The 131,559-nt window shown below is 37.6% G+C and overlaps 1 protein-coding gene across 2 annotated transcripts; it reads right to left on the bottom strand.

Annotated features, from left to right (window-relative positions):
- Positions 1–10,773: 10,773 nt before the first annotated feature.
- On the bottom strand, positions 10,774–70,027 carry LOC134797109 (G-protein coupled receptor moody-like). Of its 2 annotated transcripts, none has more exons than XM_063769341.1 (9): positions 69,712–70,027; positions 21,372–21,435; positions 18,096–18,236; positions 16,956–17,126; positions 15,541–15,668; positions 14,767–14,920; positions 14,222–14,442; positions 13,491–13,634; positions 10,774–11,686 (listed from the first exon to the last, which is right to left on the bottom strand). In XM_063769341.1, the coding sequence occupies exons 2-9, from the start codon at positions 21,425–21,427 to the stop codon at positions 11,325–11,327; spliced, it is 1,377 nt and encodes a 458-aa protein (XP_063625411.1). In that variant the 5' UTR covers positions 21,428–21,435; positions 69,712–70,027; the 3' UTR covers positions 10,774–11,324. The 2 variants fall into 2 exon arrangements, with proteins under 2 accessions (XP_063625411.1, XP_063625413.1); XM_063769343.1 differs by having other exon boundaries at positions 11,551–11,688; positions 13,406–13,634.
- Between the last annotated feature and the right edge of the window lie 61,532 nt (positions 70,028–131,559).

Below are 131,559 nucleotides of genomic sequence, written 5' to 3'. Positions count from 1 at the left end.
CCATAGCTCACAATTTACTCCATCGCTTTCATTTTAGATTCCATGAACTCTCAATAGTCCACACCCTGGCGGGTGTTGCCTCTGCGCGCCTTCTATGACACGGGCAAGGACAGCATCCGCTCGGTGTAACCCACATTTCATAAGTGTCATAAGGGCATCTACATGTTGGCTTGGGCTCCGCGCATGCCTCCCAAAGGTCCGAGTCATCATTGTCCCGTGAAAGATATACAAATAATTTACGTTAAAAAAAAAAACTTTTTTTGCCAAGTGCGCAATTTGAAAGAGATTCTGTAAAATCCCATTTCACTATGAATTTCAAATAGTCCAGAGTCACCCAATTAGAAACAGTGACATAGCTGCTCAATTACAGAAATAATCACATAATAAAAAAAAACCTTTCTGAATAAAAAAACCTACGAGGCGCCAACATATTATTGTTACATACCAGGAACCCCGAGAGATTTTAACCATGCATTTCTGAGGCCAAAATAAGGAAAATATACTAAAAGAATTTACGTCAATTTCGCCAAAATAAAATTGTTTTTCGATTTTTTGTACATAAAATGTAAATGTATGTAAATTTGTAAAACTGTCACCCAAAAATAATTTTAACTTTTTTTTGTCAATTACAGAAATAATCACATAATTTAAAAAAAAACTTTCCAAAGTTGCGAAACTTTCCACATGATATATTCTCGTTTTTCGATTTTTTTGTACATAAAATGTAAATGCTATAATTTGTAAAACTGTCACCCAAAAATAATTTTAACTTTTTTTTGTCAATTACAGAAATAATCACATATGTAATTAAAAAAAAAACTTTCCAAAGTTGCGAAACTTGCCACATGAGAATTTTTTGGTAACTTTTGAGAATGTTCTCGAGAACGAGAATTTATTTATTTATCGTAGTTTATACCATGAATATTCACAATAGTTTAGGTGTAGTATCCTTACCCCCAGAAAATTCCGACTTTTGGTCTACCGCTTCCGGTCAGAAAAATGTATGACGGCCCGGCCAAACGGTCAGACCTAGGTGGGGGGTGCTCGACCAAATGTCATAGAGGGACCCTGGCAGTTTTTGACGCCGCCATGGTTTTTTCAATATGGCCGACTTTTTTTTTAATTTTTTCAAGTTTGTCCTAGCGCGCTGAAATTTTGGTCACGGAATCTCGGAGTCCTCTAAATACCCATGAAAAATTTTTTTTTGGAAAAATGCTACAATTGCGGGAAAACTGGCCACTTTTATTTTGTATGGCAACTTTTAATCGGTGCGTGATAGGTGGGGGGTGCTCGACCAAATGTCATAGAGGGCCCCGAGACAAAACAACCTGCATTAAAAAATGGCCGACTTTTTTTTATTTTTTCAAGTTGGTCCGAGCGCGCTGAGGTTTGGCATGGCGGGAGATAGAGGCCTCTAGATTCCTATGACAAAAATTTTTTTTTGAAAAAATCCAAGATGGCGGAACAATAATTTCCATGTTGCAGGAATGTTCTGAGAACAATCTCGAGAACGTTTCCGCTTTTTGGGAATGTTCTGCAATTTGTACATTGCTATGCTGGTGGTACTGGACTATGAAGCTAGGCGAATTCCAAAACAGTTTATAGGACATTTTAGTCTTTAAATATGATCAGGAATATTCTGTTAAAATCTCTCGGGTTCCTCATGCGGGCATGTTGTATATTATTTCCTTAATGGCGGTTGTGCAATCTGCCACAGTTTTACGATTTTTTATAGATGGCACTACTGATGTTCACGGTCGGGTGTCACCCCCCAAATGGGCGACACCCGGGGCGGGCCGCCCCCGCCGCCCCCCCCTAGCTACGCCACTGTACATACATTGATATGGCAAATGGTTACAAGTTGTTATTACATCTATCCGGTTATCGGACATTTTCTGCTTCACAGCTCCGCGCGGCGTTCTTGATCACCGGGAAACTAGTCTGGATATGCGGCAGATACGTGCCCTTTGAGCTTTTTCCAAGAAATCATATGACGGCCCAGGATTATAATATATTATTATCTCACGCTCAAGCCATCAATTTGATTGATTCAATTTCTAAAACAAAATAGTCACAAATTAAACAATATAATCTAACTTCCTAATTACTAACGTCGCTAATTCCTAGGGTCTAAATTTACCAGCTCAAACAATGTGAAGTTTTACATCTATGATGAATTTTGATTATAATTTCGGACGCGATATAACGTCCGCGGGTTTACGGGGATAGTAAGATTAAATTATTATATTTGAATTTGGTAATTTAGTACGCTCATTTTTATTTAAATATTAATATATTTCTTACCTTGAAATTATCGCTGTTTCTGGTTTACTACAACGGTTTCCACACACACATTAGGGCTTTTCATAATCCGGATAAGAATTGTTGATAAAGTCGCCATTGCCGGATACAGCAAGGAAGGAAGAGAGACAACGGTTTAATTTTAACTAAGCCTGTCTGTGCGAAGACGCATTTAGATATGTTGCTCGTACATATGAATAGTTTTTATTTTAAAATTAATAGGAACCTAAATAAATATATTTCAAGTGAATAAATCGTTTTATATGAAAACTGATATGATATTTTTGCGTTAAATTACTTTACTGATAGCATTGACATTACAGACTTTTGTAATGACCTATGTTCTTACCGGCCAGACCCAAATCAAGGCCTATCCATGGTATAATAATATACTCCGCCTGGTACTCCATTCCCGTCTTTTCTAGGTCACCTAACTGACACGGGCCTACGTCATCATGCGACAGCGCTATATGATAATATGCGATAGCGCTATATATAGCGGCCATGTTGTTGTGACGTAGGCCCGTGTCACTCTGGGAATGGAAGACCATGTTTTATTAGACTATGGGCCTATCAAAGAGGCCTATTGACAAAGTTTTTTTTTTAATTTTATTAAGGAGGGTAGAGGCACGTCTACCCTTCGTAGATTTTATGAACATAGACAAAGACAAACTGAAATATAATAGATAACAATTTACATATATCAAAATATAAATAATAATTTACATATGACTACTTCATAAAATACAAATCAAAATATATTTGATAAAATAATTTCATTTGTTCCTAGAAATCGTATAGACAAAGCCAGTTCTAGCAATGTTGCTGTAGTAAAATATTTTTATGTTAATTACTGGCAATCTCGTCTGGGAACGGACAACACATATATAATTTTGAAGGGTCACATCGTTTCAAGGAAGTCAATAGGCCTTGATATTATCTTTATGTTTTAAAAATTTATACTCTGTCATGCCAGAGAAAATTTGAATTTCGCGCCCTTTTCTACTGCCAAACTTTTTTGACCGTCTATAGGTAGGGTAGTTTCAAGCGCTGCCGCTGTACTTACTCAGTGGGGAAGCCCGGCCCGAAAAACGAATTGTAGATGGCGCTCTTCCAAATCCCATACGATTTGCAAAGACCTACTACTTACCTACTATTTTTGTGTAAGTATGTTAAGTACATATCATAATTATGTAATAACCCAAACGATAATTGTAGGTAGCTCTAAACTTATTCCTAGGATTGATTTTTCTGTGCTACCTTCCATTGCATTTGATGGTGTCCACATTCCATTCGCTAAACAGGTAAAAAATCTCGGGATCATAATAGACTGCACTTTATCTTGGATCCCTCAGATTAGCGAGGTAAGCAGGAGGATGTTTGCATCAATGGGTGCACTTCGCCGACTACGTAACTTTTTGCCTTTCGCCACCAAAATTGCGCTATCACAATCGCTTCTTATGCCTATATTAGATTATGCCGACGCCTGTTATCTGGATCTTACTGAAGACCAGCTTAGTAAACTTGAACGCCTTCAAAATCTTTGTATCAGATTTATATTTGGCCTGCGTAAATTTGACCATATTTCCAACTTTCGTGCCCAGCTCAAGTGGCTCCCTATACGTCTTCGACGTAATTCTCATATCTTAGCTCTTCTCTATAGCATTCTTTTCAACCCCGCTACTCCTTCATACCTTAAAGAACGTTTTAGTTATCTCTCCTCCGTCAGGCCTTCACGGAAATATCAACTTGTTCCCCCTCCTTCTTCTACGAAATTTTATAATGACTCCTTTACGTTTCGAGCTGTTCGTCTGTGGAACAGTCTGCCGTTAGACATTAGGTGTGCTAAAACTCTTCAAAGCTTTAAAAACCTTCTAAAGAATCATTACTTATCTCTTCCTTAATGTGCCGCTGTGTATATATTATGTATTTATATATATATATATATATATTGTTTGTATTTTTCTATATATTTATATATGTATGTGATATATATTAAACTATTTGGTTGTACCTATTGGTACATATTTATTTTTATAATTATAAAATTGTATATGATCGAATGTGTAATCTTCTTATTCCTGTAATTTATTTCGTGCACTACCTGTTTTAAAAGTTTTCTATTCTTTATATCCTGCTACCCCAAGGTTGTCTGGAAGAGATCGCTTACAGCGATAAGACCGCCTGTTGCTACCTTTATTTACACTGTAAATCTGTTTTTGTATTTTTTTCTTTGTGGTGCAATAAAGTGTATTTACTTACTTACTTACTTAATTATATACGATGAAAGAGACTGACAGAAGATAGAGGTCCTTAAGGGTGGTATTCTACTCGTACCTGTCCAATAAATAAAAATGTTTTCATTTCACCTCACAAAGGATAATTCAGGATGTCTTCATTAAGGATGTCAGTGCATCTCAACTCTCTCATTAAGCAAAATGTGAAACGCAACACAAATTGGACAAAGAAATTGGATAGTGGAATACCACCCTAAAATAGGGTACCTAATAATGGCGGATCGAGCTATTATATCATATATATTAGTCCGTCTTTTGTACTATAAGGTTTTTCTTTTGTGCAATAAAGATTAAATAAATAAATAAATAATAATTCTTACGAAATTTAGGTAGGTAAGTAAGTAAGTAACGTAATATTAGTGTAGAGATCGCATTAAGCGGTAAGACCGCCCATTGTATCTCTAGGTAGGTATTTTTAAAAATCATACATCGTAGTGTTTATTGTTTTTAAATTCCTACCACACCACGTCGGTGGCAAATTAATTTACAGCCTGATGGTAAGCGGTTTCCGTACCATATGGACGCATGCAACACCGGAGATACCTATTACATGCGTAATCCCGGTAGGTACCTAGTTTAAAAACATAAATATATATTTTCTTTATTTTCTGGACGTGCATTATAGACTACTTACCTACTTATTTACGTTTTGTTCTAGCATTTAGAGGAAAAGAAAAAGGTAAGGTGGAAGCGGATTTACAGCTTGGCAAAAAAGAGTAAGAAATTAAAAAGTGGCAACACTGTAGTGTCGTCCCGTTTTCTATAAAATCTTAGTATAAAATGGTTTGAAAGGGACGACACTACAGTGTTGCCACTTTTTAATTTCTACTCTTTTTTTGCCAAGCTGTATTTGCCAGTCAATAACCTTATTGCGAAGAAGAGTTGGTTTATGAAAGTAAAACTATACCAACTCATCGTTTCAAATTTCATTTATTTTATATCAAAATTTGTCCATGTTTGAAACTTAAGTAGTAACTAACTAATAAATATAACGTAATAAATAATGCAAATATTTGAGTATATCTACCTAACTTTTTATTATGATTGTCAATTTTATTAATACAATTTCATAATTGATCTGATCTTAAATACTAATATGGCATTTAGATTCTATAACTCGGTCAAGCCATTTCTGTCAGTAGAAAAGAGCGGAAAATTTAAAAAATGTAAGCGCGAAGAGTTCCCGTCCCATAACTAAATCATAAACTAAGAGTTATCGTTAAGCGTACCATAGAAAACTTGAATTTCGCGCCTTTTTCTATTGACAAACTTGTTTGACCGCCTATAATTTATTATTGTTTTTCACAAGTTTCAGTGAATATATATATTAGTTACACTTTTTAGTTTATACACACCCATACAACCATTTCCAGTCGCCGTTACGACGCGGTGTTGACACATCTTGTGTCGACACCGTCTGTTTCGGTCACAATTCCAGTCGCAGAGTCGTCGCCGTGTCGACACAGTTACCAGAAATGGGGAAGGGTCGACACATGACACAAAGTGACATAAAGTGTGGTCGCCGTGTGCACACATTGTTTCGGGTTTGCGACTACTTTATGCCAAAATCATTCGTTCATTCGTTCATTTTGTTCCTGTCAAATGGAAACTGTCAGATGGAAAAATACTTAAATAAAAATAAGTGACATTAATACGCCATCTCTAAAACGGATTACAAGACGTAATTATATATTGTTTGCATTTATATTACAATATGACTTAAATTATTATGGGGAATTAAACTGCTCGAGTGATTTGATAAACTAAGTGTAATATAATCAACGCGCCACCACATTGTTTTAGTTTAGCCGGAAATGAAATTGTTTACTTCTCAGTGCCTGTGTTCATAACTATATTATTTGAAGCATTTTTAGTACTTCGATGCGTATACTATACTTAAATAACAGAAATAACGCTTTACATACTACGAAACTTGTTAATTATGATGTGTAAATATGGTTTAAGGCTGAGAAATATTGCAGTCACAAAGTAGTTGCAATGTTTCGACTTTGTGTCGACTCTGTGTTGACACATGACACGCGCTGTCAAAAGTAATAACAAAGTTACTGGTATGTTACTGGATTTGCAAAATGGCTCCTTGTGTTGATTTGTTTTCAGATATTCTCAAAGTGTAAAAATGCCGTGGTCAGAGATGGGCATTAATCGATTAACTGTTTATTCGACTAATTAATGGAATAAAAAAAGTTAATTCTCAAATTTTAATCGCGATTAGTTTAGTCGACCTAACATAGATTGAAATTGAATTAATCTGAATATTAATCGAATAAATTATCGATTAAATCTCGATTGAAAGTTGACAGGGGGCCATTTTTGTACGTAAAAATAATAGAAATGTCTTGCATGCAGATGGTAGCAAAACACTTTGTCATAAAAGTCGAGATGGGTGTCGATATATAGGTTTTAGGGAGTGCCGATTTCGCAAAAAAATGACCATTTTGGAATCCGAAATGGCGGCCATGCACTGTGTCATAAAAGTCGTCATGGATGTCGTTTTATACGTTTTAGGGGGCCTCAATTTTGAAAATGATGACCATTTTGGAATCCAAAATGGCGGCCATGCACTATGCCATAAAAGTCGTCATGGGTGTCTTTTTATAGGTTTTAGGGGGCGCAGATTTCGAAAATGATAACCATTTTGGATTCCAAGATGGCGGCCATGCACTATGTCATAAAAGTCGTCATGGATGTCGTTTTATAGGTTTTAGGGGGCCCCGCTTTCGAAAATGATGACCATTTTGGAATCCAAAATGGCGGCCATGCACTATGTCATAAAAGTCGTCATGGGTGTCGTTTTATAGGTTTTGGGGGGCGCAGATTTCGAAAATGATAACATTTTCAATTTAAAAATGGCGGCAATGCACTATGTCATAAAAGTCGTCATGGATATCGTTTTATAGGTTTTAGGGGGCGCAGATTTCGAAAATTATGACTATTTTGGATTCCACTTTTATGACAAAATACGTAGCCGCCATCTTGGATTATAAAATGATCATCGTTTTCGAATTCTGCACTCCCTAAAACCTATAAATCGACATCCGTGACGACGCAAGTTATCTTTATTTTCAGATCTAACAAATTGCTACAGAATACAAAGGACAAAAAAGAAGCGAGGAGGTAATGAAACAAGCAAAAATACAGATGATTCCTTGACGCAATTGGGTGATTCTTAAATTGTGTCCAGATTTTTTTTGTCATAAAAGTTTATATTTTTCACATATTACTCTCACAAGTTCCGTGACATTTCGACCTTGTAATTTTTTAAGTAAATGTTTTTGTTTATCTATGAGGATCTCACTAGAATAGTATAATCAAGGTATGTTTATATTTGATGAATGAAATAGTAACGCAAAAAAAATATATATTTGTGTCTTATATTCCTGCCGAAGACTTTTATTTTACCTTTTCCTTCTACACAAGTTTGGCCAAGTAATAAGAATTTAGGGCTCTCAATTTTATTTTGACTTCTACAACAGTAAAGCTACGAGGCCATGTTTGGTATCGTTTTCGTATAAATTCGCAGTACCAAATTTAGTTAAGGTATCACATTGACACCATTCCGAAGTAAAAACATATAAACTTATTAAAATACTTTCTTTTAAACTCCTCTTCACGCTTAAACTGCTGAACAGTTTTAATTTAAATTTGGTACACATATATTTTGAGTCCCGAGACAGGATATAATAAGTTATCTCAAAAATTATCCTTTAAAGGTGTGAAATGAGGTGTAGGGGGGAATTCAGAATTGACTTCTTGAAGTTAATACTGTTTAAGTTTAGGTTTGAAGTCATGTTTTTTCATCATTTTTAACTAAATCAAAGATGTAGACCATCCCAAATTTCATATAAATCGGTTCAGCGGTTATTGATTTCCCGTACAAATTTCCACGCCACTTTTCACACCTTCAAAAGATGATTTTGGTTATAAGATCTATCCTATGTCCTGTTCCGGGACGCAAACTATTTCTATACCAAATTTCAACGAAATCGGTTCAGCGGTTAAGCGTCAAGAAGAGTTTCAAAAAAACCGGCCAAGTGCGAGTCGGACTCGCGTATTAAGGGTTCCGTACATTAAGTCCGACTCGCGCTTGACTGCACATTTCTAATAGGTTTTCCTGTCATCTATAGGTAAAGAACTATTTTGTGTATTCAGACGGACATACATACAGACGCACGAGTGATCCTATAAGGGTTCCGTTTTTTCCTTTTGAGGTACGGAACCCTAAAAAGATTTATTTTTATTTTGTGGAATGGTGTCAATGTGATATCTTAAATGGATTCAGCACCCCAGATTTATACGAAAACGATACCAAACACGGCCTAGCACCTTCACTGATATAGATATATCAAGATAAAATTGAGAGCCCTAAATAAACTTTCAAGAGCGGATATCTCAAAAACTATTCAACATATCGAAAAAATTGACTGAATAAACTTGTAACAAATTAAATTAACTTTCATTTTGTATAAGTGGCCATGTCGCTGAGATGCATAGTTTCCGAGATATAATTGAAAAACGGGAAAATGGGACCTTCAAAGCCCCCTCTCTCCCCCCCGCTCAAGGGCTACGGCCGGGGACTTTTGATATGTTCACCTCCTAACTTGTCAAACCGAGTTACGGAGTCAAAAATTGTGTTCCGAGCATTTCCCTCTACAACTTTTGGAGCATTCGTTGCCTGACCTAAGTAGCTTATTGAATTTCTTTAAAAACTTTTCTGTAAAAGGTTGACGGGTGTTGGGTGTTTATATGGTTTCGGTCGATTATTATCATTTGCATTGCCCATGATGACTTACTAGAATTACGAGCACACGAGACACTAATAGTAGTTTGACAAACCTTGGTTTTCAAGAGGTATTTTATATTGACATTTGCTGTCACAAATTTGCTGTCAGATTTAGTCGCAAACCGCACGCAAAGTGCACACAAATGTGTCGACACCTTGTTACGGAAAAGTGTAGACACGGCGACGACACTTTGTTTCGAAACAATTCTAGACACATTGTGTGGACTCTGTTACGACACATCTGACATTTAGTTACCACTTTGTGATTCTGCGACTGGAATGGTTATATGGGCAGTATAAAAAATCTTCTACCTTTGTTTACAATTATTATGATAGATACCTATAGATGGTCAAGCAAATCTTGTCAGTAGAAAAAGGCGCGAAATTCAAATTTTCTATGAGACGATATCCCTTCGCGCCTACATTTTTCAAATTTGCCGCCTTTTCCTACTGACAAGATCTGCTTGACCATCTATATTTCAATAATCAAGTACAATACTGACTATTTCCAATTTCATAAAAAAAATAAGGCGCGAAGGATTGTGATCTCCCATAGCAAACTTAAAATTCTCACCTTTTTCTACTGAAGAGTTGGGCGTGTTTCTATTTCAGTATTTATAACTCAATCAGCGTATTTTTTTTTAATTAAATAAAGATAATAAAATAAAGCTGGGTACACACAGTGGCACGTAATGGAGCGCGGTTTCCAGGAAATCCGTTGGAGGGTAGATAGAAAGGAAAACATTGGAAGTTGCAGGCAAACACAGAGTAGTGGTTTCCGACATAAATCCGTGTTCCTGTGGTGTTCCTGGTAGGTACAGTCAGCAAAACTATTAGCTTAGCGTGGCTTAGCATAGGTAGGTACGGTCAGCGTCAAATATATTGTAGCAGCCAAAGTGGCCAAATAGTTCGTCACACCGTACTAAATATATGGTGTAACGAACTATTTGACCACTTTTGCAGCTAATATAATATATATATTTGATGCTGACTGTACATGTTTATAACAGGTGTGTAAATCTCATACTTTTATGGTCTATTCTATGCTTTTATACAATTTAATTATAATGATAATTGTTGAAGCGTCATAAATGGAATATTTTGTAGAATAACATACTGATAGAGTGTTTACCGGGGCTAAATTAGTGCGGGGCTAGTTTGTAAATTATATACTCTAGCACAGCAACTTTGTCAGTAGAAAAACGCGGCAAATTTAAAAAATGTAAGCGCAAAGACTTTACGTCCCATAGAAAATTTGAGTTTCGCGCCTTTTTCTACTGACAAGTTACCCGGGTGTGTTTCAGTATATTTCAAATTGTGAAAAGTTTCTGAGTTCCCTGACACGACTGCTGGTGAAACTTTGAAGGATGCATAATTCATTTTTATTATGTAAAACATTCACCACTTCTATATTTAGTTTCGGCTATAAAAACATGTTTGGAATGTGTCTTCACTTAAAAATAAATAGAAAACAGATCTAAACTTCACATAAAAGGAATGTATAACAAAACATGATAACTGTTTTTTTAAAACAGTTGCAACATGTAAAATTCATCGGAGATACATTTGTATTTCATTTAAATATCACTTTACAAATGTAATATAAATATTTACAAATAATTAAAACTATATTACCATTATAATAACTCGTCGCTCGCTAGCAGGACGGACTTTGTTTAAAAATTATATACATAGCCATTTTAATAAAATTAATAAAAAATTGATACGTGAAAAAGGTTAAAACTATGAATACTTCATTCTGATGGAATCTCAGTGCGTCTTAGTCTAGTTACGTTTGTTATTATCGTCAAATCTTAAAATCAACATATTTTGGCAAAATATTTGGCGTAAAGCAGTGCTTTTATAAGTGCTTAAAATACTCTTTGGAATTATCTTTGGTCAGTTCTTTTAGCGAGCGACGAGCGCTATATATTGGTCGTCCTATCAGCACCCTGTCCATAGCTGCCAATCTGGAACCTGGTGATCTTTGGTCCTACAGGGCTCACACGCGCCGGCCCGACTTTTAGAGAGCTTGGTTTATTCATTATCGGAGTGTTCGAGCTTGGTGTGTTCGAGATTTTCAAGCTTGATTTCGGCGTGCTTGAGATTTTCGTGGTCGAGCCGGATAGCGGCGTGCTCGAGCCGGTTGGGGCCGGCCGGGGGTCTACCGGCGCGGGCCCGCGGGGATTGTGGAGGCCCTGGGGTCCGCTCTGGACTCCCCCAGTGACACTTGGCTGAGCGCCGTTCGTGTGTTGCTGTAGCTGTATCCGTGACGCTCGTTCCATTTCTCTAAAAAGAATGTGGGACTAATTACTTGTCTTAAAATTAAAGCTATATGCGTGTATGGAAAAAAATACGAAGGAGGCACTACAGTATATATTTTAAGAGGATAAGTGACTCCACTGTTACCTACTAAACGTTTTTTTGTGGAGCTACAGAAATATATCAACATTATTGTAGTTTTAAATTGTAATAGAATAAGATAATTATGTATTTCTGAACAAATATTTTTTATAAAGAAATAGATTAACCGATAAGGTAAGTTTGAAAGGCGTCAAGATGCAAATTCAATCAATAACAAGCAAATATTTTTTTACCACGAGGCGCCAAAGTTACTTTGCACCCCGTGTCTTTTGAACCTTACGGTCCGCTTAGGATTTTAAATAAAAACAATATTTTCTGAATATAACTAATATCAAACAAAAATTTTGCTCACTTGTTACACCTACCGAAGTAGATACTTATCACGCTAAGTGATTGAATACAGGTGGAAATGATGCTCAATAGTTGCATTGTTACGTGCTTTCACATCTGCCATGCCAGTGTTTATAAACTTAGTTTATCAAAACTGACAATTGAATGAACGATGAAAGTGCCATCTATGGAATCATTCGATGTAGTGTTTATTTGAATAATGCGTATGTGTATGCAGATGCATTCATGCTACGCGCTGTGAGAACATCGGTGCTTGGTCCGTCACTATCCCCAGCTATAAATACATTGCCACATGTTACTATTTCCTTTTCATTATAGGTAATGTTTCCTGTATAGGATTAGCATGTTTCGAGACAAAGAATTTGAAATCATATGAAACTGTTGAAAGTTTTGTGTTCGTTAAAGTCATTCTAGCGAACATGAAACAAAGAGGTATACATACGTGGATGGTAAAAACACTTTTAGAACTGGCATGACTTGAAATAAAAATTAGGAGAGAAAAATTGGATTTTTCTACTCTATTTCAACAAAGAGCCGACTAAGATAGAGTCGACCTATTGAATTTAATCGAAGATTGTAACGGAACATGCAACTATGTTCACAGCACATTGCAGAAGCAATCCTGAAACTATTGAGACGGTTCCATGTTTATTATGTTACGCTACTATTATTTAATAGATTGAGATGATTGTAAATCTAACTTATAATATACCTAATACAAATCCATAGGTACCAGGACTACCAGGTGAAAATAAAAAATAGTAAAATAAAAATCATGTTGCGTTGTCAAATTAAAATTGTTATAGTCTGTCAAGCCAAACAAAAAAGCGGCAGATTTAAAAAAAAATTGACGCGAAGGGTTATCGTCCCATAGAAAATTTGAATTTCTCGCCTTTTTCTACCGACAAAGTTGTTTGACGGACTATAACTCATGGATCCAGATTCAGAGTTTTTAGTAAACTGAAATACCATACGCTTAGTCCAATTTCTCCAAAAGCTTTCACCATAGGAAAAGGTTAAAAAGTTGATCACGACTTAACTAAGTAAATAGGTAGGTAGCTTGGCAAAAATCAGGTATATATTTGGATTAGAAACCCTAATGTTCTTCTTCTAACCTAGACTATAGCCACCCAAACGATAGAACTAGCCATGGAAATGCAATTTTAATTTGTCAATATAAAGATTCAAATATAATGGAAGGCAGACCTTTTAACAGGCCTCTGTGCGGCTAGTGGATAAAGCTATATCTGAACCGTTCAATAGTCTCCAGATCGGTAGTTTCATGTGATACCTTCAAGTTCTAATATACGAGGCGAATGCAGACGTGCGCTCCGTTTTCCTGGTGTTGGGGCATGCGGGCGACGAGGGATACGCACCGCTGGTGAGCCCCGACAACCTCGAGAGAGGGCAGCACAGCGCCGCTGCGTACGCGGCGCGGTATTGCGCGTTCATTATGACGTAGATAATCGGGTTCACGCAGGCGCTCGCGTACAGAAGGAGGTAGCCGGCGATGTGGAATACTGGAATGAAGGAAGTTTATTAATGAATTGGATAGGTAAATAACTATACGAAGTTACTATTTTTTACACTTCATGCGTGCCAGATCTGGGTGCATTTTTAAGTACCTAACAATCTCCCTGTCCTGTGGGACATTTTTTTGTAATAATTACAACATTAATTAAACATTATTTACACGTACGTACTACACCTTGTATACAGGGAATTTACTAAACTGATACACACTTATTCTTCTTTCCTTGAGCATTAAGGAAAATACCTATTTAAGTAAGACTACATACCTACGTCAAGGTATAGGTACAATACATGAAATAACATTATTTACGTGAAATAGGTAGGCAAGTTTTTAGTATTCCCAGTAAACTATTAGAGTCGGACCAAGCTTACTCTACATGGCAATAAATTTGCAATGACAAAGCGTGGATTTGTCATCATAAATGTCAAAATTCTAAAAAAAAAATTGATACCTAAATGTCTTTTCATATTGTCTTACCGAGATCAAAGAGTATAATAATATATGTATAGTAATATTGCAAATGGATGTCAACCGATCATTATAAATCAACGTGGACATTAAATGTCTTCTTACCGGGATATTGGACATGGTTGTCAGCGACCTTAGCGATGGTGATCGGCAGGTAACACACCAGAAACGATAGGAAGATAGCGAGCACCATCTTGGTGATGCGCCACTCGTTCCTACGCGCCTTGGTTTCCCTGTTGTCTTTAACGGTTGAACGCTTGTCTGTGTTAAGTGAGCCTGGGCTGGCGTGCTGCGAGCGTTGGTGTTCCCGCATGCGTTGTTCTGAGCTGAAATGATATAGTTGCTGTTAGTTCGTAAGTTTTACGAGGCACTGCAGAACGGGTATTAACAACTATTACGTATTTGAAGTAAAATTGCCGTTCGAATTCAGCATCATAGCCGAATGATGCTTTCGGCCACGGTAGGCCAGAAGTAGCCCCTATAGTAGAGGCCCTATCTACCTCGAAAAACGAAATTTGTTTGTTATTACCTATCGCTCGAATATTATGCAAGAGCGATAGAGAGTTTACTGTTAGTAGTACTATTTCTTCCCAGTTCCTAACTTCCTACGTTGTATGAGTCTATTGGAATTTATTTGAAATTATACATACCTATGTACGACCCAGAAGATTCTCGCATAGCACATCAAAATCAGCAGAGCCGGCACCAAGAAAGCGATGACGAAGAGAGCGGTCTTCGAGGAGCGGCCGTTATCATCAGGTACTATTGAACATGTTCCGAGTTCCTTATCGTAGTCGAATTTACCTGTAAAATTAGGTTTTTTTTAAAGAAAATGTAAATTCTACCTACTTCCGCGATGATTAGTTCCAATGTGAATGGTCTCTCTAGATACTGATTGGTTGACTAACTTAATACGAATACAACAAGCCTCGCTATTTAGAGGGAGGCGAGTGGAACGATTGATTACTAAATGACGTTAGACTAGTATTATATGATCTGTGACATTAGTTTGATTAGTTAGGTACCTACCTAGTAAAGAAAAAAATAGACTAAATGGCGCTTACAGTGTCATGTGAGGTCGACCGGGATAAATGCAAATGGGATTATTGCGTCTATTTGATTTATTTTTTTAAACATTCGTGAACAAAAGCTCCGGTCATCTAGTGATAAAAGCATGAGCTACTTGGAACTAAATAAATAAATATTGGGGACATCTTACACAGATCAACCTAGCCCCAAACTAAGCAAAGCTTGTACTATGGGTGCTACAACGTATCATAGAGAGCGTTCCGAAATCCAACCAATCGTAGATAATTGAAAAATAAATAATAGACACAATAAAGTTATCCCGGTTGACCTTTTTAATATGTATGCGTTGCCTTTTTCTAAAATGCCTATACACGAGCCACAATATTGCTCCTTACCCCATATCCCAATCAGCGTCGGTATCTGCATGCCGTACGCGAACATCCACGAGAAGACGATCATGAGCGCGATGTTGTACTTGCGATACACGCGCCCGTACCAGCTGTGGTGAGCGATCATTATGTATCTGAAAACAAAAAATACTGTGTAAAATCTTCCGAGGCTCATAGAGTCCGTCTGTAAGGGCCACTTACACCATTCACTAACCCGGGGTTAATCGGCTAAACCTGGAGTTACCATGGTTACCAGTAAAATTTTATACTGGGTTACAGGTTTAACCGCTTAACCTCGGGTTAGTGGGATGGTGCAATTTAAGTGGCCCTAAGTGTCATAGTTCAACAAAATAATAATCAAACATTATTAAGCAATATTTGTATGTTTTAATATTACCATTATTTTATTTGGACCAGTAGTTAGGCTTGTAGCCTAAAAGACTTGCTATATTTAAAAGTAGGTCAGTCTACTAGAATCGATCCCTACATTTCAAGGATGGCTCACGTTAGGCCGGCCCGGACGTGACCACGAACGTAACGTCACGTTCGAAACGTCAGGCCATAAATAAACGTAAGTTTTACGCGATTAAGTCCCGTGTTAGTTATAAAAGTATGAGTGAACATTAAATCAATATACTATTTTTCTATTCTAAACTATTATTATTATTAAAACTTTTATGAATACTTGTAGATATTATAATCAAAATGGAAATACGTAATTTGTTCCAGCAGCTGTGTTTGACGGAAAAATTGGTTCTATCGAAATTCTATTAGACGGAGTGTTGATTCGAGTTTGTTAGAAAATTACAATTAAACTCAAACAAAGAAATTGGAAATAGCTTTGACGGGGATATTGTTGGGCTTTCAATAACCAGGTTCAACGACTTTAGAGAACACGACTTGTCTTGTTGTGCTGTGTTGTGTATTGTTGCTGTCTTGACACACGCGACAATTTGTATTGAATTAGCAAATATTGGGGTATACTGGATAACATTATTTGTAACTGTAAAGTTATTGTAATTGTACCTTTGTCAGGCTGATTGATCAAAAATAACAATCGAATATCGGTCTTACTCATTGATAATAGAACACATGTTTGAAGTGCCATATATGGGGCCCGCCTAATACCTAATGGTATAAGGTGAATACGCTTGGAGTTAGGAGGTGTAGGCGTTTATAGCTTCAGAGGCGATATTAACAAAAAGAGAAGACACGTGGTAATTTTCATACATTATTACTATTTGATTAGTGTTAATAATTTACGATTGTCTTGTTGGCTACTCTACTCCTCTGGTTTTCATAAAATACCTATATAGTCAGCGACTAATGAACATAAAAAGGAAATGAGAAAATAGGAGGCTTTTAGCAAACTGTGTGTGACTGTGTGTCTCTCAATAAAGTCCCCAAAATTGTCTTCTTACCGGTTCAGCGTGATGAGAGCGATGCTCAGCAGCGAAACTCCGACGTTCCCGTACCTCAGGAACGGGACCAGCTTGCACAGCACGTCGCCGTGGGACCACTTCTGCTGCCAAAAGCCGGAGATTGCGAAGGGGAGCACCATGGCGCAGAATAGGAAGTCGGCGCAGCAGAGACTGAAAAAGTTTACAATTTAGTTTAAAGAGATCCTCATAATAACCATGTGGAAGATAACATAATCACATGTGGATTAATAACTTGAACAATTGCTAGATACATAGGTAGTTAAGACTTAGTTATCTAGGTAGGTACTTATACTACTTATAGCAACCTACTGCTATGGTGACCCAGGTTGGTAAAGGTAAGGTTGTGGTGTACTTGCGGAGGAGTTTAATGCATTGACGTTGACTGCATTACTTATAGGAAAAATGTACACAATGGAAACGCCCAAGCTATCATTACCGCAGAATATACGTGACTCTGACTATGACGTTACATACAATTTTATTACAAAATTACAGCTTTACGTGATTCCCGGGCGGGTATTAGGGAAATTTCGATAACTTACCAATTTTCGATATAAATATTTCAAGTCACTTATCAGTTTTTAGCATTGAACACTTTAATTTACCTACTTATTAGATGAAGTTTTCTCAAAGTTTTTACTGTGACAATGTTATTTGATATTTTGTCGCAACAATAATACTTGCAAACGTATTTTGTTTATATGTACCTACTTTTGATAAGCTTTAACATATATGTATGTTATTTCCAGTAACCACGGGGACTAAAAAAATCTAAGAATTAAAAACAACTTTAGCCTTATTTTAAAGCAGCAGCGGTGACTTTCCTACAATTCCTTTGCCGGCGGTATCCTCAGCCTTACTGACAAATAATTTCCAAGACTACTGACAATGTACGGTACGCTTTCGAACACGTACCTACTTCCGTGCTCGAAGATGGTACGGCGTACGGCTATGGCCGAACAGCCGGCGAACATGTTACAAAGGTTGGGTAGTTGTTATAGTTTCTTGATTACTAACAAACATACCATACCATACACCAAATTTTGATAGGTAAGTATTTTGTATTTTTAGTTTTAGTTATTTTAATTGTAGTTAGTTTTAGTTCACAAACAAACATACCTGATAATGAACGCTGCGGCCACGTTGCGCACTTTAGGGCACTTGAGCAGGGCCACCACGGTGAGTAGGTTCCCGAAGAGCCCCACTAGCATGATGAGTCCCGTCATTATTGCCGCAAACGTTAGCAGGCCCGGTGAGAATCTGGAAGATAAGGGAATATTTACGTTAACAGGAAAGGACGGCCGTTTCTCCATAAACTGTCATTCCATGGAACTTGCTAACTATGTAAACAAACCGCCATATTTAAATTGTCGCTGAATGATGATTTCAATATGGTGGTTTGTTTACATAGTTAGCAAGTTCCATAGAATGACACTTTACAAACATATTGACATTTTACATAATTTGATGTATATTAATATTAACCATAGCTATGTTCCTTCGTTTGACTTTTTTAATTTTTAATTATTATAAGAATTAGGAGCGAAAATCAAATTCCATGCAACATTTTAAATGCTTCTAACTCTTATAGGTAATAATTAAAAATTGGAAAACAAATCAAACGACACCGAGTGCAATGTCGTGCTCGAAACTTCAAAGCTTACCTATATTACGCTTTTTTCGGTACAAACTCCAAATAATTTCTTTCTCAAGTTGTTTGAAAACACTTTGTTTAAAATATTGTCGACAAATAATTCCAACTTGCGTCTTCCTAAGCCTCGTTAGGCTCTAAGAGAAATTGGAACTCGGAAGCCCTAATTTCAAACAATTCATGAAATATGCTAAGTTATTTACATTCCAATAAATAATAATAAATACATAGCTTTGATATTATATTCAAAACAAGAGTCCCGGTAGGGTAAGATGGCATGAAAGGAACAGGAAGTCTTTTGTGGATGAAGATGTGAAGTGAAGTAGATAGGTTTGCTCGAAGTTTTGGTGAAGTTATAGCGGCGTGTCCAAGAGACGCTATCTTAAAGCGGCATTCAGATTTTCAAAATCTGTTATTGATTTAAAACTGAAATAAATGTCATATACTAAGAAAAAGTGACCAAGGCCTCCTGTGGCCCAGGCTCGAACCAAAGTCCTCTGCTATCGCGGCAGGTGCCTGTGCCATTCGGCCACCGGCATAGGTCGAATTTTTCCAAGTATGTGCACTTCTTACTGAAGGCTTATGGCGCCCCCTGGCCATCTCTAAGGTAGAACTGTTTGGTTCGACCTTCTAACTGGATCATCTCATATCAATAGTACTGTTATTAATTTGATAATTTGATGATTACAAACAGCTGTTTAAAAATGTTTTGTAATTCTACAAATTTTTCATGATAAGATCAAGTAGAATCATGAAAATGCAAGTAATAAATTTTCACTGCTAAAAAGTATACCGTATAAAAATTTAAACTAAAATACGATAATTTTATTAAGTAAACACACGTCCACAAACCTCTCTCACATCTTTATTAATTGTGAATTAGTAAAATGAGGTTAACGTCTAATTTAGCTAGGTATTTCTGCGGATGATGGTCGCACTTTTATCATTTGGGGGCTTACCATAATGTCCTTATTGCGATTCTGTTTAGGACCTAAACTGAATCGCTAAGGGACGGAGCTATATAAGTTTTATATAGCTCCGTCCTCACACCATCACATCATGGTAAGGCCCCTGTTAATGTACTTAATCGTCACGTTGTCATATTATGTATGTAACTGCGAGAGCGACGCAATAGATACCTACTATAGAATCGATAGACAGTAAAAGCTCAACTAGGTATATTATGCATTCTCTCGCTATTTGTCGCGTGTTCATTTTCAAACTTCATTTAAAATGGTCTCTTAGGCCTAGGTACACCTTGCATCCTGTTTTTTATATGTATAAAATAAGTGAAACCTGACTCTCAACCAAAACAATTAACTCCAGCAAGTTAGCGTACAAAAGCGCGGATAAAACAATGGTAAACGGAAAGGCTTTGAGAAGTTTCCTGTTTCGTGGAACCCCATTCTCACCAGCTTTTATATGAAATCCATGTCTGGGCTGGACAAAACAGCGTGAACCTTTTGTAGGATTTTGAACATGATTGCGAATTTTTTATGTTTTAAAAACTATGCTGTTTTATAATTATAAGTAATGTTCCTTTCTGGAATTTCAGAGCATAAAGTGTAAAATTTCATTAATAATTCATAGTTATATTAGGTAATTTTAAGACTCGTTCATAATCATAAATCATAATATAAGCAATACGTAATTGTTTTTAAGACTGGTTCAAAATATCAGCAATGTTGATATTTATTAAACATTGATTAATGAATCTCCGTTGTTTGTTAACATTTATTACGTTGCAGTGGTTACATCTAAATGATCTAAATAGTAGTCTTAGCGTAGTGTAAATCTTCGAGCAAAACACCTAATATATCAAACTAGATATCTTGTTCTTTGAATACGAAAAAGAAAATTCACTTCCGAAAACATCACGTGACAGGAAATAAGAAATAAATTGTGAAAGATAAGGAAATAGTACATTGTGTATTAAGGGCGGGAAATAAGAAATTACGAACGAGTGTCAATTTTAAGCCCGACGCGAAGCGAGGGCTTAAAATGTTCACGAGTTCGGAATTTCTTTACCGCCCGTGGCACACACAATGTTTTTCATCACACTTGTAAGGAAAAAAAGGAGAATTAATAAAAACAAACTTCTGTATAAAACACTTTTCCGCCCTAGGGCGAAAATTTCAATTTCCCGCCCGCAAGCCCTACGTGTAAATAAGTGTTTTTCATCACACTTGCTCGGAAAAGATTTTTTCCGCCCTAGGGCGAAAAATTCAATTTCCCGCCCGCAAGCCCTACGTGTAAATACATCTTTTCCGAGCAAGTGTGATGAAAAATCAAATAAATCTGTGTATACATGCCTGCCAAGACATAATTTAGACGAATACAGCCATATTTCAATCCTTCAGTAGAAGCTTTCACGTTAGATTTATCGGACGGATTTGTCTAGATGACTCTATTTGTATTGGGTTCGTTACATTATTTACAAAGTTCGGTGCGGTTGATATGAAAATATGGGTGGGAATAGTAAGTAGCTATAGTAAATATCAATCTTGTATTAGAAAAAAACCATTTCTATTTCCTTTAGTATTTACAGGCAATATAATATTGACGTTTACAGTACTATTATCACGAAATCCTTTCATAACATAACATGCCTTTGAAGTCGACATGTATGTCGTAATAGTGTATCTACTTTTTGAATAGCCGAGTGTACCTACGAGTATGTGAAAGTATATGAGTTTTCTTACTTCAGAAAATAACAAAAAGAGGTATTAATAAAAATAACTCACTTTGAAAGTTCACTTTGGCTGCCGTATAAGGTCTCGTTTATTATATTCTCGTCCATTTTTGAATCTGAAACAAACGAAAATATTTTATTATTTACTGCAAAAAATATTTAAACACATGAAGCAAAAACCTGTTTAAAAAAACATGGTCGGTCAAGTCACACTAGAATGCACGGCACTAGTAAAAGTTTCTTAAACTTATTATAGTAGGTACTACTTACAAATAACTAGTGGGGGTGAAAGTCCCCAATGTTTTCTAAATTCACAATACTATACACACATCACTAATTACAACTTTCACGATTTTCACACATTATTATTTTCTTTAACTGGATTTAATCGCGTATTATACACATGTTCTAATAGATGTTGTTCGTACAGTTATTGACTTGACTGTGATATGATATGACGACAGAAGTACTAATTTATCGGAGAGCAGATAATTTATGCGTACTATACGTATTAGTGCTTGCTGTACATGATATGCGAAGTATAATGAATCCAGCAAAGGAGTGTAATTAATATAACAACCTACTCACACCCATTACTTCATTATAATAAAGGTAACGTCAATTGTTCATGCAATGGTTAAGGAAATTCCCGATCATGTGCCCATTATTAAATGAGGTGCTTAATGACGCAGGTAAGATAAGTAATAACATCATTACCGCAAACACGTTCAATTATTATTTTTTATTAGAGATTATTATTTGACAAAATAGTACACGTACCTACGAAATGCCTACGAATATACATTTTAGGTCACCTGGGGCCTTATTCGAGATCTACAACTGTGAGATTTCGTATCCACATCAAATCAACTCTTGATTTAATCGCATGTTGATTCTATCAAGTTTTGATTCGATCAACTGTGAATACTGATTTCAGCTAGACTGTTTAGAGACAAAGTTCTTAGCGACATTCGCTTTAGGTTAGGATCACCAAGTACGAAAAATTCAATGTGAACGTGGTTTGTTATTAAACCCTTATGAAAATATACCCTGTGGTGTATAAAAATACGAATAGGTACCATTTTAACATGCTTAATACTCGTAGAAATGCTGATATTCGGAGTATATTCGTGTTCTTTACATCACGAATGGCAATGAATATTTAGCATTTTAAAGCGTGTTTTGTTATGTGTTATGTCAACCAGATGCTACTATAAAGGCATTGCGTGCTTACAGTTAAGATATTTACGTAAACTAAAGATGGTCAATAGGATTCTATAATTGATCAAACTTGCACATTGTCCTACGCGCGCTTAAAATGCTCGAATATTCGCCCATTTGCTCAAATACGGCCATTTGTCGGAGTGACCAAACTACAGCCACCGTATTACTGTCACAGCTTTGAGCCACTGCACAAAAACCAGTACAAGCCTGATCCCTGATAGCACACAGTTATTAAAGATCTTGAGGTCACAGTTGAAATTGAGACAGCATTTTTTGTGAATTAGGACTATTAGGAGATGTAAGTACAAGATTGGGGGCAATTTATACCGACCTGACAATTAAGGCCCGTCAGTCACATCGCGTTACATTATCTTCGGTTACTTTAGCTTGTATGTGGACATTAGTAACTATGGAATTGCGTATGTAAAATTCATAAGTACTAGTCATGAATATTTTATCGGCTTGGCAAATTTGGTATTATAACCAAGCTGTAACCTTTGAAACTTAAGTTAAAAAAAACCCTGTATTTTTCCATGTACGGATAGGTTAGCCGGATAGGTTGAACGACCAGAGTAACATTCGCATTCATTTGACAAGGCACTGATTTCCATAAGCTTCGACGCTCTTAGGCGCAACATTGAAATCAATGAAGCTGAACCCAAATTTCGGTCGCCCTATTTATTGGATAGACGATCGAACCGTTTAATTGATGCTGCATAGTATGCATTGATCCAAATAACCGATCAAACGAGTGCATCGGGGTCAATTGCATTGTTAAGATCCGGAGCATTCAATGGCCGGCCAAACCTGACATGGGTTATTAGTGTTAGGGTGTCATATAACATGAGTGACAATGAAAACAGGATACTTTGTTTAGAACGTTTCATAGAAAGTTACCAGTCTTTATCACTCCTAATTGGTACGTGATTTTATTATTTTAAATGGTTATTAAATAATAGTAGTAGGTACCTCTTTCACATAATTTTTTTACAAACTAAATCGCTCTTAACCATAACTAACTAGTTATTTAGTTAGAATGTATACTGGATTATTAAAACAATTGAAGGTTCCCTCTTTATTAAACGGTCTGTAAGTTCAATGTCGTTTTGTCAAAACAAAACCATAGGAATAATGAAATTAAACAGAGTAACAGCTGTACTTGTAATGTGCGACTACATTTTACTATTTTTTGGGCAAAATGGTTGGGCCTACGAAAAGCCCATCATCATGGGCGGCGTCCGGTCAGAGTCGGTTAAAGGAACACAATATTGGATTGCCAGGTCGCGAGAGGAAACGCCGGTCGCCGTTCGCGGATAGTGGACGAAAACACCCCAGTCTTACTCTGTTACCTTACTTTACTCCTGTAATAAAATTCTTTGAAGCGTATGATTTCAAACAAATGAAGCCATTCAAGTGTAAAATAACAAAAACACATAAAGGTGTTGTCACGCCTCATTCAAACCAATCCGTTTCGATTTATGCTACATAGCGTAACATATTTATTTTTAGAAAATAGTGACGTTAATAGTTATTGTAAATGGTCATTCATTTTATCCATTTACCATGTGTGTACTAAGAATATTTAGAGGTATGAAGATAATGACCATGATATAGATAGGGTAGATTGAAGCAAATTGGATCCCCCTGATACTATCTCCACTACTAGGCATTTAAATTCTACTATTAAAATGGAAAACTAGTGGCCAATACCACTAGATTCCCAATTTCTATCACTCGTATTTCAAAAATAGCTTTCGCGATTACCCACAGATTTTAGAGTGACAAAATCGGGCGCTCAAAATTAAAAAATCTGCCCCCTGGACACAAAATATGAGCGCACTAAAAATTCACAGTACCGTAAAATGGGGTGAGTAGGATCAAAACTGAAATTCAAACCTCGATAACATTTTATTTTTACATATGAAAACTGAATGGTGTAGTATTAAGTGTTCCGGACGTTTGTATTTTAGTTTTTATTTTATTTTGGGTAGTTCCATTTCATAACTTTGACGATAAAGAGGAAAACCCACCGCACCCCGTAGTGCCTCGTATTTGGGGTGAGAGGGGTTTTCATACAAAGGTGATTTTGGAAAATTGTTGGATCGATTTTTTTTTATTATTCGTATTACTATAGCTCCATTTTAAATTGGCATACATTATTTTTGTAGCAGTAGCCTTAAAACCCCTTCTCACCCCCCTCTTAAACCTTCTCTCCCCATTCATAATCCAGCTCTCCCCGCGAAACCTACTCACCCCGTTTTACGGTACCTTCATCTCTCCTTTTATCCTGCAACGCCATAGGAAATATTTAAAAAACCTAATTCACCCTGTGACCCTATTCGCCTCAGCTTATCCTAATGATACTCATCTACACTTAAATGTAAAATATTTTAAAATATTACTAAAAATGCTAGGATAACGACGGCTAGCGCCTTTTAAGTCCCACAAATGAAATACCGAACCATGGAATATGATAAGAGCAAAAATTGCCTTTGTAGCAAAGTTAGAGGGTAACATTTATTTTTATAAACTGAAATTCCCTTGACTGTGTAGGAATATAGAGTCAGAAGCAATAGAAGCGAACGAAACATCGTCCCAAAAATATGTGACACCCTCTAATAGTTCTACAAATAGAAATATATATTTACAGTTCCCGTTCAAAAGTATGTTCGACACTCTGATTTAGGAATAGAGACCTTGGAGCATTTAATAACCGGAGTCGCCTTTATGAGCTTACCCCTCTGCCGAAAACCTTGCACAATTGCAAACTTTTGTATGGACTGACATGGCTATTTGTACGTTACGTACAAATCATGTAGAAATAGCAATACATTAGACGTCCCCTCCCCCGCAAAAATCGGCAGACTATTTTGTACAGAAAATGATAGCCAACGCGTCTCCAGTTACTAAATGCTGTAAGATAGAGACATTTCTCTTTTTAAAAAGCTATTAGATAATGTATTCTCATTCGCTACTATTAATGTTGACTGTACATGATGTCGTCCGTGTGTTAGCGATGGATTTAGAGTGTTAAGTCAGCCGGGTGCGCGGGCACACTAAGTGGACTAAATTGGAGTTTAAACAATTGCTCTGCAACTGCCCATCGCCGTTAATTAGCGGACTTTAGCTTCTTTGTCGCTGGGCATATACCTACACGATATATGTGACGTCCCACGGTCAAAGGTACCTTATGGCGGGTATGGAGTTATGCATACCCCAGTAATCTACAATAAATAAGCTATCGATAACACAAAAGATCAACCTTCTAGGTTGCGTAGTTACAGAGATATGATTTTTTGAAAATAATGTTGTGAAATGAGCAACTTTACGATAGAGAAGTTTTAAGTTTAGCCGCCTAAAAAACTATGTTCCTGAAGTAAGTTACATAGTTGACTACAAATAATAATACCTTATATATCTGAGATTAAAAAAATATTGCGACTTGTTCTGTAATGCAAATAGAAACTTTTGATATCGACTGATTTATGTGTATACTAACCAATCTCTTGAAAATAAAGTTTTATTTCATTTTCACGATTGATTGCAATGAGCTCTCAAGATTTAAATTTTATCTATTAGAAAACGACACTGACAGACAGTTTAAGCAATAAACAATACCGATTTAGAGGTGAAAATGTATTTTCTGACTTTTTCATATAAAATCACAAAATTGAATATTTTTACTTTTAATGTGACACACAATCAATTTTTCTGAGCACATATGAAAGAAATTCTGTCATTCAAATGAAATAAATCCTAAAACCCCAACTAAATACTATATTTAACCCCTTATGCCACTTTAAACTTACATAACAATAACAGTATTTGCTCCATACATTTACGAAAAGGTACCTTATGGAAATAAATCTAATAATACATCACTACAAAATATCAATCATATTACAGTTTATCTTTTATGAATAGAAAATATTAATTTACATTAAACTACCCCCAATTTAATTAGTTCTTCGTCATAATAATCTTAAAAAAGACCAATAATTTGTATGTAATGAAAAGGTACCTTGTGGTCAAGTTACATGATGAGGCATGATGATGATGGAACAGTTAGGATAAACTAATAATATTTTGAGGTTAAGATGGTATAAATCGTCTATTTCTTATCAATAATATATTTCGGTTGCTATTGAAGATAAGCGGCATTGAGGTTCAATGACCTCAGATATTCCATAAGGTACTGCGTCGGGTATTGGCATTTTTCAGCAAACCAATGGCTGATTTACTGCATGCGACCAAACCAAATGAAGATTATTCTAGTTAAGAAAGACTTGACGAGAGTAACTTTGGTATAATAGCAGTCTACTTGGATTTGTGATGTCGGTCTATGTACGGTTATAATATTTGCGAGGCGCCCCAACCAGAACTGAAATTATCAAATTAGTTTTGCAGAATGCTAATACAGTTCTCTACCAAACTTCTTTTCCCGTATTGGCTAGTTTTTTTGGGAATTTTCAATCTTTTTTCCATAAGGTACCTTTTCTACTAAACTCTGAGACGACATTACTAGGCTTATAACTAACTTATAACAAAAATAAAAACAGGTAAACAAACGTTACGCATTAAGGTTTCAGATCACACAATAAAAAAAAATTGAGCATTTTTTCACCTCTTTACAAAACATTTAATATCTCCGAAACTAGAAACCCTCATAAGGTACCTTTTCCCGTGGAACGTCACATATATGGGTGTAATACGATATTGAAGAAGAAAATAAGCACGTAAAACTTAATTTTAAACCATTTAAAGTAAATCAAGTCACTTGTGGCAGCGTTGCGGCCAAACAGGCGTTTTTCACTGAGTTATTAACTTATTACAGAAACAAATTTTCATTATCTCTAAAACAAGATTAATTTCAGAAAACTTTTTATTACATTTTAGTCTCTAAACGTGGTCAAGAATACACCTTTAACCTTTTCGACGCCGTGTCAAACACAAAAGCTGTCACTCAGACGCCACGTTACCGAAGTGTCCAAACCGAAATTGAACTTTATGCATGCACGTAGGTCTATGTTGATCTGTGGTCTGTGACCGATTAATCGGTCTTTGGCGTTGAACCTGCGGTGCGGATATATCGGTCATTGGCGTCCACAAGGTTAAAATCTGTCGGGTTATTCGAGCCCACGGTGTATAATTAAGATAGAAATTCCTATTTTCGGTAGATGCGGTGTAGACTTAAGGGACGCACGGAACGACTTGATTTATTTGATTGAATTTTGTCGAATGTCTTTTGTACTCGTTAGAATCCCCGTAATTGCAAAAGTCCAGTCTGCAATCAGCATTCGACGTGCTATTTCAACACAAGCAAAATAAAACTTAGTACTAATGAGATAAGGTTTAAAATTATATAATAAAACTTTAAAGACAACGAGCTTAATTTTGTACCTCAAGGTTCAAAAGAGAAAACAAACAGCTACCTAAACTGAATTTAGCAAGTAAAGAGCAATTTGGTACCTTCAACACCCTTGGGGGGTGAACAACATCAGGGGTCGAGACAAATTTGCCAAATGCGCCCCTAATGGTTTAGAATAAATTTTCAGTCTACAGATTTGTGACTCAAGATTTTTTATGCAAAACGACTTTCAGGTGCAGAATCTAAGGGTACGAGTAAGCTTTTTTTCTATATAGTTTCTCGGCTCCTAAAGTTTAAGTCGTTTAACAAAAATAATAGGCTTTTTGTGGGTTATCCTTTGCACCTGTCATTTACTTATTGTCTTATTATATAATATATTCTCAGCAAAATTGGCAACAGACCAAAAAGATTATAAAACCCAAGTGAATTCTTAATTTTATAAAAGAACAAATTCACGTTTATCATGAGTTCAGTACCTATTACCCGTACAGTCAGCAGCAGAAGTTGCTAAGCGGGGGAGGTGTTCAAAATGATCTTGACGCGACTTTTTGCTAAGAGAATAAGAGCGTGTCAAGATAATTTTGAACACCTCGCCCGCTTCTTCCGCAACTTCTGCTGCTGCTGACTGTACCATGACATATACACTGACTGTCACTGACTCGCACTAATTTGATGCGAGTACGAGCGAGATGCATAGAAAGTAAGTTATTTTCTCGACAGTGTTGTGTCAGTGCCAAACTGGTGGTAGCCACACTGGACATTGCTAAGTAAAAGTTATCACATATAGCATTTAAGAGAGAAAAGCTGGTTCGGTAGGAGGTACATATATACAGGGTGATTCAGGAGACGTGAGCAGGACTAACACTGCGCATTTCGTAAATTATAAGCAACTGTTTCGTATGAGTATTAGTGAGGTTAACGTTAATTTTCTAGTCGTGTTGAAAAAAAAAGTTATTAATTTATTTACGACATGCATGGTCACCCTAAAATTAGAATAATAAACTATCGATATTCTGTGTCAAATTGAATGCCACCACGGTCTGGTTACTTTTCAAAACTCGTATCTCACTCAAGTTTGACAGTTTATTTTCTTCGTAATCAAAATGCTGTCATTACGGTCAAGATTTTAAAGAGGTTTTATGTTTATTAATTAGGTCTTGTAGGGTGACCATGATTGCAGAGAATTAAATTTGTCCTCACTAAAAAGTTAAAAAATAGAAAAAAGTGTGGTTGTTTCACCTAAATACGACGGTGATCGATCAATTATCAGTTACTGAGTGTGCAGGATTAGTCCTGCTCACGTCTCATGAATCATCCTGTATATGTAGATATGTTAACTATCGCGAGATCATTGATATAATGATCTAGTTAGAGTCTGTGTGGAAAGAAGAGTCATGGAATGTAAGGCAACTTAGGCAACCCATACATTCTACAACTCTTCTGTTTCCGCACAGACTCTAATGACTTATTTTATTAATGGCATTTATGATACTCACCTCAAATGCCATTAACAAGTCATTCAATCCAGTTGACATTTCGGATTCTTAGAAAATAATGTGTCAATGCGACAATGAATGAATACGTCCGTTCGGACTTTGACTTCACCTTTACCCGATCAATGAACGGCGATTATGAAAAGAATAGTCTGTTATAAAGAACACCTTGAAATGTTGACGTCGACTCCTATGTACTTACGCTTAAACATTGATATGAGCTCTGTATCGCTTCTCTTTCCCTCTCCTTCATTTTAACGTCTTTCCCTACTGCATTAAGAATATCCTTATCGGTATTCTCTTTTTTTTGGAAGATCATTGTCACGCGTTATCATATCACCATAAAGGTGAAGTTCGGATGGCAACTGCAGCTTCATTACTGTTGCGGCATATTATTACCGCTACAGCCTTGACGCGGGCGCTGTCACTGACAATTATAACGTCAACGGAATATTGAATCAACTAACTCAAGTCTTAAAGACTACCTAATCACAGGTTGAGGACCCGTGATTAGGTAGTCAGACTAGCCAGGGGGGTGTCACTACGCAGTTTAGGTACATTTGGCCGGCGCGCCGCCCGGGCCGGCAGGTGTATGGCAGTGGGCTGCCGCTCGACCGCACGATAGTCGTGTCACGTGGCGCTCGCGCAAAGAACATTCACCGTTCGTTATAATTTTAAATTTTGTTGCAGGCGGCGAGTATAGGTATAATTTTATAAAGGAGTGAATTTTTTTGCACTGACTTGACTTTTGTGAATGAGTGAATTTTCTGTACGGTAGTACTATTAGTTATTCTGTGGACTAGCTTACGCTTGTCGCTTAATTATTAGATTTTCTTTGCAATTCACCCAGAACACTTCTTCTACTTGAGGCAGGCGAGGCAGCTACCAATTTTTTAGCATTTTAGTACACCCACCGTCACTCATTCACTCATTGGTCGGTCACTGACAAAAATACCTTTCATTCGACCTACGTGAATAGGAATGATGTTCAAATTCTAACCAGACGTTCTGGGTGACGCATGAGGTGAGAAGTTTATGAAGATAATGAGCGTAGGCGACGGCAATTGGCTGAATCAAAAGCGAGTAGTTTAATATCCTACGAGTTTAACTGGCCCATCCGTGATATTTGCTCGTTTTAAATAATGTAATGTAATAAGACACTGCACGTCAATAACATACAGGTTGGATAAAAAAAACTGCATTCCCATTGCCAGGGAGGTTTTGGGATTATACAGAGCAACTTTAACTATGGAACCAACCCTGAAATTGTGAAAAAAAATTTGACTGTTTCATGCATTTTGGCTGGTCCATGTTCTATGGGAGGGTTTTCCATTTTTTGCCACCGTGTTTACTTCTATATTCAATCTTTTCTATGCTCTCTATAGGTCTACAACTTATCTGTTGGTAAAGAAGTTGCGCGGTGATTTTTTAGTAGAATGTTACTCAGTTTTGGGACTAAAACTGGTGTATATGTTACATTATTACTTACTTAACATAATACAAATCAACTTCATGCATGCAAGGCAGTCCGTAGCTGACCATAACTTCATACCAACCGCCTTACTTAAAACTATAACCCTATAAGTGAATTCTTTGTAGACTGATATTCACAGACTCTGTATTAACATGTAGGTAGGTATGTATATTCTACATCGTTAAGTGTAACAAGTTAACTCAATGTCAACTGTCAACAACGGAAGTGTAAATAAAATTCCGGACACAAAATATATTTTAATTACTGTTTTACGTACTAAAATCGTACTCAAATCACTTAGCAGCATAATATATACATTCTCACTTCTGAAAATTTAATGTTTGAGTGGATATTTTCGCATTTTCACAAAATAGTTTACTCTGAAGTTTTCCATATGTCAAACCACTAACTTAAAGAAGAATATCTTATCGAAGCGTGCAAAGCTGTCTTTTTATCTGCGGCAGATTCCAAAGGCCGATAATAACCCAGCATCCTACAAAGAAAAAAGAAGTTCCGTTTGCGCCCGGGGACTGCGCCCTCGATGTGACAGTGCTGACATTTGTCATCTCAGTTTTTTATTATTTTTGTAAACATTGTATTATCTTATAGTTTTCGTATGGTTTATCTTATTTTAACGTAAGTTCTAGTTTTTACACATTCTTAGTTTTAAGCCTTGGTGGATGCAGACCTCTACGGCAGCCACTGGCAGCTCGTCTTCACAAGCATTTCCTTGCAATCAGTGCCACAAATCGTTCTCAACAACTCACGGCCTGAATATTCATATAGGAAAATGTCACAAAACTACAAATTCGCACATCATCGCTACATGCCCACCCGCCGTAGGGCCCCAACCCAGTCCGTCAACACCTCAGCAGAACGTAAACTTCTTCCATCTCCACCTCAGCCACCTTAAAAACAACATTCCTGTAATTAAAAGAATACCGCGTGGTGCAAGAATTGCCGTAGCAACCCGACTAACCGATGTCATCAATACATGCGTAGAAAGCAATAGCCTAGATTCCTGGGAAAACCTTCTTACATTCTCATTTTCCACTCTTCATGCTACTTTAGACAATAATCGACTATCACTTACTCAAAAAATAAAAAACAACTGTGCCCACCCCCTTAATCACCAGATTCCCATTTATCATCTAAACAACCATCTTTCTTATAGTTCATGCAACAACTTGAAAAAGACTGTAGAGGGAAAAGTGAGCGATGGTGACTTGAAAGGAGCTGCACGTTTGCTTTTTTCAACTGACGTACTGTCTGTGGACTCGACTGAAACACTTTCGGCTCTACGCGACAAACACCCGTCCGCCCCAGCAACTCCATACTTCCTAGATCCGCCTACAGAACCCAACGTGTGTCTTCAAGTTCAGGATAAGGACACATTAAATGCAATTCTTTCATTCAAAACGGGTTCTGCAGCGGGTCTAGACGGGTTTTCCCCACAACACCTTAAAGATTTAACCTCACACTGCGTCGGCGATACAGGCAAACGCCTCATTATCGCCCTCACCAAACTTGTCAACCTCATGCTTTCCGGAAAAGTCAACCCCCTCTTTGTACCCATTATTTACGGCGCAAATCTTATAGCCCTCACAAAAAAAGACGGGGGAATCAGGCCCATTGCTGTTGGTTCAACATTTCGACGTTTAACTTCTAAAATATCCGTGCGTCACGTACTCTCGAAATTGCAAAAACAATTTGAACCGGTACAACTTGGTTTTGGTACTAAAGGTGGGTGCGAAGCCGCCGTCCATGCCCTTCGCACCTGCCTGTTCAATGACCAGTGTGAGGTACTCCTAAAAATTGACGTCAAAAATGCCTTCAATTCGCTCAATAGGGACGCCCTGCTTGCTGAAGTCAACAACCACGCTCCGGAACTTTATAACTATTTATTAAATTGCTATGCATATCCGTCGAAATTACTTTACAAAAACCACGAACTTTCCTCCGAAGTTGGCTGCCAGCAGGGCGACCCTCTCGGACCAGCCATCTTCAGTTTAGCTATCAATCCAGTTATTCAAAACCTAAATTCAAAATTTAACGTTTGGTATCTAGATGATGGCACCCTAGGAGGAGATGTAAACACAGTACTAGCAGACCTTTCGGAAATAAAAAATAAATTTAAGCTTATAGGGCTGGAATTGAATTTCGCGAAGTGCGAATTATATTTAAACCTTTACAATCCCGACATCGTACAAAAATTTCAAGCCCTCACTCCCAATATAAAAGTAGTCAATAAGGACTCTCTAAACCTCCTAGGGTCACCAATTTTCGAAGAGGCCATCCCCAGCATTATCACAAACACGATTACTAAATTCAAAAACTGCGCCGATCGCCTGAACGACATCAATTCTCATTCCGCTCTGACTATTCTAAAATTCTGCCTTTTCGTACCAAAATTTACTTATTTGCTCCGCTGCTGTCCATTTTGGAAACACCAAAACTCCTTATTACCGATTGACAACCTTATTAGATCTTCCCTTGAAACCATTCTAAATATACAGCTTAGCGAGCATTCTTGGAACCAGGCGTGCCTGCCCATCAGATTCGGTGGGCTGGGTACGCGCAAAATTTCTAGCGTTGCTTTGCCGGCGTTTCTATCTTCCGTCCATGGCACTTCCTCCCTCGTAGGAAAAATATTAAGGGCCTGCCCTTTAAACTACGAGACGGCGTGCTTGGCGGAAGCTAGAGACGCCTGGCTGACGGCTTGTCCGGGTCAAGATTTACCTTCAAAATTACATATTCAACGTTGCTGGGACGACACTTTGTGCAAAATTAACTTTGAGGTACTACTTTCCAGCTCTGATGGTCCTAATACACGTGCGCGGCTGCTCGCTGCTGCAGAACGGGAATCCGGCCAGTGGCTGCATGCCTACCCCTCCCCCCCCTCTGGTACATATTTAGAACCGGATACCCTACGCCTAGCCGTAAGCCTTAGGCTAGGGGTCAAGGTCTGCGCCCCCCACGGATGCCCCTGCGGCGCTACCGTCGACGTGCTTGGACACCACGGCCTCTCTTGTCGGTTAAGTGCTGGCCGCCTCTCCAGGCACGCTGCCCTAAATGATATCATCCGCCGGTCTCTTGCCACCGTCAATGCGCCAGCTATCCTCGAACCTAACGGCGTTTTGAGGGACGACGGCAAGAGACCGGACGGTATGTCCCTGGTCCCGTGGAAGATGGGACGGGTGCTAGTCTGGGACGCCACATGCGTCGATACACTGGCACCGTCCCATCTACCAAGAACTTCGACCAGGGCTGGGGCGGCTGCCGAGGCGGCTGAAAACAAAAAGTTTTCAAAGTATCAAGGTCTCGGCCCCCAATACCATTTTGTGGCATTCGGTGTCGAGACACTGGGGCCGTGGGGTCCAAGCGCTCATGTTCTTTTTAAAGAACTGTCGAAAAAGCTGGCCGATACCACCGGTGACCAGAGAGCTGGCAGCTTTCTCTCGCAACGCATTAGTATTGCCATTCAGCGAGGGAATGCTGCCAGCATCTTTGGCACAATGCCGCGGGGGCCTTTTTTAGATTTACTTTAGTTTAGATTAGTTTAGTTTTTAATTTTAGGTAGTTTTTAATTTTAGTTAGTTTTTAATTTTAGGTCGTTTTTACTTGTCACTTATTATAAGTATTTTTTGTATTGCACCTGTTGGCGAACCTAAATAAACCTGTAAATGGAAAAAAAAAAAAACAAGTTTAAAACTTACATATTTCTTCATTTACTTATTCCGGTTTGGCCTTGTTGGTTACAATTCCGTTACGTTAAAAGTGACAAAACAGAATCTCGTAGAAAACTTATTTTTTCTCAAAACCCATAACTTCTTGGAAATGTACAATGATTTTGTAAAAAATATGATAAAAGAAATGTCTGTATTTGGAATAAATAATCTGCACAACAACAAAAAACTAATCGTCGTCCAGCGAACCTAAAATTAAAACTTGTACTAAACCGCTCCCACGGGACGCGGGGAGACAGTAACGTAGAGAGCGATGCACGGACAATTAACTAATTTAACAAGACAAAAGTTAAACAAAGCCCATCGTCTAATGGACGCCTACATGCTGATATACTTTATCCTGGGCATGTGTTCCGGTGGGTACGCGAGCAGGAGCCAGTGTACAGTGACCTTAAGTTGCGTACCAACTGTGCGTCCGATTTTATAAAGCTGGCCATACACACTAACCCATGTGCACAGCTACGCAGTTTTGCCAACTGCACAGGTAAAACGTAGCGTGGCTTTCGACTGTGCAGTTTTGTAACCAGCTCCGACTGTGCAGTTGAACTGTAACATGCAAAACTGCACAGGCGTAGGTACCCTAGTGTGTATGGATGGCCAGCTTAATATTAGTGTGTATGGCCGTCTTAACACGTTTGTAAAGTGCAAGTTGCGGAAAGTTTGCAGAAAGTTGGAAATGTTCTAGAGTCAGACCGAGAAAAGTCTGCAGCGATTTTGATAGCCCACGCAGTGTAAGTGTCCCGTCAAACTTCTATGAAATTATGACGTGTAAATAACACTTGCACTGCGTGGGCTATCAAAATCGCTGCAGACTTTTCTTGGTGTAACTCTAGTAAACTCCAGGTAAATTTAACAGGAAACAAGGGAACCTTATATTGGAGAGCCTGACTATGCGTTGGACTCGCCTGTGCCAGTATGCGTTTGGAATAATATTCGTGCAGCAGCTTCATTCGATTAAGCTTGCCCTAGAGTTACAATAATTGTGGTTTTTTATAGAAATTTATTAACCGACTGCTGGAGGTGGGGGTAATTTTTATGTATGTGACATGATGTTTTTAGAAGAATATAATAGTTATTTGTTTTACAAGGGGGCAAAGTTGTTGTTTAACCGCTCGTGCTAATATTGATAAGCGAAAGATTCCAAAATCCACGAACGTTAAAAAATGGAATCTTGAGCGTTGCGAGGGTTTCAAAGCACGAGGGTTAAACAAAATTTGCCCCCGAGTGAAACACAAAATTTTTCACCACACCAACCCGAAGCAAATATTACATGTAAAATATCAAACAAAATCAAACCAAATCAAATTCAAATGAATTTTAGTAAATATTTATCATCTAAAATCATCATTTAAAAGTCAATTCTACGAGCAAACATAAGAAAACAACTCAAAATTTGCATTTGTTTACTTTGCCTCACATGTGAATTACTGATAGCAAAGTGCAACTTTGCTATCCGTTTTTGAAGTGCAAAGTAAGCCTTTCCGAGATGGTATGGTGAAAATACCTATATTATACAATGGTGTAAATTGTTATGAGACAATTTTACAGAAAAAGTAAAATGTATGGTTTCATTAGAATTTCATTGTCATTTTTTTTTAAGTGCCAGTTACAAGAATAATACCTATTATAAATCCGTATATGTATACAAACTCGTATTGGTACTATATATTAGCATAATATAGTATAAATGAACTATATATATTATTAAAAGACATAAAATTCTCTACCTAACGCCGCAACAGGTGTCGCAAAGAGATAAGAAACATTAAACTTAAACTTCATTTAATCCGTTCCCATAAAATTTAAATCATTTTCCCTCAATTTGGACTTCATCAACCTATTTACATTATAATGGTGAATCTTACTTCGGAGTCCATTTAAAAGGCAGGTAATAAAATGATTCCAAGTTTGTTCAAAAAGCTGTTTGCATTATATCGTTGAGTTTGAGCCAATTGGCAGTTCGTTGCCCCGAGCAATCATTACTGCTCAATGATAATGGAAACAGTAGTTTTTCTTATCATATTGCCGTTAAAAATGATAATGTAGATTTTTGGCCTACATTCCCTGACTTTCTCTGATTTGGGTTAGGTACTAACTTGTTCGATTTTTATTTGAACACTCAAATTTTATGTAAAAGTATTCTCAAATGCCGTTACATGGCTTCAACTAATAGGAATGATCAAAAGATGAAAAGCGTAGTGGATTGACTTCATTACACAGAAGTAATAAACATAGAACCTAGTCACCAAGCTAAGGAAGCTGACTTTTTTATTAGTCTTTTCTTTTCCTCCTCCTCGCGTCGGTTTCCTCAATGCTGAGGGTCGTGACCATCTCGTCGAAATAGTTTTGTGTGGACCACTCGGCGCCACACACTTCTATCTGCTGCCTCGTGAAGAGCGTCGTGTACGGTTGTGTCGAGGGTGGTGCGAACCTGGTCAGTCCAACGTATCGGGCTTCTGCCCCTAGGTCTGTTTCCTTCCACTTTGCCAGTGACCACTAAGTCTTTTCTTTTATCCTTACCTTAATGTATATTTTTTTATATAAGTATTGACAATGAGGAACTTCAATCAATTAATTATAGAGCGTGAAATCATATCTCCGTGTAGTGAATAGACTCCATCTAATCTAACTTTGCACCACCTTGAATATAACAAAGTGAGGGAGTATCATTATAAACGTCGTACCTATTTTCATAGAAATTTGACGATGATGATGAATTTCACTTTGTCATTGAAAATATGGAGATTATTCACCTTGTTCAGACTCTAGTAGTAGTAAACGTCATATTTCGTAACCACAATACGATAATCCGATTCTAAGAAATTTGATGTTCATCACACTTAGGTAAGCTTGTGTAGGCAGATTTTCAATAAGATTTAATGATCATCGCCGTTATAAGGAATCCTCGGCTCTCAGTACAATATACTTCTAATGCTCAAGTATAATAACAGCGCGGTTGAACGACCTTTCAGCAATAAAATGAAACAGCTACAGGTGGAAATTGCCAGGGAGTTTTATTGCCATATCATGAGGGTATTTTGCTTTTCACTGGTGGGTTGTCTAAACAAGAGTAAATTATCTTTTCACCTTAAAATGTCAAATGTCGGTTAGCTTCTTTTATGAGGAAGTCATAAAACGTACGAGAATTTACAGCCCACAGGATTCAGAAAAAAGCGATTAAAACTCCTGACCTAACTCAGCATTTACGTTAAAGGTTTGCAGCGAGATTAGGACAGGGGTCAAAATTATTTACCTTGTCTTATTTTTGACCACTCTGTCACGCTTGTATTTGTGTACTCTATCAAATAAATAAAAAAAGTCGAGTGCTATTGCATGTCTCTCTAGCTGTGGAATTATATATACATGAGAAAAATTTAAAAATAATTTTCATCTCATACAAAAAGCTACACCGTCACATTTTTCGGGACAAAAACAAGACAACGAAAATAATTTTAACACGTTGTTTATGAAAGGCTTCCGCGTAGCTAATAACTTATACCAATGCGGTTAACTGGTCGATAATGAACACTTGTTTAGGAATGTCACACGTGTCATGCACTAATGCAAATTGTATGATGTTTCTCGTCATATTGAGCAACAACATTACATGCATTGACTCGGGTACCTATAGATTCCATTTATGTACATATTTCATAATTATGTGGGTGGTCTTATTTTTCTGTCAATTAAAAATGGCCTGACGTTTAGAGATAAGTTAATAAACTTAGAGAATATTAAAGGTACCTTTACTTTTACACGTTAACGGTTTTAATAAAAATCCCTATCTATAATACTTATAACATTTTAAACTCTCGTGTTTTGTACACATAATTAATATTATTAACGGTTCTAACGCGATTAAATTTCATTATTTACCTCTTTTCCGACGTTTCAGCAAGGTGCACTAAGTATAATATTTTTAAAAATGTTGGTTTTAAAATAAATCATCAAAAAACAAGTGCAAAAAAGTTTTCTTTTGTAGTTAATTGCAGTCACAAACTGCACTTGATACGCTTTTGTTTATTTAGTACTAACGAAGTCACCTGTCAGTATTTCTTTGTGGCATTTAACTTAATTTTAAAATAATGTTTTCTAACTAACCAATTAACATTTTAACTGTTTACTGGTACATACATTTCCAACAGATACATACTCAACTGTTTAGACGACAACGATTTCACTCACTTGAATTTTTAGTCGCTTTTGGTGACATGTTTCGGGCTCGTCGGGGGTCCTTTCTCAGGCTCGAGTGCTCGCGGCGGCTGCACTTCGTGAGTGTAATTCAAGTGAGTGAAACCGTTGTCGTCTAAACAGTTTAAAATATGTCTCACAAAAGTTTAATTTAGATACATTCTGTTAAAACCTTGATGAGTCATGGCAAAAATTTGAAAGGCAAATGTTTTTGTACGAAGAAAAAAACCGTACGTCTTAGTCACGATTTAGAAAATGACAGTGTCACCTCGTTTACTAACCACTAAGTATTGTGAACTACGGCCAGGCGAAATTATACCTTGTGTTAATGTTATTTAGGCTTGGATATGTGCGAGTTTTTCTCACTACTCGTACATTCTCGCCATTCTACCGGGAAAATCGATTAATCAACAAAGATGGACAAGTTAAACTGGAAGTTATGTAATTTCTAAGCTGAGTTGTTAATGTAGTAATTTATTTCCAGCGTAGGTAGTACATTAGTCACCGAACAGGAAAAGGTTAATGAAGAGTTTCTTAAAAATGATTCGGACATATAGTTTCGGGTATATGGGTATGTCAGGATCGTAGCGCGTGCAAATGCAAATGCGTGTTCTTTGCCTAGCCCTCCGGGAAATAGGCGTGATTATATGTATGTATGGATGATTCGGACAATTCTGTCTCGCACAGCTAAAATGTGGAATAAACTGTCGCTCGCTGCACTTCTGGGCCGATACGACCTTGAAATCTTCAAGAAAAGAATGTACCATCATCTTAAAAGCCGGCAATGCACTTGCACACCAGATGTCCACGGTGTATAGATAGAAAAACTTCCGCTCCATAACTACTACAATTTAACCTCGTGAGTCTAAATGTACAATAAAACGTACATATTCGTTGCAATCTAATTTGATCCTTTCATGAAACAAATAAAGTAGTATTTCTTTTGTTTCATTGCGTTTTAAAACAAACGAAATTCGTTCCGTTTTACTCATAGAACAAGGTTCACATTAATAATTGGAAAACTCTACGGTGGGTCTTACGAAGTAAAAACAAGTTTAGCTTAACATTCAAATTAAACATCATTAACAGTGACCACGAAGGTTTAAGATTCACTCTCACCAAAAGAAAGCAGGCCAGCATATTTCGAGAGTATGTTGCTCGTACAATTAGCATTGAATTGTATTGTACTGAATTGTATGGAGCTCCTACTTTGAATTTTTCACTTACGTAGGCGCAGGGTCTTACAAAGAGTAAATGAAATTGTTACCAAGACATGAGATGAATATTTGTGACGTCCCACGGTCAAAGGTACCTTATGGCGGGTATGGAGTTATGCATACCCCAGTAATCTACAATAAATAAGCTATCGATAACACAAAAGATCAACCTTCTAGGTTGCGTAGTTACAGAGATATGATTTTTTGAAAATAATGTTGTGAAATTAGCAACTTTACGATAGAGAAGTTTTAAGTTTAGCCGCCTAAAAAACTATGTTCCTGAAGTAAGTTACATAGTTGACTACAAATAATAATACCTTATATATGTGAGATTAAAAAAATATTGCGACTTGTTCTGTAATGCAAATAGAAACTTTTGATATCGACTGATTTATGTGTATACTAGCCAATCTCTTGAAAATAAAGTTTTATTTCATTTTCACGATTGATTGCAATGAGCTCTCAAGATTTAAATTCTATCTATTAGAAAACGACACTGACAGACAGTTTAAGCAAAAAACAATACCGATTTAGAGGTGAAAATGTATTTTCTGACTTTTTCATATAAAATCACAAAATTGAATATTTTTACTTTTAATGTGACACACAATCAATTTTTCTGAGCACATATGAAAGAAATTCTGTCATTCAAATGAAATAAATCCTAAAACCCCAACTAAATACTATATTTAACCCCTTATGCCACTTTAAACTTACATAACAATAACAGTATTTGCTCCATACATTTACGAAAAGGTACCTTATGGAAATAAATCTAATAATACATCACTACAAAATATCAATCATATTACAGTTTATCTTTTATGAATAGAAAATATTAATTTACATTAAACTGCCCCAAATTTAATTAGTTCTTCGTCATAATAATCTTAAAAAAGACCAATAATTTGTATGTAATGAAAAGGTACCTTGTGATTAAGTTACATGATGAGGCATGATGATGATGGAACAGTTAGGATAAACTAATAATATTTTGGGGTTAAGATGGTATAAATCGTCTATTTCTTATCAATAATATATTTCGGTTGCTATTGAAGATAAGCGGCATTGAGGTTCAATGACCTCAGATATTCCATAAGGTAATGCGTCGGGTATTGGCATTTTTCAGCAAACCAATGGCTGATTTACTGCATGCGACCAAACCAAATGAAGATTATTCTAGTTAAGAAAGACTTGACGAGAGTAACTTTGGTATAATAGCAGGCTACTTGGATTTGTGATGTCGGTCTATGTACGGTTATAATATTTGCGAGGCGCCCCAACCAGAACTGAAACTATCAAATTAGTTTTGCAGAATGCTAATACAGTTCTCTACCAAACTTCTTTTCCCGTATTGACTAGTTTTTTTGGGAATTTTCAATCTTTTTTCCATAAGGTACCTTTTCTACTAAACTCTGAGACGACATTACTAGGCTTATAACTAACTTATAACAAAAATAAAAACAGGTAAACAAACGTTACGCATTAAGGTTTCAGATCACACAATAAAAAAAAATTGAGCATTTTTTCACCTCTTTACAAAACATTTCATATCTCCGAAACTAGAAACCCTCATAAGGTACCTTTTCCCGTGGAACGTCACATTTAATTATACTTATTGATAAAATTACATATACCTAGCTATACTTACACAAATATACATTATTTTTTATGTGCCTAGTGTGAATACGAAACTGTGATTGTTAGCTAGGAAGCTAGAAGAACACTAGGGGTTAAATCCGAATTTAAAAAATATTAAATAATGTCAAAATAATGCTACTACATCTAGCCAACATAAGTTTACCAGCTTACGACATGTCTGACCGCACACATAATGTTTACTGAGTCAATAATGAATCAACACACACCTTAACCAACTTTGAAGTAATTGACATTTTATCATGCAAATTTGGATCTTCTTTCAACAGAAGAAGGTGCAATTTGCAGACGCCGAGAAACCTTTGTTTTGTGAATACCTACGAGAGTATTTACCAACGTAACTATGTGAGTCAGCGATGACCATTTACTGTGAGAGAATGTGACTGACTCAGCATCAAAGAATAGTTGAGATAATATGATTCGTTCCAACATATCCCTACTATTTAATATTGTAAATGTGATAGTACCTGCGAACCTCAGTGAAAGGAGCATCGAGTATCTGAAGTAGAGATGCAACGGATAGTTGTTTGGCCGGATACCAGATATTCGGCCTACCCATCGGCCGAATATCCGGTATCCGGCCGCCGAATATTCGGCCGGCGGAACTATACCTACATTTCGGTTTTACATTTCGGCCGGATATTATAATAATGGCCGGATAGGCCGGATACCGGATAGTAACCGAATATCCGGTGCATCTCTAATCTGAAGAGTGCAAACCTCAATTTCTAGATTAATAATTAGGTAAATCCAGTAACTGTAATGCCATACGATAAATAAAAATGTGATACTAAAGTATTTGAACAAATTAAATTATTTCAGAAAAATATTTTAATTTGTTTTTTTTTATCAAGTAGAAACACTACTATATAAATTATAAACTGAAATGAATGTCATATACTAAGAAAAAGTGACCAAGGCCTCCAGTGCCCCAGGCTGGAATCGAACCAGCGTCCTCTGCTAATCGCGGGCATCGCGGCAGATGCCTAAGCCACTCGGCCACCGGGTCACAGCGGCATCGGTCAAATTTTTCCAAGTATATGCACTTCTTACTGAAGGCTTATGGCGCCCCCTGGCCATCTCTAAAATAGAACAATATGGTTCGAACCTTCTAACTAGATCACTCATGTGAGATCACGTAACAAGTATACGTAAGTAAGTATAAGTAAGTAGGTAGTAGTAGTAGTTGCTTTAGTATTGTTGGCAGCGCCATCTCTCTCGCTAGCTCAGTATCACATGAGTGATCTAGTTAGAAGGTTCGAACCATATTGTTCTACCTTAGAGATGGCCAGGGGGCGCCATAAGCCTTCAGTAAGAAGTGCATATACTTGGAAAAATTTGACCGATGCCGCTGTGACCCGGTGGCCGAGTGGCTTAGGCATCTGCCGCGATAGCAGAGGACGCTGGTTCGATTCCAGCCTGGGGCACTGGAGGCCTTGGTCACTTTTTCTTAGTATATGACATTTATTTCAGTTTAAAAATGTGATAGTAAACTCTGTCTCGCTGTCTGTTACCTCCTCACGATAATACCTCTAAACCTATTTAGACGAAGGTATGGATATAGTCTGAGGCCTGAGGAAGGACATAGGATAGTTTTGGCTTTCATTAATCATCATTCTACGCAGACAAAGTCGCGGGTAGAAGCTAGTAAAGTCATGCATATACGTAGAATATTAATTGATAAAGGATGTTTACAGATACTTATATAATCAGACTAATCATGGTCGCGTTTGACATGATAGAACGTACGGTTCATTCTGACACCGAGTGCTTTAACATAACATGTCAATGAAGTAATAACCTGTTCTTCTTGTTCTTCTTGTTAGGGGCTATATAAGGCTCCAAAGCCTATGTATCACTGCGACCATCCCTGATCTATTGTGATCGCCATCTACTACAACCCTCGATACAAACCTGCAACTTCTAACAACTTTAGTCTATAAGGTATGTCTAATATGGGCCGTGTTGCCAGATTTAAATTTATATACATTATGTATCGAGTTTTTAAAGTTTGACTTCAGTTAATATAGGCCTATTTAATTTTTAACTGTATGAACATCGGCTATTTCTCGGCAACTCTCGGTTCGTTTCATTTCGGTGTAAAGTAATCTAAATTATGTTTGTCATTTTTAACTTATTTAAGCTCATTCCGCAGTAACTATTAACTCATTTCGATAAATCTATTGGTTTATAACCAATTCTGAGATAAGGACCTGCTTATGTAATGCCCGATAATTTACAGATAACTTATCTAATTCAAGTGGATACCTCAAAACGTACTTAACTGATGATAGCTCTTTAACGGGATCAATACTAATATCAAAGGTTCATTGATTAACAGCTAATGTAGATGGCGCTTTATGGCTCCGTACATCGAAGCGGCAATTCCTTTGACAAAAGTTGACATTTGATAATCCAGTATTTACAAAAAAATTACAAAAGTCTCGGTTTTTTTCTTAGACTTTATCATATCTTTTGTTTATACTATACTCTATACCTACTATATTTTATTAAGTGTACTATGAATTTATGCTAACAGTATAGAACATTGACGTAGTTATTTATGGTTCGATTTGTTAAACAAACACTGGATGATTAGTCAAAGACACACTTGTTCATATTTAAATCGTCCATATTACGAGTACCTACTCTTTTAATGTCCTCTTGAACTTTACATAAACCCTATTGATAGAATTGTAACGTTATCTGTGACAAAAAACTTGTTCTTTCTTAGGTCACTGACAGAGTAGAGCAGTAGACCTTTAAATAACCCTTAATGTTTTTTTTAGATTAAGATTAGCCTATAATGGTTATTTTTGAGTGTAAGATATCTTGCAATAACCATTAAGAGAGCCCGGCGACGGCAGAGACTTAAGATAAGTGTTAGAAGAGAAAGCGTTAAACTGTTTGACATTATATTTTACGTTTGTGACTGATACATCGTATATGCTTATTATTCTTCTCGGCATCAGTTCAAAGCTTTTAGTTCAATGTTTTTCAAACTTATAATTTGTAGCCCCTTATGCATGCACCTCTATAAAAATTCCCATATGACTGCGAAACTTCTTCAATAATATTTTTCGAAGTTTTTTTGTGTTCCTTCTAGCAAAACTTGGGATTAGGAACACCTCGGTTTCTATGTCGTAGTTGTTTTTAACGCAAAAGCAAGTTAGGCACCCACTATCTTACATGACTTGCGTTTTGTCGCGAAACCTATTACTTGTCTGCCGCCGAAACCCTGGGAGATCGCGTACGCCACTTTTGAAATCCAGTTTTAATTAATACATACATTTTATGGTACGTACCTAATGGCAAAAAGTTCTTAAAGAGTTAAGGTAGAATATTATGAAGTTGTCAACCCTTCGAATGCGCCTGTCAAAAAATTGCTACTGAATGAATAACTTTGAAATCATAAATTTCAATCCAAATTGTCTGGGACGGATACGGGACAAGGCATACGAAATGTTAACCTTCATTAATTATGCCTGCAGTTTGCTGTAAGATTATATCGAGTTATTTCAGATTTGAGATTTGGCCGAAATTACATTTAACTAAATCCTGCCTCTTTTTTAGGGTTCCGTACCCAAAGGGTAAAAACGGGACCCTATTACTAAGACTCCACTGTCCGTCCGTCCGTCCGTCTGTCACCAAGCTGTATCTCATGAACCGTGATAGCTAATAGGCAGTTGAAATTTTCACAGATGATGTATTTCTGTTGCCGCTATAACAACAAATACTAAAAAGTACGGAACCCTCGGTGGGCGAGTCCGACTCGCACTTGTCCTGTTTTTTTTAAATTTGGTTTAATTAAGGTAGTCGCACACAGAACAGCTCGACAATAGTAAATGTTGCTCAATATGTCGAGTCAAGTGTAAACATATGGGTGCCTTACTGAAAAATATGTCTCATAGTTTTTTATTCACCGACATAAGAGCAGTACGTCTACCATCAGTTTTAACATTGACATATACGCTCACGTTTACGTAACTTACTTTCTATGCATCTCGCTCGTACTCGCATATTAGTGCAAGCGAGATGTACAGAAAGTAAATTACGTAGACGTGAGCGTTATGTCAATGTCAAAACTGATGGTAGAGGCTCTGGACATATTTTTGAGTAAGTTTTACACTTGACTGTCTAACTATCATATTGACCTCGTAAAATACCTATAGGTAGGGGTCGATAAACATCCTGTGTATTAGTTTGATCAGCTTGCCAAATCTGTCCTGCTGCCAGCTTATTACCCTGTTTTATGGAGGTTAGTAAATTATATCTAGGGCAAGTGTTAGGTTGTTATTCACGTAAAGGTTTACTATGCCCCGGGGTTTGGTTATTCAGCGCCTTTCACAAGTATCAAGAAAGGGGTTTACGACCATCGTAATAAGGGTAAGTAACTTTCATACTTTTTTCTGACTTTTGAAAACCATCTCACGATCAGAACAATTGCCCCAAAACATAATTCCGTAACGTAATGTTGAGGTTACATAGGCATGATATATGATGTGAATTTAGGAGTGCTCTTTCCGATAAATTTTATACAAAATTAGAAATAAGAATGTAACTACTCGTATCCATATCCATGCGGAACATCAAGTTATTATGCAAATATCTAGCGTGCATTAATAACAAAATGTAATCGATATAGATAAACGCTGCATGGTTAATGCTTAATGTAATTATTCGTAATACTGGAAAATAACGTGGTTAAATAGTAAACAAAACATACTTCATCAATAATGCACAATTATACACTCACGATCTAAAAAAAAAGACTGGAATAAAGGCTATTATACCTAATAATGAGAAATAATGAGAACCGAACAAAAGATAACAAGTGGGTTCATAATCACCGTCAATTTCTTATAATAATATGTTACAAATCTTTAAATACATAAAACAGATATTTATTAATTTCCATCAATCCGTTTTAGATCACGGGAAACATTTTATGTACACAGTAAAGAATGAAATAGCTGTCACCCTCAACCAACCCTCAACGCATGTATCAAATATGTTCCGTCGTGTGTAAATTCTGACATTTGTTGTAACACGCAGATAAAAATCTGCAAAAATAAAATATTCCTCGAGTCAAAAGTTGCAGACTCAGGATACTGTGTGGTGATGTGACAGTGACAGGTTTCCCTTCTCCCACTTTACCCAAAGATTCTTACATGACATTTAGACGAGTAAAAATTAGATTGAAATCGCATTCCTTTATGCTTCCTCCGCTTTAGTCATTGCAAAACCGGAGATGATTTTTTTTTCTCCGCGAACCATGTTCGACGTGTTGCCTCCCTGTCACACGTACGAATATACAAGTGCGACAAAGAGGCGTCGAACGTGGTTCGCGGTAGGCCCTCAGATTCTGAGCTGGATACTCCGAGGCTGGATGTGTAGCCAACATCGTTAACGCTCCGTAGCGAACGAAACGCAACTGTTGGCCCGATTCGAACTTTAAGATACGTCAGTTAATAGATCTAGAAATGATATGGATTAGATATGTCAGTGTCAAATGTGACGTTTCTTCAAACAAAAACGTCACTTTTCACTGTCGCACTAATATGGAAGAGTGGTAGAGCGTCACAGAGCGTTTCGTTGTTGTAGCGCAAGCGATTGTTACCTATTGGCTAGGCACCCAGGAGTACGGGCAAGGGGGGCGTGTTGAAGCGTGATGCATTAATATTTGTATTGAATTGGAATGCCATTGGTATCAATTCTTGCGTCTGAATAAAGTATGGGCCCATGCCCTGTTAACAAAACGTGAACATTTCCACCCTATTAAAGATTATATCGAAAGGTAAAAGCTTTCCCTTTATCAGAATGACTTTCTTCGCAGTAAGCATAATATAAACTTTTCTTATTTTAGGAGTGAGATGCCTATTCGAACTAAATAAACATGTTCTTCTTCATCTGTTTCTTATATTCTATATGTATTTTGCATCAATTTAGCAATAGCATACCTACCTATACATACACCGTGTTTTTTTTGATTTCCGTTAATTTCAAGGGTGCATTCCTGAGCTTAAATCAAGTAACTTTCTCAAAGACACCGATGTTCTAATTAAGTCCATTTCGGAGATAATCCATAATTTATTTTTTTTCTATAAGGCCTCTACAAGCGTGTACACTTGCCTTAGGGCCGGCTTACATATTGATTAGTGATTAGAATGAGTTCATACATTTGCTACTAAACTTAAGTACAATCTCGGTCGATTGATGTACGAAATGACATTGATATGTCACAGATTTCAATTGTTTGGTTGAGTTAAATGTAATGCCCGTGTTACAACAACGCTATATGCTACATTTAATTACTTTTTAAACAAAAAAAAAAACAAAAAAGAAAACAAAAAAAATCTTTTTTTTTTTTAAATTAACTATGCCATTTAGTTCTTATAAACGTACTTAACTATACCCCGAAGTTAACGGAATTCAATAAAAACACGGTGTATATATCAAGTGAGGAATGAGAAATAATTTAGGTAAGCTCGAGCACGGAAGCCTACGTGGGCTATGAAAGAAAGAAAGAAAGAAAGAAAGAAAGAAAGAAAAGACATTTATTTATGACTATTTGAATTAGAATTATTATCGTTTATACACAATCGTCGTCAAAAAAAAATCCCACTGCACAATAAAATTACAATTGCTCGAACAAATGAAATTGTTATCATAGCCATTATAATTTATTAATTTGCATACCAATTATTGTTAGCCAAAATTTCAAAGTTAAATTCCTCTGTTTTTTTTGTACCTGGAAAAGAAAAAACCGGACAAGTGCGAGTGGGACTCTCCTACCGACGGTTCCGTACTTTTTAGTATTTGTTGTTATAGTCATCTGTGAATATTTTAACTGTCTAGCTATCACGGCTCATGAGATATAGCCTGGTGACAGACAGACGGACAGTGGTGTCTTAGTAATAGGGTCCTGTTTTTCCTTTGGGTACGGAACCCTAAAAATGGAAATACAGTTGAACTTTGACCTTAGAATAGGTCGTTAACGAGGAGCAGTCCAAATGTTCGCGACCTCTGACTTTCTACATTTACTCCTGGATACGGAGGTGGAGATGTATCTCACCGATTAGGGGAATGCCGGCTTGTAAACGATTTGTGATAATGCGAAGCGATTAACCCACATTCTTGTGTCGGCTACATCCTTAGATGGTAGTTATCAGTATTTAGCGGCGAAAGTAGGTGGTATATCTAAAATTAACTTAGTACGTATTTAGGTCGAGTGCCTAATGAAATTGCTAATTTAGCAATTTGAAATTTATTTCTTCTTTTCTATACCTAAGTACAATAAGATTTAGGTCGGTTGCAGCAATTGTTATTATTAAAATCCCTTGTTTCTTTCTATCCATACGAAGTTGTAAATAATAAAGCAAAGACACTTTGTTTTGGTTTTAGTATTTACTAGGTACAGTCAGCAGCAATAGTAACGGATGAAAGAACGTGCCAGAAGTATACACGTTCCACCCTGGAATATTTTTCTAAATACATACTGATATATCTCTACAGTTACCAGTGATGACTTACGGCTCCGAAACGTGGTCTTTCACTATCAGCCTCATCTCAAAACTCAAAGTCGCTCAACGAGCTATTGGAGAGGGCTATGCTCGGAGTTTCTCTACGTGATCGAATCAGAAATGAGGAGATCCGTAGACGAACTAAATTCACCGACATAGCCCACCGGATTAGCAAGCTGAATTGGCAATGGGCAGGCCACATTGCACGCAGAGAAGATGGCCGATGGGGTCGAAAAGTGCTCGAGTGGAGACCACGGACTAGCAAGCGCAGCGTAGGACGTCCACCCACAAGATGGACAGACGATCTTGTTAAGGTCGCCGGAAGACGCTGGATGCGGGTCGCTTCCAACCGGCACGTATGGAGGTCCAAGGGGGAGGCCTATGTTCAGCAGTGGACGTCTTATGGCTGAGATGATGATGATGATGATATCTCTACAGTTCGCGTTCGTATCTGTAATACCTACTAGATTACCTAGTCTAATTGTGCTAGCTGCTACATACGTAGACGCATCTCCTTTTGGTATACTTTCGACGCGTAATCTGATCCGCTCTTTTTGATGCTTACTGTACATGTAACACAAACGTCAAATGTTTTGATATTATAATTCCATACCGTGTTCTATACCTTAATGAATAGCTCAAGATGTACCTCAGTAATTCGACAATTTACCGCACATTTTCACTTTGCATTTTATATAACACATAACCGCCATTTGATAAGCGCTCTCAATGATCCCATTTCCTCAATGACCGGCCTTATTTGCTGCGTGTTTGCTGCCAACAACGCGCGCTTTTTAAGACTCCATCAATCTTCTGCCGAACCATTATCCTAACCTAACGTAACACCGGAACGAGGCATTACAAACAAACCACCCACGTAATCGATAAGACAATAGCCCTTAAGCTAACGAATTAAAGGTCTAAATCGCATGTTTACCTGAGGGCCTACCGACAACACCGAAGTTTGACAATTGCGGGCATCTTTCTCTGTCACTCTAATTACTCCTTAATTGGAGTAGAAGAGATATTTGCAAACTTTGGTGTTCGCGGTAGACCCCCTGGTTTACAAACTTAAATTTGCAGTCTTAAAACCCGCGCAGAAACGTTTAACTTCAGAAATATGAATGGGAATGCTGAGATAGTATGTCGGATAACGGTAAATGTAAGTTGGTTTGCGACAGCGAGAAATGCTGCATCTCAAGTCAGGGGATTAGCCATGTGGAAACAGATTAATAGAGCACTACCGGATCTGTGGAATTGATTAACATTGTAACATGAGTGACGTCGATGTGAAAAGTCGGTCATTGCTAAATGCTGGTTAAGTTGGTAGTGAACCAATTGTGAGCGCAAATCTATGCAAGGTCGCACATTGCGCTACTATGTAAAAAATAACAGTGAAGGAGAGTCCACAGGACAGAAAACTAGTGTGTTATCGCGAACAGCACATTTTTCTCTCCTGTGGGCAATAGTTAACAGCTTGTGGGCATGTAAGCAATGATTTTATCATAGTTCTCTAAATAAAAGGAGGACCTTTTCACGTGGATAAGGGTTAAAAAAGAAAATTAACCTTTACAGCCCTTAACTCTTGTGTATGTCTACAGGAAAGACATAACACAGTGATCTGTTTGACCCACGAATGAAGAAAATACTTAATTTGGACAAGGAAAGTGTGTCGACGGCCTTATACAAAATGGGATCTAAGTTCTCAATCTATCAATCACCAATAAGAATTTCAAAACAATAATGTTTAATGTTTATTTACTTTTAAAAATGCTAATGAGATGAGACATTGTATGTAAGTACAATCAGCAAAAATAATAAATAATTTTGCCAACATTGAATAATTTTACGGTTTAGACTCACTTGATTTTAGTCACTCGCGCGACATGTTTCGGACTTTTCGGAGAGCCTAGGTCTCCTTTCTCGAGCACTAACAGTGCGAGCAGCGTTCACGACGGCCGTTTATCGCGTACCGTAAAATTATTCAATATTAGTATGACTCACAACAGTTTAAATTCGAATTTTGCCTACGAAAGTTGCTCCTTTTAAAAAAAATACTGTTCCTGAATATTGGTAGTGAAAATTTCACACGCTAAATGCTGACAACATGGATAGCCGTCGCTGTGACGCTTAAAATGGAGTAACCGGCGTTTTTAAATCACCAAGATTTACTGTATAACGTGGGAGTCACAACTTTATAGGACTGACTCATAGCTGTTTACATAAACCGATGACACAAATCGTTTCGTCAGCGTCCAAACTTACAAGAAGTCCATTCGATACACGGAAAATCGATCGGTTCCGAACTATATACTTAATAGATTGTGTTACCATAAATCTTGGGCGATACGGGCGGAAAACTTCGCGCCTAAAAATACTTTCTGTAAGTATTTCTCTGTGATTAATTCCTGATTGAGCGTTAAGGAGCTTATTTAAGAATGACTCCTACATCACTTACGTAAACGATAATTTAATTTTGTAGCTATAAGTACTTATACATCCACGTTCCTATTATTATACTTGTGAAGGTCTCGAAAACCAATTTTCGATGAATGATTGGGTAATTTAACCTGGGCTTTGGGTGTGGGAAACGGTATTTTAATGAGAAATAGGTTTGATTTAAGGAAAAAATATTAGCACAGGTGTAGGAAAAGTGACAGTACCTACTTAATCCACTCCATGAGTTGACGTTCTACGTAGTACTATTAGTTATTCTGTGGATCTACGTTTAATTTGCGCGGTTTGCGTAGGGTGGTATTTCACCTATCCAATTTCTTTGTCCGATATCATTGCGTCTCACTCTCTCATTAAGCAAAATGTGAGACGCAATACACATTGGACAAAGGAATTGGATAGGTGGAATACCACCCGTAGGTATATACGTTTATATGCAGCCCCATCCATCAATACTGTCGTGGCTTCCAACCACCGTGGCGACCTGACGTAGACCGACTGACTGACTGGCTGGCTGACAGACATATTAGGAACGACCGAAATTTAAAATTCGACATCACAATCACAGGACAAAAACACACCAGTTCTTGACGGACAGCCATGACAGACAGACCGTTTAAATGCTCTTGTCGGTGGAATAATCGAAATTCTTCTTTACAGACTGCCAGTTTCTTGACTTCCACGTAAGTTTGCTAAGTCAGATTACTCTATTATATGTAAGGTACATTTAGGTAAGAGCAGTCTGAGACTTCTGAAGGGTATCATTACTGGTCATAACACCCTCAACAGACACCTTAAGATAATGGAAATTAGCAGAGATGCCTCCTGTCCACACTGTGGTAAGGAGGAGACTAGCTTACACCTACCAGCGGAATGTATTATGTATGCGGCACCGCGATATAATACATTCGGTAAAGACACACTAAAAGAGAACGAACTAAAGGACGTCGAACTTAAAGATGTCCTTCAGTTCTGCAGGAAAATAAGAAGATTTGAGGAGAATGGTGAGGGAATGCCGCCGGGACAGTAACCTGCAGCTCCGACTCCAGGGAACGGGGCTGAATGAACGCGACAAGCGATCGACAGCCCGCCTGCTTCCGGCCAGGCGTCCCTACACTACATCTACATCTACATCTACAAGGTACATCTACTATGATATTTATATACAAGAATGATATTTCGTGCTTGCCCTGCGCAACTTGCCATGTCACTACTGCGCGTCAATTGAAGACCCCTCGACCTTGCAGTTCCGCATTACAATGCAAGGTAATATGATACTATTTTTTATGACTTTCCAACGCAATTACGATAAGTATGGTTGTTATTTTATTAGTAAAATAATAATTACATATGTGATCACATTTTTCCTGTAAACACAATAAATGTAGGTTACAACAAAATCAACAAATAATAACCGATGGCACAGAATAAATAATAGTACTACCGTATAGAAAGGAAACTTCCTACAAAACCGAAGTTTGACAGCGGTTCAGGGTCGAATCATGCTATCCCTTTCTAATATATGGCACTATCCCTTTCGGCTATTTAGGGTTGTCAAAATTCAAGTGATTATCTTATCTGTGGTCGTGCACGCAAAAGGAAGTCAAGTGGTGCCAACCCTAATAATTGCTCGGAGCAATGCTGAGCCGAGCGGAGCCGAGTTTGGCCGATCTCAGGAGTTTCGCACCCCTGCCGACGGGTAGGTATGGTACTTGGTACTATCACCCACACTGTTAACTGTGCATTGGTAAACCTTATTACAAAATGCATAAGGTCCACCCTTGGACAGTAAGAGTGTTGCTGTTTGTAGGTAACAGATACTCTTATGTAAATTCATGGTTGTAAAAAGTTGCCACATCAAAACACATTTACTCACTTATACCATGTTTTGAAAGACGTTTTTCCTTTTTCAGATATATTAAGTTTACTTATAGTACAGTCAACTGTAAAAATATGGGTGTAGACAACTTACTCAAAAATATGTCCCATAGTTCTTAATTCACTGACATAAGAGTTATGGGACATATTTTTGAGATGATTTGTACACCCATATTTTTACAGTTGACCGTACTATTAATTTTACTTCAAATCGAAGAACATAGAAATTAATCATGCAAAGCCTAGGTATTAGGTGTAAATGAGGACTAAAACCTATTCATTTAACTTACATTCCTGCACACGCGAAGCTATTAAAATGCAACCAGCCTATTTAAAGCCTCAGTTCATTTGAATATCCGTTTAGCATTCCCGCTACTCAGCCACTAGGGAAAAAGCCTCAATTAATCTAAAGGTCAAATCATATACGAATGCCCTAAATAAGGTTGCTGTCTTGTAAGGAAAACGCACTGTAGCATTGCCGTCTTTTGTTTATATGTAAATGATCTGTAATTTATAAATGGAATGTGGTTTCTCTAGTGCGTTGAAATATCTATGCAGTTAAGTTAATTGATGTTGGTTTTCAATGTTCTAATAAAAAAAATACTTTCCTTATACTTTATGTGTTATATGTTATGAGTTTGAAGTTATTTAATAATAAAAATAGGTAATGTTGGCTGGGAAATATACCGCAATTAGGATGGTAAAGGATAAAATCACTTAGGTATCAAATAATAACATACATATGTCATAGTTGTGTATTATACTTACATATTATAATGTTTATCGTCCTATAAGTACCGAAACTCAGTAAAGCTATTATGCTTAGTAAACTAGGAATAAAATACTTGTAAAATGTCCAAACATTTTTTTTAACGTTTTAGACAAAAACCCGGCTGTGGATAATCTTTATGACGGTAGCCATATTTGCAACTTTAATACCGCGTTTATTTTATTTTACTTAAACGGCGCTCGGTCAAATCTCTAGGTGTATTTAAAGCTACGGGCTTAATCCGCACCCAAAGGGCAATAACGTGGTAATGACAATAAAACCTAATTGGGGTATTAACCGGGTATGACCGAGTATGCGGGTGGGCACTGGGCACTTGTGACCACTCGTTACCTTGCGCGGTGTCGAGGGACTAGGGGAGTTCATGTTGTTCATATCAATGCCCAGCGCTTAATAAAAACACTCAGAGGCAATGAAGACGGTGCACTTTTGTACATATTAAAATTATTTTAAACCACCATGAGTAACCCATGTAATTTGATCGAATACTCAAAACGGATCCGAATTACGTGAGTTTGAGCGAGTACTTACGTGAGAGATAAAGTTTATAAAATATTATATGTATGTTCGAATGGCCGGGGGCACATGTTTTTTTTTTCAAAATCATTTCACGATTACATTAACTTCGCTAGAGCGATATAAAATTGAATTTAAAGAGGGATAGAGAGGAGTGGATTCGATTCTAAGGAGCTAGGCTGCTTTGATTGATTTAATACCGCCCGCTCCAAAAGTAACATCGATTCCATTAATTTATTTACTTTTAAGAAACGTTCTCCTTAAATGAATACTTACCATTAAGCAGAACCTTTAGTGAAGTAATCATAGCAGTATGACTTTGAAAGTGTAATTCACAGAAATGTTACAATGAAGCTCATTTCATTCAACAAAGACTGCTGTAATAAAAAATAACTCACTTTGAATACTTAAGGCGTCATTAGATAATAACTCGAGACAGAGTACGCGATATGCTAATCGCATAAATGGGACGATGTTTATAAAAATATGGTCATAGAACTCAAAGATCAAGAACACAATATAATGTTATCGCTTCCGCTACATATAAAAAATAAATCAGGAAGATAATATATGTAAACAATATCGCAAAGTATAGAAAACTAGAATAACTTTACTTGGCTATGACAATTTTTGTGATAATGATAACGAATTGTCAACATTTTCAAGTCTACAGACAAAGCAAAATATGCAAAGTTGTACAACAAAAAATATACAAATTATGCAAAATTTGACAGTTCGGTCAAGACATCATTAAAGTCTTTTTATAAACTTGGACAATGAACACAAACATGACATGTAGACATGTCGTCGTGTGTCACTTTCTCGAATCAAATAGTATCTCTGAACAAAAGACCGGAAGAAATTGGTAAATGGTAACCATGTTTAGAAAGGCGGATGTCCAGCGCCAAATATTAGCAACACAACAATTTTCCTCGCAGTTCCTACAATTATTTTCAAACAACCTACTATTATTTTAAAACGCAACGAACTTGGACTAACGGAATACCTCCATGCGCTCTGCCTTACCGAGCCTAACAGACGTAAGTCATTGCAAAAATCATTCAATTATGGACCTTATTCTTGCGCAACTAAGTCCAAATTCAGGCTGGCTTTCCAAGGGCTGTTACGGCGGTCGTCAGTAGTGGGGTTGTGCTGGTACTAAGTCATGCGAAAAATTGCTCATTAATGTTACGAGCAATTAATTTACAAGTTGACCGTATGCTCTAGTTATGACGTAGCTGTTGACTCATTTAATGGGTGCTTACTTCAGATTAATTGTTGCTTAAAAACTAAATAATATAGCTAATGAAAATAAAAATACTAAATTTAGAATTTTATTCTTTTTCGTTAGCTTTGAATAAAATTAGGTATCGGGTCGTCTATAAATGTGAGTTAAAATTTGGTTGGTTTGAAGAGCTCCTCACTCTGGGTGGGATTAAAACGAAATCTTAAAAAAATGTTATGAGACTTTCGATTGAGCTATATCTATGTAGAGTGTCTTAGGATTTTACCGAAATTTGCGTCTATGAGTAAATCTTAATTAAGAGTGTTTCTAGTAAGTATTCTAGACAAAAGAAAAACATGACGAAAAAACAAAAAGCATCAACTCGTCAACACATGGACTGGAACAATTAACTGCATCGCTCAGCTAATTAATAATTGTAATAATTTCTATTTAAACATACTGAAGCAAGGAAGATGAGCGTCTATTAATCATGTTAAGACATTTTGATTACGAAGACGGAAGCTACTAAATTGTCTAAATTGTTCCAAATTACCTGCCTTAAAGGAACTTTGAAATGCTTAATTAAGGTAATTTGTGTTACGCACTGAAATGTTCCAACAACTTCACTCTCACGCTATAGGTAGGTATTTAAAGATTCAAAGGTGTATATAAATAAGAATACTTTAATACAAGCTTCCAAGCTATCCATAAGTACATTTTAATATTTTTAACTTCAACAAGAGTTTGAAACATAATAAGATTAAAAAGAAAAGTTAAACACCGATAGACGAAAATACAATTAGAAACTGTGGCTAAATAGGTATGATAAAATGTACGTGTAATCTCAATAACTCATTTTTAAAATTACCGCGAACGTAAAAATAATCAAAAATTCCTACTAATCTGCCTCTCTATCGCCCGAATATCCAAGAGAAATGTCGATGTTCGCGTAAGGTAAGGTGGGGTAAGAGTAACATAGTTTATTTTGTTCGGGGCAAGAAAAACAGTATGAGGATTCCATAGGGCGATTGTGCACTACAATGATTTTACTGTCCGGAAGTCTGAGTTTTCATGGTCCGATATGGCATGAAAAAAACGGATGATTGGCTTGTACACTTGTCCGTCTTTTTACTCGCAGGTGCGGCGCAGTGGCATGAAACACCAGCCCCCCGCCCCCCCTAGGCCGCCCCCGTCCGGCCAAGTCATGAATAATACTAATTCCAGACGCAGTGCACAAGCATAAACAGGTTTTTCATAGCTGTCATAGCGGACCGGAAAAAAACTGTCCGGAATGGGGAAAAGTAAAATGTCGGACGGTAAAATTACGTCTAGTGCACAAGCTACTACATATATACATTTAATGGCGTGCCATATCGGACCGTAAAAACTCGGACTGCCGGACAGTAAAATTCATTGTAGTGCACAATCGCCCATAGAAGTGATAGTCTTATCCCGGTTATCACCGTCTTAGCCCACCTTACCTTATAGCTCCCTATATTGAATACATACTAGATCCCGACGTTTCGAACCCTTTACAGCGTTCGTGGTCAACGGGTGACTGAGGAAAAACTGTACTGTGCAAAAACTACCCACTTACCCCAGCTAGTGATTGCAATCCGGATTATTCGAAGTTCAAAAATCCGGATTTCGGAGCGTTTAAAATCCGTTTTAAAATTCGGATTTTGAAAAGAAAAAACCGGTTTTTCGGATTTTTTCCCACCAGTACTAATTTGCTCAAAATTAATGCTAATGCGAAATAAAAAGCGGTGCACATGAAGCGGTAACGCGGGAGAGCTATTGCCAGCCGGGCATTGCGCGTCGCGCACTCGCTCGCACCTGTATGCTTGCCCCGCGTCCGCTTTTTTTATTGGCGTAGCAGCCCAAGTAACATAACAAAATTTGGTACTGAGAACGTTTTGGAGCGTGCTAATTAGTGTTCATGATTAGCACTATAATGGTGTTGTCTTCTTCTTTGTCATCACACTCTTGTCAAAGTGGTCGTGGTCGTCATGTCAGGGCCGGTGGCAAGCTTCACAATCCGTCGCCATTCCTCCCGTACTGTAGCCCTTCTTGTACATTCATGGCCTGGTTCATTGAAAATGGTGTTGTAAACGTTTACAAAACCCCAGATAGGCCCTAGTTTTATCACTGATTTATTCTATAAACATTACATAAAGGCTCTCACGGTGATAAATCAGCTCTATGGTTGAAATGTAAAAGTGACGAGAAACGCTCTTTAGTACTAAAATAGTGCTGTCTGCAACGTTTATGTCGCAATTTGGAATTATAAAAGTAACCAATGAAACATGTTTATAGTGCTATTTTGCACCGTAAACGATTCCAGTGATCTTTTTTATCATACTTGCGTCGTGGGTGCCTAAAAAATTATATAAGTTAATTCGCCATTGTTTCTTAAACTGACATTTGTATTTAGGTAATAAAAAGGATGTACTAAAAAGCATTTGTGGGCCGTTACTATGCCGGTACATTGTACATGCGAAAATAATTGTATCGATAGAATTATTATGCTGATTTCAAATTTGACAATAAGCTCTCATAATTTTCATGTTTTAATTAAATTAAAATTAATAAAATAAGGTCTTGTTCCAACTGTGGCTGCTATAGTACACATAGGCTCCAGCCGTGCCGCTAATGTGCTATTATGGCAGAAAACAGCAGCCATTTTTTAAGTTGCGATTTAAGTTATTTAGCAACGTACCAGGTAAATTTTATGGTACTATATAGCACTACATATAGAAAAACTTTCATGACTTTTAGAGAACTCTTCTAGCCTTATAGCGATGTTAAGAGAGCTTTTAAAAAGCTACAACGTTACGTAATGGTCGTGCAAAGTCATTTTATAGTGCAGATTAATCCTCTAATAGTGTTTACGATGCTGCTACAGTACTAGTACTATAAAAGTTACTTTGACGCATTATTAGTGCAAAATAGGTACACAAAAGCATCAGTAAAGTCGTCTATAGTATTAAATAGTACCATAATCGCTTTTCAAGAGGTCAACCGCCGAATCCAACTCGGTTGGGCAGCGTTCGGGAAACTACGTAATGTCTTTTCGTCCGACATACCTCAGTGCCTCAAGACGAAAGTCTTTAATCAATGTGTGTTACCAGTGATGACTTACGGCTCCGAAACGTGGTCTTTCACTATCGGCCTCATCTCAAAACTCAAAGTCGCTCAACGAGCTATGGAGAGGGCTATGCTCGGAGTTTCTCTACGTGATCGAATCAGAAATGAGGAGATCCGTAGACGAACTAAAGTCACCGACATAGCCCACCGGATTAGCAAGCTGAAGTGGCAATGGGCAGGCCACATTGCACGCAGAGAAGATGGCCGATGGGGCCGAAAAGTGCTCGAGTGGAGACCACGGACTAGCAAGCGCAGCGTAGGACGTACACCCACAAGATGGACAGACGATCTTGTTAAGGTCGCCGGAAGACGCTGGATGCGGGTCGCTTCCAACCGGCACGTATGGAGGTCCAAGGGGGAGGCCTATGTTCAGCAGTGGACGTCTTATGGCTGAGATGATGATGATGATGATGATGATGATGATAATCGCTTTTTGCATATCTATTACAGTGCAGCACTTCAAAGATTCTTTTGTATGATCCTATAAGCGTTCTAAGAGCTAAATTATAGTACTTAAAAGGTCTTTAATCTTATAGAAACAAAACGCTTTGTTAAAAACCTTTATAGTACAAGCAGTCACAATGGTTACCATTATAGGCCTACTATATCACTGTTTGGTGATAAAATGCCTTAGTTATAGAACCTTTTGTTACTTGGGAGTGTACGTATGTATTTTGTTTTTATTGTTTTTTAAAGATTTTGTTATTGGCGTAGCAGTGTACGCATTCTGTTTTTTTATTTTTAATAAAAACAACTTAATTTGATTGTTTGTTTCACTTTGCCTTTATGCCACATATTCCTTTCTTAAAATCCGGATTGAATCCGAACTTCGGATTTCGGTCAAACTAAAATCCGTAAATCCGGATTTGAAAAATGTTCACGGATTTGCAATCGCTAACCCCAGCTACACACGTTAACTATAAATCGTAGCGATTAATCTGTGCAGTCCGATTTGCGCAGTTTTATCTACCGTGTGTATGACATATCGTTACGATAATCGACAACGATTTATAGTTACGTGTGTAGCCGGCATTACAAAATAACGAAACCATCATAAACTACAAATTTTAAGGCCAGTTATACATGCAAAATTGGTTCATAAGGCGAGTTCTACATTACAACTATTTTCAAGTAAAGCTAAAAATACGCGATAAAACTGAATAATTATGTCAATAAAATATTATCCTTTTTGAAGTCTATGCGTTACCAACTGATATGTTTGAAGTCGGTGCCAAGCCAAATTTTGAAGCATACCATGATTTTGGTGCGATTCGATAAGGATGTACCTACGTTGGATTGCCTTACACGACACGACGACAATGAACGTTCTTTCTGTAGGTACAGTCGACGTTAAAAATATGTTTACACTTTTCGCCTTATTACAAAGGAGTAAGGTGCAAAAGTGTAAACATATCTTTGACGTCGATTGTATCTAAGAACACACCTCAGAACACACGATCAAACCTTCTTGGCGCAGTCTGTACCATGTTTGTCGGCACATTAGTGGAAATCCAATGCATTTTTTTCCGTCGTATTTTTTAAAGAGCATTTCTTACTAATGCTCGAACAGTCTATAGCACGCAAGTGTGAGATTGGGACTGAGTAATTTCCCGTCCCTTATCCAGAGGACTACATTTCAAAATATAAAACAATTCAAGAAATTTACCTTCTTGTCAAATTTCACCTAAAGCGGTTCAGTTGTTTAGCTATGAAAAGGCGACAAAGAGGCAGACAGAATTACTTACAAATTTGTAATAGTTATTAGTACAGTTCTAATGGGATTTATAGCAATAAAGCTGATTATTTTTGACTGGTATTGTTACTACTTGGCTTGGCACCGACTTCAAACATATCAGTTAGTAACGCATAGACTTCAAAAAGGATAATATTTTATTTCAGCCTTTTTGAAGTCGGTTTGCTTTTTTTTGTAAAAAGTTTTTATTTTTCCATTTTTAGTTTTAACGCATTGTTAAGAGCGCGACGCATGAATAAAAAACAAGATCATGCTTAACACTAAATTCGTGTACCTATTTCTTTAATAAATATGTAATCAGGAATTTTCTCGAGTCCGTCTGGGAAATTATAATTCCTGTCACTACTACACTAAATCCATCCTCCGCCCCGCCACTGACCCAATCCCTCAACGCCCCGATCACTCAACCTCACAGCGCATCAACCCCTGATCCAGGAACCCCTCGACCCTGAACCAGAAATTTTCTCGAGTCCGTGTAGGAAATTATAATTCCTGTCAACTAAATCCATCCGCCCGCCCCGCCACTGACCCAATCCCTCAGCCCCCGATCACTCAACCTCACAGCACATCAACCCCTGATCCAGGAACCCCTCGATCCTGAACCAGCAACCCTTCAACCGCCATTCCCCGACCCCTTAATCCCTGATCCCTTAACTCCTAACCCTAATCCCCGATAAGTAGCCTTACCAGCTTACCACGAGTTTGACATTGATATATTCGCTAGCATGTTTGTAACTTGCTTCCTATGTATCTCGCTCGTACTAACCTTAGTGTGAGCGAGATGCATAAAAAGTTACATTTAGATGCATAAGACGTTAGCGAATGTGTCAATGTCAAACTCGTGGTAAGGCTACAGTTGCAGTACATCAAATTGGTGGTTTTCGGAAGCAAATGCTCGAGTTACTTTAGAAAACCCCGAAATCACTTAACACGTGCCTTTAAAAATTGAGGAGTTCCCTCAATTCCTCATGGATTCCATCATCAGACCAGAACCAAAAGTAATACGGAAACACCTTGGAGGTAACTTCTTCCAAACAAAAAAAGAATTACTCAAATCGGATCACAGGTGCCGGAGTAATCGCTGAACATACTTACATTTAAAGAAATCATCATCATTATCATCAAAATAATCATCATCATCAGGTCTACTCCATCAAATTGGTGGTTTTCGGGAGAAAATGCTCGAGTTGCTTAAGAAAACGCCCAAAACACCATGCATGTGCCTTTAAAAATTGAGGAGTTCCCTCAATTCCTCATGGATCCCATCATCAGAACAGAACCAAATTAAAATGGGACCAACTCGGAGGTAGCTCCTTTCAAACATAAAAAGAATTACTCAAATCGGACTACGGATGTCGGAGTAATCGGTGAACGTACATAGAAAAAAAAAAACAAAAGAAAAAATAGCCACAACCGAATACAGAACCTCCTCCTTCTATGAAATTGAAGTCGGTTAAAAAAGGATTCACTCCCTCTGTTCGCTGTTTACTTAGTATGCAAATATTTTGAGTAATATACAAATTACGACAGTAGCAACGTGCCATTAGGTAATTAATAATACGAGATAAGGACTGTAAGTCAAGTTAGCACTCTATCTCGAAACATAAATAACGAGTTATTTGTCGTAATTAGTCATCGCGTATCTCCGTTCATGGCCTTTGGGACTTGTTCAATATTTCATATTTATAGCTTCTATAAAAAGAACTTAAATTCATTTATTATATATAATAAGTGTTATAACATGAATATAAAACTAAAACTAACTACAATTAAAATAAGTAAACTAAAAATTAAAAATACTTATGGCTTTGGTAGGGTTGCTATGGCCAATCTTTGCGCGAGAAAGCCGCCTGCGCGAGGGTCACCTGTGGCCTCCCTTAGGCGTTTGCCGAGCGCCTTGTGGAGCCCCCGTGCCCCCCTACCCCACAAGCCTAGTGTCTCTTTAAAAAGATATTTTAAGTGCATGTAGGCGGGAAGCCATTATTTTCTCTCTTACCGATATTCATATTTTGTCGGGACACATAATAAATGTGTCAACAAACGATATCTACAAAGCTGCTTGTTCTTTGATGGAAAACATAAACTGGAAAATATAACCATTATTTATTACATACGTGACTTGAAGTGATTTCAATATATGTATTATGTAAGTATCTATAAGTACTTATAGGTAGGTACAGTTTTTTACCATGGTAATATGTATCAGTAATGATAACAATAAGTAAGTTATTGAATACACTACTCTCTAAATTGCATAGGTAATTACAGTTTCCTTTTATTACTTACTTTAATTTAATTATATTAGGTAATTAGAAAACCCTATTGTATGAGCAGTTCAAGAGCTCATAACACAATTAAATATTACCTAATCTTATTATTACTTTCCAATTATAAATAACAAACTATATTTGAAGCGTGGATTATTGTTACTAAAACGTTACCAATATTTTAGTCGGTGCCCGCAAGAAATAGTCCCAATATTCCCAAGGCGACCTATTACTAGTATTCCCAAATTCGTTCAGAGGGCCTTCCGCTAACCACACTGAGAGAAAAATCATTAGTAAACTAAACCAGGAATTAAAAAACAGTTCTGTACTGGGGGAAAAAATGAAATTTAGTAATAATTATAGACGTTTCACTATTTCTGTAAAGTTTATGTATTTCTACAAACAGCTCAGTAATCCTAAATCTAATTTCAACAAACAGATAATAGAAATTGCAAGAACTAATAGAAATTGCAAAAGTCAATTTGTTCCTCTTAGTTGACTCTCCTTGTCCCCGGATTAAGTTTATTTTTGTAATTCTAAGTGTGTTTTTGTTATCCTTTTCTCTCAGTGCACGTTCGACGTGTTGCCTCCCTGTCACACTTACGTACGGATTTACAAGTGCGACAGAGGTAACACGTCGAACGTGGTTCGCGGTAGGCCCTTAGCTTCTGTTAGGAACACAGATCACTTGTTGCTGTCGAATTGTTGACGCGGGCGCTGTCACTTTCAATAGTTTCTCCTTATATGGATATGCAACTTAGCAGTTCGGCTCGCTCGGACTTGACAAGTGTGAGAGTTGGTTGACCGCGAGTTTGTGGATATAATAAGTATTTAAAGTAGTTATGGACTACCTACCTACCTACCTGCTTATGGTATGGTATACCTACCTACTTATTATGTCTAAACCTGAGAGTGAGAGCACAGCGCTGTGATCTCACCTGAACGACGGGCTCAAATAGGCGCATATTGGTGACACCGCTTCCAGTGTATCAAACATAAATCGTCCCCTGCCTGATATACGGCCACATCTCAATATTTATGATCATTGGAGATTCAATCTTAAATAACACTAATCAAGTAAACTTTCAAATACTTAATCATAAATTTTGAGACGTGGATGTGGCCGTATAGCAGGCAGGGGACGAAATGAGCCAGAAAGTAAGTTGTTACGTTCAACCTGCGTTACTTCTACGAGTATACATGGTCTCCCCAATGGACTTTATATTGCGGAGTCTATGTAACATAGCCAATAGGTGTAAAGGACCGATAAATGGCGCCTCGTGTATTCAGCGTGCAACACGTGGCTTTACTAAATTAAGGGATACCTACAGGGTATGTGATTGGCTGTAATTAAGACTACATTTGCTGCGAGTATCTTGGATACAACACCGTACAAACGTCTCCATACCCTCTTAAAAAACTACCCGCCCATAGAAAATGGACTAGCTAAATGTAAGAAACAGCCAAATTTTTTTTTGGCGGTTTCGCGGTTGGTCCCATAGTAAAAGTTGCTCCGTTTAATCTCAAAACCTCCCTGGCAACGGGAATGCACTTATTTTTTGGCCACCCTGTAAAGCCAGGTAGTCAGTCGAGTCAGGCAGATTAGTCAGATGTTGTAACAATAGGTAGGTACCGTCAATTATTTTAACGGAGTTTTATTACTAAACCCAAAGACGGAACGTTGTTGTTAAAGGATTCCGTTACTGCAAAAACAGTATCAATTACGTAAATAAAAACAAGAATATAAATAATCTGTCGTAACTTTCATACATAAAAAGATTTACGCTTAAACTCGTAAACAACATTGACAGTATTCGTTATAATTTGCATGAGTAATATGTTCTTACCTGTTTGCCCTCATTTCTAGACATTCCCATTTCATTGTGAACAATCTCGTTAGAGCTAGACTAATACAAGTCTGCAGCGATTTTGATAGCCCACGCAGTGTTATTTTAGACGTCATAATATCATAGAAGTTTGGCATTTCAAATAACACTTGCACTGCGTGGGCTATCAAAATCGCTGCAGACTTTTCTTGGTAGTAATTTGCTACTTGTGTAGTAATTTTATTTAATAGCATAGTCAAAGCAAGTCACAGTCACATGAGGAAGTGATCTGAATATGTAGGTAACCTATGTATATTACTTTGCACCTGTGCAAATAAATATACATAGGCCACTTGCTAGAAATCATATTTCTACTCGCGTCTGTAGGCACATTATATTAGATCGAGTGTATTCTGCCTATAACTTATATGTATAAATGTAGGACTTTATTTCTAATTTAACACCAAGAAATCATAAATTAATTTAAATACACTTCGTAGGTAATTTTATAGCAAAAAAAGGTTTTCAGCTTTTATAGGCAATAGTTTCAGTGAAAGTTTTATAGTTATAAAACTTATAAAGGTTAAAAAGTTTCAAAATAGGCAATAGTTTCAGTGAAAACAAAATGTAATCTGTCAATCAATATATAGAAAAAAAAAACAACAAAAAACATAGACAAAAAGTAAAGAAATGTAAAATTGTGTGCAGTCTTGTACACAGCGTTTGTTTCATTTTCTCGTTTCAGTATAAACGCTACATTTTAGGCAGAACCAAAGTCAACATATTTTTTCCATCATTCATCAATAAGGGGGATTACTCCTCTAAATAATACTTTAATACTAAGAAAAACTATAAACAGCGAAATCAACATCTATTTCCTTTTTTATGGCATCAGCTTTGATATCACGGCCGTGAGTTAAAAGTATCTGGTTTTAGTTGGAACATAACACGCGTATTTTTCACCAGGATGACATTTACGAGCTCAAAAGGGATATACTTTTATACACTACAGATTGATCCGGTGCTAAAAGTAGAACAGGCGGCGTCACTTCACTAGCCCTGTAGTAAAGTTATAGTATGTGTAGCAATATCATTCAAAATTAAAATTAAATCATTGAAAATTAAATTAAAGTTACCACCATAAGCAATAAGATGTACTTAAGTTAACAACTAATTAGGCAATTAGCTAAGTCTATCCATCTACGAGTATGTTTAAGGGAGTTCCCTCTGCCAACAAACTGTCCTGCAGTTTGGCAGAAGAAAAAAACCGTACAAGTAGGGTTTATTTCGCCTGAATAAATGATTTATTTTTATCAAAGGTGCGGTAGGTACAATAACTAGGTAATAAGTAGGTCTACTAGACTTTTTCATGGCGGTTAAATAAGTGCGTAGAAGAATTGTCTTGTTACCTAAACAATTCAGAAGAAAACAATTCTTTTTCATTACACCAGCTCGTAAAATCTCTCTTTATATTTCGAAAACTGACGAGAAAGTTGCATTTTATCCACAAAATTAGAGGAAAATTTGAGTTGTTTCCTCATGTTGGCTGAAAGAATTGACTTTTAAATGATAATTTGAATGAAAATACTTAATAACGTTCAGTTAATTATGATTGGTTATGTTTTAAAGTTAGTATTTTCCTCGCGTTGTTGTGATTATAACAATTTTGAGTTTCACTCGGGAGCAAAGTTTGTTTAAGAGCCCATCCAAAATTAATACGGCCGTTTTAGTTTTGAGTTCATAGATCGACGAATCCTGCAGCAACATAAAAACTAGTTTTATGTATTCAAAAGGTACTTAAATACAAAATACAATCCGTATTAGCGGCCCCCTTTTTTTAAATCATCATCATCATTCTAGCCTTCAGTCGCCCACTGCTGAGCATAGGCCTCTCTTCGTGTACGCGACTTATCCCGGTCCTGGGCTAGTCTCATCCAAAAGTGCCCCGCGATTTTCCGAATGTCATCCACCCAACGAGTTAACGGACGCCAGGCGCTTCTTTCATCCGAAAGCGGCCACCAATCCGTCAACATTTTGGTCCACCTGCCATCACTCTGCCTAGCAACATGTCCCGCCCAACTCCATTTAAGCTTGGAGATGACGTCACCCACGTCTCGCACCTTGGTGCGGCGTCGGATTTCGACATTCCTCACTTGGTCTTGCAGTTTAATGCCGAGCATGGTGCGCTCCATGGCTCTTTGTGCTACTCGTATTTTATGCACAGCCCCCTTAGTGAGCGTCCATGTCTCGGCACCGTATGTCATGGTGGGCAGGACACATTGATTAAAGAGGCGAGTTTTCAGGCATTGTGGAAAGTTATCAGATTTGAGGATGTCCGCAAGTTTGTTGAATTTGTTTTTTAAATACCTGTCGTTAATTTTAAATAATCACGATTATTTAGCAGTGGCGCTAGTGTGCACGTTGATTGGGCTCTTAACGTACGTTTAAATTGTTCCGCCCCTCGCCCCTGTCGTGCAGATTGGTTACCATGTTTTACAGTCTAGTTAGATTCGTTATGTTTATGAAAAATTCTTAGGAAAGTCAGCATACATTTTACTGATTTTGTTTGCGACTAGGATTTCTTATTTGTTTCCGTTTTAGGCGCTAATAGTGATTTCCTGTTTCTGAAAGTTACGGTTTGGGATAATAGAACGCCCACAACCTTGGTAATCTTGGTAAAATCTAAAACTAGGCCGAGAGTGCAAGCTAACTTAATTCCGAGAAGTTGGGGTACTTCGTTTAACCTTTGGAAACAAAGGAGACAACATTTATTTTGAATCCGATAAAGTTTGCTTTCCGAATTATTTATCGAATATATCCGAATAAATGATTATGATTATCCTTCTTTCTTATAATATAATAGAATAGGACTTAATCCCTACTTAATATTATAAATGAGATAAGTATATTTGTGCGTCTGTTCCCTTTAATTTCATGTTTAAACCGCTGAACCGATTTAGATGGTATGGAAATACATAGTTTGACGGGCCTCAAATTAAAGGACATAGGAGTTTTTATCAATCATCATCATCATAATAATCCCATGCAGATGATTTCGGATATTCGAGCGACAGAAAAACAGATCGCGATTTTCGATATTTCGATGTTGGTGGTAGGCCGGGTAGGCCCTCTGCTGTCGTTTTCGGGTTCCGCATATATCCATCTTTTGAACGGAAGTTCTGGTTCAAAATGACTCCATTTTGAACCTGTAGGGCTAATATGGTCGGCTCTTTATCATTTGTCGCCATGCATGTCACGTTCTAACAAATATGTAAGTGCAAAAGTGACGCATGGCATGACAGGTGATAAAAATGCGACCATGATACCGCTGCAGATCTTAGTCTCAGTTCCATACATGTCAAAAAAACTCAACATCCCATCCATTCAATAGTTGGCGCTGAATATTGAAGGAACGTGATTTGTAGGGTTCCGTACCCAAAGGGTAAAAACGGGACCCTATGACTAGGACTCCACTGTCTGTCTGTGTCTGTCACCAGGCTGTATCTCATGAACCGTGATAGCTAGACAGTTGAAATTTTCACAGGTATTTCTGTTGCTGCATGCTATAACAACAAATACTAAAAAGTATGGAACCCACGGTGGGCGAGTCCTACTCGAACTTGTCCGGTTTTTAAACACCTGTATATTGACAATCTTCTTGTTTTGTTTGCTATAGTAGGAAATGACGTGCGGCGTGCGGCTTCAAATAACAGCAACTACGGTGTCTAGGGTAATTTGTAATAAGTCACGGTAGGTGAGTAATAGTATTGTGAACATGGTTTTGCTAACGTAGTTTCCCTGTTTGGCTGTCAACACTGATATATAGGTAGGTACTAGGTGCTACCTTGAGTAGAGATGTAGGGATTGAAGTATTGAACTATTGTATCTGAAATTAGGTCAATGATTAACATATTAAAGGAACCGATCAGTGATGCAATTTGTAATATTTAGGTAAATATTTGCGTGGATACATGGGTACCTTCTTGAAATGTGCTTTTACATATAAAATATGCTTTTATTTCTCATAAATATTAGTCACGTATTATGTTTTAATATTTCAAATTAGGTAGCTACAAGTTTCTTTGTAACGAAATAATTCATACTAAGTAATAGCGTACTATACATTCTAAAGTAACTTTGTCTTTACCATTTGCCTCTTACGACTTAACTCATTTACTAAACCATTTTTGATAAAGTTTCCTAGGAATAGACATAGTAGCGTAACTTTATTTTTGAAATTAAATTCATAATTCCATAGGGAGTTTATGACACAGACTTAATTGCTACGGTGCTTTGGGGTAATTCCAAGCGACAAACACCCGAAATCTAGTAAATTCTAATAATTATACCTATATAATTCTTATTAAATACGAACGAAATGACATATTGTTTAAATCATCACCATATATCTACCTAAATAGCATTGAGTAAGAGCCGACTGTATGAATCTCACTTTTATTTTATTTATTTTTTACACACACACACACACACAACAGTTAACTCATCTATAATTTTTATTTCGAAGTATTAAAAACTGTATGTAGGTACTTGTTTTGAAGCATAGTACCTACTTGTTAAAAAAAAACACTTGAATCCCAAGTAAGGTAGTTGTAAAATCGTCAATAGTTTATTTGAATAACTTACCGTATTGTTTTCAAAACTGCAATCCGATCAGTGGGATTGTTCCAAGTATTCGAACACACTCAAATATCTTTTTATTTCTTTATATACACTTATCACTGCATAGTAAAGTATAGTTAGAAACACAATCCTTGTGATATACCGAATGGTCTCTGTCATCACAGAATTTGATTATTTTACATCGGACACTTTTTTACGATTTAATAATATTCGCGCCAAAGTGGTAGGTAGGCGCACATGCGTTCAGTCCAACGGCATGTGTCACACTGACATAACGAGAAACGATAGCGCACAATGCGTATGCGCAAGCAACAGAGTAAAGAGGTGCAGATAGTACACTTAATAGTAATACTCTATGTGAGTTAAATAGGAATCGCGCGTTTATTATTAGTTCTAGGCTACTTTGACGTCAATTATGACACCATCTTGCGTAATGTGACACATAAAATGTACTTATATTATATTTATTTTCGAAAATTAAAAGGGGCACCTACACAATGTGAATATACTTGGGTATCATTAATTCTTGATAATAAACATTTTTTTCAACGGGCGTCACAAGAATATACAGTTTGCCTAAACATTTTTTTTTTACTTACACTCTTTTATGATATATCTTTAAAAATTAAAATCAGCCACCCGTTGACGAGAAAATGTCAGAAGCCATTTGTTCGAAATCTCGAAGGGAGTGAAATTCATAAAAAATAAATAAACTAACCTAACCTAACTGTTACGGCTCGGCCACGACATTACGCGACTGGCGACGGCGGCAGCGACAATCATAGGTATGGTTATCGCTGCCGCCGTCGCAGTCGCAAGTCGCTCAATGTCGTGGCCAAGCCGTAAAGTGAACTTTCTATACTTTTTAATTTATGTCGCCATTGTCAATACAACGGAGGGACACCGGAGTGACTCACGCGCCGCTCCTGCCGGCTGCGTCATTCATAGCGTCCGCAAAACCTGATTTCGCCATTATGACGTCACATTAAAGGCTATAATTGAATGAACGGTTACCTTTTAATTATTATAGGTTGGTCTTTATGTTGTTTGGTATTAAGTTCAATATGGTCGCCAGTTTGTACCATTGATGATAAACTGGTATAAACATGTGACGTATCTATATGTAGGTAGCTACTTAACTTAATAGTTAAGATGATACATTACTTAGTGGTCATTTTTCCATACAAACATTCTCGACTATTTCCTCTCTGGATTTTGGCCCTAGATGAGTCAGTAGTGTCAGTAAGTACCTACATTAGCTGTCAAAGTCTTAGCACGAACTTGTCTTAAACTTTACTTTACACATCTTACACAATTAATCAATCTTAAAATGTGTGCATGTGCATAAACTTTTTGAGTATGCACAAGACATTTTGCAGATCATGTGGTTATTTTTTATGGATACATTGATGTCCCGGGTTCGAGCCCCTGCTACTACCTATGTTTATGACGAATATTCCTGAGTTATGGATGTTATATGTGTATCTAGTATGTATTAATTTATGTAAGTATGTAGGTATATCGTCGCCTAGTACCTATAGTATTTTTTTTTAAATATTTATTTTAAGTAGTATAATTATATAGTATCACGAAGTTTAAAAAACTGATTTGTACCTATTTATCTAATTACTACAATTAGTTTCTGATTTTTCCATAACCGTTCCATTAAGATATTGTATATTAATGTGATAGTTGTGTTACTATTATCACGTTGATGGATTAATCTAACCAAATGACGTCAAATTAGGATTATAGAGTCCGTCTAAGCTAACACTGCACCAACTTTGACAGAACAAAGTGTGGAAGTTTCAATACAAACGTGAATGGTCGCACAATCAGCACGCCGCTACGGTGTGCGAGCGAGACATCGTATGCGTGCATAGCTCTGTCTCGCTCAAACACCGGAGCGGCGCGGCGTATAGGAATAGGAATCCCTGTACGGTCGAAAGTATTAATTTTTGACCCATTTCGTACCTAGTCACAGTGACAATCAATATGAAAGTCGCTAGAGATCTCATACAATCGTCACTGTGAAAAGGTACAAAATGGGTCATAAATTAATTCTTTCGACTGTACAATAAAGACTGGCTAACAGATAGAGATAACCCAAAATTGCCCCGACAATGCGGTGACCCTTCCTTGACCTAATGCTGACCGACATCCGACATTCGTCACTGACGACTAGTCGCATAAATAAGGCCCCGTAGACAACATGCCAATTGCTAACGCTACGTAGCGAACGAAACGCAACTGTGACTGTCACACTAATATGGAAGAGTAATAGAGACACACAAAGCGATATGGCGAAGCGCAAGCGATTGTCACGTTGGTTAGGCCGTCGGGTCCGCTTAGAATAAGTAGCCTGAATAACAGATAAAGACAGGCGGCCTAGCCAAGGTGACAATCGCTTGCGCTTCGCCATCTAATCTTTTGTGTCTCTTTATCGAGTGATATGGCTCCTCTACACGATGGGCCAACGCCGGCCACTCCAAGGGACGCAGCCATGCGGTAGAATGAGATAGCAATATCACTTGCTCCCTCTAACGCATAAATGCGTCCCTTGGAGTGGCTGGCGTTGGCCCATCGTGTAGAGGAGCCAATAGAATGGAAGAGATTCCATTACAGTGACAGATGAGTTCGTTCGCTACAGAGCGTCAGCGACAGCACGTTGGCTACGCGCCTGCATCTGTCATAGAATAGACTACATGCAATATAAATAGATAGTATGATATATTATGAATTCTGATTCGTCAAGAATTCATTCATAGAATGGGCATTCACATTGATTTTTTTTATTAGGTTATTATTTTATTTCCAACAAGACAATAGTCTAACAAACAATAAAACTTTATATTAAACTTTATCATGACAGGTCTTCAAGTGTATGCCTATCGCATCAACAATAGTTATTTGTACAACAAGAGATCAAAGTTTGATATTTCTTCGAGTGCTTATTTTGAGTCCCGTGCAAGCGAAAGATTCTATAATAATCTAATTTAGAATCTTGAGCGTAGTAAGGGATTCAAAAGCGCACGAGATGTAAATAACTTTGATCTCGTGTAGTACACAAAATTTTTCACCCTAAGCGGTGAGAACATACCTAGAGGGACAGAGATAATAGAACCCAAGTATCGAACTTGTATTAGACCCCGCATGTTGAAATGACATTTGACTATAAAGGTCACTTGAATGTCATTTTGTCTCACTCAGTGAGCAAAATCGCATTTTGCTCACTGAATGAGTCAACTCAGTGAGCAAAATGCGATTTTGCTCACTGAGTGAGACAAAATGACTCAGTGAGCAAAATCGCATTTTGCTCACTGTTTTTAAGAAGCAAAGTACCCTTGTTCGAGCTGCTGAGGTGAAAATTATATATTAACGTTTAGGATTTTTAAGTATGTTTAGATGATTTCTGATAAGTTGTTATTCTTCTGGTGGTAGATTACATTAATAAATTACTTCTGGACGTGATATATATACAAATATAAATTAAATATATAAATAAAGATGTTGGGAAAACTTTCGCTAATAGAGTTAAGTATTATAAATGTGATAAAATTAACATACGAGATGTTTGACAAAAAATGCGGGTTAAAATAAGATATTATATTGTTCGTAATTGCCATTACATGCCCACGGGACTGTGCATTTTAGGTTTTTTTTAACGCAGTTGCACCTTCTGCGCATTTTGTTTTGCAGCGGCAACGAATAAGCTCTAAACAAGCAGCAGCCGCCGCAGGTAGGCTTGTCCATATGGGCTCCCAATAACCTTGTTGTTTGGACCAGCCCCAGTCAGCAGGGCATGGTGGCTGTTGCTGAGGGGCTATAATCTGTCCCCAAACATAGACCAAATCGCGCCGGGCGCCAAAAACCGCCGTGTCGCCGAAATAATTTTCAACCAGGTTGACAAGGTGCAGAAAACCCTAGAGGCAAAGCAAATCGCTCTATGTGCGTTCCTTGATGTTGAAGGTGCTTTCGACAATACGCCCACAGAGACCATACTCAATGGTATGAAATCAAAGGGAGTAGACGAAACCACCAGATGGGTACATAGCATGCTCTCAAACAGAGTAGCCACTCTGACCATCAATACTATATATAGAGCATGAATTTTATACCACTAATAGGTCAGGAAATGAATGCCCAAAAAAGGTTGTAGAGGGAAATGCTAGGAACACAATTTTTGACTCCGTAACTTTGTTTGGAGTAGTTAGGAGGTGAACATATCAAAAGTCCCCGCCCTTAGCCCTGGTGCTGGGGGGGAAAAAGGGGTTTGAAGGTCCCGTTTTTCGGTTTTTTACTTATATCTCGGAAACTATGCGTTCTAGCGACATGATATTTTCTACAAAATTAAAGCTTATTAAATTTGCTACAAGTTTTATTCATCAAGTTTCTCGATATCTTGTATAGTTTTCGAGATATCCGCTCTTGAATGTTTGTAATAGGCCGTGGCAGGAAGAGGGACCATCTTGTGGCTTAATAGCTTTTCAGCCTGATTTTTTTTGTGATGATGTGCTACATTATTAGTAAGGTCTATACTAAATTTCAGCTTTCACCTATTCTTATTTTTGAAGAAAAAATAAAATAAAATAAAAATTTATTCATGAATATTTTCGTTTCCATGGAACGAATTCTTTCGTGCTTTACAAGTATGGTACACTTAATCAAGACCTACAATATGTCTTTATAAACAAGTTAATACTTCATACAAAAAAAATACATGTGTCAATATTTTTAAATATTTTTTTATAACTTATTAAACAGACACACCTCCAATTTTATTACGAATAATAGCCCTTTTAATGAACTATAACATATATTGCATCTTGAGGTGGTATGGGGCTCCAGCGAAAGAAGTCTCTCTCAATGCGTACAGGTACAAGTCATTCTTCAATCATCATGAAGCCTGATATCTCTTGTCTTCCTGCCACCGAGGGAGCAGTAAAACAGCATTCCCTCCGAACATTCCACTAAGTTCAGCTGTGGTTAGGAAATGACCTGCCTCCTCAGATGTATGGGTGGAAAATTGAGAACAACTGCCTGGTTCCAATGCACAGTGAGTTAGTAGCTGCACTGGAGGACATTCTGAAAATGATTTTCTGCCGATGCAAGAAAGACTGTGCCATCGCGAAGTGTGGCTGCAAAAAAGCAAACCTTAAATGTTCCCCAGCATGCCAAAATTGCCAGGGAACTACTTGAATGGGTCCCTCAAGTTGACTACGAACATGAAGAAGTACAGGAGGATCCTCTGACCGTTTCGTTACAGGGGTTCGATGGAGAAGAGATAGAAAACGAGGACGATGATGAAGGTCATTCTCACCCCAAGAGAGCAATAACTTAACTCAATAGTGCATACCATACTTTTGTAATGATTAAATTTAAATTATATTGACATAGAAAAATTAAATTTTTCTATGCCAATATACTTTGTTTTCATTTCATGGTTGTGATTTATGAAACTATCCTAAAGCCTGCACGCCTGCCATGCATGTGTCAAAATGTGGCTTTCCATCGAGACGGGTCCTTATGCTTCATGTAGGTACTGGTACAGAAGAAACATTTCCATCAGAGAAGGGTAAATGCATGCTCTATTTGAATAAGGGACGGTTCCATCAGAGTAGGATCCTTATGTACATGGAGCATAAATACCCTTTTCTGATAAAAGCCACAAATTATGATTTCGAGAAACGATATTATGAACCCGTCCATTATTGATACACATATGCAAGAAGGTTAAATATGACGGATTTAATTACATCAAGGGGACTCACCAACTTTTTTTAAATATTTTCGTCATGATGCACCATTATTAAAAGCTTGAATTAAATATATGTTATAGTTTATTAAATGGGCTATTATTCGTAAAAAAAATTGGAGGTGTATCTGTTTAATAAGTTATAAAAAAAATATCTAAAAATATTGACACATGTATTTTTTTCTTTTTTTGTATGAAGTGTTAACTTGTTTATAATGACATATTGTAGGTCTTGATTAAGTGTACCATACGTGTAAAGCACGAAAGAATTCGTTCCATGGAAACGAAAATATTCATGAATATATTTTTATTTTATTTTATTTTTTTCTTCAAAAATAAGACTATTCTTATTTGTGAAAGCTGAAATTTAGTATAGACCTTACTAATGATGTGGCACATCATCACAAAAAAAATCAGGCCGAAAAGCTATTAAGTCACAAGATGGTCCCTCTTCCTGCCACGGCCTATTACAAACATTAAAGAGCGGATATCTCGAAAACTATACAAGATATCGAAAAACTTGTTGAGTAGAACTTGTAGCAATATTAATAAGCTTTAATTTTGTAGAAAACATCATGTCTCTAGGACGCATAGTTTCCGAGATATAAGTAAAAAACCGAAAAACGGGACCTTCAAACCCCTCCCTCCCCCCCAGCACCAGGGCTAAGGGCTTTTGATATGTTCACCTCCTAACTACTCTAAACAAAGTTACGGAGTCAAAAATTGTGTTCCTAGCATTTCCCTCTATAACTTCTTATTGCTTGGCCTATAAAGGGTGCCTACAAGGAGGCGTTTTATCCCCACTATTATGGACCCTAGCAGTGGACCAACTTCTTGCAATCATGTCAGGCCAAGACTTTGATACACAAGGATATGCCGACGACCTTGCAGTCATCGTCAAAGGCCCTTGCCTCAACACAATATCCAACCTAATGCAAGGAGCTCTAAACACAATATTCAAATGGTGTAGAGAAAATGACTTGTCCATTAATCCGAGCAAGACTGTAATAGCCATTTAACCATTCACAAGGAAACGGAAGCTCGATAAACTCACAAAACCAAGACTTAATGGACAAATAATACCGTTCTCGGCAGAGGTCAAGTATCTAGGGGTCTTTGACCAAAAGTTAACTTGGAACCCTCACCTGAGAAACATTATACAAAAAGTGAAAATGGCCATGTGGTCATGCTGTCGAATGGCAGGAGCAAGATGGGGCTTAAGATCCAAATTGCTATGTGGTTATACACAGCGGCCTCCGCAGTCTGGTGTAACAAAACCAGCCAAAAGACAGCAATAGACACTCTTAACAGCCTGCAACGCACGGCTTGTTTAACAGTAACAGGCGCCTACTCCTCGACACCGGGAGCGGCCCTAGATGCACTGCTGGACATCATACCACTCCACTTGCAGGTGCAAAAGGAGGCCAAGCAGCGCGTCTACAGAATATGCACGCTAAACAGGCCAAAATGGCGCTCTCAGGCATTAACCAATCTAAAGGCCTGGGTTTTTGCGAATAGAGCCCTTAGCATGCCCACTGATGACGCTCACACCGAATGTCATCTCACCAAACTGTACACAGTAGAAATACCTCCTAGAGACAAATGGATCAACAACCAAATGTACGTCGAAGAGGGAAGCCACATCTGGTATACAGATGCTTCCAAGAAAGGCAATGATGTAGGATGTGGGATCTATGGTGAGAGATCTAAGCTCAGAGCTAGCGTCAGCATGGGCACATTGGCCTCAATCTTCCAGGCAGAAGTCTTCGCCGTCAACAAATGTGCGGAGATCAACCTGGATAGAAACCTAAGACACCAGCTTATCTACATCAACTCAGACAGCCAGGCTGCTCCGCTGGCACTAGAATCCCTTGAGTCAAACTCAAAACTAGTCCAGAACTGTAAAACAAACCTAAATGCACTGGTTTACTCCAACAAAGTTACACTTAGATGGGTACCAGGGCACTCCGACATTAACGGAAACGAAGAAGCGGACGAACTTGCTAGAAAGGGCGCAGACACCCCTGGTCGGCCCAGAACCCTTCTGTGGAAGCACAAAACGAGATGCATATTCTCTGCTCAGCAACTTAGAAAAAACGAGAGCAATCGATTGGTGGAAGTTCGTTAAAGGACAAGAACACTCGAAAGCTCTGATCAAAGGGTTCAACAGCAAAACTGCTAAGGAGCTTTTAAGACTCAAAAGGCACAAAACCTGCGCGGTGACCAGAATACTGACTGGACACTGCAAGTTGAACAAACATATATGTTTCAAATTGGCAAGAAACAAGATGCGACATGCAGGCTCTGTCAGGAGTCAGAGGAGACTGCAATGCACATTCTCTGTTCTTGTGGACTACTAATGTCAAAAAGAAGTACCTACCTAGGGCGACACGTAGTGCAACCCTATGAGGTACAAAACATTACGGCCCAAAGAATCTGGAACTTTCTGGATGCAACGGGCATTAGTAATGAACTTAAAGGGCCGTCACAATAGATTAATGCTGGTCAATGCGACACTCAAAGGCCCACAACACCACAATAATAATAATAATGTCCCGCGGGGGCAGCTTGTGGCGAGCTGACAGTGAGTGACGACACCGCGGACCCCTATTCCAGAGGGCCCTGTCATCTGGCCCTCGCCTCTGTGCTTGCCGTGATTGGCCGGCCAGAATGGAGTCGCAAGAGCGGGACCTATGCTCCAGGTTCGAAGTGTAAAATGTCATAACGCCGGCGGCCTGCTGAACGGATTACCGGGATCTGGCTACCGCAGACTCACCTCTCGACAACCTCACAGCCACTCCAAAGTGTTGCCCTGTTGTCGCACTGTGCGTGCGGCCATTGCGGGGCCCACTCAATGAGTTGGCGAGTCACCACCTGACATTTACAATTTTGAGACTGATTGTCACGGCAGGTGTCCGCTAGTCTCTCCCATAGCCCATTATCCAGTCCATCCAACTTTCAAATCTATAGCCCATGACCTTAGTTCCCATCGCAGCACAAAAGTGCTGCACTGTAATAGTCTTTGCACCTGGCGGGGACCATCTCCGGATGTATCACATTGTGCGTTCGGGGATAGTATCCACCACATGTATCCCTTGCTTTTAGATTAACGTGCCTTAAAGGGCCTCTGCGCTGTTGGCTTCGTCCCCACGTACGCCTCCCAAAGGTCCGGGACCCCATGGTCCCGAGATATGGAAAAGACATGCAAATAATAATGTTAATTTTATCACATTTATAATACTTAACTCTGTTGGCGAAAGTTTTCCCAACATCTTTATTTATATATTTAATTTATATTTGTATATATATCACTTCCAGAAGTAATTTATTAATGTAATCTACAACCAGAAGAATAACAACTTATCAGAAATCATCTAAACATACTTAAAAATCCTAAACGCTGCATACCGCTCTTACAATGCAGGTACGCCGCGCGACACACAATTTTTTTTAACAGAGTTATGAAAAAAAATGTTTGACAAGTTTACTATTCTGTATAGTAGGATAACTGGGCTATTCACAGGTATTTTTTTTCTAGAGCAAATCCTCACAGTTAAAATTTTTTAGAGGATTTACGAAAACATTGGAAATGTCTTTTCGTTCGCTCCAGTATACGGTCCGATTTCACGAAAAAGTGCGATCCCCTTATATCTCGGAAAGTTGTGAAGATATGATATTAAAAAATAGGCTCAAAAGACGCATAATCACGAGAGCTGTAAGGTGCAAAAATAATTATACGAAAAAGTCAAAAACAAAAAAAGTTATGGTCGAAATAGTGAAAATAAAATTCAATTTTTTCCGAATTTTTGATTTTGGTGCTCGATAATTTGGAAACGAAGAATGATATCAAAAATTTGAGAAAAACGGTTCTGGACAATTTAGTCAGCTACAATTTGAGCCTAAAACAAAGACGATCGGGTTAAGGGTTTGCCCTGTAGCCTAACCTTATAATAGTAAAAAAGTCAGAACGACATTTTTCACAGGACATTTATGACTTCATGTTTCGCAGACTCGGAGTAATTAACAATGGAGCCGCCATTAACAGGCGTTCCCCTCTGTCGAAAAAAGGCGGCCAATGGTCAACCACATGTCAACCATATGTATGGACTGACGTTTATCTGACATGACGTACCTATACATTTGATGTGCCCCTCCCCCGCAAAAAACGGCAGACTATTTTGTACCGAAAATTTTAGACATGGCGGCTCCATTGTTAATTACTCCGAGTTCGCAGAGTTCGATATCGGTGTTTGTTGTGAATTATCGGGATTATGACGGCAGAATAACACTTGCACTGCGTGGGCTTTCAAAATCGTTGCAGATTTTTCTTGGTCTAACTCTATCTATCCTGTTTGAGACGGGCGTAGATAACGCACTATTCGACAATCTATGCATTATTGTGGTGGTGGAAATAGAAATAGAGATAGAGGCAGAGGCAGAGGTAGAGGTAAAGGTAAAGGTAGAGAGGGAGTGGGAGAGGGAGAGGGAGAGGGAGAGGGAGAGGGAGAGGGAGAGGGAGAGGGAGAGGGAGAGGGAGAGGGAGAGGGAGAGGGAGAGGGAGAGGGAGAGGGAGAGGGAGAGGGAGAGGGAGAGGGAGAGGGAGAGGGAGAGGGAGAGGGAGAGGGAGAGGGAGAGGGAGAGGGAGAGGGAGAGGGAGAGGGAGAGGGAGAGGGAGAGGGAGAGGGAGAGGGAGAGGGAGAGGGAGAGGGAGAGGGAGAGGGAGAGGGAGAGGGAGAGGGAGAGGGAGAGGGAGAGGGAGAGGGAGAGGGAGAGGGAGAGGGAGAGGGAGAGGGAGAGGGAGAGGGAGAGGGAGAGGGAGAGGGAGAGGGAGAGGGAGAGGGAGAGGGAGAGGGAGAGGGAGAGGGAGAGGGAGAGGGAGAGGGAGAGGGAGAGGGAGAGGGAGAGGGAGAGGGAGAGGGAGAGGGAGAGGGAGAGGGAGAGGGAGAGGGAGAGGGAGAGGGAGAGATAGCTGATGCTGAACCCTGGCAGTACCTAGTGGAGCTCGGGTTTAATACAACATAAACACACGCTGTTTTGGTCATCGGACTCGTCTCGATGAGCACTTAGGAGAGTAGTACCCAAGATAGAGCTGATGCTGAACCCTGGCTGTACCTAAAGGAACTCAGGTTTGGTGCAACATAGACAAACGCTGTTATAGTCATCTCTCGTCGCGTCAAACTGCTGTCAAGAAAATTTCATATCTTGCAGCAAATGGGCCGCTGCCGATCACCACTTCTCGAGTTGACTACGGATTTGCCGTGTAATAATTTTCTTGTACTTTGAACATTAATATATCCTGCTTATTAATCGAAAAATGAAATATGTACCTATACTTATGCGCCACGGCGACAATTATTCAAACTTGGATACGCGTGTGGAAATTTTGCAATTTGTTTGTTCACATGCGTTATGTCCAGGATACTTGTGTTAGTCTAAGAATAAAATAATTATCATTCAACGATGTAGTTTTATTTTGTAACTTTTTCCTTATCCAGACTTTCTCGTCGCTCAGCGACAATATTTTTTCGAATTCCGTAGATTCATTTCCAATGTGCTCGATAGTCGTGTGAGGCACGAAATCTGTGAATTTTAATTAAATAAAATAATTAAAAGTTTTTTTTTAATTTTGAATTTCTCGAATTTTTTGTATGGGTGAGTGAAAATTTAGTCACAGAACTGAATTCTTCATCCTCGAATTACACGAAAAAGACACCAAACTTGATATAGTTGCGAGATGTATGCAGATATAAAGCTTAGAGTGAGGCGCGCCGGAGGCACTTTTACCCCCCCTCCCCTGCCCACCTGCTGGGGGGAACCTCTTGGCAACCGGGCTTAATCAGCTCAGATCACCCCCAGGAACACCTGTTCCAAGCGGTTTGCTTTGTCTCCAAAATGCAAGGTGGTGGACCTTAGATCTCCTGCTATCGGTCAAAAATCACGTTTGTTGTATGGGAGCCCCACTTAAATCTTTATTTTATTCTGTTTTTAGTATTTGTTGTTATAGCGGCAACAGATATACATCATCTGTGAAAATTTCAACTGTCTAGCTATCACGGTTCGTGAGATACAGCCTGGTGACAGACGGACGGACAGCGGAGTCTTATTAATAGGGTCCCGTTTTACCCTTTGGGTACGGAACCCTAAAAAGTCTTGGATAAAATGGTACAAAAGAACTTAGTGCGCGAATCCGACAACACAAACTTTTTTTTTTAATAATTAGCAATGTCATTAGCAAGCGAGTTGGACATTGGGCACATTAGTCGTAATGTTGATTACGTGGGTTATAGGTACAAAATATACAAGGGTTATAATAATTTAAATGTGCCTGTTACAATTTTTACGCGCTAAGCGAATAGACTGTTCAAATGACTTTCGTAGGTGTGTAATATTAATATTTAACAAGGTTACTGGCTCTGAGAAGTTGATTTGCCGTTTATTAATGTAATCTAAAAACTTACTACTCTAAAACTATACCAAAGAAAAAGTGACTAAGGCTTCCAAGTTCGATGCCAGCCGACTGGACCGCTCGTCCATTTTATGTGTATTAGTTTATTAGCGACCCGCCCCGGCTTCGCACAGGTTAACAAATTATACACCTAAACCAAGAATCACTCTATTGATAGGTGAAAACCGCATGAAAATCCGTTCAGTAGTTTTTGAGTTTATCGCGAACAAACACACAAACAGACAGACGCGGCGGGCGACTTTGTTTTGTAAGATGTAGTAATAACTGATAATTTAATTACTTACTGGTATTACTAAATACAACTTAAGTAATGTAGGTACTGTACCTACTAGTGTTTCTGATTTTTCTCTAAAATAGCACACATATTAAAAAAAAATAAGATTTGCTTCCTACTTATATTTACCATAATTTTAGTAATTTTAAACAGTAAACTGGGAGTACTTGACTGTAACAGGAACAGAGGGTCTACCGCGAACCACGTTCGACGTGTTGCCTCTCTGTCGCACTTGTAAATTCGTACGTAAGCGTGACAGGGAGGCAACACGTCGAACGTGATCCGCGGTTAGGCCCTCAGATTTAAGTTTAAGTAGGTACTGACTTCCAGACCGGTACCTTTTCCCAAGCCCGCGACTCCCGCGATGCTAACTTAATAAATAATGCAATACTACGCCCGAAGGAAATTCCTTAATCGTTTACTTTACATATTTATAACAAACGACCTCGTTTGCTATTTCACCAATAAATTACGAAATTTTAAGTATCCACGTCGTCAAGCAAAGATTCTGTGGTGCGAATAACTTAAAACTAAGTCTAAGTTTAAAGGACCCCAAACGTCTTGCGCCAAAAGACTGTTTTAAACTTTTGCGAAGTTTTACCTAATTTGTGTTTGTTTTCAGAAGTTATGTTAAAGTAGCTGTATAATAAAATTAAAGTCCTGTATCACTTAAATGTATTTTTTCTTGAGACACCGAATGACCTGCAAAGAACTTTGAATACAGTTGTTATTTAGATTGCGATTAATACACAAAGTGACGTCATGACTTTTATTCCCCTTGGGCTCTTCACAACATATTAACAAAAAGAATAGATAGTATAGAGGGGTCCTGTCATTGTAAATTTTGTAGTCACTGTAAATTTACTGCCATCTATCGACACACGACTAAAACTCAAAATGAAAACGTACAAAGTTATCAAAAAATGTATATATATGGATAAAATGATTTTGTTATTTTTATATCATTTTGATCCATGTTCATTCACTGATATCTATGTGTTAAAATTGTTAAATATGAAACGGTGTCGTCACGCCATCTAGCCGAGGATAGGCTAAAGGTGTGTGCGCCATCTATTCGAGAACGACTTTTACTTGAATTCTGAGGCACGTTTTTTCCTTAGACTTTATTCGTCTTATACGAAGTTACATATGTCTTTGATATTAATTTATAAAAAAATTTTGCTTTGACATATTACCATAATCAGATTAGTAGTGTGTAGTTTTAAAATATATTTGTATTTAAAAAAAAAACCGTCAGACTTGACTAACGTCAGCTGATAAAACGCACATTATAAAAATACAACAAAAGATGTTGGGCGTGTAATTTTAGTCAGAAACGTTTTCTTTACTTGTGACTCACACATACAATTGTTTGCAGCAGGAATTAAGAACGCAGTCGCTCATATGAATGCGCTGTCTTCTCGCCTAAAAGCATTTTGAAAGGTCGCCATCATTGAAATCCCTTTGTATACATATGTGCTCCACGCTATTGGCCCGACGGCGCGCGTTGCCAAGTCAACATCAAACATACGCCTGCGCCGTGTCAAGTTCTTGCACCGTGCAACTTCAACGCAACATCTCTGAGCACATCCCGTCACAGCTCGCAAGTCAAACTGCCATTAGTGACAGTGTCAAATTTTTTAATTTATTTACATTTGTTTACTCTCACTGTTTTTGTATAGGTAGTTTATCATTCTAAATAAGTTATTTATTATATAAGTGTGGATGCAATCTTCAACCCAACCTGGCGACAGCACTTCGACTAACTTCACATGCAGCCATTGTACTAAAAGTTTTAAATCCGTAAGAGGGCTTAATATACATTTTACGAAATCACACAGAAATTGCCTCACTCAAAATATCACTCCTAATAGCACCACCACTTCCGCCCCCGTACTATTGACCACTAGCAATCCAACAGTTCCATTCCATCTTCATCTCAGTAACTTAAAACATAGTATCCCAGTAGTTAAAAGAGTCCCGCGTGGCGCCAGAATCACAGTTGCAACCCATCTTTCCAATCTCATTGATTCATGCGTAGAAAATAATAGCATCGATGACTGGCACAATCTATTCCTGTTCTCATACCGCACGCTTCACGTTAATGAAGACGACACCAACACCTCACTTACACAAAAAATTAAAAACAACTGCTCTAATCAAACTTTTCCGCCCTCCGCAGCAAACACACAAAGGAGCCCGGGACTATTTAACCGCCGAAAGTATATTGAAAACAAAATCAGCGACGGAGACTTAAAAGGTGCAGCCCGTCTCCTTTTTTCAAGCGAGTCGCTGTCGCCAGACAATCCAGACACCCTTCAGGCCTTACAGACTAAACACCCTCCAGCTCCTTCAACCCCATATTTTCTCGACCCGCCAACGGCTAGCCAGGTATGTCTTCAAATCAATAGTAAAGAAACCCTCGAGGCCATCATTTCTTTTAAAAATGGATCCGCACCAGGCCTAGACGGAATCTCACCCCAACATCTGAAAGACCTCATTTCATATTCAACAGGCGATGCTGGCGAACAGCTACTAAATTCCATAACAAAATTAATCAATAAAATGTATACAGGAAACATTAACCCTGATATAGTCCCCATTCTTTTCGGCGCCAACCTTATCGCTCTAAACAAGAAAGACGGAGGGGTGAGACCAATAGCCGTTGGTACAACACTTCGGCGTCTCGCATCCAAATTAGCAGTCCGGCACATAATATCTAAATTAAAACCTCATTTCGAACCAATACAACTAGGATTTGGCACCAAAGGGGGGTGCGAAGCAGCCGTACACTCCCTGCGCACTTACCTCTCTAACACGACGTCCGAGGTGTTGATCAAAATTGATGTTAAAAATGCCTTCAATTCAGTAAACAGAGACACCCTGCTGACAGAAACAAAACATAACATACCCGAAATTTACAACTATCTCCTTCTATCCTACGCAGATCCTACAAAATTATTATATCGCCAAAACGTGCTTTCTTCAGAAGTTGGCTGTCAGCAGGGTGACCCGCTCGGGCCGGCAATATTCTCTTTGGCAATTAACCCTATCATCAAAAAACTAAATTCTAAATTTAACGTGTGGTACCTAGATGATGGAACCCTAGGAGGTGACGTAGATATTGTCACTTCCGACCTGTCCACAATCAAGACCGAATTTAGCAACATCGGCCTTGAAATAAATTTTAGCAAATGCGAACTGTACATTCCAAATTCCATCCCTAATCACAAAAATATTGAACAAAACTTCAACACCCTAACTCCAAACATAAAAACAGTTAACAACGAGTCACTTTGCCTCCTAGGGTCTCCTATTTTCGAAGAGTCTTTTCCAAACTATATACAAAATTCAATTTCCAAATTCAAAATCTTTTCAACCCGCCTTCTTGATTTAAGTCCTCACTACGCAATTACAATTCTTAAATTCTGCCTTTTTGTCCCTAAATTGACATACGCCATTCGCTGCAGCCCTATTTGGAAATTCGAAAATATTATTTTACCTTTAGATGACCTTATTAAGTCAAGTTTGGAATCCATTCTCAATATTCAGCTCAGCGACGATTCCTGGACCCAAGCATCCCTACCCATCCGTCATGGTGGGCTAGGGATCAGAAAAATTTCTAGTGTATCCTTGCCAGCTTTTTTGTCTTCAGTCCACAGCTCCGCAAATCTCATAGGTAAAATCCTACGGGGACTTCCCTCAAACTATGAGACTGCGGGCTTGGACGAAGCTAAGAAAGCTTGGTCAAGTGCTTGCCCGAACAAGGATTTCCCAACCCATCCAAATTGTCAAAGGAGCTGGGATGACATCATGTGCCAAATTTCAGTGAATTCCCTCCTAAGCCGTAGTACAGGCCGCGAACGGGCCAGACTACTGGCTTCGGCGTCGAGGGAGTCCGGTGATTGGCTCCGGGCTTATCCTTCACCGAACACCGGAACCTTCCTCACGCCGGACACTCTCCGCATCGCGACCTGTCTTCGGCTTGGAGTCCGCGTCTGTGCTCCACACAGGTGCCCCTGCGGCAGTGAAGTCGATGAATTAGGACACCACGGGCTATCCTGTCAAAAAAGTGCTGGCCGCTTTTCAAGACACGCCGCACTGAATGACATAATCCGGCGGTCTCTTGCATCCGTCAACGTGCCAGCTCTACTGGAGCCAACTGGCATGGCTAGAGACGACGGCAAGAGACCGGACGGTGTGTCCCTGGTTCCTTGGAGTTTGGGAAGGGTGCTAGTGTGGGACGCTACCTGCGTTGACACTCTGGCCCCTTCCCACCTCACGGGAACCAGTCACCAAGCAGGTGCGGCGGCTAAAGCGGCCGAAAAGCTCAAATTCCATAAGTACAGGGGTCTCGGCCCCGAGTATATTTTTATGCCATTTGGGGTTGAGACCCTTGGCCCGTGGGGTCCTAATGCCCTACAACTTTTTAAAGACCTTTCAAAAAGGCTTATCGATTTCACTGGTGACCGAAGAGCTGGCAGCTTTCTCGCTCAACGTATTAGCTTCGCAATACAGCGGGGAAATGCTGCCAGCGTCCTCGGCACCATGCCAAAGGGGCCCAATTTCTTAGACGTATTTTAATTTTATTTTATTTTATTTTATTTAGTACTTATTAGTTTTAGTTTTAATTTAGTTTTATTTTATAGATAAGTTAGTTTATTTTATTTTTAATGTTTGTATAATATGTACCTATGTTAGTTTTAATTAACTGCCGATTACAAATCACACAACACAACTAGACACTGCTAAAGAAACACTGGACATTTAGCAACAACAACAACAGCATTTTGCAACCGCATTAGAATTCTTAACAAACCTTTTTGCATCACCGTACGTTGTCTTTCAGTCGGGGCTTATTAAGTTTTAATTTAAGGTAAGTATTTATGTATGGGCCACTAGTTGCCTGAAATAAAAAATTTCATTCATTCATTTTCCCTACCACATCAAATCAAGATCTTTTCTTTAAAGGATGACTCACGCTAGACCGAGCCGTGCCGGGGCCGAGGCATCCGACGTGTCATTTTCTATGACAACAGCTGATCGGTGATCACGTGGATTCCATAGAAAACGAAGCGCCGGAAGCTCCGGCCCGTGAAATACGCCTGCAGGGTTTTTTGCACTCGCCGAATTTGAGTCCTCGCAAAATCAGGGTCGGGCTAATAAGCTATCCATTAGCAGAGTAAATGCCAGATCTAATATCACATCGATAACCCCGATAGTTAAAGCCTTAAACGTTACGTTAACATTTTGTCATAAAAATAAGACTATTTAGGACACTTCGTACCTAACTGATTTATTAACATAATGTTTGTGTTCTGTTATCAAATCAATATTCTGGAATTTTTACTTTTAAACACGAATTACTCGTATTTTTCATTTTATATTTTTCAAAAAAAAAAAAAAACTACATTTTTTTATAACAGTGACTTTGAACTTGACTGGACGTTGCTAACAGTTGTTACTTAAATATAAAGACATATTAATAAATATGTAATTAAATATTTCTTCCGCTACACGCACATTAGGGGACATCTTACACAGATCAACCTAGTCCCAAACTAAGCAAAGCTTGTACTATGGGTACTAGGCGACGATATACATACTTATATACATAGATTACAACCATGATACATATATGTGTGTTCGTCCCTTAACATAAATTTGGAATATTTCGTCAGCGACTTCGTAAACTCATGGTAAGGTCAGCATGGACAACTCATGGACAGGATCTAAAAAGAAAACTGGTTGTATTCTACTGTAACTCGCCTTCTCTGCTCTAGTAAGTAAGCACAATTATATAAAGAGTGCGGGAGACACGCAAGGCAAGTTTTATTGTTTTGTCAAGGGTACTGTAAAATATACTCGTACTAGAGAACGCTTCATTCCATGATAGCTCTATCTTCCGAGCTATACAGGGTGATTTCTGGGTCGTGGAGCAAGAGAGCCAGACATCATACAGAATCCAAAGATGAGCCGAATGATGTTGTTAATTATTGTTTATCACCAATAATGATGATTATTTTCCAGATGACAAGTAGGAAAAAACATTTTTGCATACAATTGGTGACCCTACTCAATGTGACGTCTTGTCGCTTTCCATACAGCGTATGTCAAAAGTCATAGGGTGACCATAATTACTTAGTATAACATTAATTTTACTTGAAAAATAAGAATAATTCAAGTAATTATCTTTTAATCAAATACTACCATATGATAATGTGGATCATTTACAGAGTCAGAAAAAGTGGTTCTGGATCACGACCCCGAAACCACCCTGTATATCCCACATGGTGATGGAGTCAGCTTTCCGTGTCTTTCTCTTCCACTTAGCCCTATCCTCGACGTCGTTTTCCGATACTTTGCACTCAATCATATCTTTTAGCACTACGTCCTTCCATCTTGTTTTCGGGTTACCTCTGCCTCTTTTACCGGGGATGGAAAGTCGTAGTGCTAAATTTCCGACGTAGTCTGGTGGTCTACTTCATTCTATGATATACTTTTCTCTAATATTACTCGTGTAGCTCATTCTGAAAGGCAACTTTACAGCCTCTTCATTGTCTCAATTCTGTTCCACTTAGTCTGAACGTTTATAAAGCGCGATTAAAACTTCCGGCAAACGCTTGGCTGAATTCTCCAGCAAAGTGTAAACAATGTTCAAAAGTTTTGGACTTTCTTAAAGTTTTGTCAATCAGCCACTTTCTCGCAGACTACTGAAGTTCATAGACTTCTGTTAGACCTAGGTAAGGTAAACGTACTGGTGCTCGACGCGGTCCCAGTACATGTCATCTTGAAACTTAAGTCATTGTCAATAGAGGTGACAGCAAGGTATCATCTATTGGACATTAGCACGTCGAACACTAGTACGTTTACCTTACTTACATTGAAGAGCTAATGTTAAACTTAAAACAGTATACAGTCAGGAGGGATAAAGGGCTATTACTTTTGTCCTTTCGCTGGACACATCTTTACAGTTTCCTATATATCTTGCTGCTAAGAAGTACAGGGAAACATCGTAACAATCGTTCTCTGTCCTTCTCAGCAGAATGTGTCTTGAAAAGGACAGATGTAGTAAACCCCTATCGGATTCGAAATAGCTTCTTTTTTTATGGTAATAAAGATAAGTTCTTAACGCTGCGCGAACCTATTTAATTGTGTAAGTCAGAATGTAAAAAGAGTGTTAGGTTGTATCTCCTTAGCGTTTAATAAATAAGAACTTATGTCAAGGAAAAGGGAGCGAACTTCCGTCAAGCCGAGGAAGTTTGAGAACGTCTGGAAACGCCTCTGATTGCAAAACTCTGATAATTAACTCTCGCACGGTGGCACTATCAAGCTACCGAGAACTTCAATAATAACATTAAGAAGTTCCATCCATTAGTTAAGGACAGGCGAGTCTTGAACCCTAAGAAAAGTTCAACAAAATGGCATGATTCGATAATGATAAATTAAATAGGTAGGTATAGAAAAAGAAGTGGAAATCAGATCTCCTACTTTTGCGCTACAGATAATTATAAAGCAAACGGCTGCGGCTATCGGTTCTTCAATCTTTTGTCTCCATTTTTGTCTACCGGATTTTTAAAGAAATTAAAACTTATTATTTTTTTTATTTTTTTAAACATTGTCTAAAACCATTTCGTATCTCGATTGCTGTGAAAGGTCTAATATACCTATACGAAATCTACATATTTGGGTTCGTCTTTGACGTCTCTAAACACGTCACAGAGTAAACAGGATTTTAATTTGAAACTAATACAAAAGTTATGGCCAGAAACAGAAATCCCAGTGTTTTGGCTTAAAATTGTTCAACTTTGATGTCAAATATCTCGAAGACAATATGAGATAAGTACTATATTGCTTAAAGCCATTGCTGTTAATATGATAAGCTACAAAAAACATTGGAAAACTAAGGGATTCAGATCGAAGGTCATAGGCGTGGGGGATCCCCTTAAGATGTGGTCAGATAATTTGTAGGTACCACCTTTTTCGCTCAGCCACTTTTGCATGCCCAAAAAATATTCTACCTCTAAAAATCTTTAAAATTCAAAGACCTTCATTAAGGCCCGAGAAACAGCTGCGAGTAGAATACAAAAATTTCCAGTAAATCTAGGTATTCTGCCAGTGCCGCTCGTAAGTCTAATAAAGGACGTTTGGTTCAGAAGGAAATGAGTGTGATAATTCTCGCGTCCCCTTTAATCACGGTCTACCTACGTTTAAAAAGGATAAACAAAGCATGTACAACCTGGCTAATCCAAAAGGGCGTAACTGCTTACAATGTGCAATAATAAAACGTCTTTTTGTTATACAGAATAGGGATTTGGGGTTTAAAAAAATGTAAAAGTATAATGAACGAAAAGCGTGTACCATAAACGCCCGGAAAGGACATGGTTACGGGATAGATATGCAAATTTTATCACGAATTACATTATACAAGAAATAAACACATGTTTTGCATACGATATACTTTTGCAGGTAATTTCAGGGAATTCATAGTATACAAATATGTTTGCGTTTTTCACCTTATATGACTCGTTTGATAAGGTTCTTGTGGTCCTGAGTTCGAATCCCGGTAAAAGCATTTATATGTGTGATTGTGTGGTGTGGTAATAAATACCATGGTATACCTAAATAGATACATTTGTCCTCTAAGTACCTACTGAATCTGGGAGACCGAGCTTTGCTCGGAAAACATATAAAAACTCAAAAATGCGCGTTTTCCCAGAGATAAAACCTAGCTAGTTTCCGAGATTCCCGAAATATATTATATACCAGAATTGCTCGTTTAAAGGTATTAGATAAGTACCCAGAAGGTAAGGCTTTTGAGCTTACTGTAGAGTGTAGAACTAAGTCCATTCATGTAAAGGTATATAAGTAAATATGTATATTTATTTTTACGTATGAATAGATAAAAATAAATACTTAAACGTTAATATATATGAATGCACTTTACTGTATTCAAAGCCTGTTTTATTTATTTACAATAAGTAGTATAGGTAAATATTGTAAGTTTATTTCACTGCACAGTAAAACCTTTATTTCAATATTATTCAAGTCAAGCTGCGTAGAGCATAAAATCCGTCTATTTTATGTATTTTCATTTGTTTGGATGTAAAAATTGTACGTGCCAGGGATCCGATTTTTGCCTGCCACTGAGATTTATCTTACAAGTACGGTACAAACACAGGTTACACAGGAACCGTGGAAAGCCAATACTTAAGATTGAATGTTTAATAAATAAGGGTCAACGCAGAGGGAGTACGTTTTAAGCATGTACCTACCTACCTTGTTGAAGTTGTAAACAAGATTGATACTTAAAATTTATAATAAAATATTCTGTAATGTGTGATTTCGATACTAAGTAACTTCTACGTTCCTTGGGATGATTTCCAGGATAAGAAGTATCTTCTTATAATAATTAATATCTTTATTTATCTTCTTAGGTTAGAGTTTTTATAATATGAATATAAAAGTAAAATATAAAAACACTTACAAAACAATAAAAAATACATATAAACACATTATGAAAAACCTAACCTAGGGTGCCGGCGGCAACGGGGCAAGGCCCAAGCTGCCGGTGGTCAGGACTGCAGAGAGAGGAATTAGTTATTATTATATTTGTATAACTTTCGCCAAATTAGCTAAGCGCTTTTTGTGTGATTAACTGATTATCAAATATCCAAACATTGGAATGTATATAATGTGTCAGCAACCAGATGGTTGGAATATGAAAAGTGAAATCCCAGACAGCAATAAAATTCTAAATGATGTCTATCGAACTTAAAAATAATATTCCCACTATCTATGCTTTCCGTTGCACAAAAGTGGCATAAAACAGAGAAAACGGCAGTTCGAAGCGGCACATAAAATTTTATTTCGGTTGCCTATAAAATGCAGCGCGCTAGTGCAATATAAAGTAGCTATTTATTTTCCGATTAGCACTTTTATACCGTAAACTTGCTAAACGTTGCCTACTATAAAATAGCAAACATAAACATCGGATGCAAGGCGATCAAGTATAAGGTTACAATCGGATGGCGATTCCAGCAGCGTCGCTGTTAGACATCGGTTACACGCTAATTCTGGCGTCAGTTCAGTCATAAGTCTTATTCGAGTTTTGACTGATGCCAGAATGATGGAAAATGGACACGGTTACAAGTGCACATCAGACATCAAACCGATAGAATTATATTGGACTCGTATCAAGGACTGGGTCAATTTATGAAAAGTGTCATAATATTTATACCTATTTATTTGACAGAAGATGAGACGAAAATCGTAAATAGAGTTTAACGTTTTTCAAACGTCAAATAAAACGCCTCACTATTATAAAATTTATGAATGGTTTACCCTTGAATTGCCGACAGACATTTCATCGAATGTGATTTCGAAGACAACGTTTCAAGTATTTTCATTTCATCAACATGTTATTGCGTCGAAGAATCGATACTAGTAAATTTAAATCGAGGACTTTTAATTGGTACTGGAGTTATTATGTATATAGTTTATATCGTGGTATTTCTCTACAGGTTTTCTTATTTCATTTTGTATTTAATAAAATTTATTACGCGTAAAATTATTTCAATTTGTAATATTTCGTTATCGAAATTAAACACAGAGTGAGCCGACTGACGTGCAGTCGGCTCACTCTGCGCGATTATAGCTATGTGCTCTAATTTTGGAGATATAATTTTACAAGGCTGCCATTTTCATTTTGGGCAAATTATCAGGTTGGTAACAATAATTTTACTTACTAAGCCGTTCATTTCTGTGTAGGGTCGCAGTTCTAACCTAACCTTAACCTACTTTGAAAGCCGTTCGTTTCTGTGTGGGATCGCAGTTCTAACCTAACCTAAACCTACTTTGAAAGCCGTTCGTTTCTGTGTGAGGTCGCAATTCTAACCTAACCTAAACCTACTTTGAAAGCCGTTCGTTTCTGTGTGGGATCGCAATTCTAACCTAACCTAAACCTACTTTGAAAGCCGTTCGTTTCTGTGTGGGGTCGCAGTTATAACCTAACCTAAACCGACTTTGATAGCCGTTCGTTTTTGTGTGGGGTCGCAGTTCTAACCTAACCTAAACCGACTTTGATAGCCGTTCGTTTCTGTGTGGGGTCGCAGTTCTAACCTAACCTAAACCGACTTTGATAGCCGTTCGTTTCTGTGTGGGGTCGCAGTTCTAACCTAACCTAAACCGACTTTGATAGCCGTTCGTTTCTGTGTGGGGTTGCAGTTCTAACCTAACCTAAATCTAAAATTCTTACAACAGAAAAATGTATAAATGTGTAGTACGACATATAAAAATGTATTAAAGTAATACGTCGAACAAATGAATTGCAATGTTTAGTAGTTGTGCCAATTAAAATAATTTCAAACGAATTAGCGATCAAGTAATATTCGTTGAATAGTATTTCTATGCAGTAAGACAAATTGATATAAATAGTATATGAAACAAAATAACGCCAAACAATATTACTAGTACTAACGTTTTGATGAATCGTTGTCGATGAAATAATATTCGGTGAAAAGTTTGTCGTCAAAACAAGGGTACACCTTTATGAATATACTAGCGGCCCGCCCCGGCTTCTCACGGGTTAGCAAACTATACATTTAAACCTTCCTCAAGAATCACTCTATTGATAGGTGAAAACCGCATGAAAATCCGTTCAGTAGTTTTTGAGTTTATCGCTAACAAACACACAAACAGACAGACGCGGCGGGGGACTTTGTTATAAGGTGTAGTGATAAAATCCCACTTTCTATTACAGACAAAATTTTGCGTGTCGTGTTTATGTAATGTTCCTTTATATATCAGGCCAGTAACTAATGCTTTCCATTTGTCTTTGTGCATGTTCCATCATCATTTAGGTACAGTAGCACAAAGGCTTCGCGGGAAACGTGGAAAACGAACATTCGTAAGGCTTTGTTCGCTCTTAGGTTGTTTTCTATTATTATTTTAATGAGAATGGTTGTTATACGTAAATGACTCAGAATTGTCTGTAAAACAATGTTCAGGGTCACCTTCTTCTTTAGAAGACTTTATTAGGTACAGTCACCTGCAATAATATGTTACCCTTCGAAGGCCGCAAAAGTATGCGACAAACTCTTATGGCTCTACAAATAAGATCGTGTCAGATATCTTTGAGGCCTTCTTTGTGTAACATATGATTGCAGGTGACTGTACCTGCATTGGTGTGTGGTCTGATTTCAATATGCTCGTTCAGGAATTATGAGCTTTAATATTATTAAGACTAATATTTCGATAACATACTAACCGAAATGTTAGACATGTACATATAAATGAAATTCGAAAAATAAAAATGTATTCATCAAAATAAGAATGTGTACAGTCAAGGGTAAAAATATGGGTGCATATAAGTAACTTTTCAAAAATATGTCCCATAGTTCATAATTCGCTGACATAAGAGCTATGGGACATATTTTTGAGTATAATGTGCGCGCCCATATTTTTATACTTGTCTGTACTTAGGTGAAGTGTGCAGTGCACTTTTTTGAACCTAAATCACTTTATAAAACAAATACAAATTGGATCATCAGTGTGTCAAAAGATAACCACGCGTACGCACACAAATCTAGATCAGATGCGGATATTAACAATGGGCCTAAACAGCCAGTTGTGACGAGCTGTCAGTTCGCGGCCATAGTTGACTAGATACAGTAGACGAAGTTCTCATTGGTCTTAAGAGCTCCACATAACTTGCAACTAATCGCATCTGATTTTCTATAATTGCCGACTAAGTTGCACGAATTGAATCGACCGATCCAATATTGTAATGTTTGCCCGTCGCCGTCCACAGACGGCACCGATAACTGCATACCTCCTCCCATTAAATGACAGAAAATGTCACTGTTCAAGTATGCCTACTCTTCGTCGTAGGAAATTCTTCGCTGTCGAAAGAGCAGTTTATGTTTCGGCTAGAACTAGCTATTATCGAGAATGAAAAATACTTTACTTTAATGTCGAGTCGCTGATATCACCGGAGGAAGACCACGACCACCACGATGGAACTCTTCTCTCTAGAACCATAGAAGTAATTTTGCTACTGAAAAGTCTTATAATTTTTATTCTCGATTAAGTTAATGAAGTCGGATTCTCAATATCGGTTCTCGTTCAGTGAGCCCAAGACACTCACAATTATTAACGTACTTACAAGCAAAAACGGCTGAAATGAATGACAACCTTTTGAGTCGGTCTGTAGAGTCAAAATGATAATTCAGCCCCTGGTGGGTCATTAACAGATGTTGGTTCTATAAGTACGTTATTTTGTCTTTTCTATCCTAAAGCTAAAAACATAAGAGAACAAATTCCCACAATTTTGGTATACTCGCACTTATATTAAAACGCGCTCAATGTCGAAATTAGGATCAAACCTCCTAAACTTGCAGTGAGCCATTTTTGTCAGTATGGCCACAGGTCAAATAATACTATACATATGCCACCTATCTTATCTATTTAAACAAGCAATTCTTGTACAGGCATATATTTCGGGGATCTCGGAAACGGTTCTAACGATTTCGATGAAATTTGCTATATGGGGGTTTTGGGGGGCGAAAAATCGATCTAGCTAGGTCTTATCTCTGGGAAAACGCGCATTTTTGAGATTTTATATGTTTTCCGAGCAATACCCGGTCTCCCAGATATTGGTCATAACCAATATATCGCAGCAGGCTCATATCATAATATGAGTCTATTGAGCCTGCTGCGTCTGTATCCGCTGTGGCCACGGGGCTCCCTGCCGAGGGACCGACATCCTCATTAAGCCGGAGGGGACATGATAAACTAATGGCGTGTAACACTTCGCTCCAAGGTGATTTCGTGTCACCGCACACCGGAGCCACCGCTCCCCAAATGTCAAAATAATATGCCCGATATAGGCATACGGAGTATCAGATCGAAATGTGGCAGTAAAAGTAAATTTGTAACTACATAGCGATTGCTAATTTCGTTTTTAGAAATCAAGGGACTGATAAGTATCTTAACAACGAAACAAACATAATTACAAAACCTAACTCGTTGAGGGCAGAATAACTTAGAATATCCTGGCATGGTCTTTATCATAAATTTAATATCTCGATGAAATACCGTTTTCGACGTTTCCTGTACTAAAGTAATTTCATAGACATCCTTGAGTAGGGAACCTTTACATTATTGGTTGCATTATCTATTGACATTAAAGGTGACGGGATCAGGGCACAGGCAATATAGCCGTTTTAGGATTTGCACTAAGGCTTCGTGAGCTCACAGGAGTGTAGTAGGAGGGAATAAGGGGCTCAAATAGATATTACGTATTCTTAAGGTCGTAAATATGTATACAATTCTCATTCTTAATCCAATGAAATAAGGCAAAATGTACACAGTTAAGGTAGTGATCTTGGCTGCACAATGTGGGTGTCGCGCGTGTATATCGACTCGTAAAATTAAGATTATTATTGCTACCTATGTTCGGCGCAGCAATAGTCATGATTGAAACATTTTCTCGCGTTGGCCCGGCTTTTTGCCACGGTTCATGGGAGCCTGGTGTCCGCTTGGTAAATAATTTTAAGAATTGGCGTACCTATTAGGTACTAGTTTTTAGGTGCCGCTCTTACCGCTAGGCCGCCAGCGTCCCATCATGGCTATTGAAACGTATAAGTAATTTAAAATCGTATTAAAGCTAAATATTGAAATCATGACGTCGAAATTCAATAGCTAATTTCATGTTAAAGTTGTTTATGGAACATCAACATAGTAGGTGTGTGTTTATACAATTGGCAGCATTTAGAATAGAATAGAATAGAGAGCGTTTATTCGTGACATAAAAATAAAACAACAAGTAACACAATAACATAATGGTCACGAAATGGTCCCGACTCAGCAGGTGCTAGCCTGGCTAGGCTAGCGCTGGTCTTCCGTCGGGGCCCATGATCTTTTACATCTAAATTATAAAAAATAACACATTATGAAAAAGAAAAATTAAAAGACTAAAGATTAAAGTTGTCGAAATACCTCTACGCGTTGGCTTTGGCTCCGCACACGCTTTAATTTAATTTTCTTTGCATTTCATTTTGTTTTCCAAGTTCAATATGAAATCGTAACATTTAATCAGCGAACATCATAAATAAATGTACCTACATAAAATACCTACTTAAAACGGGTTCAGCTAATGTTAATTTTTAAAACATTTTACTCATATTTAAAAACGTAGTAATAGAATAATATTAATAAACATAGCTAAGATTGGTACATAAATAACATACTTTCTGGATAAAATAATAATATTACCGTAACTACCCTAAACTGCTCTTTTTGGCCCACAAAATGCCCCATCTTCTTTGCTTTATAAACATACTAGCTGTGCCCGCGGCTCCGCCCGCGTGGAATTCGGTCTGTGTCAGTAAGCGGCTAATTTCTAATCCTAATTTCTCTCCCTCTCCCCTGGAGAAGGAACTTGAAGTAAAGTTGACAGATGGATATGCTGGAGAACTGTAGTCCAGATAAAATATTTTACAATTAGGTACCACTAAATAAAACTACACTCCAAAATCAATAGTTTTTTTCGCAGACGATACAGTAAGGTATACTGCAGTCGCCATGTCTTAGAAAATGATAGAAAACGCGAGCGAAAGCGAAGCGGCCTGCCTTGCTAGAGCGCCACCCACTCACCGTGGTCTTCTTCAGACTCCTGAGGAAGACCACGTGCCCCTTGTAACCTCAATGCGTTGCGAGACTTTCGCGAATGATTCGATTTTTTTCGGGAAGGCATGGTAATGCGTATAAAATGCGAGTCCCAAATCGTTTGACTCCGCAAACGACCAGTGCCGGATTAATATATTTTGATACCCTAAGCATTTCTAGACCATGGTGCCCCCTCTCCCTAGGGTCATCGAGATCACATTGATTTTTTTTTGGTAAGTTGAGTGACGTTCATTGCCGCATTACAGCTGAGAATGGAAATCAGTCACATAATTTTATCACAAAAATTGACAGTGCTGCAGCAGTAACGTTGCAACAGAGTAATGCTGCTGCAGTCGCCATATCTTGGAAAGTTAGTCCAGCGAAGCGAGCGCGAAAAATTTTCGATATAAAAACGCAATTTGATAGACACTTGTACATTTTGACTTTTAGTATGGAAATCAGTCACATAATTTCATCACGAAAATTGACAGTGCTGCAGCAGTAACGTTGCAACAGAGTCATGCTGCTGCAGTCGCCATATCTTAGAAAGTGATAGAAAATGCGAGCGAAGCGAGCGCGAACATTTTTCGATATAAAAACGCAATTTGATAGACAGTTGTACATTTTTTCTTTTAGTATGGAAATCAGTCACATAATTTTATCACGAAAATTGACAGTGCTGCAGCAGTAACGTTGCAACAGAGTAATGCTGCTGCAGTCGCCATATCTTAGAAAGTGATTGAAAACGCGAGCGAAGCGAGCGCGAAAATTGTTCGATATAAAAACGCAATTTGATAGACAGTCGTACATTTTTTCTTTTAGTATGGAAATCAGTCACATAATTTTATCACGAAAATTGATTGTGCTTCAGCAGTAACGTTGCAACAGAGTAATGCTGCTGCAGTCGCCAACCGAATGTGACCTTGATCATAACTTATAACGTGATTGTAAACGCGAGCGAAGCGAGCGCGAACATTTTTCGATATAAAAAACGCAATTTGATAGACAATTGTACATTTCTACTTTTAGTCCCAACCAACCGCGAATCCAGGATTTCATACAGAGAAGGGATGGGACAGTTTTCTATCAGCCTAGCTTCGCATAGGGCTCGATATTTAAGGGTCTCAGCGAGGTTGTTCTCATACAGAAAAGATGCAAAGCCTTGCTTGGAATTGACCAAGTGAATGTGAAGTGTGAGCAAGGCAGAAGGCCCAGCTGCGAAAGAGGAAAGCTTGGATTTGGATCCACGCCCAAGTGTAACTAAGGCAGAAGATCAACTTTACCATAAGGCAGAAGACCTCGCATAAGACCTTACGCCGAACTGCAAAAGAGTGGCTTGAAGTCGAATCTATGCATGTAATCACAACTCTTCTACTGCTCGCTCTTTGGCTTCACTCGAAAGCGCTACTTGATGGGATGCTTTTAGTTTGCGGCTTTCACGGAGCCCCTTAACTATAACACTTTGACAGTTAGGTCTCAGGATCGCGGCTATGGCGCAACTCGGCTTGGCCGACAAATCTGGCGTGCAAGAGAGCATAATTCGCTATAAAATCGGTAACCTATGTTGAAAAAATCGGCTGGCCGCAAGCCCGAAAGCAAGATTTTTTTCCATGACTTTAAGGGCCTCCGCGTAAGGTCAAATCGAAAGCCTACGTTGGAGATCTTCTAACGTACCCTCACTCTCTTACTTGATCCCTACGACCCTTCGTTATTAGATGGGTACTTGTACACGTATAAAAGTTTCATGTAGGTATCTACTCCACGACGACTGCAATCCTGATGCAGCCTGCGCGTTTTTTTGCCTACGGTTTTGGTGCCCCGGTGCCCTAAGCAAGTGCTTATTTTGCTTAAAACTCTAAAAGGGTTAATCCGGCACTGCAAATGACAGAGGTCAATGTTTTTTTTTCAAACTACCCACCTTCGTGGCCATTATTAAGTGCATAAAGGAGGCGATACCTACGTATGAATATGGATTTGATATGGGTGCGATATAATTACGATTAGGTATAATTCATGTTGGAGAAAATTTATAATTTTAAATAATTATGCAATTATACGCGTGTTGATATGTGTGTTTATTTTACCACTACGTAACTATGTAAACTCATTTTTAGATTACTTAATGTTTACTCAGTTCCCCAAAAGATGGCACTGTGCAATGAGGGGCAATTAAGTTACTGTCGTTTAATTTTGTTGTATTATAAATTTATTAAATAAACATACTTATTCAATTATTTTGTTGATATCCGTACCCCCTCTTCTAAACTTAGAGTTAATTTGGCAAAATCTTTCCTCGGTGGCTTATTCATGTCACAACGTATTAAATTCAGCGCCATCTGTTAGTTTACGCGCGTACTCAATAGTGGTAGCACATATTTGAAAAAAGTTTGCCCTTCCTTCCTAAGTAGCGCCATAAGATTCAGGGGCAAACTTAAGTCAATCGAGTGTTGTGGCTACCCCCCCCCCTTTTAGGGGTTGAATTTTTATAGCCTATAACCTGGCCGGGAATTTTTTCGACAGATTAGTAAAGTTTTCATCAAAATCCTTTCAGCCGTTTACACGTGATGCGCGTTCAAATAAACAGACAAACAGATAAACAGACAAACAGACAAAAATTCTAAAAACTTTTGGAACGTGTTCTGTTATCGATTCTAAGTATCCCCAGCCAACTTTTTTTTCAAATATCTTCCATGTACAGACTTTCGACCCTCTTCAGCTTTATTATATGTATAGATACCGTACCTTTCCCGTTATGATATTAAAGATATTGTACTCACACATGGGCTTTTCACGAAATCGTTAAGCGATTCGTTTTCCCATAAATATCAATCTAGTTTGATTCGAATGGCCATTGAAGCGCATACATACTTTTAAAAATATATATTGATTTGATATCCGTCTCTGTGCGTCCCTTTTGAGACATTACAGTAAGAGCAAGCCGCACTTAGAATAGTATCAAATGTATGTATATTTCAAAATCTGAATGCGCTTCCTTTATATGAAATCCAGAGCTGTAAACGGCCTCGAAATTGGATCCTCGCCTCCTTTATTGCTGCTGTGATTGAACATGGCAGCCGATGTACCTACAAGTTAAAATATATTGCTGTTTATTAGGTACCTACATTTTATGCAAATAAATTTGTTTGATTTCGACGAAATAATATGACATGATAATATCCGGTGAGGCGTTAAATTATCAGTAGGCAAATCGAATCATATTTGCGATATTTTTTGACAAAACTTTGTAAGTAACAAAAAAAGTGCTCAATGATCGCGCGTTACAGGGGTAACATGAGTATAATTATAATAGGTCATATTACAATGCCTCAAGGGCCTATTTTAGATTTAAGCTAGTTATTAATTTCGTTTAGTAGTACCACTGTATATATATTGTATGTAAATAAAGATTTATTCAGTATATAGGTCATTATTTAAGTAGGTACTTACTTGTTTCGGTAAACCAGATTTTAAGAGGGACGAATACTACGTACCTACTTGTCCATACAAAAAGAGTACTTAAATGCTTTTCCGCTTCTAAATATTTTCTATTCTTCATGATTTACGTTACGTATACGTTATTGCCACAATGAAAGACTACGTTTGTAGGTTTTCCATTTTTCAAAAATTTCAATATAAAAAATATTTTTTTATAGCGAAACCTATAATCATACGATATATTATGCTGAAGCGATCGACATCAAAATCAAAGTAATTTGTTAAGATTTATTTAGTAGAAACTGTTTTCTCCGAAATGGAAATTTCATCAAAACAGTAATAAGGATCGCAAAGCTATTCTTCCCTCTTAAGACTAATAATGGGCACTAACAAGAAAAAGTGCCTACACAACCTTTCTGAGCACAAAAACCTTCCTAAAACATAGCTGCTTCAAATCACAATGGAAGTGAAAATCTAAGTACTTCTGAGGTTACGAAAAGAAATAGTCTCGTTAATCTTCTCCGTGAGAATGCCGAGTTTTATTATTGTAGACGGTAAATTACGTCACTTCTAAAAAGGAAAAAAGAGTCAAGTTTGATTTGTGTTCACGCGACGAAACAGGGCCTAGCGCGAAATTCGTTCATTTGTTCATGAATTTGCCTAGCGATAGAGTGGCAGATAGCGAAATAATTTCGATATTCGATGTTCGCGGTAGATCCTTTATATCCCATAAGACAATAAAAAACCTGATCATTGTCAAGAGGGCGCTGTTAGAGTCTGTGCGGAAAGAGAAGAGTCGTGAAATGTATGAGCTCCCTTACATTCCACGACTCTTCTCTTTCCGCACAGACTCTATTCTCATGTGTAGGGTGACAGTTCGGTATAGTATGAAAAAAAATGTTCCAGTGAAATTCCGCAACATGGCGCGTGATTATTCCTGGTCAGACTTTCAGTACCTGCTGGTGATGTCGTTTAAGAAAATGTGTCCGTTTTGATTTATAAAAATATATCCATACAAACATGAACGCTGAAAACAATACACTCTTTTTTTGGGCAGTCGTGTAAGAATTACTTAGGTCAAACTTTTGGTCAAACTTAGGTACAGGAGGAAAGTGACAGTATAAAATGCCACAGGAGGAAGGACACTGACGGCGAAAGGATTGACAGCACCAACCCTTTTAACAGCAATAAAATTAATGAAAAGCTAACGAAATTTTGTTTCAAACGAGATTGAAGTACATACTCTCGGTTTTAAATAGAATTAGACCAAGACCAGGAAATTTTGATAGCACACGCAGTGCAAGTGTTATTTTAAACGTCAAATTCTTAAATAACACTTGCATATCATATGGATTAAATATTGTGAAATAAAGAAATCCGAATAAACATGAAAGGAATTTTATAAATGGGAAACCGTTTCTTTTTGCGTTCAATTGCCTTTTAACCTCCTTCAGTCGAAAACACTTTCTTTTAGGACACTGAATTGAAAACCTGTTTTGTCCTTTGGTGTTTGTTAGTAATGGGATCAATACAAACAAGCCTGCGAAAACAAACAGCTTTGTGCGGCAATGTCGGACCAAATACAGACCTACTGAAGTAGTATAGAATCAATCAAGTGTTAGTTTTAAGCAGGTCAATTTAATAATAAAGTGGAGTAGTTTGAGGCCCGGGATAACATAAGATATATTTTAACTTACTAACTATTTTGGCTCAGCGATCCAAAGAGAATCTTGGCCTACGAAACGAGAGCGTGCCACTTTTTATTCACAGTCCGGTTAGTAACGCGATGACGTAAAGTTCTAAATGCCGGTTTATTGTGCCAAGTGAGTCATTTTTCCCACGTGCTTGTAATTTTTCCCATGTGCTTGTCATTTTTCTCTCCGGCCGCGTGGTCCGACAGTCTTGTCCGACATAGAAATTTTAATTCCTCGCTTTCCGACCGCTCGGATTATAAGGAATTTTATATTCTACTTAGTTCGATCATCAAACCACGAGGATTTGTAAAATTCCACTTAGTTCCAACATCGAACCAAGAGAAATTCTCAAATTCCACTTACTTAGATAATTGAATCGCGAAGAATTATAAAATTCTACTATGTTCGATCATCAAACCACGAGAAACTCTTAAATTGCTCTTAGTTCGACCATCGAACCATGGGGACTTTGCACTCGAGATATTTTGGGTCAGTTTCAACCCTTGGTTAACAATCTACTTACTGTTCATGAATTATGAATCACGTATCCTAATTTAATCCTTGTTACCTAAATATATTTATGCTCGAATTCAATTTAGCGATATCGAATTAAGGTTAGGTCGGGACGTGGCCAATTATAATCCTAATCGAATACCAATTTTTCATTCGAGAATCAACATCCTGTTCAAAAATCATGTCTCGTATATTTTCCAATCAAATGTTAAACACTCTGCCTACATATTTATTATTTACTTAAACATGACTCAAACGCGTATAAAGCCCGACCAGAAATATATGTTTATTGTCAAGAGGGCGCTGTTATTCTCATGTATGTGGTGATGATAGTTCAGTTTAGTTCCAATGAAATTCCGCAATATGGCGCGTAATCAGATATTAAAATTACTGGTCAGGCTTTAATTTTTCGAAAACAACATTGACCTCGTGGTCTCGTAGACAAACTGGCTAGAGTTGACATTTCACTTTGGCTGCTATTTAACTGATTACCAGATTTAGTAAAATTTAATACCAAAAAAATCTATTTTACCACCCTAAAATAATGAATGATCACCAAAATTATAACACCATTTTAATGTGAAATGATTACCAATTTTATTACATTTTACTATCCTTTTAAAGGAAATGACACCAAACTAATCATTATTAACCCAAAAATAGTAAATGATTACCAAATTTCAAACCCCATTTTAATGTGAAATGATAACCAAATTTTTACATATTGCTATCCTATTAAAGAAAATGACACCAAAATAATCATTGTAAACCCAAAAATAGTAAATGACCACCAAAATCAGAACTCCATTTTAATGTAAAATTATAACCAATTTTTTTAATCTTGATATCATATTTAAGCAAATGACTCCAAAATAATCATTGTTAACCCAAAAATAGTAAATGACCACCCAAATTGTAACCACATTTTAATTAAAAATGTGCGAATATTTAATATAATTATCGTTATCCTATTACATTAATTAATCCACTTCGTCACCTTTTTCTAGTAGCATTTTATTTCTGTAACAGTCGCAGTTCTAACCTAACTTAACCCACTTTTCTAGTAGCATTTCGTTTCTGTAAGGGTCGCAGTTCAAACCTAACCTAACCCACTTTTCTAGTAGCATTTCTTTTCTGCAAGGGTCGCAGTTGAAACCTAACCTAACCCACTTTTCTAGTAGCATTTCTTTTCTGTAAGGGTCGCAGTTCAAACCTAACCTATCCCACTTTTCTAGTAGCATTTCTTTTCTGTAAGGGTCGCAGTTCAAACCTAACCTAACCCAATTTTCTAGTAGCATTTCTTTTCTGCAAGGGTCGCAGTTCAAACCTAACCTAACCCACTTTTCTAGTAGCATTTCTTTTCTGTAAGGGTTGCAGTTCAAACCTAACCTATCCCACTTTTCTAGTAGCATTTCTTTTCTGTAAGGGTCGCAGTTCAAACCTAACCTAACCCACTTTTCTAGTAGCATTTCTTTTCTGTAAGGGTCGCAGTTCAAACCTAACCTAACCCATTTTTCTAGTAGCATTTGGTTTCTGTAAGGGTCGCAGTTCAAACCTAACCTAACCCACTTTTCTGATAGCCGTTTGGTTCTGTATGGGGCGCAGTTCAAACCTAACCTAACCCACTTTTCTAGTAGCATTTCGTTTCTAGAAGAATGATTATTTTAGAGTCATTTGCTTTAATAGGATAGCAAACCTTATCCACTTTTCTAGTAGCATTTCGTTTCTGTATGGGTCGCAGTTCTAACCTAACCTAACCCACTTTTCTAGTAGCATTTCGTATCTGTATGGGTAACAGTTGAAACTTAACCTAGCCCACTTTTTTAGTAGCATTTCGGTTCTGTGAGGATCGCAGTTCTAACCGAACCTAACCTACTTTTATAGTAGCATTTCGTTTCTGTAAAGATCGCAGTTCAAACCTAACCTAACCTACTTTTCTAGTACCATTTCGTTTCTGTAAGGGTCGCAGTGCTAACCTAACCCACTTAACTGATAGCAGTTTGACTTACTTTTCTAGTAGCATAACAAAATGCTACTAGAAAAGTAGATTAGGTAAGGTAGGTATGCGGTGCGGGGTACGGGGGGTTGAGCGGGAGGGGCTAGTAATTTTGGCATCAGTTTGCTTTATTTGGTAATATGTATACATTTTTTGGTAATCATAGTGGTTTATTTAGGTGAAAATATCGCATTAATTTGGTCTTCAAGATTTGGTGATCATTAATGATTTTTGGTGATCATTCAATATATTTGGTATTTGAATACAATTTGAAGTGCAGTCGTAATTAAAATGGTGGTACTTTTGTATTTTTAGGCCTTATTTTTTTGGCGTTCAGTAATTTTTTTTGGTAAGCATGATTTTTTTATTTAGGGTACCAAAGTATTTTTTGGTGGTCATTATATTTGTAGCCTTTCACTTTAACATCTAGCTGCGTGAATTTTTCGAACTACCCTCACTTGATCTTGTTTATCCACTTTAACGCTTTGCGCGTGACACTCATCACTGCCAGCGTGAGCTACGCCGATAACACGGTTTTTCCGCTTTGTAGCGAAAAGCGCCTACGAACAGAGAACCGGCCTAACGGGTCGCTGGCAGTGACTGTTTTAAGTAAATAATAGCGTGTAAAATCTGTGCTAGCTTAAATCAGAAGGTTAACCTTAAATTTTTGTCTGTTTCTCGTTTGTTTAAGATTTAGTACTCTTGCAAGTAAATTAATTTGGATTTGAAAATTATGTTTAAATTTAATTTATTAATGTTGAAATTTGAATTTTCGATTAATTACGGGTTTGTTTCCGAGTTAAAGTAAATATACATAGAAGCATCCTTCATTACTCGTAATTGAGAAATTTGTTTGATTGTTCAAATAAATTTTAACTTTGGTAAGGTAAATAGGAAATTAAATTAAATTAACAGACTCCGATAAAATAATTCTCTTAACTATGTTGGTCTTTGGGGAGAATTATGTACGCACTTAGCTAAGTGTATTCTGATTTATATACAGGATGATTTTATTATGTGTGACCATACTCTGAGGGGTTGATATGTACTATGTAGGTCATACTGAACAACTTTTACTATGGGGCCAACCACGTAATCGCGAATAATAGGACTGTGAACGGTTTATCTAAATTCGAAGCGGACTTCCGATCGAAGTATTGTTCAATTAAATTGTTCCATTACGTTCTAATTTGAGAGGATACTCGTACAAGCAAATAATAATCAAATTGATTTCCTACATTTAAAAACACTTCAATCAATCATTGTTTCCGAGAATTATTTGCGGCTACAAACGTGCTTTTGACGAGGGTTTTGTCTCTGACTTAGATTAAATATTATTGGAGAATATTTAGGTCACCGGGATTTTCGGAGAAGTCGTTGAAATACTCAACCTTTTTAGGAGTTGAATTGCCAAAAAAAAATCTTTTATATACCACATCGGTGGAAAACAAGCATAGGGCCCGCCTGGTGGTAAGTGGTCACCGTATTATAGCCTATGAACGCATGAAGACGCGAGGGGTTCAGTCCGTTAGTGCCGAGAGAAAACCTCGGTAGAGGTCATTCCACAGTCAGCGCGTCTGCGCTGCGGGAGGAAATTCCTCTTAAACCGTATCGTGCACGACCATTTAGGTTCTAGGGTGAGGTTTTTTAGTTGATCTTTATACTACTAACTACTAACATTTACAGAATATAGGAACAGTCGCTATCAGATATATCGGAGCGGTCAAGGCGCTCACAAATATCTGAACACGCCTCAATTGTCAAGACGTTAGAGTGTGTAAAAAGCTTCAATTATTAGTGAACTGATATAATTTCAAAAGTACTGGTAACAAGGGTTTTTTAACTAAACGGTTCAATGCAGAAGTGGTGTGGTTATTGTATGGAGGCTGATGAGAGAGTGATTTGCAATATTTGATCAGTACAAAAGGTGGTTTTAACTTGGGTGCCTCTAATTGGCCGCGATACAGAGTATGTGCTCCTATTGGTGCTAATACTAGCCGAGCTCGACGGCTGCGTTTAGCTACTGCATTAGGAATGTATTAAATTGTATACAAACAAAAGGTTGCGTTCGCAACATACTTATGTTAATTATAATATATATATATTCAACGCAAGGAAAACTCTTGGCTACGTCCAGTATTAAGTAAGTTCATTACTTCCACGGCTATAAACTAACGGTTGTTAGGGTGCACAAAAGAGCTATTTGCTCTGCAATCAAAACTATACTCCTGTTCCAAGTGCAATCAATCTGCACCTGCACTTCCTTGGTTTCTTTAATTAATGGATATTATTAACGTCACTGCAGAAATTGTAACGTTAGAAATAGGTAATTTTAACTAGTATATTGCTCCAACATCACGTGTTATACTGTCAGCAGCTGAAGTTGCTAAGCGGGCGAGGTGTTCAAACTTACCTTGACGCGCTCTTATTCTCTTAACAATAAAGTCGCGTCAAGATCATTTTGAACACCTCGCCCGCTTAACAACTATTGCTGCTGACTGTACCATGGATTAGCTATTAGGAGCCCGTTTCTAATTTTAATTTCTTTGAAACTGGTATGGATTTGCTCTGTGAGCAGACCTGTCAACAGTAATAAACAACCGATATCACGCATCCGTAACGTACGTTCCTGTCTTAGAGCAACGCCGGCTTCCGACACGTCGGCAGGCGGGTGTTACTACGCAGTTTAGGTACATTTGGCCGGCGCACCTCCCGGGCAGGGCATGGCAGTGGGCTGCCGCTCCACCGCACGATAGTCGTGTCATGTGGGGCTCGCGCAAAGAAGATTCACGGTTCGTGCGCGGTTATAAGTTTCAATTTTGTTGCAGGCGGCGAGTATAGGTATAATTTTATACCTAAATGTTACTTTTGTGAAGGAGTGAATTTTCTGTACGGTAGTACTATTAGTTATTCTGTGACGTCGGAAGGGAGCCTTCCAAGCGATATCTTACCGTACAAATCATTCTGCCATTTTTTGCGGGGGGAAACGATCCCAACTAGCAAAATAGTCGTATAAGAATTGATTTACTCAGCCTGTAATCGTATAACAGCCGAGTTACGGTTGTTGAAACACCAATATATCGTATAATAGCGGTTAACTCGACTATTTAGCAATTTTCGCTAATTAGTGCTATAATCATGTCGTATAAACGTTTATAGCACTATCTTTTAGCACTTTTATTCCACCTTTTAATAAATGCTGAGTTAGCGCTACTAAATCACTTTTATTCAGCATAATTGTTCTATTAAAATCATATAACAGCTATAGAATAGCTAATTGTCTGAATAAGGCGCTTTAATACAACTGTTACTCAATTCTCTTCTCTGTTGCTATAAAAGCTTATTAAAAGCAATCCAATAACCATTTGGCAACAATGCTGCTGTAACAGCGCGCTTATATCATAATTCGGGTAATGGGGTTCAAACCGCTGTTATAGGAGCTGAAGTGTATTTACAGGTTTTATTCAAAATGTATTCAGCTTAGAGTACTTTTAAAGAGTTTTGAACTACATTAACAGCACAAGTCAGCCATGTTGTCGTTTCAATATAGTCCGGTGGCCAACTGCATGAAACCCTACCTGATAAAAAAATAGAAAAATCCTACTCTGTAGGGGTAGCTGACTTTTAGTAGCATCAACTGCTCTTGGTCGGCCGCGGCTTAATTTGGCAAATTTTGCGCAAATGGCAAAATAGTGGCACAAAAATTCATCAAAAAAAAACCCCATCGTATAATAGAATTGAGGACAGCAAAACAAAAGTGGTCAGCTACATCCTGTGTTGGCAGGTTCCTGTGTCCTACCGAATTTGTGGTACAACGTGACAGCTACAATTTACCTCATCGAAAAATAGAATGAAAAAAACTGATTGTAATACCTACATTAAATTTGTTGACGTATGTCTTGGTCGGTCTCACCTTAGCCTGGCAGCTTTTGCAGTCCGTCCGCATTAAAAAAAATGTCAATGGCAGCTATCCTACCATACAAGTGACATTCTATTTTTCGATGAGGTAAATTGTAGCTCACTTGGTACCACAAATTCGGTCGGACACAGGAACCAGCCAACACAGGATGTAGCTGACCACTTTTGTTTTTTGATGAATATTTGTACCACTTTTTTGCCACTTGCGCAAAATTTGCCAAGTTAAGCCACGGCCGTCCAAGAGCAGTTGAAGCTGCTAAAAGTCAGCTACCCCTACAGAGTAGGATTTTTCTATTTTTTTATCAGGTAGGGTTTCATGCAGTCGGCCACCGGACTATAAATCCATAAACATGGCGACATCATGTGCTATAAGTGTAGCAGTAAACGCAGTTACTCGACTTATAGTCGAATTAATGAGATATAAGAGAAACTAGATCGTGTAAGCAAATTTTTACTTATTTTAATTAATATTTTTTTATTGAAATTTAAGAAAATAGACGGCCCATGAATATATATGAACCAGTGCCTTTGGTTTTATCAATAAAGTATTTTTCGCGCTAGGTTTTACTGTATTACGTGTACTTACAGACAGTAAAAACTTATGTACACAATCACGGTAAAAATAAATGTCATGGATGACAGCAGTAAAAAAATACTTAAGTACCTTTTTGTTTTATTAGACACGTGAAGACGATTAGGCCTCAAACATAATAAAATAATTGTAATATAATCGCTTACCTGAGATCGTTTTTAGCACATATTAGTGGAATAAAAGCATTTACTGCACTCTTACACATTTAAAATGCCGAGTAAAAGCAATTCGGCTACTTTTACGAAACATTTTTGCTGAGAAAAAGCAGTGCGGCTGCTTTTATAGAACACTTTCACTGAGTAATAGTAAATTGCTAATGTTTATAGAACAAATAGTCGAATAAAAGCACTATCGTTGCTATTAAAACACTAGAAGCGCTTTTATCCACTTTTACTCAACTCTTGCAGCATCGATTTGCTTCTTATACAGCGCTTACTCGATTTTTATAACACTTTTAGTCTGTATAAGTGCGCCTTTTCGCGTTGAGTAAACGCTTACAGGACTTTTATTCGACTGTTTTTACACCTTTTATAGCACCAAAAAGCGAAAATAAAAACGTGCTCTCAACTTTTATAGCACATAGATTTGCTAGTTGGGGAGCACACAGTCGCACTTTTCATTCACTAACATACAAAATCCAATCTGTAATGACCAGGGGGCGAAACTTCAAAGAGGGGTACCTTATACATGGAAACTAGCGCAGTCAGCATTATGTTTACAGCAACATTTCCTCACCTGATGCTTCCATGTAAATCAACTAGATGGTATCACCGCTTTGTCTGTGGTGTCTTAAAAAACACGCATCCAGGCCATAATTGTTAAAAAGAAAAAAAACTTTGTCTTTGCATTTTTATCACAAATTCCGTTTCAAGTATGAAACGTTTAAAATTTTCAGTAATTTAGGTACCTCATATTTTTTAATCGTCTTAATATAATTGTATTTATGTTAAAATAATATAATCGTTTTATTAAGAACATTTAACTAAATAGTTTCGCCAAGTGCCTTACGTGAAAGGAAACGTTAAAACAAAAAACATAGTACCGTCAAACTATAAAAGTCAAACAGAAGATTCTAATTTTTTGTAATTTTAATTAATAGTTTAAAGTATAATCACTATAAATTGATGAAAATGAGTGCGCCTGGGAGAAAGAAACGTTATTGCCTTTTCGGCTGTGCGAATTAAAACAACATGACTCCAAAACGCATCAATGCTTCGTGGCTCGTGCTAGCTAGTCAAATTTAAGTCCAAGTTTTAATAGTGGATTTGTATTATTTCGAACTAATTTATTATAATAAGTGGAACCCTTAGAAAATATTTTTTTGGTTTGTTACGCATGTGAGTAATGAAAAATAAATGATATTTTTGCACATCGTGTTTTTACTTTTGCGACTAAAATATTCTTTGGTATGAACATTTATAAAATACTGGTCTAGGTAGTAAATCGTCACCGAATGAATAGAGTACATAATATATTGGCGCCTTTTTCCTTGACCGTGTACAGTGCACTACAATGAGGTGTATTCATTTTTCACGCTTGCTTTGCATGAAGGTGAAAGAATGGAACCCTCATTGTAGTTCACTGTAAACGGTCAAGGAAAAAGGCGCCATAGTCTTTATTACTATGCATGTGTGCCACGCACACATACGTAAAGGTTTGTAACAGAAATCCGCTAGGAGCGTTAGTGTCGACGTTTTTTGACATTTACTCGCGAGTTAGCTCTCTTTTACTATACATATATTATTATACTCTTTGGTAATGACGACACAAATACATAGAAAATGACACACGTCAAAGATAAATCTTGCAAACCTCGATCTCTTTTATGTACGGATGAGTACATGAAGATGATGAGTCACTACAGACATTGCCATAGGTACAGTTCAGTACAGTTGTAGAGTTAGACCAAAAAAAGTCAGCAGCGATTTTGATAGCTCACGCAGTGCAAATGTTACACATAGGTACGTCATAATTTCATAGATGTTTGACGTTTAAAATAACACTTGCACTGCGTGGGCTATCAAAATCGCTGCAGACTTTTCTTGGTCTAACTCTACCTATGCTTCGGCAGAGGGGAAATAGTACCAATGCCGTCTGCCTTCTCGATGTTGCTCGAAGGTTCCTATTGTACCAAGATTTATTATAAGGAGATAAATAAGCCTTCGGCTCAGCTCTCACTGTTATAATGCCATTACGTCTATCAACTGCATATTACGAGGGCGTTCAACTGTAATATACAGGTAATAATGCCGTAAACCGATTCTCATCGACTCGTATAGCCTAGAGATGAAAACTTACTCCGGAAACACGATAAAAATCTCAAGCAAATTGTGTTCAAAATTTGGAACTTTTGTCCTGTAAGTACTTTAGATTATTGATGATCGATGAATTGTGAGTGATCAGTGACAAAATTAAGAAACTTTGATGTGCAATAATTTTTTCACCACACCAGCTCGGAAAGGCTTACTTTTCACTTTAAAAACTGATAGCAAAGTTGCATTTTATTCACATGTGAGACAAAGTAATCAAATGCAAATTTTGAGTTGGTTTCTTATGTTTGCTGGTAGAAATGACTTTTAAATGATGATTTTGGATGATAAATTTTTAATTACATTCATTTGGATTTGATTTGGTTTGATTTTGTTTGATTTTGTTTGATATTTTACATTTAATATTTGCTTCAGGTTGGTGTGGTGAAAAATTTTGTGTTTCACTCGGGGGCAAATTTTGTTTAACCCTCGTGCTTTGAAACCCTCGCAACGCTCAAGATTCCATTTTTCGAACCACTCGCTATGCTCGTGGTTCAATTTTGGAACCTTTCGCTTGCTCGGGTATCAATATTAGCACGAGCAGTTAAACAACAACTTAGCCCCCTTGTAAAACAAATAACTATTAAACTACAAGATGAAACAAAATGTAATTTAGAACCTTTGGTTCGTTATGATCCCTACTCTTGGTCACTGAAACTATAGACTTACCTATATAGCTTTATCCATTTAACGAAGTTAGAGGGGGTCAAAATGACCTGAATGGCTTCGAGAAACGAGGCTGCTCTCTGTCGCACTTGTAAATTCGCACGTAAGTGTGACAGCGAGGCAACACGTCGAACGTAGTTCGCGGTAGGCCCTCAGTCCTCACGATAGTCACGATACAAGGTCGACCTGTGAGGAGCTGATGTACTCGTACATATTTTACAAGTTTAATTTACTGATATTTATGACAATTATGTAAATAAATAAATTTTGTGTTTGTATGGTCGGTGCCCCAACTTAAGTACCTACCCAAGTTGCCATACTAAGTAATTGTATGGAAAAGCAGGAAAAGTGGATAGAGTCAGACCGAGAAAAGTCTGCAGCGATTTTGATAGCCCACGCAGTGCAATTGTCATTTTAAACGTCAAACTTCTATAAAATGATGACGTGTAAATAACACTTGCACTGCGTGGGCTATCAAAATCGCTGCAGGCTTTTCTTGGTCCGACGTACTTATGATAGGGAACCGCCTACATTCAAAAACTTCATAGATACTCGTACTTCTGTGAAACATAGACAAAAGAGTAGTTAAAAATCAGATTAAAATCCTCATTGTCAAAACATGTCAACATTTATTCATTTTAGACAACCTGACTTTATATCTATATTTATATTTAAAATATTGTTATTCACAATAATAACGACAGTAAGAGTATTGCGAAAAATATGCTGTTTAGTTGTAAATATATTTCTACTTATATACAGCATTCAACTGAAATATCGTAAACTCATGGAATTTGCGAAACTCAGAAACTGATACAAAGGAATTTCAAATGTTATTTGATGGATTATTTAAAAAGAGTTCATAAGTTACTTTTTGCTATTATTGAAGGTGTAATAAGGGCGCTTTTTGAAGTAATTATTAACTATGTGATATATCCGTTTCAAATACTAACTAGGATTGCTGCTTTCTTTGGAATATTGTACTTTTTAAGGTATGTTACTTAGAAAGTCATCATCTATTCAAACGATCAAAATACTTGTAACTATTTTTAAGGCAGGAGTCGCATTGGCAGCGATTAGCGAAAAGCAAAGCGACGAGCGAATTTATTTATATGCGAGCGAGTGTTTTTCTAAGACTTTTTTATGAGATCATCTTGCTCCTCGCTACAGCCTCTTAAGCCGATCGAACAGTTATCTAAAGTCGGCTGTAAGTTGGCTCAAATTGCTGTTTTTTTAAGTATACATAAACTTACTCCGTTGGCTCAGTGATCCAAAATGAGACTTGGCCTCCGACACAAGACAGCGCCACTTTTCTCGGTCCTGGCCGGTCCTTTAAGTATAGTAGTAGTAGTAGTAGTAGTAAACTCTTTATTGTACAAAAAGACATATTAAAAATAACATACAATTAGTAAGAAGTACAAAGGCGAGTCGAAGGCGAAGTATATACATTATTATATGTAGTTGAAATCTTTTATGTAATACTCGAATTACTTTGATTTCTGATATTGACAGACATAGCGCCCGCCTCAAGGCCGCAGCAGTAATATCACCTTTAGACAGACTGCGACAACGGACGTCGGACTCTACGTACGCGACCAGCAGCACGGCGAGCGGCCAATCAAGGCCATTATTACGTTGACTGATCAAAATGTATGGACGGCCTTGATTTGCTATTCGCCGCGCCGCTGGTCGCGTGCGTCCAGGCCGCGGCCTTACATTATTAGTTTTTGTAAGCACCTGTTTTTATTTTCAGAGACAGCTGGTGTGATACGAGGGGTTGCTGGAGTACCGACTCATTAGGTAATTTTATCATTGCGATCGGATGTTCGCTTACAGTTGTAACTATTTGTATAGCCATAACGCGATATTTTTAATAGATGCGTCGTCATCTTTCGCCGTTTTTTGTTTCATTTATTAGTTTAAAAGTTATTTCTTTGGGATCTATATCAGAATCCCTAAAATCTTTTCTCCTATCTTTGCATTCCCTAATATTGTTTGTCATAATGATCAGTTGTCCTAACACTAAAAACCCTAATTTTGGTTTCCCTAATTGGTGATTACTTATCTTAATGTTATTAAGCATATTTTCTTTTTTGCGAGGGTCGCAGTTCTAGCGCTAACCTAACTCACTTTTGTGGCAGCAAGTTCTAAAACCTAACCGTTTTTCAGAACCTTACATTGGAACCTTATGGAAAATAATCTTTATGACAATTGATCGTTAGGGCATGTGCCCATTAGGACAAACGTTGTTAGGGATTCAGAATGACACCCATTTGTTTGTACTGCACTGTTGCTGTAAGCAGGGGTCGGAAACCGGTATTTGCTCCATACAAAAATACCGGTATTATTACGTTCGTTTTCGTTCTTTGGTTTATTATTTCATTTTTAATTGAACAATCTAATAATAGTAATAATACGAAGTTGTTACCTAAATACATGATTCAGTCCTACGTACAGAGCATACAATAATTCAAAATATTGGGCTCATTCGGGGTTTTTAAAAAATACCGGTTCCGAGCCCTGGCTGTAAGTGCTATTTTTGAGTTGAAGTTTCTACAGTAGTACAGGGCAAGTGACTTTAGGACAAACGTTGTTAGGGATTCAGAATGACACCCATTTGTTTGTACTGCACTGTTGCTGTAAGTGCTATTTTAGAGTTGAAGTTTCTACAGTATTTTAATCTAGAATTTTAAGCGTAGCTAGGATTCAGAGGCTCGAGGCGAAAATCATTGGTCCCGTGTTGCACATACAACTGTTCACAGCAGCAGCGAGATGGCAAATCCTACAACATGAAAGGAAATAATTCACTATTACATTTATAACGTATTCACTGCCAGGGGGCGTGGCCTAGGAACAAACTTGTATGACGGTGGACGCACATGTGCGTCGGGGGCAGTGAATGTGATAAATTACGTCATAAGTCATAAGTATAAACACAAGTTTATTTTCTAATTTTCATTGCACGACGTAAGCAAACTTCAATTCTGGACAATTAGGGAAAGTAAAGCGGTTCTTATTTGTATAAAATTTCGGTTAATAACCGGTTATTAATCGGGTTCTCCTTACTATTAAAAACCGGTTTACATTCCCTAACGAGTTGAGGTGAAAAAGTTATTACGTAGCATCATTAATATGCGTTGAACAAGCAGAGGGTAAACTGGAAGCAATAATATCCTCGTTTACCGAATGGCGTTCTCGATAAATCTGCCTATTTATCATGGCAGGAGAATTTATTTAGGGCCTGCCAATTACAGGCCGCCCGTGGAATAATAACGCAGCGAGTCTCCGGCCATTGAGAATATCGGGAATACAGATATTCATGCAAAGCTACAATTTTAAGTAAGTATTCTTTTTTGCATTACAAGAGAAAACAATTCAAACAGATTTACAAGGTAGATAAAGGTAGCAACACGCAACAGGCAGTCTTATCGCTGTAAGCGATGTCTTCCGGACAACTTTAGGATAGAGGGATATAAAGAAAAAAGAGTTTCAGAAACAGGTAATGAAAGAAAAAAAATATCACAGTAAGTACATATACTATTAAATAAATATACTTAAATATAGTATACCAATACATCCAAATAGTAAAATATACATATAGTAAGTACTCGTAAGGAAGAGACATATATGTAATGATACTAATGATACTTCAGTAGGTTTTTAATAAATATTGTAAGAATTCTGTACTTAGTAGGTATTATTATTTATTGTATGTCTCTGGTGAGTTGGAAATTGGTTTCTATATTCAAGAGTTTGTTAAAATTATAAATTACTTAATTTCAGAAAACTGTTAAAACATATCCAATAGTTTACACTTTTTACCAAATGACTATATATTTTCGAACTGGCGAGCGTTAATCAAGATAATAATGAAAAATTAACAAAATAGACGAACGATTGGAAAACAATCACCTGATCAATTAATAAAGCAATTTAAGCGTCCGTGGGGTAGGGTTACCCGGTACGGATAACTAATAGACGAACTTTCCGGTTCACGCCCCATTTCATTAAATTATCGCTTTGCTAAAATCTTCCACTTAGTTGTAAGTATCTACTCGTATCTTACCCGGTCCCTTTCCTTTACTAAGTGTTTAGTGGTCTGGCGGTAAGGTTTGCAACTTTCTAAGCGAAGTTCGTGAGTTCGACACCGGCTCGTACCAATTAATTTATCGGAACTTATTTACAAAATATATCCTAATATAAGCCTAGTTTACCTCTGGTTTGGAAAGTCGGATAGCAGTCGTTATTAAATAATATTACTTAATCAACTCACATTTATAGACGGATCCATCGCGAATTTATTTTATTACCTTTATTTACCGACGCTTCGACTAGTGCCTACGTCAAATCATGGGATTAAGTGGACCCCAGGCTCCCATGAGCCGTGGCAAAATGCCGATATAACGCGAGGAAGAAGAAGGCCTTTATTTACCGACGCTTCGACACAGCTTTCACTGGTCGTAGTCGCGGCTAAACGGCCCACTGATTACCAGTCCACCGGACGATATCAGCCTGTCAACTGACAGGACAACAAAAATTTGACTGCTCTGAACAACTGTTCGGAGCAGTCGAATTTTGTTCTAGGGGCCCACTGATGAACAGTCCGCCGGACGGTATCGGCCTGTCAGTTAGAATAAAATTTTGACAGTTCCGAACAACTGACAGGCCGATATCGTCCGGCATGTCCTAGCAAAATGTCAAAACAGAGATTTGTGCAACTATCCGACGAAAAGTGTATGAAAAAGTAGTACCAGTGAAACCTGTGTCGAACCGTCGGTAAATAAAGGTAATAAAATAAATATTACTTAATGCTTATCATAATTATATCATTTTCACTTCAAATTTAATCTGCCCGTTTGAAATATTACCCGAATTTGATTTGATGAAGTTCAAAATTCAAATGTACTTTATACTTTATTCATGTAGGCTTAGCAACAAGCGCTTATGAATTTAATGCTAAGTTCGGGTTCAATATATGACCAAGAACGTTGAAATTTCTAGTCTTACAATATATTACTTGTTGAAAACTAGCTGTACCTAAACGACATGTCTCACACACTAGCTCCACAAACTATTTGGAAGTTTTGAGTTTGGTAAATACCAAGTTGCAGAATTCCTAGGAGAGATTTGGTTCTGGGTAATAAATCACTTGCGCAAATCAAAGTTTCGGATCAGCATCGTATACTCGACCCGAGGCTGGCTTACAGGGAAATTGAACTTTGCGGATTAGTTTTGATGGGTTCTCACTGTAAAAACCTTTTATTTTTAAATATTTTTTTTAGATAATATATCAATCAATCAATCAATCAAATTATTAATCGCTGGTCATGAGTTACATAGGATGTTCTAATTTACAACGGTCTTCATGTCCTGCCTCAGAGAGGCGTACAATATGGAAACTTAAATTTCGTAAATACAGTAACTAACGCACAGACTTGAATGTGAGGGTCGCTTATATTCTGTATCTTTAGGTATTTAAATAAAAGTAAACAAATAATTTGTATATTTTCGGGTAGTTATAACATTTATTGGTTACCCAACCAAATACAAAACCACCTGGATCCGTCACTGAACGACCTGACTTTAACCTACATTATTTAATCGTGTGATGTTTTCATCTGCCCTCAACTGGCTTAAGGAGCCATTTGAGGGTAGGTTTTGTTTGTTTGTTTGTTTGTTTGCAGATGCACTGCCAGTCGTTTCAAGGTAGTATTAACATACGATCAAAATCGAAATAAATGATTTAATCAGAATTGGCCTCCGTGTTTACGTGTGAAACGCACACATCACAACTCGAGGGAGAGCTCAAACCCGGTAAATGTGTGTGCGAAATTGGCTTGTCATGAAGTCACAATTTAACGACTATCCTTCTGTCTATATATCAACTCTGTGAACAAACGTTAGCACTTTGTGTTCACAATGTCGTTTCCATATCGTTCCACTAATGTAAACTGAAATTTTAACTCATAAGAATCAATTTATCGTGTAATCATATGAAATATTTCCTTTAATATTGTAAAGTAAGTAACAAATTTTATTGATAGATTAAGATCAAAATCACCGAAATATCAACATATTTCTTGGAAAAATTTAACTAGTGTCTGCAAGGACCTCTTTGATATTTATTCAAATAACGAATCCATTTTGTCTGGCGACATCTGATGTGACTTAGACCTCATTTATTGAATACCTACGAGTATATAAGTTATATAACATTATAGGGACTTCACTGGCTCAGTAGTATACCTGTAGTAGTCTAGTCTAGTAGATAAGTGAATTTTAAGATCGACACAGACAGAATTCATCGATTTTTGACAAGGTTTGAATCGTATCTCCGACTTTTGGTAGAATTATAAGACAAACGGCTATCGGTTCTTCAATCTTTTATTCCCATTTTTGTCTATCGGATTTTGAAAGAAATTAATACTTATTTTTAGGGTTCCGTACCCAAAGGGTAAAACGGGACCCTATTACTAAGACTCCGCTGTGCGTCCGTTTTCCCTCCGTCCGTCCGTCCGTCCGTCCGTCCGTCCATCCGTCCGTCCGTCTGTCCGTCCGTCTGTCACCAGGCTGTATCTCACGAACCGTGATAGCTAGACAGTTGAAATTTTCACAGATGATGTATTTCTGTTGCCGCTATAACAACAAACACTAATAAAAACAGAATAAAATAAAGATTTAAGTGGGGCTCCCATACAACAAACGTGATTTTTGACCGAAGTTAAGCAACGTCGGGCGGGGTCAGTACTTGGATGGGTGACCGTTTTTTTTTGCCGTTTTTTGCATTATGGTACGGAACCCTTCGTGCGCGAGTCCGACTCGCACTTGCCCGGTTTTTAGGGTTCCGTACCTCAAAAGGAAAAAACGGAACCCTTATAGGATCACTCGTGCGTCTGTCTGTCTGTCTGTCTGTCTGTCTGTCTGTCTGTCTGTCTGTCCGTCTGTCACAGCCGATTTTCTCCGGAACTACTGGACCAATCAAGTTGAAATTTGGTACACATATGTAAGTTTGTGACCCAAATACGGACATGTAACGTAAACAAATGAATTTTAAATATGGGGGCCACTTTTAAATGAAAAATGAAAAAAATTAATTTTTCAAACTATATCATGCTACATATCAAATGAAAGAGCTTATTGTAAGGATCTCAAATATATTTTTTTTATAATTTTCGAATAAACAGTTTAGAAGTTATTCAAGAAAATAGGCAAAAAATGACCATTCCCCCCCCCATATCTCCGAAACTACTAAGTCTTAAATTAAAAAAAAAATACATAAAATAGGTCTATACCTATAGATGACAGGAAAACCTATTAGAAATGTACAGTCAAGCGTGAGTCGGACTTAATTACAGTTTTTGATCCGACCCCTACGGATTTTTTAAAGAGATTTCACTCACGTTTCACATAAAAAATACATTGTTAACAGTGCCGGATTACTTAGAGTAGTAGTTTTCTTGATAGTGGGTGATAATTTTCTGATAAGATAATCATTTTAAATATTTAACGGTCTTACCTACTTACGAGTAATTGTAAGGTCAAATTAAAAATAATGTTTAAAAAAATATGTTAAATTGAGAGCTAGCTCAAAGTTTTTTGTACTCGTCGACTTTAATGGTTGAATTAATAAAGACTTTGTAACCAATAAGCAAAACAAGCACGTGCTTACGGCACCACGTTCAGGGAGGGCACCAAAATGCCAGGTTGAAAAAGGTGAACAAATTTTAAAATTAGGGAAAGACACATCGTTTTTACCACACGATTTTTTTAGCTGTCCAAAAGCTAATTTGCAAAAATAATGGCGCGTAATTCTTTGGGAAACAATCGGTAGCAGTAGGAGAGTCGTGATTACATGCATAGATTCGATTTCAACCCACTCTTTTGCGGTTCGGCGTTAGGTCTTATGCGAGGCCTTCTGCCTTACGGCAAAGTTGATCTTCTGCCTTAATTACACTTGGGCGTGGATCCAAATCCAAGCTTTCCTCTTTCGCACCTGGGCCTACTGCCTTTCTCACACTTCGCCAATTCAATTCCAAGCTCTCTGCTTTCTTGCATATTTTATGCATGAAAACAACTTCGCTGAGACCCTTAAATATCGAGCCCTATGCGAAGCTAGGCTAATAGAAAACTGTCCCATCCCTTCTCTGTATGAAATCCTGGATTCGCGCCTGGTTGGGACTAAAACTAAAATTGCGTTTTTATATCAAAAAGTTTTCGCGCTCGCTTCGCTCGCGTTTTCAATTATGTACTTTATAAGGTATGATAAAGGTGACATTCGGGTGGCGACTGCAGCAACATTACTCTGTTGCAACTTTACTGCTGCAGTACTGTCAACTTCCGTGATAAAATGATGTGACTGATTTCCATACTAAAAGTAAAAATGTACAACTGTCTATCATATTGCGTTTTTATACCGAAAAATTTCCGCGCTCGCTTCGCTCGCGTTTCTATTACTTTCTACGCTATGATAAAGGTGACATTCGGGTGGCGACTGCAACAGCATTAGGTACTCTGTTGCAACATTACTGCTGCGGCACTGTCAATTTTCGTGATAAAATGATGTGACTGATTTCCATTCTCAGCTGTAATGCGGCAATGAACTTCTCTCAATTTAAAAATCAATGTAATCTTGAGGACCCTAGGGAGAGGGGGCACCTAGAAATGCTTAGGGCATCAAAATATCTTAATCCGGCACTGATTGTTAAAAATTGTGTAATATACGGAACCCTTGGAACGCGAGTCCGACTCGCACTTGGCCGGTTTTTTATAATTTTTTAAACATTGTTTAAAAAGCTATTTTTTTCGTAGGTATCTACATATACGAAATCTACATATTTGGGTTCGTTTTTCACGTCTCAATAAACGTGTCTAGGATTTTAATTCTAAACTAGTTAACACAAAAGTTATGGCCAGAAAACCAGTTTTATTTCGCCTAAAATTGTTCAACATTGGTGCCAAATATCTCGGAACAATGAACCTTGAAGTAAATATGGGATACTATATTGCTTAAAGCCGTTGCTGTTAATATGATAAGCTACAAAAAACATTAGAAAACTAAGCGATTCAGATCGAAGGTCGTTGGCGTGGGGGAGCCACATAAGCCGCCAAATTTCCTTCTCCCATGTTTCATGCTCCGTTTCTCACTCATTGGCATTAGTGAATACTTTCACCACCAGCGGTCCAATCTAATTAAACTTTACCAATCAATCACTAAAGTTGAATGAAATCGCGGCACTATTCACAACGAGAAAACTTTTAATCGAATCTGTTGAAATTATTTTTTACGTCCCTATAAAAATTTATACATATATAAAAATAAAAACAAGATTTTTTCTCATTTTCTGTGTTTACTAAAAACATTTTAATAATTATATTATACACTAGCGACCCGCCCCGGCTTCGCACGGGTTAACACATTATGCACCTAAACCTTCCTCAAGAATCACTCTATTGATAGGTGAACACCGCATGATAATCCGTTCAGTAGTTTTCGAGTTTATCGCGAACAAACACACAAACAGACAGACGCGGCGGGGGACTTTGTTTTATAAGGTGTAAGTAGTGATATGTGTGAAGTACTTTTCAGATTTTACCTATGCAGCGGTTTTTAAAAAGTACCTACACGTATATTCCAATTGGTCATTAATGTAGCACCTCTTGTAGTTTCTAACAAAAATGGCTGTGACTTACAGACCTACAGTATTTTCTTTTCATTTTGAATGACATGAACGTTGTTATCATTCTGTTTTCGTCCTCGTTTTCATGACATTTCATTATTTTCGCTTCCGTCGATAATAACATAATTAGTAGGTATAATTACTTAAAACTAACAAACTAACTAACTATTACCCTAATTACTGATAGTGTCTGTCTGGACTTAATTAATTTTATTTTATTGGATATTAATTTTACCAACCAACTACACTCATGGACAAATTTAGAGGAGCGCAAAAAAAGTGTATTACTAATTTTGCAATTGCTTTAGGTGCTGTAATCCAGTTCTTAAACCTTTTTTTGCGTTTTTCTAAATTTGTCCATGATTACCTATAATTACATAAAAAAAAAAAACTTTAAGTCTATTCCTACAAACTGATAACTGATACGGCTTAGGTACGCTTCTTATGAAACAAAAAATGGGCCAAGTGCGAGTCGGACTAGTGCAGGAAGTGTTCCGTACCATTACGCAAAACAAGACAAAAAAATCACATTTGTTGTATGGGAACCCCACTGAAATATTTATTTGATTTTGTTTTTAGTATTTGTTGTTATAGCGGCAGCAGAAATACATCATCTGTGAAAATTTCAACTGTCTAGCTATCACGGTTCATGAGATACAGCCTGGTGACAGACAGACGGACGGACAGTGGAGTCTTAGTAATAGGGTCCCGTTTTTACCCTTTGGGTACGGAACCTTAAAAGGTTTAAGTTGAATACCTAAGTAAGAACGATTGATATTAGATATTTGTTCAAAGAAAAATAATTACGAAATGCTTAATTGAAAGAAATGAGAAATATTTACAAGAAGCCATCGTCTGACCCTGGATATTTTATTCACCTGTTAAATTTAGCCGCTTTTGTAATATTATTGGGATATTCCAACATTATTTTAATAACATTTATAACTTGGGACAGATAGAAGAGAATTTTTGAATGCTCTAATTAATTTATTTGTTTCAACACAATATTTTGGTACCTAAACTAACTTAGAAGAACTTAACAGAAGCGCGGACTTCTGGCCGGAGGGTGTGCTATTTCAGCGGTTATGGGAATCTGCTGAATCCTCCACCGCAAGCATATGACGGAACAAAAATATATTTCTACCGCTTTAAGTTTTTTATTACCTATACATAAATGTAGTTATTTTTGAGCCACCGTGTATACTAAATTCGTAATACGATGTTATAGACCCTAGACGCAATAAATAAGGAGCTGGGACAGTTCGATATATTCATACGAAGTTATTGGAGCGGAGCGATAAACCGGCCCTGAAATTTTCGAACCATAAGTAAAATGTTGGGTCGCAATAATTCAGAAACAGGAAACATTTATTGGCAAAAAATAAGGGATAAGTAAATAATAGATATTGCATGTTCATGCTCTACTGATATGAGAAAGAATATGTAATTTCGCTCACAGGAGGAATGCAAAATGTATAAGAATACAACATAAATATATATGTAGGTACTGGAATTTTCAATATTAGTAGTATTTTTAGTTTGAAAAATTTAAAATATAGTCTGTCAATCTGTCAAGCCATTTCCGTCAGTTGTCGCGGCTTTTTCTACTGACCAAGTTGTTTGACCGGCTATACGTGGGCCATACTGAATGTTTCTGGATTCTGATATATGAGACGACTTATTTTTTATAAGTGGCCAGTCCAGGAATTTTCAGTATGCCCTAAGTATTAAGTACGCCTTTTCCGACACACATTTAGGCCAGTTTATTTATTGAATTAATAATAAAATAAAACAAAAACGCTAAGGTAAGGTAAAGGGCCACGGCGAGTTGATCTGGTCAACATCAGGGCAGTGAACATTGTATGAACTCATTAATGGTGACATACGGTTTGGCGCAACTAACCCTTAGTCTCACTACACCTACCTACAACCTACTTACCTACCTACCTACTTAAAAAAAAAAATATTATTACATTTACAATACATTTGCTCATATACAACCACTGATTACCTGCGATTCATAATGGTTTAACGGTCAATCGCCATTGTAAATCGTACATACTTAATAATCGCTATATTATTGTCTCGAGACCGCATAATATAATTCCTAATATGTTCTTCCTATACAGCAGAGCAATACCACGCTATATATTACGGAGTCACGTGGAAAACTTATACATAAACTGGCTCAAACTAAATACCAGGCTTTAATATCAATCACGGTTGTTTGATACAATAATTCATGCATTATAATATTGTCTTGCAAAATACAAAGCAAGTGCTTATTAATCCTATTTCTACGTAGTAGGAACAAAAGCAGGCGTCATGCTCGAGCTATGAATTAATCGCAAGGATCTCATTTAGAGCCACGCCATGTTTCTATTCACTAGACCCTACGGGCGTATTCATGCTTTTTAAATAATAAGTTCTTGGCATTTTTTTTATTTTTGGTAAGCTTTTATCGGTGACTTTTCTTTCCACAGACAACGAATACTCATCGAGACAATTCTAAAAACCCCAAACGCAATTAGGTTGCGTTGTTTTATCACAGAGTTCCTATGGCCACCTCCTGTCTCCAACATCAGATCAGCTTGGTACCATAATATTGCATTGTCACCCGACTTACAATTACATACGTAAGTATGCAAATTTTCAGCTTCATCAGAAACTGGGAAGTGGGTCAAATTTAACTTGCAAAATTTGACCCTAAGGAACATACATAGGTAAATAATTGCAAGTTAAATAAAAGCTTGTAGGTAATATACAAGTAACATAGCAGTTAATATTTCAACATCTATGACGAATGCACCACCTCCACCAATGAGAGCGAACAGGACGCACTTTGATATTGGAATCGTATTTAAAAAGCTTAATTTGTCTCATGTTCTAATTCATATTCATTTTTTATTTAAGAAATTACTATCTATATTTAAGGAATTTAAGGAATAACTATCTATAAATAAATATGCGCGTCCAAATGTTTTTGAATGTTGCGCAGTTGAAATAACGCACAGTAAATCTATCTATCTATACATATAATAAAGCTGAAGACGGTCGAAAGTCTGTACAAGGAAGATATTTGAAAAAAAGTTGGCTGGGGATACTTACAATCGATAACAGAACACGTTCCAAAAGTTTTTAGAATTTTTGTCTGTTTGTCTGTTTATCTGTTTATCTGTTTGTCTGTTTATTTGAACGCGCATCACGTGAAAACGGCTGAACGGATTTTGATGAAAACTTTACTAATCTGTCGAGAAAATCCCCGGCCAGGTTATAGGCTATAAAAATTCAACCCCTAAAAGGGGGGGTAGCCACAACACTCGATTGACTTAAGTTTGCCCCTGAATCTTATGGCGCTACTTAGGAAGGAGGGGCAAACTTTTTTCAAATCTATGCTACTACTATTGAGTACCCTGGTAAACTAACAGATGGAGCTGAATTTAATACGTTGTGACATGAATAAGCCACCGAGGAAAGATTTTGCCAAATTAACTCTAAGTTTAGAAGACACGGATATCAACAAAAATAATTGAATAATTATGTTGATTTAATAAATTAATAATATATTGAAAAATGTTCGCGCTCGCTTCGCTCGCGTTTTCAATAACTTTCTAAGATATGGCGACTGCAGCAGCATTCCTCTGTTGCAACGTTACTGCTGTAGCACTGTCAATTTTCGTGATATAATGATGTGACTGATTTCCATACTAAAAGTAAAAATGTACAACTGTCTATCAAATTGCGTTTTTATATCGAAAAATTTTCGCGCTCCCTTCGCTCGCGTTTTTAATCACTTTCTAATATATGGCGACTGCAGCAGCATTACTCTGTTGCAACGTTACTGCTGCAGCACTGTCAATTTCCGGATAAAATGATGTGGCTGATTTCCATACTAAAAGTAAAAATGTACAACTGTCTATCAAATTGCGTTTTAATATCGAAAAATTTTCACGCTCGCTTCTCTCGCGTTTTCAATGACATTCTAAGATCTGATAAAGGTGACATTCGGGTGGCGACTGCAGCAGCATTAGGTACTCTGTTGCAACGTTACTGCTGCGGCACTGTCAATTGTCGTGATAAAATGATGTGATTAATTTCCATTCTCAGCTGTAATGCGGCAATGAACGTCACTCAATTTACCAAAAAAAATCAATGTAATCTTGATGACCCTAGGGAGAGGAGGCACCATGGTCTAGAAATGCTTAGGGCATCAAAATATCTTAATCCGGCACTGGTCGTTTGCGGAGTCAAATTATTTGGGACTCGCACTTTATACGCATTACCATGCATTCCCGAAAACAATCGAATCATTCCCGAAAGTCTCGCAACGCATTGAGGTTACAAGGGGCACGTGTCTTCCTCAGGAGTCTGAAGAAGACCACGGTGAGTGGCGCTCTAGCCAGGCAGGCCGCTTCGCTTTCGCTCGCGCGCGTATACCTTACGGCTTACTGTATCGTCCGATATACATCTACTACTCTGTCGTTTAAATCACGTGTAAAATTTGAATAAGGGCGAAAAAACTATTGACTTTGGAGTGTAGTTTTATTTAGTGGTGCCTAATTGTAAAATATTTTATCTGGACTACAGTCCTCTAGCATATCCATCTGTCAACTTTACCTACTTCAAGTTCCGCCTCCAGGGGAGAGGGAGAGAAATTAGTTTTGGAAATTAGCCGCTTACTGACACAGACCGAATTCCACGCGGGCGGAGCCGCGGGCACAGCTAGTTGATAATAATTGCGTTGTATCGTACACCAATCTCTGACGCTAACGTATTGTTAAATGAACTTGACGGAATTCTTAGCCAGATAACCAAGAAAAACCGGCCAAGTGCGAGTCGGACTCGCGTTCCAAGGGTTCCGTATATTACACAATTTTTAACAATCAGTGCCGGATTAAGATATTTTGATGCCCTAAGCATTTCTAGGTGCCCCCTCTCCCTAGGGTCATCAAGATTACATTGATTTTTAAATTGAGAGAAGTTCATTGCCGCATTACAGCTGAGAATGGAAATCAGTCACATCATTTTATCACGAAAATTGACAGTGCCGCAGCAGTAATGTTGCAACAGAGTACCTAATGCTGTTGCAGTCGCCACCCGAATGTCACCTTTATCATAGCGTAGAAAGTAATAGAAACGCGAGCGAAGCGAGCGCGGAAATTTTTCGGTATAAAAACGCAATATGATAGACAGTTGTACATTTTTACTTTTAGTATGGAAATCAGTCACATCATTTTATCACGGAAGTTGACAGTACTGCAGCAGTAAAGTTGCAACAGAGTAATGTTGCTGCAGTCGCCACCCGAATGTCACCTTTATCATACCTTATAAAGTAATTGAAAACGCGAGCGAAGCGAGCGCGAAAACTTTTTGATATAAAAACGCAATTTTAGTTTTAGTCCCAACCAGGCGCGAATCCAGGATTTCATACAGAGAAGGGATGGGACAGTTTTCTATTAGCCTAGCTTCGCATAGGGCTCGATATTTAAGGGTCTCAGCGAAGTTGTTTTCATGCATAAAATATGCAAGAAAGCAGAGAGCTTGGAATTGAATTGGCGAAGTGTGAGAAAGGCAGTAGGCCCAGGTGCGAAAGAGGAAAGCTTGGATTTGGATCCACGCCCAAGTGTAATTAAGGCAGAAGATCAACTTTGCCGTAAGGCAGAAGGCCTCGCATAAGACCTAACGCCGAACCGCAAAAGAGTGGGTTGAAATCGAATCTATGCATGTAATCACGACTCTTCTACTGCTACCGATTGTTTCCCAAAGAATTACGCGCCATTATTTTTGCAAATTAGCTTTTGGACAGCTAAAAAAATCGTGTGGTAAAAACGATGTGTCTTTCCCTAATTTTAAAATTTGTTCACCTTTTTCAACCTGGCATTTTGGTGCCCTCCCTGAACGTGGTGCCGTAAGCACGTGCTTGTTTTGCTTATTGGTTACAAAGTCTTTATTAATTCAACCATTAAAGTCGACGAGTACAAAAAACTTTGAGCTAGCTCTCAATTTAACATATTTTTTTAAACATTATTTTTAATTTGACCTTACAATTACTCGTAAGTAGGTAAGACCGTTAAATATTTAAAATGATTATCTTATCAGAAAATTATCACCCACTATCAAGAAAACTACTACTCTAAGTAATCCGGCACTGTTAACAATGTATTTTTTATGTGAAACGTGAGTGAAATCTCTTTAAAAAATCCGTAGGGGTCGGATCAAAAACTGTAATTAAGTCCGACTCACGCTTGACTGTACATTTCTAATAGGTTTTCCTGTCATCTATAGGTATAGACCTATTTTATGTATTTTTTTTTTAATTTAAGACTTAGTAGTTTCGGAGATATGGGGGGGGGAATGGTCATTTTTTGCCTATTTTCTTGAATAACTTCTAAACTGTTTATTCGAAAATTATAAAAAAAATATATTTGAGATCCTTACAATAAGCTCTTTCATTTGATATGTAGCATGATATAGTTTGAAAAATTAATTTTTTTCATTTTTTCATTTACCCCCCAAAAGTGGCCCCCATATTTAAAATTCATTTGTTTACGTTACATGTCCGTATTTGGGTCACAAACTTACATATGTGTACCAAATTTCAACTTGATTGGTCCAGTAGTTCCGGAGAAAATCGGCTGTGACAGACGGACAGACAGACAGACAGACAGACAGACAGACAGACAGACAGACAGACAGACAGACGCACGAGTGATCCTATAAGGGTTCCGTTTTTTCCTTTTGAGGTACGGAACCCTAAAAAGGAAAAAAAGATTGTTTTAGCTGGTGACTTTAACATAAATACAATTGTACAAAACAAAATTTCCAACTCTCTTAACGATCTTGTAAAATGTCATAACTTAATGATTCACAATTATAAACCTACGCGATTAAACTCATGTATAGACCACGTAATTAGCAATATTGAGGGAGCAGAGGGTCAACTTCTCCCGTTGGGTCTTTCGGATCATGAGACAGCTCAGATCCTTTATATCCCAGTTACGAAAAAACACCTAAGTACAAGTATTAAGTACATAATGCGCAGAGATTATAGCCCAAGTAATATACGTAAATACCGCGAATGCCTAAAAGCTTTAACTTTTACTGAGACATTTCTTGAGCTCAATATGAATGAGGCTTTCAAGTCTTTCCACGATTTAATTTGTATATTTTATGAACTATGTTTTCCATTCATAAGGTGTAGAGTCTCAACTAATCGTAAAACACAGAAATGGATTACAAAGGGTCTAAAAGTAAGCTGTAAAAATAAACGGGCCCTACGTTTTAGACACTATAAAGAGAAAACTTCAGAAAGTGGATGTGCATACAAAGTCTATTCAAAAATGTTACTTAATTGCATAAATACTTCCCAAAGGCTACATAATTACAGATTAATACAGAATTCTACTAGTAAAAGTAAAGCATGTTGGGATATTATCAAAGACGATCCGGATCAGCGCCTCACGAACGAACATTATATTACAGGAATTAACAGGAATGGTACTATGATCGAAAACCCCACTCAAATAGCACATGAATTTAATAACTACTTAATTCAACGTACAAGTATTAATAAAATCTCCACCTTAAAAAACACAAATTCTAAATTGGTCAACAACACCGTATTTGTTACTCCTGTAAGTCACAACGAAGTCAAAAACATTATAAGATCACTGAAAAACACAAATTCCACGGGTTATGACGGATTATCAACTAAGATTTTGAAATTATGTGTTGACGAACTAGTACCAGTTTTAACTCATCTACTTAATTTATCTTTCGAGGTAGGATGCTTTCCGGATGCTTTGAAATTGTCAATAGTCACACCACTATTTAAAAAAGGAGACAAATCCTTAATGTGTAACTATCGGCCCATAACGCTTATACCAGTGATATCTAAGATATTCGAAAAAGCCATGCATAAAAGGATCATGTCATTTTTAGAAAAATATCAGATATTAATAAAAAGAGAACAAAACGGATTCCAAAAAAATAAGAGTACGATTGCAACACTTGCAACTTTTAACCTTGTTAACAGTGTTATTCGGAATATTGACAATAAGAAACCGGCAGTTGTAGTGTTCTTCGACATGTCTATGGCATTTGATTTCGTGTCACATGACTTACTAATTAAAAAACTTCAAAATCTTGGTATAAGAGGGCTAGCTCTGCAATGGCTCAAGTCATATTTAACTAACCGGCAACAATGTGTTGAGATAAGAAGCTCTGAAAACTCTACTACAGTTAATCATAGATCTTCGTACATGGAAATTAGCCAAGGAGTACCGCAGGGTAGTGTACTAGCACCACTCCTTTTTCTGATATATATCAATGACCTACCAGATATAACTACACATCAATGTACGCTTTTTGCAGATGACATATCAATTCTAGTGACATGCAATGATGAAATGCAATACAATAATGACATTAATAATACTATACAATCTATAATCGAATGGCTTGAATTCAATAATTTATCTATTAATCTTAATACAACTCAATTTATCCAATTCCGTAGTGTAAGAAACAATGGAAAGTTATTGGATGTCCGATACAATAATACACAAATGAAAGAAGTTGATACTATAAAATTCTTAGGAATCACCTTAGACATTAATTGTAGTTGGAAAAACCATATAGACGCAGTGTGTGACAAGCTCTTAAAATTTGCATATGTTCTGAAACGACTTCGCAACATATCTGGATGGAACACAGTACTGATGGCATATCACGGATATGTTGCGTCTCAGTTAAGATATGGACTTCTTGTATGGGGCAATTCCAGTGACGCGGCTAGAGCTTTCATAGCACAAAAGAAATGTTTAAGGGCAATGTGTGGGATGCCACAACGGGAATCATGTAGGCCATTATTTGCAAAGCATGAAAT

This window comes from Cydia splendana, chromosome 14, assembly GCF_910591565.1.
Source record: "Cydia splendana chromosome 14, ilCydSple1.2, whole genome shotgun sequence".
Lineage (NCBI taxonomy): Eukaryota > Metazoa > Arthropoda > Insecta > Lepidoptera > Tortricidae > Cydia > Cydia splendana.
This window is presented reverse-complemented; position numbering and strand designations above follow the sequence as displayed.

Bases quoted from the DNA above. Each gene is read 5' to 3' on its own strand.
- LOC134797109 (XM_063769341.1), bottom strand. From the start codon at position 21,427: ATGGACGAGAATATAATAAACGAGACCTTATACGGCAGCCAAAGTGAA. The intron at 18,237-21,371 runs GTGAGTTATTTT...CTTATCTTCCAG, and splicing joins AGCCAAAGTGAACTTTCAAA to ATTCTCACCGGGCCTGCTAA. The intron at 11,687-13,490 runs GTGCGTATCCCT...TTCTTTTTAGAG, and splicing joins GTTGTCGGGGCTCACCAGCG to AAATGGAACGAGCGTCACGG.